This window comes from Chlorocebus sabaeus, chromosome 9 (genome assembly GCF_047675955.1).
Source record: "Chlorocebus sabaeus isolate Y175 chromosome 9, mChlSab1.0.hap1, whole genome shotgun sequence".
NCBI lineage: Eukaryota > Metazoa > Chordata > Mammalia > Primates > Cercopithecidae > Chlorocebus > Chlorocebus sabaeus.
The window spans coordinates 103,609,623-103,731,518 of NC_132912.1; the positions used below are offsets into that span (position 1 = coordinate 103,609,623).

Sequence of the window (121,896 nt, forward strand, 5' to 3'; positions counted from 1 at the left end):
CACTGCTACTGAGGCAGGGACACTGAAACCTTAGGGGCTATGGGAAGACAGTCTGATTGGGGACAAAGAGATGGGGAGAGGGAGCAGCCTCTTATTTATGCTCCCTGACACCCTTAGTCACTCATGCAGCCACTGACCGATGCTCGCTCCAGAGTCACTGACAGGCACGCCAACCGCTGGCACACACCACTGCTCACACTCTATCCAGCCAAAAGCACCAACACCTCCCCAAAGACACCTTGACTCCCTGCAGCCCCTCAAATGGGTCCTAGTATACACGCATACACATGCACGTACACAAACTCAAACCTCAACACCACAATGAATCAAGGTATCTGACACAAGCACACTTACCTAAGGAGATACAGACACATCCAACCATTGACATCACACCCTGTCCCAATGAAGCAAAAAGAGATGTGCATCTACACACATATGTACTTCTCTGTCTCTGCCTCCTTCCTTTCCATGCCTTCCTTCTTCCCATTTCCTTGTGATTCTGTTTGGAACCTTGCAGGCTGATGGTCAGTCAGGGAACTTTCCAGGACCCATTGGATGTAAATCACTAACACAAAAGTATACCAGCACACAGTCCTGGTCAACCAGACTCCCAGATGGGTGCACACACATGCCGCAAAGTTGGAGACCTGGGTTCCAGGAACAGCTCAGCAAGGACTTGCTGTGTGGCCTTGGACAAGCCATTTCCTCTCTCTCTTTGGGCCTCTGTTTCCTCATCTATAAAACAAGAGGTTGAACTGGGAGATTTCAAAGGGCCCTTTCAGGTCTGAATTTCTCTGTCTGTTGTGGCAGACACAAAGTCCTGCCGAGAGTTACACACAAACACAGGCAGCCCTGAGCACTCACACTTGGCTATGGTGGCCTGAAACCATACCCACAAGGACACAGAGGGGAACACAGGCACATGGGGCTCTTCCCAGCAAGGGTGCCTGCAATAGGGGCAGCCAGCTCCCACCCTTCCCAGAGCTGGAAGTCAAGGTGCCTCAGAACCCACTCTTCTGGGAGCAAAGATGTGGGGACAAAGGAGAGAGATGGAGCATTGTTGTGAGTTTGAGTGGGGGACAGAGAGGAACTTGCAGGCTGCTGTCTGATTTCCTTCCTTTGAGCTCAGCCCCAGGACTGGAGCCATTTCCACAGCCTCGAGCTGACATCTTGTGGCCATCTCCAAGGATTGCAGGCTTCACAAGGACACACTCAGCCCCCTGCAGAGAAGCATAGCCCTTCCCAACCCACAAAGTCCTCGGCAGAACACTGCTTCCCATCCCCGATGCCCTGTCCCATGCCCAGCTGCCAGGAAAGGCACAGGGGCTGACTTGTTCCCCCAGCGGGGACAGGTAGAAGACAGGGGACTACCTTGGGAAAAGCTTCAAGGTAACTGGGTGACAAAAGGGACTGGAAAAAATGGATGCTTAAGGGAGCTGCAGCTTGTGGTGGAAATGTAGCCCTGCACTCCCACAGCCTCAGTCTAAGGTAAGGAAACATGACCCAGGCCCAGGGGGCTACAGTCTAGGGAGGCGACACAGCCTTTCCCCAGGGATCTCCAGATGAAGGAAGAGACTCAGCCCCAGCCTCCTGGAAGCCCAGTCTGATGGGAGGCATTTGGCCCTCCTCACAGACAGCCTTAGCTTTAGGGGAAAAGGGGAAGGGGAGAGACATGGCTCTGCCCTAATGGAGCTTCTCATTTTGAGGAGGTAAAAACCTCAGCCCACAGCAGTGACCTCAGTCCTATCCGAGGAGCATGGAATTTGGGGGCTTGGAAGCCCCCAGCTATCTCAGCTTCCCGTGCCAAGCCCTAACCTGGTAGTCTGAAAGGAACGTGATTTCCATGCCTGCATCAGCAGCCTGGGGCTGGGCAGAGGGTGGGAGTAGAAGTTTTGGGGAGGTGGGCCATTCAGAGCCAGCCCCATTGATTCTGGAGAGACCTGATGGGCAGGGGTGGGGGATGCATGGCGGGCCAGGGCCACACTTTGCAGATCCTCCCAGAGGAAGCCGTGATGGAAGTCCCTGGACATCCCTGGGCCAATTCCTCCTACTAGCCAGAGCCTCCTGCCACCTCTGGAGCCAGGTCTCAGGACCCTGGAGATGACAGGTCACACACAAGGCAGAGGCCAGGGGTTCCTAATCTGGAACCAGGGAACCCTGGAGGTGCTGGGATGATGAGTTTGTTATAAATTAGAGACTCGTTAAGAGAAGGTGAGAAGGGCTCAGTAACAGCTTTCGGGGTCCATCTTTACGATTTCTTGTTCGGTTTGTTTATTGCGATTGTTCCTGTCTCATAAGTTTATTGCAAAACCAATAAAAATGATCTATTCAGAGAGGGAAGCTGCTCTTTTGACTGGAAGCTGCCTCTTGGTCCTGGACCCCACCCCTCCCCCTCCTGGTGGCTGCAGCCTAGCCTGGTTGACCAGCTGTCTCCTGCCGCGGGGTCAGCAGAGGGTGCCAGATTCCTGCTCACCAGAAACTGTGTCCACCTGCCATGTAGCCACCCTGGGCTGGCCTCGGGCCTCCAACCTGGTCCCATCACCCCGATGACCGCTGTACCCCAGCCGTCCAGCTCACCTCTGATAGACACACCAGGGCTGTTATGGGGAAACAGGAGGCCAGGGTAGGATCCAAGGACAGTCACTGGAGTCTGAAGTTTCAGGCATGATTTCGGCTCAGTTTCCCCTCTGTGCCTCAGTGAGTCTTTGCCTTTAGCATGGGCTTCCCTGCTGTGAGGTAGCCCTAAGGGCTAATGATTGAACAAAGAGGCCTCCAAGGTTCTCAAGAATCAGAAGTCCTGGTTTTGACCTTGATGGCAGAACAGAGGCCCCTGGCCCTTTGCACATCCAGAACTAGTTACAGTTGGGGGTCAGGGGCTCAGGAATCCCTATCCCGAATGAGTTGGCTCTCACCCCATCCCTGTTCAGCAAATAGCATTAGTTCTGTTTAGTAACTATAATATTCCTGAGACACTGCAGATTTCTCCGAGGCTACTGACTTGGTTTCGGAGTCTTTCAGATAATTATTGCGGGGAGTACAGGGTTGAGGGGGATCAGGAAAAAGCCAACAGACTCCTTCACTGATTCATACAGAATTTCAGAGCATCAGAGCCTGACAAGACTTCTTTTTTTTTTCTTTCTTTTTTTCTTTTTTTTTTTCCTGAGTTGGAGTTTAGCTTTTGTCACCCAGGCTGGAGTGCAATGGTGCAATCTCGGCCCACTGCAACCTCTGCCTCCCAGGTTCAAGCAATTCTCCTGCCTCAGCCTCCTAAATAGCTGGAATTACAGATGCCCACCACCACGCCCAGCTAATTTTCTTTTTCTTTTTCCCATTTTTTTTTTTTTTTTTTTTTTTTTTTTTTTTAGATAGTGCCTCGTTCTGTCACCCAGGCCATGCTCGGCTAATTTTTGTATTTTTAGTAGAGACAGGGTTTCACCATCTTGCCCAGGCTCGTCTTAAACTTTTGACCTCGTGATCCACCCTCCTTGGCCTCCCAAAGTGCTGGGATTACAGGTGTGAGCCACCACACCCGGCCCCGAAGGTACTTCTGAGATCGCTCTGTGAAACCCCTTCCTGCCTCAATACAGAATCAGGGTCAGAGACCTGAAGTGACTTGGCCAAAGTCACACAGCCAGGAGTGGCAGAGCCAGGATGGGAATCCAAGGTGACAGACCCTTGCACCACTGCCCTTTATGGCGCTCTGCCCAGCATCTTCCTGTGTCCTGCTCATGTCAGCAAGCTCTGCCTCCTTCCTCACAAGCCAGTCCCTGCAGCCAGCACAGGGAACAGACCTTCCCTTCCCTCCCTGCTGTCTAACATCAGGCCTATTTTCTCTAAAGCAAAATCGGTCTGTTTCCCCAAGGCCGACACACTGGCTCTGCCAGAGGGCCCAGATAAGGGGAAAACCTTGCACGGCGGCCTTTGGAGTGTCCGTGTCACTTCAAAGAGCTAACATCAACATACTCGTCCTTTATCTATTTATTTTGGACAAGGAGGAAAAGAGGTGAAGATGGGTAGGAAACAGCCAAAGTTGTCAGGAAGCAGACCATCTCAAGGACTTGGCACATCTTCAGAGAGAAGCACATCAGTGTTTTCCCTTGATCTCTGTATTTGTTTATGTTAACAAACACTCAATATAGTGCTTGCTGCGTGTCAGGCACTATTCTAAGCACTTTGTATATTCACTTATTAGTTTAATTTTATATTAACTTATTATATATAATGGAATTAAGTTACTAAATCTTCTTAATAACCTTGAGATAGGTACTGTTATTAGTCCCACTTCACAGATGAGGAAAGTGAATCACAGAAAGGCAAGAAGCTTGCTTGAGGCCAAGTAGCTAATTCACCATTCAAAGTCTGGCTCTTACCCACTAGGATCCTTCTCTTTATAGAAGCATCAGCAAAAAGTCTGGTAGGGCACCATGACCAAGAGAGGAAGGAAGATTCTGAACATTCAGACAAAAATCAGACATTGTTGGGGCCCTGTACAGTGTTCCCTGGAGTCCATCTCTTGTTAATTACCATCATGGCCTCTTCTATCCTTAGCTTGTTTGAAAGCCAATGTTTTGGGCCGGGCGTGGTGGCTCACGCCTGTAATCCCAGCACTTTGAGAGGCCGAGGCAGGCGGATCACGAGGTCAGGAGATCGAGACCATCCTGGCTAACACGGTGAAACCCCGTCTCTATTAAAAATACAAAAATTAGCCGGGTGCATTGGCAGGCCCCTGTATCCCAGCTACTCAGGAGGCTGAGGCAGGAGAATCACATGAACACAGGTGGCAGAGGTTGCAGTGAGCCGAGATCGCGCCACAGAGTGAGACTCTGTCTCAAAAAAAAAAAAAAAGGGAAAGCCAATGTTTTATGGTTGGGGTGACCAAGGGAAGCATAGGCAGCTTGGACCTTGGACCCCTCCCACACTAGCCCCATTTGGGGGAGCCTTCTGGGTTCTGGAAGCCAGGGCGGGGGTGTGGTGCTAGCACCCACTGCCTTGTTGCTCACGGAGCCCTGCTCCCTCCCACGCAGCTGCCCGCACTGACATCTCTGAGAGGGCCTTTGATTAAAGAGACAAGTGACTTTGCCCATTCTATTGATCAGAATAAATTACTAGGAACTAATTTATGGGCCTCCCCACAGCCGATGACATGGTGGATTGTGCGCTATTGGTCAGTAAATTGGATTGTCAGGCTAGATTATTGGTTCGTATACAGTTATCTCTCATAGCAATATCAGGCAGCCCAGGTAGAAGAGTGAAATCCTTTCTCTGCTGCCAGATGCCAGGATATGACGACGAGGCCTTCTCAGGGGCTGGTGGGGAGGGGCAGGGAGGGAAGAGGAGGAGAGGGGAGGAGAGGCGAGGCGAGGCCTCTGTGCAGGATGCTTATTAATTAGTGCAGCATCACAGCATTAAAAGAACATTAGTGTGGAATCGTCTACAGAGTGATAGGGAAATGACATTGCAGGCCTCCTCCTGATTCTCCAGCTATGGCTCTGCTGGGGAGAGCAGGGAGGGGGTTGATGAGCAGACAGGGGGATGGGAAAGATAAAGGTTGTTGGGGGGATAAGAGGCCAAGAAGAGGAGAAGAGAAAGGAGAGGCCACATTTGCTGTGAGTTGCAAGCAGAGCAGGTCTGCTAAGTGCCAGCGTCGCTGAGCCCCATGTGGGGGAAATGGAGCTGCCGTTCTGCTCCGTACATCACAGCCAACGATGAAAAGTTCTAGAGCTGGGATTTCTCAGGCAATTTGGCCAGTGATGCATGGGGCAGTAGATCCTCGCGCACTCTTCCGTGCTTCTGCCAAGCCAGCAATAACAAAAACTTATTTTTTGCCAGGGAAACGGATATGAGTCAGGCAGCCCATCAGGAGTTAGGGGGGCTTTACCACGTCGCTGCGATTTGTACCGCTCGGCTGTTTCCCCATGCTCTAAAGACCTGCCAGGAGGTGACAAAGGCGAGACAATTTCGAGTTCACAGTCCTGTGTCCTCGAAGAATAACAGCATGCTATCGAAGGGGACTTTCAGGGGCTGTGGGTTGCAAAGTCAGCGGTCTTTTCCCCCCAGCTCACTGGGGAGTGGGGAGAGGGGGTGAAGAGAAGAGCCACAGAGAGTTGAGGTGCTGCTGTGAATTTCTAGAAGAGATGTGCCCACAGCTCTGCCCTCACTGGGCATGGCCAGAAGGGGTGAGAAGGGGGGTGTTGGAGTGCCAATCTGGCCCTGGGATGACAGCATCAGCATCCCAAGTGAATGCCCTCTGGAGCCTCCTGCCATAGGCTGCCGTGGTTGTTGCCACCCGTCCAAACTCTGGGTCATACAATCCCTGGAGGGGTGGATGTGGAAACCCCACTTGGTCCTCTTTTCTCACTCTCACAGTTACAGCATGAGCCCGGAGGAGGCCCGCACTTTCTTTGAGGCGTGATCAGGAACACAGATAACCTGTTCTTTGGGCTACAGGCCCCAGGGGAAATGTTCAAATGGAGCACTGAGCCCTTCTGACTTTAGCTATCATTCATCTGACACTGCCAGTAACCCAGCAAGTAAACACCCGCTGGCAGGGACCCAGGGCCTCCAGCTTGCTTGAGTTGCCACTGAGAACAGCTGCAAGGTCTCATCAGTGTCTACAACGACACCAGGATCACCCCCCACCCACCCTACCCCCTTAGCAGGCGTGGGGCACGCCGATTTGGATCCTGGGAAAAGGCCCAGCACCACAAACTAAAAATATTCTGCACATTCCAAAAGACAAAGTTCAAGGGTTTAGAAGATGCAACCCCTTCCCCTAGCATCTGCATGCTTTTTGTGCCCACTCCCTGTCCTCTGTGCTCTCCAAAATTCAAACTTGTAGCCCTCAGCCATTTCAGCATGAATTTTTATCCTGGTCACTCTCCTTTTCTGCCCTCCATTGATAAACACAAAATCAAAGGGGACAGACCCTCACGTCTCCTTAAGGAGACAAGGCTGGGTTCAGACCCCCAAACCCCAAGGCAGTACCACGCCACCCTGTCTGGCATGACTGTGCCCCAGCTTCCATTACGGCCACTATGTGGAAATGAGCACACAGACCCCCAGAGCACCTGGGCCTCCAAGATGGAAAAGTTTGCAAAGCTTGGAAAAAGAAAAGTGGGCCTGCAAGCTGGTCTATAAATTAGAGACTCATTAAGAAGAGGCGGGAAGGGCTTTGGGGGCCTGAGCCTTTCGATTTCTTGTTGAGCTAGTTTATTGCTATTGTTTCTATTTCATACGTTTATTGCAAAACCAATAAAAATTATCTATTAAGAGCAGGAAACTCATCTTTTGACTTGTTGGTTGAGATTTCTACAGAATAACCTTTAACTGGCCCAACATGTCTGCAGGAGAGGGGAAGGCTCGTGACCTCGAGAGGCCAACCAAGCAGACAGTAGGAAGGCCCAGTCCTTGGGGTGGGGAAGCGGGTGGCCACAAAAACAAGAACACTGTATCCAGAGCCTGCCCAGGGCAAAGCCTTCCCACGGCCATCCTAACCAGTGGGAAGCCATACTGTGTTTCACCTACCCAATATTTTAAACTTTTTAATTAATTGAAAACATTGGAAATGTGAGACTTTTCATCATACATGCTGGTATCTGGCTTCTCTTTAAAAATGGCAAGATCAGCTGGGCGTGGTGGCTCACGCCTGTAATCCCAGCACTTTGGGAGGCCAAAGCAGGTGGATCACGAGGTCAAGAGATTGAGACCATCGGTTAACATGGTGAAACCCCATCTCTACTAAAAATACAAAACTTAGCTGGGCACCGTGGCATGTGCCTGTAGTCCCAGCTACTTGGGAGGCTGAGGCAGGAGAATCACTTGAACCCAGGAGGTGGAGGTTGCAGTGAGCCGAGATCGTGCCACTGTACTCCAGCCTGTCAACAGAGCAAGACTCTGTCTCAAAAAAAAAAAAAAAAAAAAAAAGGCAAGATCATTCTGGCTTTCATTCTCACCTAGAAACAACTGTTTCTAGGAGAGAGACAGTGTCTTACCTTTAGCAGGGCCCCCCAGTGCCCAGTCAGCTTGCTATATACTTATATTACCTGCCTGGCACCTCTGTGCAGCCTCTACCTTCTTTTTTATTCTTTTGAGACAAGATCTCACTTGGTCACCCAGGCTGGAGTGTAGTGATGCCATCATGGCTCACTGCAGCCTCAAGATCCCTGGCTCAGGTGATTCTCCCACCTCAGCCTCCCGAGTAGCTAGGGCTACGGGTGCGCGCCATCATGCCTTACTAATTTTTTTGTAGTTTTTGGTAGAGATGGAGTTTTGCCACATTGCCCAGGTTGATCTCAAACTCCTGGAAGCAATCCACCTGCCTCAGCCTCCCAGTGTTGGAATTACAGGCAAGAACCACTGCACCTGGTCTGCAGCCCCTACTTTAGAAGAGGACTAAGTTGGAACGGGGAGAGAGTTAAACATTCATGAACTATGATTGAAATAAAGTACTCTAAGAATGCTTCCAAATCAGACTAATAAAATTTCTCTTCCAAGATCCTCAAAGGAAGACCCAGGTCTAGTACCAGCTGGAAGGGAAGGGACCTAACATTTTGTTGCATGCTGATGTGCCAGGCTCAGCCCCGAATTTTTTGTTTTTTTTTTTTTTTTTTGGAGATGGAATCTCGCTCTGTCAGCCAGGCTGGAGTGCAGAGGCACAATCTCAGCTCACTGCAAGCTCCGCCTCCTGGGTTCACGAGTAGCTGGGACTGCAGGCGCCCGCCACCACACCTGGTTTTTTTTTTTTTTTTTTTTTTTTTTTTTTGTATTTTTAGTAGAGATGAGATTTCACTGTGTTAGCCAGGATGGTCTCGATCTCCTGACTTCATGATCTGCCCGCCTTTGCCTCCCAAAGTGCTGGGATTACAGGCATGAGCCACCACGCCCAGCCAGCACCAACTTTTTATGGGCATTATCCCCTTTTACCAATAGGGAAATTGAATCTGGGAGATGTCTGTAATGCGCTCAGGGGCAAAGGATAATGTAACCTCCAGCCTGAAAACACCAGCCCTAGAAGAGCCCAGTAACCATCTCGCCAGCTTTAAAGAAGAAACGGGAGGTACACAGTGTAATTCTCCCAGGCCTCCAGGTGCCCTGAGGGAAGATTCACAACCAATTGAGGCAAAATCCACCCAACTGTGACCCAAGTTAGAACTTGCCTCCAGAGTTACCAACACCCCTAAATCTAGTGAAAGGGAACCACAGGGTCTTTAATAATCACTCTGTCAGGTCACGGGATGGTGACTAATGGGCCTAGAGGAGGAGATGGTGAAAAACACTCTAGGAAATAAATTTGGGTGATTAAATTTCAAGGCAGTTCATGGAACAGCAACCTGAGGCCTAAACTAAGCCATCAAGTTACCAAGAGAATCAAGATTTCAATTTAACCACTGCTGCCCAGGAACCAAGCCTGCGTCTGCAAAGTGTTTGTGGGTTAGAAGTAGGTACCCCCCAGAACTTTCTGAGTGACTCTGGCACCTTCCTAACCTCAGCCATTTCTTCCAAAGGGCCAACTAGCAATAAGTCAAAGAATTCATGTGTTTCTCTCGTTATTTCATAATTCCAGGTCTTTAAGTAAAAATCATGGCTCACCAAGTAAGGGAGGTAGGGGTTCAGGGAGGGCCTCCTATCAGGCGCAGGCCAGAGCCATGCACAAATCTTTGAGAGACTCAGTTTACTAAACTAACAGGAGAAGCCCAAATTCCTCCAATTCCCTGCTATTTCAATTGAATGCTATATTCCCATCATTGAATGCTATGTTCCCTGATTGGACCTTATCCCCAAATGGTCATGGGCTAATGTCTGGGGCATAATCCCCCTCCAACTGAATCACACCCCAGGTGCTGTTAAGCTTTGCAGGTGAACACAACCCAGGGTCTAAGGTAAGAACCCTAGGTCTGATTCTCCATCAGATACTATCCATGCTCACTGTTTATAGTCTCTGGGGCATCACTACTTTAAATTGTTTATTTCTTTTTGAGTAAAGTCAGTGTGGGGAGAGCTGGAGCCAGTGACAGGCCTCTGTAATGGAAGAACCCAGGCGGGAAGAGCTTAGCAACTGCAGCTGCTCCCATCTCTCTCTCTTTCTCAATCTCTTCCTCCCTCGAGATTTCACCTCTCTCTGCCCTGGCTCCACCAGCTGTTTCCTGCAAATCCAGCTGAGACAGCTGCTGGCCCCACTATGCTAAATTTCCAGGGGCCCTGGAACCCCTTGGCTGTCTCGGCCCAAATGTGGGCAAATCTCAGGCGTCCAGACAAGGCTGAAATTGTTCAAAAAGCACTTCGCTAGGAAACTGGGGGGAACGCCAAAAAAGTAAATTACAAAAGCAGAAAAACAGACAACTTATGGAACACAGATTCCTTCCCCAGCATAATTCAAGTCTAGACCCATAATAGTGTGTTGCAAAAACAAGAGGCTAAGAAGGGTGGGAAGAAAAGGTACAGGATTTTGACCTCCTTGCTCCTCATTCTTCCTCAATTCATTAGGGCTTGGACTTTAGCCTGAGATAGAGGTTGTTCTGGAAAAGGGCCATATGTGCAAAGCAGCCCCCAAATACTGACGGGGCCAAGAAACAAAGAACGAGGCAGACAAATCCCATTTGTCCACGAAGGGTGTTTTATTGGGGGAACTTACAGAGAGAAGTGTGGTCTTGCGTGGATGCAAAATAGGTAGATTTCCGCACTGTTACTCCCCAGACCCATGGCTTATATACCATAAGGAAAGGGTGCACACACTCCAGCAGGACAATGCAAGGCACCTCTCCAGAAGAGGCAAGAAAGCTATATGCGTCATAGCCTATAATTTGTGCGATAACATCAAGGTTGCTTTGTTCTTACACTAGAGGCAAACAAAGTAGGAATCAGGAGGCACGCAGGGGACTGGGGCTACCCAGAAGTCAACATGTCGGGTTAGCAGCCGCAATGGAGTTGCTCTTGTCTCCACATAGGTTAACACCATTGCCATGTCTCATTGAGTTCTCGGCTTTCAGAACAATACCACCCAGGCTCCTGTCTGAATCTGGCTCCCAGATCTGGCCTGTGCTATGTCTGCTCTGCCCCCTAGTTGGGGCTCCTGATCAGGCCCCTGAACGAGGAATGCACTCCTCTGCCGACCTTCTTATGCCGGTTCCGGAGTGCCCCTTCCAAAGATCAATGGCTATGCTCCATCCACAAACATGCGACCTTCTCCCCAAGGCTGCTTCTACCTTTCCTTAAAGCTAAAATCGGACAGGCATGGTAATTCACACTTGTAATCCCAGCACTTTGGAAGGCTAAGGTGGGAGAATTGTTTGAGATCAGGGGTTCAAGACCAACCTGGACAACACAGTGAGAGCCTGTGTCTACAAACAAATTGTTTTAGAAAACTAGCTGGCCGTGGTGGTATCCACCTACAGTCCTAGTTGCTTGGGAGGCTGAGGCAGGAGGAGAGCTTGAGCCCAGAAGTTTGGGGTTATAGTGAGCACCACTGTACTCTAGCCTGGGTGACAGAGTGAGACCTTGTCTCTTTAAAAAAACAACAAAAGAAAACGAAGAACTTGGTCTCTGGTAGGTTTAGGTGCTGGGACTCTTGGGTTGATGTCTGTCTGGCAGGATGGTGGTGAAGCTATTATTTCAGAAGCCTTTCCCTCTGAGCTCCCAGCCCTAGCAATCCCTTTTAGGTCCCCTGTTCCACACCATTTAGATGTCACATGACTTTCCTATATTCCACTGCTACACTGGAGCTAACAAGCACAAATATCTACCAACTGTCACCGAGAATTGAGAAACTGTTCTCTCAGAGCACCTCCAGAAGAAGTGAGCTAAATGCTAGGTGATGCCTCCAATTCCTATCTCTAGATCTAGGCTCAACAGAGTTCTACTTACAAAAGTTGCATCGTTTATTGGAAATTTCCATCAGGCTCATTCATCAGCGCCTTAGCATCCATTACCCAACTTGCCCCCAATCTAATGTGTCATCCTATTATTGCCAGGTAGCTGGAATCTATTGGTCCAACCATGGGCTTGGGGTTCAAACTCTGGTCCTGTCATCTATTAGCTGGAAGACCTGAGTTAAGTCATTTAACCAGAACTGCTTTTTCTGTGACATTGGAATGAGTGTTTTGTAGTTCCCTCTCATGGTTGATATGAGGAATTAATAAAATTGCATCTGTAAACCATCTAGCATTTTGCCTGACATGTAGTAAGAATATTAAAATTAATATAGATACACAGATATACTCCCTTTCCTACGCAAACTGATGCTCTATACCAACTCTCCAATATCCTTCTGTGACACCATCATTTCCAGAAAAGTGGATTGTCTTGGATCCATGTGACAGACTTCATTCACATTATAAATTAATAAATTCACATTCTAGTTTTAGGCATTAGTCTCTCAAGACTGATCAATATGCTTTTGCCACCAGGACAAGGATCTGTTTCTGGTTGCACAGAAAATGAGTTTTCTGCACCCAAAAGGCTGAGGGTCAGAGAAAATTCTCCAAGTCCATGACTGTCCCCTGAGAAAACTCCCAGGAGACAGCATGCTCATCACCCCCACGACAACTATTCACCTCTATATCAGATACCCCTGGATTTGCCATCTCTCTTTCCATTTGGAACTGTTCTACGCTGGGCTCAGGGTTTCACATCTAGTAGGTGTTTAGGACCTATTTATTTTGTCAGTGTGTGAGTGGGTGGGTGTATGGTTGAGTGGGTCACCGGAAATTCGTACCTCTTTTTGAGGCAGGGAAGGAGCAGTGGTGGCCTAGCAACCAGGGAATCTGCCTAGCAACAAGGGTAGGAGGCAGAGGCTGCTGGAATCGTTTAGAATGGCTAACAAATAGGCAGATGTAAAAGAGACCTTTCTGGATCTTGTCAAGTTGCGGTCTCAGATCAAAAGGAGAAAGGAGACCCACAGGGATCAGGAAAGAAGTGTGGGAGGGAGGGCAGGAGTAGAGTCAGTGTATTTGAAAATGTTACAAACTCAAATTGGAAAAAGCCTCATGCCTTTTCTACATGTGCTCAAGCAGAGGGCACCCCTCCCCACTCCCACCCCGAGGAAGGTGATACCTCAGAGGAGACACATTTGAAGAGCTTATCACCTTTTCTGCACTCCAGTTTGCAAGGGTACAACATTTTAACGTGTTCTGTCAAGTCTGGAATTTTTATCAACTCAGAAAGCTACAACCCCCCGGAAAGACGTATATTCGCTTAAAATGAACCCAGAGGCAGATTAAGCGACTTTCCAATATGGTCTGTCTAGGGCAAAGGAACCATTAGGAACTCGGGACTGGTCTGTCTTGAATCGTTTCCCTCTTTCCTTCCTTTCCACCCGTCACAGGACAGGGCTTGGACATCCCCTCCTGTGAACTCTCAAGACCCTCCCCTGAAGAGAAAAAAAAATTGTCGTCAGTCTTTGACCTGATTAATAATTAAAACTGCTGAGTTTGAACTGCTCCTAACAGCGAGGTGCTCCAAAACCTCAGCAAACTTTAACAAATAACCAGCTTGCTCAGGGGAGAGAGGAAGCTTTATTCACTAGACAAACTGACAATTAACTGCTATTCAAATCCCCCTCTAGTCCTAGCATATTGGTTCTCCTTTGAAAATGGCTCGGCATGGGGCAGAATTTTTGGCCTTGAGTTTAGAACTACTGTGCATAAAATCAAAGCAAGGAAGCCAGCAGTTGAGAGAATAGAGGCTATTTGGGGATTAGTGGTTTCAGAGTTAGATTTCTAATAACTTGGTGAGTGGTAGGTTAGGAATGTCCTCCAGGAGCATCAGGCAGTCAACACCGTGGGACATGTCCTCACATTGAACTGGAAAGCAGTGAGTCACTACCCTAGAGAGCGGAAATACAAAATGGCATGAAATAACTGCAACCGCAGCACCACATGGCAATCTGCCTTTTGTGACCTCTGCAGGCTACATCACATGCTTACAACTTGGGGTTATGTGTGAAGCCCCAAGTTTGGCTCAAAGTTTTCTCCCCAAAGAGCCACAAATATGGGCACTCCCACATTAGAGAACACATTAATGGAGAACAAAGGGAGGAGAGTGGATGGGATGGGAGAGGAGAGAAGGAGGGGGCAGGCATTCAAACTGCTCATTTTCCCCTAGGAAGCATAAGGCCCAGCCACTACGGTGGGTGAGCAAAGCAAATTGGTAATGGGTGATCCAGATTGCTTTGCAGAGTCTTGCCTGCTTTCCAGGCACTTACTAAACTTTATAACTCTTTTGGGGGTAAGGCACATAAACCCATGGTTTCTCATTGACCAGTCAGGGAGAGGGAGTCTGAGCTGGCTGATCCAGGTCTGTTGCTTTTCCACAATACTGTAGTCCATCAAGATATTTTTTTAATGCATTTTTTTAAAGGAGGGCTGGAAAATGATATGAGCAGCAGCTGCTGTAGATTCCAGATTGCAATAGCCCAGCCTAGAAAGCACTAGAAAACTCAGTGTTTCAGAGATGGAGAAGGCATAAGACAGAGGTCCACAGATAGCTGCTTATCCTAGGCATCCTGATGTAGAGGGAGGAATTCTGTGTGGATAAGTTTACCTTTATCCTTTTTGGTTTTAATTGAAGTACAACTTGCAAACAGCAAAATGGATGGTTCACAGTGTCTGGCTTGATGAAGGTATACTATATATGTATTCATGTAATCACCAGCCAGATTGAATGTGGAGCACGACCCCCATTCCAGAAGGTTCCCTTGTGTCTCCTCACAGTCAATATGCATCCACCTCCCAGAAGTAGCCACATTCTACCCTCTCTCTAAATAAGTTTTACCTGTTTTTTAAGTTTCATAGAAATAGAATCACTTGGCCCGGCGCGGTGGCTCATGCCTGCAATCCCAGCACTTTGGGAGGCCAAGGCGGGCGGATCACGAGGTCAGGAAATCGAGACCATCCTGACTAACACAGTGAAACCCCGTCTCTACTACAAATACAAAAAAAAAAAAAAAAAAATTAGCCGGGCATAGTGACGGGCACCTGTAGTCCCAGTTACTCAGGAGACTGAGGCAGGAGAATGGTGTGAACCCAGGAAGCAGAGCTTGCAGTGAGCTGAGATCATGCCACTGCACTCCAGCCTGGGTGACACAGTGAGACTCTGTCTCAAAAAAAAAAAAAAAAAGAAAAAGAAATGGAATCACTTAGTATGTACTCTTTTGTGTCTACCTTCTCGTGCTCAATATATCTGTGAGATTCATCTATGGTGTTGTGGGAATCAATAGTTCATTCTTTTTCACTGCTGTGTGGTAATCCATTGTAGAAATATGCCACCATTTATCCATTCTACTGTTGGGACATTTGTGTTACTTCCAGTTTTTGTCTATTATGCATAAAACTGCTAGGAATACTCTTGTATCTGCTTAATGGTGGATGTTAGCACTCATTTTTTTTTTCTTTTAGAGATGGGAGTCTCACTGTGTTGCCCAGGCTGGAGTGCAGTGGCTGTTCTCCCACATGATCATGGTGCACTGCAGCCTCAAACTCCTGGTCTCAAGCGATCCTCCTGCCTCCACCTCTGAGTAGCTGGGACTACAGATGTGCACCATTGCACCTGGTTTTGTTGTTATTAGCATTCATTGCTGTTGGGTATATACCCAAGAGTGGAATTACTGGGCCACTTATTTATAAACAAAATAACCTGGACTCAAAGATAGTAGGGACCATGTCTGTCTTCTTCACCACTGTATCTCCAGAGCTTGTTGCAAATGTACTCAGTAAATGTATTTGGAAAGGATAAAAGAATATTGATGAAAATGTCAACTTTTCCAAAATTAATGGACACATTTGATGCAATTCTAATTAGATAACAAAAAAGTTTTGATTTGGAGGAAAAATTAAATAAAATCATCCTAAAATTATATAGAAGGATAAATGCTTTAGAATAGCAAGTAAAAATGTAAAAAAAAAAAACATAAAGGGTGAGACTTGTCTTCCTAAACATCAGAATGTACTATAAAACCACTGTAATTAAATCAATTTGGTATTGGCATGGGAATAGATAAATGGATCACTGGAATAAAATAGAGAACTCAGAAACAGACCAAGTATATACATGAAAATTTACTATATGACATACTTGGTATTTCAATTCCATGAAAGAATGGATTATTTAATAAATGGCACCAAGACAACTTCCATCTGGAAGAAAATAAAATGGGACTCCTATTTTATACCACATACAAATATAAACTCCATATAGATTAAAAACAAATGTAAAAAATAAGACAATAACAATCTTGAAAATTTAGGAGGCTACATGTTCAATATGGAGGCAGGAAGGGAGGTGCTTTGTAAACCAAGACTGGAAATCCAGAAGCTATAAAAGAAAATATAGACATATTTTATTTTACCTTGTAACAATTAAAAAACACTTGTATGGCAAAAGATAAAACAAAGTCAGTAGACAAACAATAGATTTGGGAGAAAATATTTGTAATGTATAGGACAGATGATTTTTAAAAAATAAACAAAAAGATTTTATAAATGGACAAAAGAAATACAAATAATAGAAAAACAGGCAAAGGGCATCAACAGATATCTCACAAAAGAGCATATTTAAGTGGTCAACACGCATAGGGAAAGAAGCTCAAAATTATTAGTATTCAGAGAGATGCAAATTAAACTATAATGAGATATTATTTTATACCTTTTAGACTAGCAAAAATTAAAATGAGGGTAATTTCCATTGCTGACAGGGATAGAAAGAAAACAGTTTTTACACTGTTTTCTGGTAGAAATGCAAATTTCTACAACCCTCTATAACCTGGAAACATCTTTAGAAATTGAAAATATATATTCCCTTTGACCCATCAATCACACTCTTATATCCCATTGAAGAGCAAACGCTAAGAGATCATACATACATACATACGTACACACACACACACACACACACACACACATTAGGATTGTTTGTACTGGCCATTCTTCTCCCCAACTCTGGGGAAAAAAACAGAAACAAATTAAAAGCCAGTAACAGGCACCAAATGGTATGCTAGTTAAAACCAGGAAAAAGCCCTGGTTTGCAGTGTTTACAGATTTCTATGATGTAAATATTCCCGTCATGCCTGATTTCAAGCTACCAGCCTGATGTCACCGAGTGCCAGGTTGGAAAGAAATGTTAACAATCAGTTCCAGAAAGCCAGGAGCTCCAGCTGAGCCACACCTTGAATAAGTTATATATAGCACAGCCACACCTCTGGCTATTAAAAAGAATGACGAGCCAGACATGGTGGCTCACACCTGTAATCCAAGCACCCTGGGAGGCTGACGCAGGCAGATTGCTTGAGTACAGGAGTTCAAGAGCAGACTGGGCAACATGACAAAACCCCATCTCTATAAAAAATACAAAGAATTAGCCAGGCATGGTGGCATGTGCTTGTAGTCCCAGCTACTCGGGAGGCTGAGGTAGGAGGATCACCTGAACCTGGGAGGTCAAGGCTGCAGTGAGCCAAGATCTTGTCCCTCCACTCCAGCCTGGGCAACATGAGTGAGATGCCATCTCAAAAAAAAAAAAGAATGAGATGGTATTGCAGAAGTTTACTTGGTAGATTTCCAAGAGGTATTGTTGAGGGAAAAATAGCAAGTGGCAGAAACGCGTATAATATGATATAATCATATTTTTGTGAAATATATATTGACAAAAAATCTATGTATGTATGTATGCATTCTATTTGCATATGATTGTATGACTTTGAGAAGATGGGGAGGAGGGAGCCAAGGAAAAAGAGGAAGCAAAAAGGGCACATTTATGCATTATACATATGTATATAGAATTAAGATTCTTTTTAACCAAAAAAAGAAAGAAAAATATATTGAGCCCTTGAAACATGTCCTGTTCTATACCAGCGGCTTGGGAATATAGGAACACTTGAGACATGGTTTTACTCTTACATCTAGCTGAAAATATAAAAGCAAATGATCACAGGATTATTTGCATATTTATTTATTTGAGACAGAATCTCACTCTGTCGCCCAGCCTGGAGTGGAGGGGCTCAATCTCAGCTCACTGCAACCTCCGCCTCCTGGGCTCGATCGAACAGTCCTCCCACTTCGGCCTCCAAAGTAGCTGGGACGGTGCACCACCCATGCCCTGCTAGTTTTTGTAGTCTTAATAGAGATGGGGTTTCTCCATGTTGGTCAGGCTGGTCTCAAACTCCTGGGCTCAGGTGATCCACCCGCCTCAGCTTCCCAAAGTGCTGGGATTACAGGCGTAAGCCACCACACCCAGACCACAGGGTAATTTATTATCTCCAAGTAGGTGTGAAATAAATGCCACAACGGAAGGACAAGTAAAATAACAGAAGGGCTGGGGTTTTCATTGTTGTGGTTGTTTTTTAAATAAGCCCCAAGGGTCCTCCTGCGCTCAAGCTTGCTGCCAAGTCTGGATCTCCTTCACCTTCTTGCAGCAGGTCCTGGGACCAGTCTGCTTTCATCTCCTTGGGGAGGTAACTTTGCCAGCCTCCCCAGCTCCTCCTTTCTTGCTGCTCCCCAAAGACAAATACATTTTATTTTAAAGCTTTTATTGCTTTGCTGCTACTGATTTACTGCTTATCACCATGGAAACAGATGTGGAAAATATAAACAACACGATTGAGGAAGCCACACCTAATCAAGAATCTTACAGGTGTAACAAGGTTTGGTTCCCCTGCCTGCCTCTTGACTACTTTTATTTATTTTTGGTTTGTCTTTTTTTTTCTTTTTAAATTTTTGCACTTCTCACATCTGTACCATCGACTCCTTTCTGAAATGGTTACTAGAAGCCCTCACTGGCTGCTACCCTTCCCTTCAATTCTCTCTCTTTCTCTCTCCCTCTCTCTCTCCCTGGGTGGCCAACTATCCATCAAGCAAGACCTGCTCAGAGTAGCCATTGGCTTTACATTGGGGAGGGGGCCTCTCACCTCACAGGAGTTCTGTTCTCCCAGGCCTCTCTTTTATTGGGTTTTCATCTCTGTATAACACACTAACAAATAGGCCAGACAGGTAATCTGTGTGTCTCCAAACCAAGGATTAGCTAAAGCCCAGTAAATCCCAGTTGGCCCCAGCAGCCTTTGTCTTCAGGAAGCACCAGACCCTGATGAATTCTCCACTCAGAGAAGTCCCCTCAGCCCATCAAAGTCTCCCATCACCACCTGATACTCCCTCCTCTCCAAACATTGTAGTCTCCTTGCTGCCAACTGGCCACTTTTTGTCTGGCTCTGTGTTCCAGTGAGCATCCTCTGCCCGGGAAAGGCTAGCTTTTTTTTTTTTTTTTTTTTTTTTTTAAAGACAGAATCTCTCTCTGTTGCCCAGGCTGGAGTGCAGTGGCATGATCTCAGCTCAGTACAACTTCCACCTCCCGGGTTCAAGTGATTCTCCTCCCTCCGTCTCCCGAGTAGCTGGGATTACTGGTGGCCGCCACCACATCTGACTAATTTTTGTATTTTTCAGTAGAGATAGGGTTTCACCATGTTGGCCAGGCTAGACTTGAACTCCTGTCCTTAAGTGTTCCGCCCGCCTCAGCCTTCCCAAGTGCTGGGATTACAGGTGTGAGTCACTGCACCCTGCCAAAGCTGGTTTTTATGCTGGTACCATTGCTACCTCCCATTTAAACACAGCTTATGAAAACTCACTGTGCTCAATATCTTTAAATGATTGTATCTACATTTCATTTACTTATGTATTTATTGATTTATTTTAAAAACAGAATCTGTGTCACCCAGGCTGCAGTGTAACGATGCAATCATAGCTCACTGCAGCCTCAAACTCCTGAGTTCAAGCAATCCTCCTACCTCAGCCTTCCATGTAACTAGGGCTACAGGGGCATGCCATCATGCCTAGGTAATTTTTTTTTTTTTTTTTTTTTTTGGTAGAGAGAGAGGTCTTGATATGTTGCCCAGGCTGATCTCGAACTCCTGGCCTCAAGTAATCCTCCCATTTCTGCCTCCCAAAGTGCTGGGATTACAGGCACAAGCCACCATGCCTGGCCCCACATCCACATTTTAAATTGACCCAGCTTGCCAGAATATTTACATAAAGCTCTGAATCACACAAGAAGACAGCCCAGAGGGCCTGTTTACATAGGAAAAAGAGCTGACAATTTATCAGAGGGTCTGAGGTAATGTCAATTCCAGGGGGTCAGCTGGAAAAGAGAAAAATAGGGGTTGGAATCTTAATAGTCAGATGAATGTCAAGCAAGCCCCATCTGACAAGGGGGACACAGGTCAGAGGTGGCAGCAGAAGGACAGAGGAATCAAAGGAAACTGCAGTGAATCAAGGATGAAGCTTCAGACTGGGCAGCAATATCTCAGCAGCCTACAACTGAGGTGAGACCACACACAACTACACAACTGATGAGTGATATTCCTGGACAAGGCCTAACTGCCCACTGCCTGCACTTTATGTTTTATTTTGTTTTTAACCTTCATTGTTTTCCTGATTACAAAAATAACTCATACTCATTGTGAAAATGTCAAAAGTTACAGAAACATACAAGGTAGATGTTAAAAGCCCGTCTTTCAGAGATATAACCACTTTTAAGTTGAGGTGCATTTATCCAGATTGCTTTCCCTGCATATATGAACATTTAATATATATAAATAAAAATGTAAAGTTTACAAATTTTTTTTTTTTTTTTTTTTTTTTTTTTTTTTGAGACAGAGTCTTGCTCTGTCATCTGGGCTGGAGTGCAGTGGCCGGATCTCAGCTCACTGCAAGCTCCGCCTCCCGGGTTTACGCCATTCTCCTGCCTCAGCCTTCCCAGCAGCTGGGACTACAGGCGCCCGCCACCTCGCTGGGCTAGTTTTTTTTTGTATTTTTTAGTAGAGACAGGGTTTCACCGTGTTAGCCAGGATGGTCTCGATGTCCTGACCTCGTGATCCGCCCGTCTTGGCCTCCCAAAGTGCTGGGATTACAGGCTTGAGCCACCGCGCCCGGCCTACAAAATTTATTTTTATTATAAAATTAAAAATATAAATATAATACAAATAAAATAGAATATAAACTTAAAAATTTATATAAATATAAAATATTTTTATAAAATCATAGCCAGATTTAGTAGAACTTAAGCAACCCTAAGCCTAAAAATGGTTACTGTGTCCCCTGGCCCTGCACATGTATAATTTAAAATTAAAATACTGAACAAAAAAAACTAGCAAAAAGTCAAAGTTTTAGTTTTTTCTTTAATATTTATTTCAGCATTTTTAAAATGTATTCTTTCAAAAAGTTGTGGGTTTTTTTAGGTTTTTAAAAAGTGTGTTTTATTTTTAAAAGGTGTGTTAGGTTTGTGTGTTTTGTTTTTGTTTTTGTTTTTGTCTTTTGCTTTCTTGGTGCCCCAAGCCTATACCTGATTTGTAAATTAGAGAATCTAACAATTCATACAGTACACATTACACATTGTCTTGCAACTTTTTTTTTCTTTCACATAAGATATATTTGGGGATCTGTCTATGTCAGTATCTAAGATGACTGTGCCTGGCAGGTGTGTGAGCTCCTCTCCAGAGAAAAACAGTCTTTCAAATGCTGGTGCCTGTAGCCAAGGGTTAGGATCTTGGAGGAATTTTCATGGCTTTAATAAATTAGTGTTACAACCACTGACTGGCAAGGAAGGTTTCTCCAGATTCAGAATTGAGTTCACAAGCAACTGAACTGCCTTCAAGTCTTTATGGAAGGAGGTGAGATATAAATTAACTCATTCATTTATTTACATGTAGTTCAATTCAGAAGCAATGAATGTTCTCTTCATAATTAGGAGGGTGTGATGTGAATCCATTGGTGAGAAAAAATAATAATATTTAGGAGTGAAGGTAAAAATCATCAAAGATTCATTAGTACAAGTGTTTCCTTTGTCTTAACTCTGTTAGAGAATTTAGAATTGGACTGTGTTGTAAATTGGTTATTTAACTATTACTTAAATATAGTACTTTTGTCTCTGATTTCTAATTGTATTGCATTGTAGACAGACTATTATTTGTATGCTATCCATTCATTGACATCTCATTAAATCCTTCCATGGCTTAGAACATAGTCATTCTTTCTAAATATTCTGCATGTGCATGAAAAGAGCATATATTAATACTGCAATTTTGTCCACCATCCTCAGTAAAAGAAAAAAGCAAAAGACTGAATCTCATATTCTTATTTGAAATTAGCATTGGGAGATATGCTTTCAAATACTGTAAATCCTGAAATTCACTTGGCTGAAAGCCTCAAAGCCTTTTGCAGAAAACTTTCAAATTATAAATGGTTTTTAAAACTTTCAAACAGAATAAAAGATTATAAAGTTGAAAGTAGTAATTCCTACCAGGCACAGTGGCTCACGCCTGTAATCCCAGCACTTTGGGAGGCTGAGGTGGGTGGATCACCAGAGGTCAGGAGTTCGAGACCAGCCTGGTCAACATGGTGAAACCCTGTCTCCACTAAAAATACAAAAATTAGCCAGTCATAGTGGCACATGCCTGTAATCCCGGCTACTCAGGTGGCTGAGGCAGGAGAGTCACTTGAACCTGGGAGGTGGAGGTTGCAGTGAGCCGAGATCGCGCCATTGCACTCCAGCCTGGGCAACACGAGCGAAACTCCGTCTCAAAAAAAAAAAGAAAGTAGTAATTCCTTGGTGCCTCCTTAGTATGTCTCAATCTTAGAGAGCTGAGTGGGGTGAGGCACTAACAGTTTTGTGTTATTTCTTTCCAGACATTTTCTATGTATATACAAGAATATGTAAGAAAAAATTGCATGGCTATCCTTAAAAAGAAAACCCACATACAAATGGAATTTCATAATATGCATATTATTGTGGACTTCGCTTTTTTCACTTTCATATTTCACTAAAATATCTCAGGTATCACATCAGCACCTTCAGATCCTCTCCAGTATTTTTTTTTTTTTTTTTTTTTTGATGGAGTATCGCTCCTTTGACCAGGCTGGAGTGAAGTGGCAAGATCTCAGCTCACTGCAACCTCTGCCCCCCAGGTTCAAGTGATTCTCCTGCCTTGGCCTCCAGAGTAGCGGGTTTTATAGGTGCCCGCCACCATGGCCGGCTAATTTTTGCATTTTTAGTAGAGACGGGGTTTTGCCACGTTGGCCAGGCTGGTCTTGAACTCCTGACCTCAAGTAATCTACCTACCTCGGCCTCCCAACGTGCTGGGATTACAGTCTTTTTAATGGTTGTCTGCTATTCCATGGTAAAGCCGTTTCATTATTTATTTAATAATTCCTTTTTGATGGACATCTGAGTTGTTCCCAGTTTGGCTATTGCAGACAATGCTGCTACAAAACCTTTGTTCACACATGAATTTTGCTGCTGCTTGGCCCTTTCTCAAGACCAACTGCTACCTCCCGAGGGTACCTCACCCAAAGCTCTCTTCTTCCTTCTCTGCTGCAGACCTAGGTACTGTAACTGCTTCCTCTCCTTTGGAGGTTGCCACCCATCCTCTGGGGTCCTTTCCTGTAAGCCTGGCTTAGAAATAGCATGTAGCTTCCTAAACTCCCTGCTGTGTTAATGCATCTGATGACCAGCACACCGACCTTATTAGTTGTAAGCGTTTTCTGCCATCACTCCTAGAAGCAAACAAGGAATAGCAATAACAAGTGTGGGATGGGACAAAGCTTACAAAATTTTTACTTTCGTTAGTCCTTGGCTCTGGTTTCTGTCTGCCTAACAAAATAGTAAATGAAATGCCCACTTTCTAACGTTCACCAACCACATTTCTGATCCCAACATTAGGAAAAATCATATTGATTCTTTTTTCCATGATATACCTTCTTCCCCAGCCTGAAAATGTCTTTTTTTTTTTTTTTTTTGAGACAGAGTCTTGTCGCCCAGGCTGGAGTACAGTGACTCAATCTCGGCTCACTGCAACCTCCACCTCCCAGGTTCAAGCGATTCCCTGCCTCAGCCTCCTGAGTAGCTGGGATTACAGGCACCGCCACCAAGCCCAACTAATTTTTGTATTTTTAGTAGAGATGGGGCTTCACCATGTTGACCAGGCTTGTCTTGAAGTCCTGACCTCAGGTGATCCATCTGCCTCGGTCTCCCAAAGTGCTGGGATTACAGGCATGAGCCACCACACCCAGCCCTGAAAATGTCTTCTATTTTTTTTTTCAATTTATTTATTTATTTATTTATTTTGAGACGGAGTCTTGCTCTGTCGCCCAGGCTAGAGTGCAGTGGCACAATCTCAGCTCACTTCAAGCTCCAGCTCCCAGGTTCATGCCATTCTCCTGCCTCAGCCTCCTGAGTAGCTAGGACTACAGGCAGCCACCACCATGCCCAGCTAATTTTTTTGTATTTTTAGTAGAGATGGGTTTTCACCGTGTTAGCCAGGATGGTCTCGATCTCCTGACCTCGTGATCTGCCCGCCTCGGCCTCCCAAAGTGCTGGGATTACAGGCGTGAGCCATTGCGCCCGGCCTATTTTTTTTTTTTTTTTTTTAAGACAGAGTTTCGATCCTGTTGCGCAGGCTGGAGTGCAGTGGCTTGATCTCAGCTCACTGCAACCTCCGCCTCCTGGGTTCAAGCGATTCTCCTGCCTCGGCCTCCCAAGTAGCTGAGATTACAGGTGCCCACCACCACACCTGGCTGATTTTTGTATTTTTAGTAGAGACAGGGTTTCACTACGTTGGCCAGGTTAGTCTTGAACTCCTGACCTCAGGTGATCTGCTCGCCTCAGCCTCCCAAACTGCTGGAATTACAGGAGACAGCCACCTCGCCCAGCCAAATGTCTTCTATTTTAAAAGAGCACTCTATGATTCTGAGGGTCCTCAACTGGGTTCCCAATTCAACAGGTCTCAATCTCGTCAGTCGTGGCTGCCCCTGTGCATTTACTTAAACCAACATATACATTTTAGTCATTATGCAACATCTGTAGGTAGGTTGCAACATTCTATGACTAACGAACCGTCTGAAAATGTCAGAACTTTTGAGTCCTAAAGCCAGTCCTGAGTGAATCCTAAAGCCAGTCCTGAGTGAATCACACACAACCTCCTGGTACCTATAACATAAGGTCTGCAGAATGCATAATTTCCCAAACCTTGTAGAGATTGGGTGGTGGGTACTGCAGAAAGAAGGGGCAGATTTCATGAGAAAATGTAATCTCAAAGCAAGTTTTGAATATGAGTGCCTCATGGGTCGGGTACATCTGTGGACACCTGTTGTTTTGCCATTTGTTCTGCCGAATTGGAGACACCCAGAATTCCCCAGGCTGATCCCTTGACTTTCCACACCTGTCCACATCTGAATTTTTCATTTGTGATCTAAGCCAGCAGCATTCTAAGGGCCTCTAGAAACTCAGGTGCGGCATTTCTAGGCATGCTCTACAAAACAAAAACAAAGGACATTTTCCTGCTCCTGACTACTCAGGAAAGGTTTGTTTCTGCTCTGGTCATAAGAATAACACAAAGTGAGAATTTTGTGCTAGGAAGAGTTCAGAAAGAGAACACTATGATAAAGAATATATGAGACTCCAACACGGGAAACTAGAGATTCTGGGGAAATCTTGGAACGGATGGTTTGGGTTTATCACATGTTGGGACCTCAGAATAAAGCCTGCTTCAAGAGCAAACAGAAGAGGAAAAAGACAGATTTGGTGAGTGACCTGGAGAGGACTGGGGTGGAAGTCTCACAAAGTGGCTAGCCTAGTTCCTTAAAATGCAGAGAATGTTCTCAGGTTCATCTAATGCAATGCATTTTTATAATGTCTCCAGTTGTTTCTGGCTGGGAAGTAAGTGCCTGGGATGGAGGGGATGGGGAAAGAAGGAAGAAGGAGGGCACTATCGACTAAGGCCCAAACCAGGACTAAGTGACCACAGGGGATTACTCCTAGAACTTTAGTCGGAAATGTTCAAGTGCCACATAGGCTAGCTCTGTCCCTGCACCAACTGCATCCCCTTGCCCTAGGAATCACCTTTTGAGGAATGGGCCTTGTGTCAAAAAATCAAGGGAAGTTGGGGCTAGGCAAGCAGACAGGCTGGGGGAACTAACTCAGTTGTAAGAGCTAGCCTCCATGGAGAATGTACTACCCCAATTTCAGTGGACAGATGTTTCAACATCCTCAGTCCTAATTCTAAAAAAGGCATTAAGACATCCAGGGCAAGTCAACAAGGCCTTCATGCAAGCATGCCAAGTGCCTACTATGAATAAATAAAATAGTTCTTAATAATAAGTTAATAAATAGGGATAATCAGAATTAACCTTTATTGAGCTACTAGATATCAGACATTATTATAAGCGCTTTAAGAGACAGAGTCTTGCTCTGTCATCCAGGCTGGAGTGCAGCCTTGTGATCATAGCTCACTGCAGCCTACAACTCCTGGGCTCAAGCGATTCCCCTACCTCAGCTGGGACTACAGGCAGACACCACCTTACCTGGCTACTTTTTAAATTATTTTGTAAAGATGGGAGTCTCATTTTGTTACCCACGCTGGTCTCGAATTCCTGGCTTCAAGCGATCCTCCCACTTTGGTCTCCCAATATAAGCACTTTATATATGCTAACTGATTTAATACAAGCCATTGAGAAGGGTACTATTACTATTTCCATTTTACAAATGAGGAATCTGAAGCACAGAGAGTACCTTCTGAACTGTAACAAAAGTTAAGATTCAAACCTAGGCAGTCTGGCTTCAGAGTCCCCCACTCCTAACCACTCTGCTATACTGTCTCTTTTTTTTTTTTTTTTTTTGAGACAGCGTCTCACTGTCACCCAGGCTGGAGTGCAGTGGCACACTCACTCACTACAGCCATGACCTGCTGGGCTTAACCAATCCTCCCACCTTAGCTACCCAAGTAGCTGGGACTACACCATGCACCACCAGGCCTGGCTTTTGTTATATTTGTAGAGACATAGTCTCATTATGTTGCCCAGGTTGGTCTCAAACTCTTGAGCTCAAGTGACCCTCCTGCCTCAGCCTCCCAAAGTGCTGAGATTACAGGAACGAGCCACCACACCGAGCCTATACTGCCTCTAGAGGTGAACAGACAGAGCCCTGTCTAGTTGAAGCTTTCAATCTAAAGAGAAGACATATATACAATAAATTATTTTAATTCAAGGTCATAAATATTATAGTAGAGTCATAGTGAATATGAGAGTTCAGCCAGGAGCAACTAGGCCCCTTCAGGGATGTCAAGAAGATTTTTACTAGGAGGACAAGTAACAGTACAAGCGGCTTGCACAAAAGCTCAGAAGTATGAATGAGGCTGATGTGTTCAAAGAATGGCCAGTCAGCTCAACGTAAGACGCATGGGGAGGAACAGTATGATGACACAAGCAGAGGTACAGAGGGACCAGATCATAGAGTATGTAGCATGGCAAACGTTAAAATGTGTTAGGGGGTTTTATTTGATTTTGTTGTTGTTGATGATGATGTTTTTGTTTTATTTGCTTGTTGGTAATGAGTTTGGGAGTAGCGTGCTCAGATTTGCTTATTAGAAAGACAGTTCATGCTGCAATGTGTAAGATGGATCGAAGAAGGGAAAAACTGAAGGACAGGAGACCAATTTGGAAGCTGTTTCAAAAGACTTTGCAAGGACAGACCAGGACCTGTACAGGGGTGAAGCAGACGAGATAGAAAGGAGTACTCAAAATACGTATTTTTAAAAAACTCACAAACCAATAAGAAAAATATAAACAACGCCGGGCATGGTGGCTCACGCCTGTAATCCCAGCACTTTGGGAGGCCGAGGCCACCCGATCACAAGGTCAGGAGATTGAGACCATCCTGGCTAACACGGTGAAACCCTGTCTCTACTAAAAATACAAAAAATTAGCCGGGCGTGGTGGCGGGCGCCTGTAGTCCCAGCTACTTAGGAGGCAGAGGCAAGAGAATCACTTGAATCCAGGAGGCAGAGGTTGCAGTGAGTCAAAATCATGCCACTGCACTCCAGCTTGGGCAACGGAGCAAGACTCTGTCTCAAAAAAAGAGAAAAATATAAACAATACAGTAGAAAATGGGTGAAATTTACAAATAGGCAATTAACAAAAGAAGAATCTAAATGGGCTCCCCAAAGATGTCGAAAGAGATATTCAAGTTAATAATTAAGGGAATGCAAAATAAAACAATGAGAAACCACTTTCACCCTTCAGGTTAGCAAAAAAAAAAAAAAAAAAAAAAAAAAGGATAATGATTTCAAATATTGGAGCGGACATAAGGAGAACAGTGCTCTCATACATTGCTAGTGGGATTGTACATTAATTCAGCCATTTATGGAAAGCAATTTTGCAGCATACAATAAACTTGATAATGCAAATACCCTATGACCCAGTAATTTCCCTTCTGATTATATAACCCACAGAAATTCTTGCACATGGGCACAAAGAAACATGTACAGAGATGTCCATAACAGCACTGTTTGTAACAGACAAATAAAATGTGACATTAACTGGCATACATAAATAAAATGTATATGTATGCATATTTTTCAAGCATATACAAAATAATCCTATATATTCTGTATGATTAAATATATATGTATATTAAAATGTTTCATGGACTTTAAAATCACAATAGTGGTGGAGAGCAGAATTAACCTGGGGCTGATAGTGGAAAAAGGACCCGTAATTTTTTTTTCCTTCTTTTTATTTTTTTTTTTGAGACAGAGTCTTGCTTTGTCACCAGCTGGAGTGCAGTGACGCAATCTTGGTTCACTACAACCTCCGCCTCCCAGGTTCGAGTGATTCTCCTGCCTCAGCCTCCCGAGTAGCTGGGACTACAGGCATCCACCACCACGCCCAGCTAATTTTTGTATTTTTAGTAGAGACGGGGTTTTCTCCATGTTGACCAGGATGGTCTTGATCTCTTGACTTTGATTCATTCGCCTCGGCCTCCCAAAGTGCTGGGATTACAGGTGTGAGCCACCATGCCTGGCCTAGGACCTGTAATGTTTTATTATAAAAACAAAAAGACCAGCAAAGAAGTAACTGGATAAAATGTTAACAGTTGTGAGTTCAGAGTGGTGCATATGGGTTTGTAATATTATTATTTGTGTTTGTCTATACCTTTTACATTTCTAAAAAGAATCATATAGGAGTGTGTGTGTGTGTGTGTGTGTGTGTGTGTAGGAGAGAAGAAAGGAAACCAGTGCTATTTCGTGTGAAAATCAATGAGACTTAGTGATGATAACAGTAGGGTCTGAAGCTGACAGAGGGAGAGATTAGTAGGACTCCCACATATCTGACTTGGGTGACAGGTCGGGGGAGAAGAAAAAATCATTCACTGAGATGAGAATAATGGAGGGGACAGCATCAAATTTGGGGTTTGGGGAGGGAAGACAGAGTTATGTTTTAAATACACTGAGTTTGAGAACCCAGCAACAGATGTTTCAGCTACCAAATCCCCTATCAGGCTGGCTCCCACACTGCCCACAAGGAGCAAGTAAGAGTGGGGATTTCTCAGTGGTGAGGTCCTGAGAAAGGGAGACAGAGACATGAGCAGAGGCTAGTAGAGATAGCAGAGGCCATCTGGCAAGGCCTTCTCTGAAAGCATTTAACATAGCACTTTGTATAACTTTTCATCTAAAAAGTCCTTTTTTAAATGAGATACACAGACATTAAAAAATATGGATATGTATTCACATATTTCCTTGGAAAAATTATATATGCAGTGGATAAAATATAAATTTTACAAATAAGGGAAAACCTCTCTCTCTAAAGGCAACCACTGTCATAAGCTTCTTTACCTATGAGCAAGCTGGACATTTAAAAGAGCCAATGGTCCATATCTATCAAAAATATAAAATGCACATTCCTTTGAACTGACAATTCCCGTTTTAATGTATCTTAGATACATACTTCCATGTTCACAAAGATAGATATATAAAAGTATTCACTGCAGCATTATCAGTAGCAAAAGACTGAAAGGGAACTAACTAGTCCAGTAATGGGGAACTAGTTAAATAAATGCTCATTCACAGTAGAATACTAGGCTGCAGTTAGAAAATCACTTAAGGGCCAGGCATGGTGGCTCACACCTGTAATCCTAGCACTTTGGGAGGCCATGGCAGGCAAATCACTTGAGGTCTGGAGTTCGAGACCAGCCTGGCCAACATGACAAAACCCTGTCGCTACAAAAAATACAAAAATAAGCCAGGTGTGGTGGCGCACACCCATAGTCCCAGCTATTCGGGATGCTGAGACATGAGAATTGCTCAAACCCAAGAGGTGGAGGTTGTGGTGAGCCGAGATTGTGCCACTGCACTCCAGCCTGGGCAACTGAGGGAGACCCCATCTCAAAACAACACAACAACAACAACAAAGAAAAGAAAATAAAAGAAAGAAATCACTTAGGGTCAGGCACAGTGCCTCACGCCTATAATCCCAGCACTTCAGGAGGCCAAGGTGGGCCAATGGCTTGAGCCCAGGAGTTTGAGACCAGCCTGAGCAACATGGTGAAACCTTGTCTCTACAAAAAATACCAAAAATTTGCTGGGCATAGTGGCGCATGCATGTAGTTCCAGCTACTGAGGAAGCTAAGGTAGGAGGATCACCTGAGCCTGGGAGGCTGCAGTGACCACACCACTGCACACCAGCCTGGGGAACAAAGTGTGACCCTGTCTCAAAAAAAAAAAAAAAGAAAGAAAGAAAAAGAAAAGAAAATCACTTAGGAAGCACAGCACCCTTCCAGAGATAGTCTTAGTGTATACATGCAAATAACCGCTTTTAATTATATGAACAACAACATATGTATAATAGTAACATACACTGTTCTGCAGCTTAATTTTTTTGTTTTGTTTTTTGTTTTGAGATGGAGTCTCACTCTCACCCAGGCTGGAGTGCAGTGGCATGATCTTGGCTCGCTGCAACCCCCGCCTCCTGGGTTCAAGCGATTCTCATGCCTCAGCCTCTGGAGCAGCTGGGATTACAGAGGCATGCCACTACACCTTGCTAATTTTTGTATTTTTAGTAGAGACAGGGTTTCACCATGTTGGCCAGGCTGGTCTTGAACTCCTGGCCTCAAGTGATCCACCTGCTTCAGCCTCCCAAAGTGCTGGATTATAGGTGTGAGCCACCACGCCCGGCCTGCAACTTAATTTTTTCACTTAATATATCTTAGAGATTATTCCACACTAGCTTATATTACAAGTAACAATCACTTAACCTTATATTTATTACATGCCAGGCACTGTTCTACTTGTGTATTAACTCATTAAAAAAAAATTTTTTTTCTAGGCCAGGCGCAGTGGCTCACTCCTGTAATCCCAGCACTTTGAGAGGCTGAGGTAGGTGGATCACTTGAGGTCAGGAGTTTGAGACCTGCCAGGCCAACACAGCGAAACCCCATCTCTCCTAAAAATTTAAAAATTAGCTGGGTGTGCTGGCACGTGCCTGTAATCCCAGCTACTCGGGAGGCTGAGGCGGGAGGGAGAATTGCTTGAACCTGGGAGGCGGAGGCTGCAGTGAGCTGAGATGGCACCACTACACTCCAGTATGGGCGACAGGGCAAGACTCCGTCTCAAAAAAAAAATTTAAGGTTACTCAAGTGAAGTAGTGGGAGTGGAGAAGGAACAAAGAAATCTGTAACTGGCTGTGATCAATTAGCTGTGTATTAACTCACTTAAAATTCACAAAACCTTATGAGGCAGATACTACCTGTATCATCATTTCCTATTACGTATGAGCACAGTAGCACAGAGAGGTTGGCTAACTTGCTCAAGGTCATAGATCTACTGAGTGGCAGGGCTGGGATTTGAACCCAGGCAGTAGAGCCCCAGGCCTTGCACGTTTAACCACAAAACATCCTGTGTATCTAACTCAGACTTCCTAAAAGCAGCCTAATATTCTACTGTGTAGGTGAGCATTTATTCAACTAGTCCCCTGTTGCTGGACTATTCAGTTCCCTTTCAGTCTTTTGCTATTGATATTGCTGCAATGAGTACCTTTACACATCCATCTTTGTGAACACAGAAGTACGTATCTAAAATATATTAGAAGGGGAATTGCTGGGTCAAAGGACATGTTCATTTGATATTTTTGATAGATATTGGCCACTGGTCCTTTTAAATTCCCATAGGTATTATTCATAAGTAAAGTACAGCAATTTCTTTAAGTATGAAGCCCTGAGTGACATTCTTGCCTACTCTCTGTAACACTGCACTGGGAACCAAAAGCATTCACTATTTTCTCCTCTTTGGCCCCAAGAGACATTTGCTTTAAGAGACCATGATCTCATAGTACTATAGAAATAAACAAATGTTAGGGTATATGTCAAGACACTAGGGGCTGCATGCTTTGACTGCAGGTCTGTCATGTCTCACCCACCACTCCCCAGGGGTTGACACTGAGAGGAGAGGAGGCAACTCTGGGCTTGCATTCCCACATGGAAGCTGTAGCCTGGAGAGGCTGCCTCCATTTAGTGGGGAATGTGCTCTCTGGTTCTACAGTACTGCCCCACTCCTCACTGAGGCTCAGTAGTAGGTGCCTTTTATTATCATGCCTGTGCAGACACTAGACAAAGATCACCATTTTCTAATTTGTAGGAATTTGGTGAAGATTAAATGAGTCAGTACTCATGAAGTGCTTAGAACAGTCCCTGGCCCATAAGGTTCAGTAAGCGTTGGCCATTGTCATTGCTGTTAAGAAATATTTCTTTAATCCCGAGGCTTTATAAAAGTTAGGGAAGTTGACCTGATTCACTTACTTCAGTTACCTACCTAGCCCCTGTAAGCATAAGTGCCAGACCACTCTTTGTACCACTTGAAGCCAGAAATCTAGAATTTTGTGTGAAATCTCTTGGTTTTTAAATGTTGCTCCATGTCTTTGAACAACTCTTGGCCGGGTGCAGCAGCTCATGCCTGTAATCCCAGCACTCTGGGAAGGTGAGGATGGAGGATGACTTGAGCCCAGGAATTCAAGATCAGCCTGGGCAACACAGCAAGACCCCGTCTCTACAAAATTTTTAAAATTAGCTGGACATGGCGGCATGTGCCTCTAGTCCCAGCTACTCGAGAGGCTAAGGTGGGAGAATCACTAGAGCCCAGGAGGTTGAGACTACAATGAGCCATGATTGCACCACTGCACTCCAGCCTTGCCTGTTCAGTGCCACCAATACACAGAAGTATGAAAAATGAACACAGATTATAGCAGTGACTTCTAAATATTTTGACCATGGCCCACAGCAGGGGCCACAGGAATACCTTTTACATCACTACCATATTTTATATATATATACAGTTGAAGAAGTAAAAATGTTGCAAAACAACACATGCCCATATGTTGTATGCAGTGAACAGACATTCTCTATTCCATTGTCTTTTTCTTTTTCAAAAACATGGTCTGTAACCTATTACATCAATTTCAAAATCCTCTAAGGAGTTGCTAACCGGGTGTGAAAAACACCTAAGTATGGGATAGAATCCCTAAAACCAATATTTCCCAAAGTGTTTCTTATATTTCAGATGTATGAGTAATATCTACACCTATCAATGCCTATCACCACCACTGGTAAACGAGATAACTCCAGAAGAAACTTGGATATATTTATATTTTTTAAGCTAGTTATATATTTTTACTAATATTAGTTTTTACAGTTATCTTCCATTTTAGGAAATTCATACTAATTTTCCACTTATGGGAATGATTTAAAGTTTTCTCCTAAAATATATGTACTTAAATTCAAAAAGCAATTTAAGGAAAAATATTAATAAATAGTATAGGAAATATTCAGATATGTTGAAAATCACAAATACGTGTCTCATATATCTGAAGTGTGGGAAACTATCTCGCACCATTCCATCATGATAGAACAAGAAATGGACGTTCCTTCACATTAGGTCTGCTTTTGCACAACTCTACTAATTACTCCCAGAATGTTAGGTTACATGACATGATATTATTTTACATTTGGTTTTTCCCCAGCAGCTGCTTAAACCTGGGAGGTCCTTTTTCCAAGCACTTGGGCAGTTCTGAGTTTGGCATCCTTTTGAAAAGTGATTTGTGTGGATCTTGAGATGCTGTGAGCTCGCCATCCCTTCTTGAGATCATCACGTGGTCTGTCTTTCTCTGTCAGGCTTTCAAGTTAATTATTTCCTGTTTTCCTGAGTCTGTTCCTTATCCCCCTTCCCAGGCCACCCTCTCACCTTCACCTCCCCACAGCAGTTCTACAGCAAATCAGTCTTTGTTTCTTGGCCTGCCCTAAAACACCTTCCAACAAGAGCCTTGGAGTTAATTAAATGTGTGGCAATTTCAGAGCAAAAATTTATTACTGGGTACAATCAGAAATTACTTTTAGAGTTCTTTGCTTTTTGGTAACATTCTCTGTCACTTACTGACCTTTTGTTCTCAGTCCCTGTCTGCTAAGGTACTGTGTGAACCAATCTGCCCAAGCTGTTTTCTCTCTGTGTGACTGCTTAAGATCTCTGGCATGAGTTATACTGTCACTCCTCTCAGGAACTCCCACGTTGGGCTTGACTTTCCCAGCAAATTTGATCTGTTATTCATGTAACATTGTTTCTGCTGCTGTCCCATTCCTTTCCATCAAGGCCAGAGCCCCCTCCTCCTGTTGTCTTTAACAAGGCAGGATGCTAACCTGAGCTGAGCTGTACCCCGACAGAAGCTTTGTGCATAGAAGCCACTCCATTTCTGCAATCTTTGCGTCCTCATCCCATCCCCATGCCCAGAAATCTTCCCAAATTAGCCTTGTATGGTCATCCAGCCTTAATTTTTTTCTCTCTCTCTCTTTTTTTTTTTTTTCCCCAAATCCCAGCTGAAGTTTGTCTTAAGTCTCTAATTGGGTTTGGTTACATTGTTCAACGTCCTTTCCCCCCACTAGCCCCCCACCACCCTAGTTTTCTCTCCCCTATTAGCTCCTCCTAAGCACGCATCTGCACTCTTTAAATCTTTTACCTACTGTACAGTTTCCTGGTCATCTCTTTTTAGCCCACTACAAATTAAAGTGGAAAAAACCCTTACAATAAGTATGTGTGCACACGCACGTGTGCATGGTATATACGTACAGATTTAAACTAGGAGAAAGGCTATAAACACAAAATAAACTGTCCAATACTATTTGAGGTGGGAGGTGGAGAAGAGCCCTATGCCCTAGAAGTTCCCTGGGGTTCTTATTAGTACGTTGAACATATTTCACCCTGCAACCCAAATCTGTACCACTTTCATACACAGCTTAAACAAAGAAGAGTCTTGATGCTTAGTGAGGATTTAGATAACTACTTCCTGTTAAGAAGATATTTTTTAAATTGTGTTTTCATTATGACTCCATTTCCATTTATTGATCGAGGGATTTCTTGCCTCACTTAACTCCATAATCTGTTACTCAGATTAAGAAAATGAGAAAACTATTGTTTGGTAGTTTGAGTACAGGCTTTAAAGTGATACTTTGGAGGCTGGATGATTCAAGTACTATAATCCAAGAAAAGCAACTAAATGATCATGCAGAATGTGTTTTTATGCATTACTCTTTATCGATTAGGCATGCAATGAAATGAACCGGATTAAATGTTTTGTAGATGTGCTCTGTTATAGTACAGAAATTTCCTAGTGTAAAAACATCCAACAGAAAGTACTAAATCAAGAGATAGGAAATAATACATGTAAAAGGAAATGTATAAGTCATTCAACACATTTTGAGCATCTATTATGTTTTTTATGTAAAAAACCTCTTCTCAGCTATTAGGAGCAGAAAAGTACCCTCTATTTTGGCACTTCCCTTCTTCCACCACCACTACCTAGTATACAGCTGTACATACGTGCTTTTGGGGTGAACGTGAGACCTGTATGTTCACTGTTTACCTTTGACCCTCTACTTTGCCAGCTTTTGACCACTTTATTCCTTATTAATTCTTCCTCCTGGGGACTAAAGGGGAAGGGAAAAGGAGGTGAACCTGGAGTCAGTCAGGCATGCTTAGTGACCAAAACAGTTCAATTTCATTTTTTCTAAATTTTAATTAATTTATGTATTTTTGAGACAGAGTCTTGATATGTTGCCCAGGCTAGTCTCCAACTCCTGGGCACAAGCTATCCACCTGCCTTGGCCTCCCAAACTGCTGGGATTACAGACGTGAGTGACTGTACCAGGCCAACAGTTCAATTTCTATACAATAAACTTGAAAGACCTGTCCAAATTCTTTTATATCATTTAAGATTTTTTCCATCCAACTGATTTTTTTTTTTTTTTTTTGAGACAGAGTCTCGCTCTGTCGCCCAGGCTGGAGTGCAGTGGCGCAATCTCGGCTCACTGCAAGCTCCGCCTCCCGGGTTTACGCCATTCTCCTGCCTCAGCCTCCCGAGTAGCTGGGACTACAGGCGCCCGCCACCTCGCCCGGCTAGTTTTTTGTATTTTTTAGTAGAGACGGGGTTTCACTGGGTTAGCCAGGATGGTCTCGATCTCCTGACCTCGTGATCCACCCGTCTCGGCCTCCCAAAGTGCTGGGATTACAGGCTTGAGCCACCGCACCCGGCCCCATCCAACTGATTAAATAACTCTGTCAATTAAAGCTTGGACATCTTGAAATTGATATTTTGGTTAACAGTTATTGCAACAGTATTTGACCTGTCTCTGGAAGATTTTGTAAGAAGTAAAATTCACTGTAAGAATCTATCTGGAGAAGAAAAGGGAACTATAATTTGCTTAGTACGTGTTATATGAGAATCTGAACTGTGCAGTGTACACTGCTTTATTCTATTATGGTTTACAATTACCCAGAAAAGGGAGTAAAATGCCCATTTTACAGATGTGGAGGCTGAGGTTCAGAGATAATCTGACCAGTCTCTCGGTTTATAAGGAAAACCATGGCTAATAGCCTCCAGAGCACAAGCCCTTTACAAAGGAGGGTTGGAGATTAAGGGCAGCTTTTACTCATCTATGCTGCCCACGCTTAACATGGAAAATTGAAAGCTGACCTTGTGTTCCTTTAAAAAATCTTTAAGAAAGCCAGCTGCACAGACTTCATGGTAACTCGTGAGAAACAAAATGCTTTTGTGGATTAAAAACTGTCTTTATTCCAACGGAGTTTTTTGAGGGTTTTTTTTTCTTCTTAAAGAGAAAAAATCTACCGCTGACACTCAACAAGAACCCTCATAGAATGGACAAGTCTTCGGATCGCGCTGTGCAGATCCCCCAGGAAATTGTGACAGTATTATGGCACTTTGGCCTAAAATGTTAAAGGGACAATGTAATGAACAGCTGGGGATTTCTGAGACACAATTGTGTGACACAGGAAGCCCAAATGTTGGCCATCCTCACCGAAGGCAGCTGCCAGGCTAGGGTTTGCTTCAGCAAACCCTCACCCCTCGCCTTCAACCAGGCGGGTGTCGTCAGCTGCCGCAGCGCCAGCGGCTGCCCGCGCCTTTCCGCCCCCGCGCGTCCGCCAAGGCCGAGGCGGCCCGGACCAGAGGCGCGCGCCCTCGGTGCATGTGACGGGGTGGGAGGGGGAGTTTTCTTCCTCCCCCGTCCCCAAGCCCCGCCTTCTCCAGAGAGGCTGCGGCTTCCTATTGCGCCACCACCGAAATGACCACCGTGCCAACCAATCAAGACGTGACTCATGAAGTAAGATCCGCCCCTTACTGGTCCTCAGGTTCCTTCCCGCTCACACCGGAGTCACTTCCGAAGAGAGAACCGCCATGAAGAGAGAAGGGGGTGCCGCCCACCTCTGCTCCGACAGCCTCCCCGAGTCCGAGCAGCAAGACGGCAACCACGCACCCAACTTCTCCAGCCACGGCTCATGCCGCCGTCGCCAGCGGCGCCGACATGACAAGGCGCTGCATGCCCGCTAGGCCAGGTTTCCCCTCATCCCCAGCCCCGGGGTCGTCGCCCCCGCGCTGCCATCTGAGACCCGGTAGTACCGCCCATGCTGCAGCGGGAAAGAGAACAGAAAGTCCTGGGGACAGGTACCGTGCAGAGGGCTTGAGAAGGGGCCGGGTCGCGGGGGAAAGGGTATGAGGGGAGGACTGCAGATCGCCGCTCTTCCAGTTCCCGCCATCCTCCGCGAACTCAGGCGTTGGCGTTTCGGGGCCTGGCAAACCCCCGCCCCGCCTCCGCGCAGGGGCTTCTGGGAGTTGGAGTTTGCTTCTCTGTAGCTGGGCAGCTGTTCTTGGTCTAGTGACCACCAGCCTGGACAGCTACGGAGAACCCGCCTTAGGTAGAAAGAACGTGATTTTTTTCCTTTGCAAGAGCTTGACCCAGGACCCTAACTGCTTAATGCATATTTAGGTCGTTTTCTGTACCTTGTCAGTTCTACTGATGCTAGTGGTTTAGTAATATAAACCTTTTCTATGTTGTGGGTGAAATTATGTAACCTGTGATGAGGGAATCCCTTCCACGAATTACTTTGTAGTCCAGCGTGCACGCTAAGTCATACTTAAAAGAACTTACAGATTTGGAATGTGACGTGTTTTCTCTTTCAGTAACTTCACGCCTCTCCAAGAGGCCAATTTTTTTGTAAAGATTTTGTGGGAGCTATGTAATGAGATGGGGAGTTTCATCTAATGACATCCTCTGACAATAAAACATGTTTAAATTCCCTACGAACTTGGTACTGTCTTTTATTTTAAGTTAAATTGTAATAAGTTTTAATAATATTCATGTTCTAATACTGTGGTACAGGCCCACAATCCCTTATCTTAATTCTGAAAGCCAGAAAGCTATGAAAACCAAACGTTTTCAGTAAATTTGGCACCACATCTACTTGGCAGCCAGACGTGACCAGAACTAATGTAAGGCTGTTTGTGGTCTTTATCCCATTAAGTGTGAATATTCATGTTTTGCTGGAGAAATATCAGTGGGTTTGATTACAGGTTGCAGCACCAGACCCCACTGGGGACTTTCCATAATACATCCAAGTTATCCGCTTCCTAAAATCTGATAAATTCAGAATTCTAAAACACATTTGGCCTCAGAAGGTTCAGATAAGGGTTTGTGAAACTGTTATAATTGTGGTGGGTTTTTTTTAGCCAGTTATTAAATAAGCAGTGGACATTTGTGTGCATATGAACTTAGAGAACTTACCTCTTGAAAGTTACATTCATGGTTATTTTACAGGTTTCTTGTATGTTTTACCAAAACCATTTTTTCTCTTTCTGGTGTATTAATCAAAGAGGAGTCTGAGGTCCAATATTTCAAGGAAGAGATACAGTGTTACATTTAGTAAAATGCATTTAGAATGATGTTGTTTGCAACAAATTCGCTGCTTCTGGGTCCCTTCCATCTCTCCTCAATCAATAACAAAGTGTCATCCTTCTCCTCTTTGCAGAACCTCCAGCATTTACTCTGGTGGAGTTAATTTGCCTAGTATAATTTATGTAAGCAAATGCATATATTCTTCCATAGCCTGTCACTCATATTCATCTCATAAGCACTTAGCTTTTATACCAACATCTCAAACAAGCATGATGGACTTGGTAAACCAGTAAAGATGTGCATTGCTCTTCTAATGTGACCAGTAAAGTGTACAATAAGCGTAACCTTCAAGAAGCTTGAATTGTTGGAGTTTTCACTGAGCATTCCAACCTCATAGTGGATGAATGTTTAGGAAAATCAAGAGTCTATAGCTTATTCTCTTTCAGTAAAATGATACATTTTAGCAAAATTTACCAGAAAGTTAATTTTTTGCTCAGCATATCATAACATCCCACTTTTTGCAGCTGACACCTCTAAATACAGTGAACAAATCAGAATGCGAATTCTGATAATGGATTCCTATTTCACTTTAGCATTATTGCCAATGTCAGAACTTGATTAGTTAAACCAGATAGTGAAAAATCCAGTCGTTAGGGTACAGAAATCCTTAAAAATTAATTTGGTTTTTGTTATTCTTGTTAACCTTCTTCCTTTTCTCCTTGTGTTTTTCCCAAGCAATGTGTTATTTTTGTAACTATTTTAAGGATTCTTTGATAAAAAATTAAGAATTTGAAACTAGTCGTGACAATTCATTCTAATTTCTGCTGTTACTTGGATTAGCATCTTAAAGTAATGTATAAAGAGGGTAGCATAAGTTTGGTACTTTTCTTCCTTTGTCCAGCGAAGTCCTCTTCAACTGATTCCCTAGATCAGCCAAATCACCCATATTGCCGTTCTACCATCTACTGTTCTACTCTTGTTATGAGAGTCTGTTCAGGTTTTACTCCATTTTTATAATCCCCATTATTCATTTGGCATACATCTATTGAGGGTTTTTTTTTTTTTAGCTTTTTATTCTGAATTTTAAAACACCCCTGTGCTTAGATACTAATTAGTTATTTTGTATCAATGTCTGCAGAGAACAAGTAGGTTCATGTGCTTATACCCAAGATGTTGCATTTTACCATGTAGCTGTGAGCATTTCAGTCTTAAGAAGCATTCTGTACTGATTCCTTGGGTCTACACACCAGTCTTACCTATTTAAGTACTGTAAATAACATAAACCTCAGTTGTATTTTTATAAATGAACTCCTATAGGAAGTGATACATTATATTTTCTGTTTTTTAAATCAACAGTTTAGCAAAACATTGTTACTGTTGTCAGAACTTTATTAGTTAAACCAAACAGTGAAATCCAGCCTTTATTTTATAAATCTAACTTTCTCCATTTAATCTGAATTATGGAGGTTTTAGTATTTGCTTATGTGATGCCATATTATGCTTTTATTTTCAGGAAGCAGTCAATTATAGATTTCTTCAAACCAGCTTCAGAACAAGGTATGTACACTGTTGAAGCATTTTTTGTGGGCTAATTTGGGGGTGAGGAGAGAGACAGATTCAACTTTAAAACCTACTCTAAACTGTTTTAGTAAACGTAGTGTTCAAAGTTGGAAATAAAATGCAGTATTTTTTTTAACAAGGATAAACTGAAGTTCTAAATATCATGAGGAGAGTCTTTTTGCTGTTATGTTTTCTTACGTTTAAAATTTATTCTAGTCAAAAATTTAATGTTCATAATACATATTATTTTAATTATCTAATACAGCAATTTATAGAGCCATAGGGAGGTTATATGATGTACCAAAAGAGAGCTTTATGAAACTAAGTCTTTTAACAAATAAATCACATCTTAATTTCTCCTATACCCCCCAATAAAGTGTGTATCATTATCCAAGTTGTTGGTTTGAAAATTTTTGTGGTAACATTAGTATAGTTTATATTTTAAACATTAATAATTTAGAGAAATGTTAAATATTTTACTTTTAGTAACATGCAATTTGTATGTGTTTTAATTGGCTATTTAGAGAGACACATGTTGGATTCACCACAAAAATCAAACACCAAATATGGAGGAAGTAGATTGTCTATCACTGGGACAGAGCAGTTTGAAAGGAAACTATCCTCACCAAAAAAATCTAAACCCAAAAGGGTGCCACCAGAAAAGAGCCCTATTATAGAAGCTTTCATGAAAGGTGTTAAAGAGCATCATGAAGATCATGGTATACATGAGTCACGTCGGCCTTGTGTGTCACTAGCCTCCAAATATTTAGCCAAAGGAACAAATATCTATGTTCCTTCTTCATATCGCTTGCCAAAGGAGATGAAGTCACTAAAGAAAAAACATCGATCCCCAGAAAGAAGGAAGTCACTATTCATTCATGAAAATAGTGAGAAGAATGGTAGAGATCGAGGCAAAACCAATGCGGACTCCAAAAAGCAGACCACAGTAGCAGAAGCTGACATCTTCAAGAACAGCTCCAGAAGTCTTAGCAGCAGGAGCAGCCTGTCCAGGCACCACCCAGGAGAAAGCCCACTGGGAGCTAAATTCCAGTTGTCACTAGCTTCTTACTGCAGAGAACGAGAACTAAAGAGGTTGAGAAAGGAGCAAATGGAGCAGAGAATCAACTCTGAAAATTCTTTCTCAGAAGCAAGCAATCTTTCCTTAAAATCTTCTAGTATAGAAAGAAAATATAAACCAAGGCAGGAACCAAGTAAACAGAATGATGTCATACCTGGAAAGAACAACCTGTCAAATGTGGTATGTGTAAGAATTATTGAATTAGCATTGCTACTGCTATATCACGTTTAGAATACTAAATTTAAAAGTATTTAAGAGTTGTTACATCACATTGATGTCTTTCCTGAAGGAAATATTTATGTACAGTTTGTGTAGAAGCTGGTTTCATTAGGTTTCTTCCAGTTGCCCTTCATCGAACTCAGTAAAGCAGTGTTTCTTATCCATAGTTTTTTCAGACCAGGAACAAAGATCTTTTTTAGTCAGAAAAGTAAGCATTCTTTTTTTTAAGGCAAGTATAGTCTTATTTGTTTATTTGTAAACAGTCTTGCTCTGTCACTCATGCTGGAGTGCTGTGGCATGATCATGTCTCATTGCAGTCTCAAACTCCTGGGCTCAAATGATGTTCTCACCTCAGCTTCCCAAGTAGCTGAGACTACAGGTACATGCCACCATATTTGACTAATTTTTGTATTTTTTTGTAGAGACAGGGTCTCCCTATACTGCCCAGGCTGGCCTTGAACTGCTAGCCTCAAGTGATCCTTCTGCTTCCTGCACTTTGGGAGGCCTAGGTGGAAGGATTGCTTGAGCTCAGGAGTTTGAGACCAGCCGGAGCAACGTAGCGAGACCTTGGCTCTACTAAAAATAAATAAATAAATAACCAGTCATGGTGGCATGTGCCTGTTGTCCTAGCTACTTAGGAGGCTAAGGTGGGAGGCTCGCTTGAGCACAGGAGATTAAGGTTGCAGTGAGCTTGCACTGCAGCCTGGGTGACTCCAGCCTGGGTGACAGAGCAAGACCTTATCTCAAAAATACAGTGTTCTAATATAATATTATTCTTGAATTATTGACATAAATGTAAATCAGCATTATGAAAACTGACTTCATTTTTATGATATTTTTCCATTTTTATGATACAAATGCCCTTAATTTTTATGATAAAAACCTTAAGATCTTTATTTTATTATAGACATTAGGCTTTGCCTCCAAATGTGGGTGCTTGCCTTATTCAATCTAGAAATTTGTGTTTAAATGTTAGGAAGAATGCCTTCACATTCTTTGCTGTTCCCAACACTTAATTAATTTTATCTCATTGTGCTCATAGGAAAATGAACATCTCTCAAGAAAAAGATCCTCTTCTGATTCATGGGAACCTACTTCAGGTAGAATCAAAATTAAATTTATGAATTTCTAAATAAATTTCCATTTTAATGGCACTGCTTTTTAAAACAAATTTGTTTAAATATGCAGTTCCCTTCTTGGGGATGAATTCAGTGTCTCATATTACTTAAGAGTTTGGTAAAATCATAATAAAAAAGAATAGTCCCTGAATCTAGTACTTAAGATTTGGGTTTGTTTTTGAGACAGGGTCTTATTCTTTGTCACCCAGAATGGGATGCAGTGGCATCATCACGACTCACTGCAAGCCTTGACCTCCTGGGTTCAAATGATTCTCCTGCCTCAGCTTGCTGAGTAGCTGGGACTACAGATGTGGGCCACTATGCCTGGTTAATTTCTTGTATTTTTGTAGAGACGAGGTTTCGCCATGTTGCCCAGGATAATCTCAAACTCCTGGGCTCAAGTGATTCTCCTGCCTTGGCCTCCCAAAGTGCTAGGATTACAGGTATGAGCCACCATGCCTGACCTAGTATGTATAATTTGTAATCTGTCTTGAATCTTCTCTGCCTTCTTCAGGAGTTCCTAACAGTATGTTTCTCATACTGGTATTCAGTGTTGTCTCCTGAATCCTTGGCTACATCAAGGAAACATAATCTTATAATCTTGGAATTATAGACTGAGGTCTTGGTATTATGTTGAAGATGCTTTGTATAAGGTTGAAACTGTTACCGTGATAAAAAGCAGTGTTCTCTAGTATTTCAAATACAAGGATCCCTTTTTAATATTAAACTTCAAGGCTATCTACATGACATTAGTTTGTACTTTTAGCATCTAATGATTGAAAAAAAATAAAATAATAAGCCTACTGTTAATTCAGTACATTTTATCGTTTTTTAAAACTAGAAAATAGAAGATTCAAGCACAAACACTGCAGAAGTTTGCAACAAGAAATGAAAGGTCTCCATAACTAACAACAGTTAATAGTCTAGTGTATCAGATTTTTTTCCTGATATGATTATACATTTTGAAAAACAGGGAGATTCCCACATTCAGTAAGATACATTGGACATAATAATAGCTGACTTTCATTGAGTACCTACTGCGTGCTATGCCATTTTATGTGCTTTTAATTCATTTGAACCTTATAACTTTATTATGGTGGTTTACTTTTAGAGATGGAAAAGCAGAAGTACAGAGAGACAGTTCTAACTCCTCCTTCAGGTTTCATCTACTCCTTCATTTTATTTGTATTTTAGAGGTACATTGCATTTTGACCAAGCACCCTCAACTAGTAAAATCAATCTTCAATAGAAGGAACTTCTAGGATACAGGAATAAATCTAAAGTTTTATATGTTTTTTGTTTATTTAATTTTTATAATGTTGCTGATTTTATGACCAAATTTTAATGAATTTTGACATTATTGTACAAGAACAGGAATTTCTCAGCCAGGAGATTGCTTCTTCACTCACTGTATTGCACATTTTTAATACTAAATACATGATCACTTTGCACCAAAGTTAATGGAAGAACAAAATATTATTTTATATAAGGGGCTGCTACTGGTGGTGTGGCTACCACATTATTCCTTTTCTTTTTTGTCTGACTTAAGATTTTAAAAACTTTTGATTTCCTGGATTTGCAAATTTCATTCATGGTGGCTAAAGTAGTTTCATTTATATAATCCCACCTAGCAAAGTTTTTGAGTACTGCTTGGAAAAGATGCTTTCTACATATTTTCAGAGGCTGACTTATGATGGTTGCCTTCAATTACGTTTTTAGTACTAATATTTCTGCATGTATTTCATAATCACTAATAATTATAGTATACTCTTAATAAATATACATTTATACTTCAGTTGACTAACATCAACAGAATTTCAGCATATAAAGGACAAGGGGATATTTCACTCTAGATAGCATGAAGAATGCTTATTGTGTCTGATGGCAAAGTTATTAAAAAATCCAGGCCAGGCATGGTGGTTCATGCCTGTAATCCCAGCACTTTGGGAGGCCGATGCAGGTGGATCACCTGAGGTCAGGAGTTCGAGACCAGCCTGGCCAACATGGTGAAACCTTGTCTCTACTAAAAGTACAAAAATTAGCTGGGCATGGTGCCCATGCCTGTAATCCTAGCTACTCAGGAGGCCAAGGCAGGAAAATTGCTTGAACCTGGAAGGCGGAGGTTGCAGTGAGTGGAGATGGTGCCACTGCACTCCAGCCTGGGTGACAGAGCAAATACTCAATCTCAAAAAAAATAAATAAAAATAAAAATCCAAATGGTATGTCTTGCTCATCTTGTTAATACACTTATCAATTGTCATGGTGATGTATGTAATCATGCAATCATTAATCACATACAAGTTCAGGGATTTCAGAAGTAATGTTAGCATAGGCATTTGGCCCTTTGGTCTTCTAGAGCCCTGTCTTTTGGCTGAATTCTGAGGTGAAATTTAATCCGTTGCTCGTACATTTCGTAACTGATTAATAACCAATCACCTATTAATGGCCATTGGATTTCTCCTTTTGCTTAAGATGGAGTCTCACTGTTTCCTAGGCTGGAGTGCAGTGGTGCAATTATAATTCACTCGCAGCATTGAACTCCTGGGCTCAAGCAATCCTCCTGCCTCAGCCTCCCAAAGTGCTGGGATTACGGGGGTGAGCCACCATGCCCAGCCTCCTTTCTTTTTACCAACTCAATCTCTCTCTTATATGAATATTTTATGTATTAGTATATTTGAAATATTTGAAAAGTTGCAAAACAAATATTCTCTACAGGCTGAACAAAGGATACAAAAATAATTGTGAACATTTTGCAATTAATCACCTGACCTGAAGAGCTTGCTAAAGGGGATCCTACCTGCAGTACCAATTCACTTTTCTCTAATTCTAGATGATGAAACCTCGTAATAAGCTGACTTATCCTAAACATCTTCTACAAACAGTGTTTGTCCCCTCCTGGATCAACCCTGGATAATTCCTGAGCAAAGCAGGAATTTCTCCTCATTTCTTGCTGTATTTAAATTATCTGACTTCTCTAGAAAAATGGAACAGAACTTAAACTGGCAGCTCTGTAGCTCATTTTTTGTAGTCTCATACTTAAAAGTGTGGTAATCAGTACCCCAAATCTTCTCTTTTGTTTAGTCATTTAATTTCTCATCCTGTGACCCCTGTCCTTTTTTATAAGACATTTAACCCCAGAAAACTGAATGGGTTGGAATGATTTCCTTGAGTAATGGGAGATATCTGTAAAAGAACAGAGATAAGGGCATTTGTTCATTAATTAGTTAATTTCATTTTTATAAATTGAATTTTTCAGATTATATATTGATCAAGCTATCCAAATCATAACTGCTTAACTCTCAAGTTTGGTTTTGGGGGGCTTTATTTTATTTTACTTATTTTGACACAAGATCTCACTCTGGTGCCCAGGCTGGAGTGCAGTGGCACAATTATAGCACACTGTAACCTTACGGGGCTCAAGCAGTCCTCCCACCTCAGCCTGCCAAGTAGGTGGGACTACAGGCACATGCCACCGCACCCGGCTAATTTTTGTAGTTTTTGTTGAGACAGTGTTTCACCATGTTGCCTAAGCTGGTCTCAAACTCCTGAGCTCAAGTGATCCTCCTGCCTCAGCCTCCCAAAGTGCTGGGATTACAGGCATGAGCCACTGTGCCTAGCCATTTTGGGTTTTTCAAGCAAACTCTTGGGGAGTGGAGACATCTGTCCATGTGCAGAAAATTTGATTTAGGGAAATCTGGTTTGGGGATAACCGATTGTATAAATAGTGAATTTTTGTTGTTGTTGTTGTTGTTGTTGTTATTTTGGTTTTTTTGAGGTGAAGTCTTGCTTTGGTACTTAGGCTGGTCTTGAACTCCTGGGCTCAAGTTATCTTACCACCTCAGCCTCCTGAGTAGCTGGGACTGTATAGGCACACACCACTGCACCAGGTTAAAGTGAATTTTTTTTTTTTTTTTTTTTTAAATGGAGTCTCGCTCTGGTGCCCAGGCTGGCGTGCAGTGGCGCCATCTCAGCTCAGTGCAACCTCCACTTCCCAGGTTCAAACGATTCTCCTGCATTGGCCTCCCAAATAGCTGGGAGTACAGGCACGCACCACCATGCCGGGCTAATTTTTGTATTTTCAGTAGAGACAGGGTTTCGCCGTGTTGGCTAGGCTGGTCTCAAACTCCTGACCTCAAGTGGTCTGCCTACCTCGGCCTCCCAAAATGCTGGGATTACAGGTTTGGCCCACCGCACTCAGCCCACAATATGAATTTTTAAAAACTGGTTCATTCAAATGTATGTGGTTATTAAAGTACTTCAGGATGGGGCTATAATAAACATAGCTTATATTAGTTTCCTAGGGCTGCCATAACAAAGTGCCAAAACCAGGGTGTCTTAAAACAACAAAGTATTGTTTCACAGTTCTGGAAGCTAGAAGTTTAAAATCAGGATATCAATAGGGCCATGATGTCTCTGGCAACTCTAGAGGAGAATACTTCTAACTTCTGGCTTTTGCCTGCAATCTTTGGCATTTCTTGACTTAGAGCTGCATCACTCCAGTCACACAGCATCTTTTCCTTGTGTATTTTCACTTTGTATTCCCTCTGTGCATGTCTGTCTTTGTCTCCAAATTTTCCCTTTTGTAAGTACACCAGTCATACTGCATTGGGACACACTGTGATTTTTTTTTTTAATGAGAGATAACATTTATCTGCCTTCAACTGCTTATCCTATATGTGTTTTAAAGTACTATACATTTAAATGTAGAAGTGTTACATTTCTGCAACCAGGTAGTCCTAGGTCTAAAAGAATTTCCAAAAGTGCCTATGGAATCCTTAACTTGGTACCAATATACAGTCGTTTGTTTTAGGGAGTGGCATCTTTAATTATGTTAAGGTGGTAAACTTTTCATAGCTTTGGAATTAAAAATGAGCATTTGTCATTAGCTTTAAATTTCTTGGACACCAGTATTTATCCAGTTGATAAATAACATTCTTTTTCTGCATTCCATACATGGTGACTCATCTCAGCCTTAATACTTAGAATTTTAAACATTCTAGACACTCACTGAATAAACTTTATTAAAGTTGGAAAGTATATTTTTCACTAATCTAAGAAAAATTAAATTTTAGCAGGCGCTAAGCAGAATAAATTCCCTGAAAAAAGAAAAAGGAACTCTGTGGACTCAGATCTGAAAAGCACAAGAGAATCTATGATACCAAAAGCAAAAGAGTCCTTCCTTGAAAAGCGTCCTGATGGACCACATCAGAAAGAAAAATTTATAAAACATATTGCACTGAAGACACCTGGTGATGTGTTACGCTTAGAAGATCTATCCAAGGAACCGAATGATGAAACTGATCGCTCTTCTGCAGGCTTAGCACCTTCAAATTCTAGCCACCATTCTACCAGGAATAGTGACCAAATCCGAGTGGCATGTGCCAAGGAGACTAAGATGCAGAAACCCCACTTACCTTTACCTCAGGAAAAGTCTGCAATTAAAAAAGCTAGCAACCCTCAGAAAAATAAAACCACTAGCTCCATGACAAAGGAGAAGGAGACAAAACTACCTTTACTTTCCCATGTTCCAAGTGCTGGTTCCTCTCTAGTACCATTAAATGCTAAAAATTGTACTCTTCCAGTTTCTAAAAGAGATAAAGAGCGTTCCTCATCTAAAGAATGTTCTGGGCATTCTACAGAATCCACCAAACACAAGGAACACAAAGCAAAGACTAATAAGGCTGATTCTAATGTATCTTCAGGGAAAATTTCTGGGGGACCTTTGCGCTCAGAATATGGCACTCCTACAAAGTCTCCCCCTGCTGCTTTGGAAGTTGTGCCATGTGTCCCAAGCCCTGCAGCACCTTCAGATAAAGCCCCTTCAGAAAGAGAGAGTTCAGGAAATTCCAATGCAGGTAGCAGTGCACTGAAACGAAAACTAAGGGGTGATTTTGATAGTGATGAAGAAAGTTTAGGTTACAACCTAGACAGTGATGAGGAAGAGGAAACATTAAAGTCACTGGAAGAAATCATGGCTTTGAACTTCAATCAGACTCCTGCAACTACAGGAAAGCCTCCTGCTCTTTCCAAGGGGCTTAGATCTCAGTCATCAGACTACACAGTAAGTAGTTCTGTGACATTTATCTTTACTTGAAGAGGGAAAGATGATTAGTGAAAGGGGTGGATTATTGGAACTTACTTTAAAATTTAGTGTTATAACTCATAATTGGACTGAAAATGGAATAATTCTTGTTTGGTAAATGAGTTTCCATATCTTCAGTTTTATTACTGTTAAGTCAGTGGTCTCCAAACTCTTTTGATCACACACACTTTTATTAGTAAAAACAATTTTTGAGCATGTACCCCGACATATATGTATACCTTTAGATTACATGTACCACTATGATACTGTGTACTTTCTAAAGCATATGCAAAAGCAGAATTTAAAAGGAAGAGAAAAATAAGTATTTTCCTATAGAAGTTACGTAGAAGTTACTATAGACTAAGTTCTACTGGAGTCTCTATAGAAGTTCCATATAAATAGAAGTTCTATTATTTTCTTCCTGCACCCCAATGGATCACCTTGCACACCCCCTGCTTTGGAGACCACATCTGTAAATGAAGGTAGTGTGTAGAAATGTTGTTGATTGTGGTGTGCAATTTTATTTATAAAGTGCTTCATTCTATCTTGGGAATAAGCTGAATTAAATTCTAAGATGTCTGTAAAATTTGGTGGGGAAGGTGTTAATATTCCATGGTAACACCTAAAAATTAGTAGTTTGATTCTACTAAAATAGAATTTAAAAGTAAAGACAGGGTAGCCACAGAGTCCTTGAGTGTTTGCAGTCACATCTCAAAGTTAGCAGGGTTTTATAAGTACTGCCTTTCCTAATAGGTAGTGAAATCAATTTGTCTGCAGTGCAAAATACTGAATTTAAAGCATGATGGTGAAAATTATCCTTTAAGAAAGGTTTTATCCTGGCCCAGATTATTGAAATAGAAAATAGTCTTCCATACCCTTAATTACTTAAAACATCCCAGTTCTTCTACTAAGACATGTTGTAAAGTATTTCTAAATTTTCTTGTTTTAGGAACATGTTCATCCTGGAACTTACACAAATACCTTAGAGCGTCTAGTGAAGGAAATGGAAGACACACAAAGGTTCGTTAGCATAAAGATTAATTTGCTAAATTTAGCATTCTGCTTGTTTGTGTGACTTACTTTTAATTTACCTTTTTTAAAAAATCGTGAGAAATTAGCATGCATTTTGGACTCTGTTGTCAACTGTGTTAGAATAAGATATGTTGGCTGGACACAGTGGCTCATGCCTGTAATCACAGCACTTTGGGAGACCCAGGCAAGATTACTTGAGCCCAGGAATTCAAGGCTGTGGTGAGCCGTGATGGCGCCACTTCACTCCAGCCTGGGTGGCAGAGTGAGACCCAGTCTCAAATGAAAAAAAGAGGCCTGGTATGGTGGCTCATGCCTGTAATCCAATACTTTAGGAGGCCAAAGCAAGCGGATCTCTTGAGCCCAGGGGTTTGAGACCAGCCTGGGCAACATGGTGAAACCCCATCTCTACAAAAAAAGAAAAATTAGCCAGTCATGGTGCCACATGCCTCTGGTCCCAGCTACTCAACAGGCTGAGGTGGGAGGATCACCTGAGCCCAAGGAGGTCAAGGCTGCAGTGAGCTGTGATTGAGTCACTGCACTCCAGTCTGGGTGGCAGAATAAGACCCTGTCTCAAAAAAAAGAAAAAAAAAAGGAGTAAGACGGGCTCTCTTCTTCATAGACTAGATCAAAAGATCCAGGTTTTTATAGTATACTGGACTAACTAATAATAGAAATTCCTTTCTGTTTATTACAACTAGTATCTGATAGCTGAAATTCTAGATTGAAAGTGTGGGTAGAATTTTTTGTGTTTTTTTTAATGGAAAATACATATAAAATTTACCATTTTAACCGTTTTTACATGTACAGTTCAGTGGCATTAAGTACATTTATATGTTGTGCAACCATTACCACCATCTAGCTTCAGAACTTTTTCATTGTTCCAAACTGAAACTCCATATCCATTAAACAATAACTCCCCATTCTCCCCTTCCTCCCACCCTCAGCAACTACCCTTCTACTTTGTCTCTATGAAATTGACTGTTTTAGGTACCTCATGTAAGTGGTATTATATTTGTCCTTTTATGACTGTCTTGTTTCATTTAGGGCAGTGTCTTCAGAGTTCATTCATATTGTAGCATGTGTCAGAATTTCCATTCTTTTTAAAGCTGATAATTCCATTGTATTATGTCTATAACACATTTTCTTTAGTCATCTCTCAGTGGACCTTTGGATTGCTTCCACTTTTTGGCTACTGTGAATAATGCTGCTATGAACGTGGGTATACAAATCTCTCTTCAGGTCTCTCCTTTAAATTCTGTTGGGCATAAATACACATAAGTGGACTTACTGGATTATATGGTAATTCCATTTAATTTTTTGAGGTACCGCCACACTGTTTTCCACAATGGCTGCACCATTGCACATCTGCACCAACAGTGAACAAGGGTTCCAGTTTCTCCACATCTTTGCCAACACATTATTTTTTTCTATGTTTTTTGTTTGTTTGTTTTGATAATAGCCATCCTAATAGTAAAGTGGTATCTCCTTATTGTTTGGTTTGCCTTCCCTAATGACTAATGATGTTAACATATTTTCATGTGCTTATTGGCCATTTGTTATACAAGTGGAGAAATGTCTTTTCAGATTCTTCGCCTGTTTTTAATTGGGTTGTTTGGTGGGTGGGGGGGTTCACACACGTAGAATTTTCTGAAATATTTCTATCAAGTTACTCTTTTGAGGAAAAAGTTTAGAATGATGATGAACACCGCTCTCCCCCCACCCCCCGTCCGCCACACACACACCAGAGAGAGAGAGAGAGAGAGAGAGAGAGAGAGAGAGAGATCAAAAAGTTGAGGATCATAATGATCTTAATGAAATTTACGTGACTAATTATGGACAGGTTTTGCTAGTAAGAGGGGAAAAATATATTCCTTGTTAATTCAAGGAATGTCCTTGAACATACCCTGGAGAACTTCACTAACAGCTTAGCTGACTTGATTACATGGAAGTTGGTATGTGCTACATATCTCAAACTTGATAAGCAAGTAACTAACTTTAGGAATTTTTCAGATGATTAGTAGTTCAAAAGCTTCCTCCTTTCTGAATTTAATTAGAGAACTTGTCTGTATTGTACAATTCTTTAAATATTTCATGAATTCTTGTCATCTGTGATATGGAATCTGAAGTTCCTCCTTTAAAATCGAGCACTTCACAAATGAAAGATAGGGGTACTAGTTTAATCGAATGATTGACCCTTTTCTGTAACGATAGAACAGTACATTTGCTAGTTATTTACTCTTCAGCTGTACTTATCCACTGTTTGTGGCTGGGGTAAGAACCTTGTTTAAAATAACTTAATCTGGGAGAGGCAGTATAAGCAAGGACTCTGGAGCTAGACTCTCTGGCTATGAATCCCACATTCTTGCATTACAAGCTCTTGCAAGTTACTTTGCTTTTCTAATGTCAGTTTTCTTATCTATAAAAGGTGTATAAACTACTACATGGGGTTGTTGTGAGGGTTAAAAGAATATATAAAGCCCTTAGTACAGTGCCTGTCACATATTAAGTGCTTGGTAAGTGTTAGGTGTTGTGATGATGATGACAGTGACAACTACTGCTAGAAAGCCTAGTTAACTTACCAGGGTTTTTTTCCCATTCTGTAAGTGGTTTGGACAGATCATTCTTGAAATTCTAGCTTTATGGAAATCCTCAAGTCTTTTATGCAATGGAACACTATTCTAATGCCACACTGGTAACTGGGTAAAAACCTAGCACCTAAAATATATCTGTTTTCATGAAAATTGTACATCATGATGTATTTGGGAGACATAATTTGACCTATAGTATAACAGAATTTGTCATATACCAGGGTACTTAATAAGGGTTTTCTTTGTGCTGCTTTTAGATATAAACTGAAGACTGTTTTTTAATATTCTTAGAGTAAACTGTTATAACATTCTTTCCAATTCTCAGGCTAGATGAACTGCAGAAGCAACTACAAGAAGACATAAGGCAAGGCCGAGGCATTAAATCCCCAATCAGAATTGGAGAAGAAGACAGTACAGATGATGAGGATGGCCTCTTAGAAGAGCACAGGTATAGCATTTTTCATAATGTATTTTACCCTATTAAAGTTACATTTTGTTTTGTTTTGTTTTTGTAAAATAAATGGGCCATCGATGGCTGTTAGTGAATAATTTATGATAGGTTTCTCATCTGTCTGTGATGGGTTTGAAAGGCAAATGTTAGGACCAAGTTTCATCTTTTATCTTTCCTCCTGGTTATTGTTTCTTTTCACGTAGACACATTTAGTGGCTTTTGACTAACAGCTACAAAAAGTGGAAGAAGCAAAGCATACTTTTCTCATGCTAGTCTTCTAATTTGGGATTAACATTGGTTTAAAAAATAGTTTTCTTTGCACCCAGCTTTTAAATACAAAAGTATATGTAGTGTAACAATTTGGTATGGATTGACTTGTTTTTATGTTTCAGGGAATTTCTAAAGAAATTTTCAGTTACAATTGATGCTATTCCTGATCATCATCCAGGTGAAGAAATATTTAATTTCCTCAATTCTGGAAAAATTTTCAATCAGTATACCTTGGATTTAAGAGACTCTGGTTTTATTGGACAAAGTGCTGTAGAAAAACTTATTCTTAAGTAAGTAGAAAAATAGACATTTTACTTTTATATGTATAAAAAATTACTCTAAAACACTTCTGACTCGTATAATCTTCTAAAAGGTTAATTTCTATTATGACCTATTAAGTTTCCTAATCCTCTTATTACTAGTGATCTTTATGTTTTCTTCTTTAATTATAGGAAGCAGTGTAGGATAGTTGTTTGACATATCGCATGCCTTTATTAATTAGGATTGAGATCAGTATATAATAACAGTGACTGTCAAAATAATAGTGGTTTAAACAAGAAGTGTATTTGAAAGAAGTATAAAAGTAGCAAGTCCAGGGCTGGAGTGCCAGTTTTACCATATAATCTTTCTTCTCCAGCATTCTTAGCACCTAGCTTCGGGTGCTATTAGAGCTCCATCCTTTAGTTCAAATTCCCAGAAATTCCACACAGCATTTCCACACACTCTAAGTTAGTTGAATAGAACTTAGTCAATATGGCCACACTTGGCCACAAGGGAAGCCAGAGAGTGATGTTTATTTCAGGCAGCTAGTGTTTGCAGCTACAAATCAGGGTTCAGTTACCAAGAAGAGAGGGAAAAATAGTTGCTGGGATGTGCAGCTAGTAATCTCCACCACAGTGCCCAAACTGATCTAATTTCTCTCAGTGCATGATATCTCAGCTCTAGAGAGATCACATCAGTTTTGCTGCCAATTTTTTAAAGTACTTCCCCAGTCTGAGACTTGATAGGCTGTCTCTCAACGCTACCAGCAAATATAGCTTTGTCTACCAGTTAAATATGGAGCCTAGCCAACAGATTGGATCAGCTTTAGGCCATCAATTAAATTTATTTTATGAGTAACTCATCCATATTTGTGTAGAGTCCACCTCCATGGACTGAAGACGATTTGCTTGCTCATTTCTCTGATTGTGTCAGATGTGGTGGTGGTGGTGGTGATAGTAGAAGTATTTTGCCATGAAGTTAATAGTCATGTTGATTTTACTTTATTTTTTCAGATCGGGAAAAACAGATCAGATTTTTTTGACAACACAAGGCTTCCTTACATCTGCTTATCACTATGTCCAGTGTCCTGTCCCTGTGTTAAAGTGGCTATTTCGGGTAAGAGGAATGTTTGGAGGGTTATAGTTGCCTCCTACTATATTTCCAAGTCAAAAACTTTTAAATATAATTTTATTTGTACATTACTGCAGAAAAAAATTAATGTAGCACATCTATGATGTCAGTGACTTAGAATGTGGCAAAAAGAGTCAATGTAAAGAGATTATAAAGGAAGTGATAGTGTAGATAGTTATACAGGACAGTCAGTGTTAGTTGTACCTGAACCCTTCATCATCGTGATAAATCACTATTATAGTTAGTTTTAGAAGGGATTATCTAATGCTTACATACCTAAATTTCTTTTTAACATTTTTTTTCAGGTTTATGGTGGTACCTGTATACATTTTCAGAATTTTAATTGTATACTAATATTTACCCATTCGTATATATGGTTTTTTTGGATGCAAATCCAACTGATTCTTTTCCCCGTTCATATTTAACGCTTAAATCCACTTAAATAATTATCGTAAATTTAAGATATGATAATTCCACAAAGTTAATCAATTGGTAACTTTTTAAATATCAGTGATGATATTGATGCTATGTATAGAGTCCTGGTATTACTCTAGATACTTTGGACCTTCATGCAAATTAATGTAGAAGTTTCTTACTCTTGACATTTGTATCACCCGGGCGCAGTGGCTAAGGCCTGTAATCCCAGCACTTTCGGAGGCCGAGGCGGGTGGATCACGAGGTCAGGAGTTGGAGATCAGCCTGGCCAACACGGTGAAACCCTGTCTCTACTAAAAATACAAAAATTAGCCAGGTGTGGTAGTGAGCACCTGTAATCCCAGCTACTCAGGAGGCTGAGGCAGGAGAATTGCTTGAACTCAGGAGGTGAAGTTTACAGTGAGCCAAGATCGCACCATTGCACTCCAGCCTGGGGGACAGAGTGAGACTCTGTCTCCAAAAAACATTTGTATGGGAGAGCATGGAAGGGGCTTTTTCCTGTATAATAGCTTCTGTATCAACGAGTGCTGTAGTAACTACCCAGTTAGATTGGAATTATCCTTCTTCCAAAGACAAGAATGATTATGAATGACAAGTTATTCTTGGCAGTGGCTCATGCCTGTAATTCTAGCACTTTGAGATACCAAGGCAGGAGGATTGCTAGTTCAAGACCAGCCTGGGTAACATAGCAAGACCACATCTGTTTTAAAAAAAAAAAAAAAGTTACTCTCAGGTTACTGAGTATTCCACTTTAATAACATCCTAAATGTGTGAAAAATATACTTTCAGGAAAAAGGAATCGTAGTATAAAAGAGTCCTTTACAATAAGTGAGTGTTTGCCCTGGAAATCCTATAACAAAAAGGAAAAAGTATCAATGTTATTAAAGAACTGCAGCTATATATAAAGTGAAAAGTGGGAAAACATGGAGTTCTACTCTGAGTTTTATGATAGCATCAAGAAATCTCGTATTTAGTGAGAACTGGAGAGATATTCCAGTACAGCCTTTCATTCGTTGTTTTATATAGTTGGCATTTTGAGTGCCAGCTGTGCCAGGCACTGGAGAGAACAGCAATGAAAAAATCAGTGTCTCTGATCTCATGAAGCCCACATGCTAATATAGAGGAGACAGACAATAAACAAGTGTGTGTGTACACATTTATAAGTGTATTATGTCGGATAAGTGCTATGAAGAAAATGTAGGGTAAGGTGGATACAGAGAGTACCAGGGTGAGAGAGAAAGTTTGCTTTTTTAAAGTGTAAAGTAGTTGAAGGTCTTGCTGTTAAGGCAAGATCCAAGTAAAAGAGTAGCTTGTCAATGTCACTCCTAAAGTGTTCCCTCACTGCCTCCACCGAAAATATGTGGACACATGCTCCAGATAAGGTCTGTCTTACCAGCAGTTTTCAGCGAGACTCTTGCCTATCTGAAGAAACCTACAAATTTCTACTTATTACAGTCCAAAACTAATCATGCACTGTACTCCAGCCTGGGCAACAGAGCAAGACCCCATTTCAAAAAAAAAAAAATAGAAAAACTTCATTTACTCTTATGCCGGGGCTTCATTATTCTCTAATTGTATATATCGTTTCTTAAACCTCTGAGTAAGACTTTGCATTTATCTATGTTAATTTGCCTCTTGTTGATGTGGGTCCATCGTTGTAGCCATTCAAACCCTAATTATGACATACAAGCATACCTTCATTTAAGCAGTTTTTTAATAAATTTCATATTTATTTTCTGAAAACCAGACTAATCATTCATTAAGCACTTTCTCTGTGTAAGACACTTTGTCTCATTTCTCCTTTTTTGATTCCAAGTCAATTTTCATCGTGGGAGGATTTACTAACTTGTAAGTAGTTTTTAGAAATTATGTCAATTCATTTTAATGCTATACTCCTAACTAGTATTTTGTAAGTTTAATTGTTAAAATGTAATTAAAATCCTTGCATTTTTGTGATTTTATCATGAGTCTCTAAATGTAGTAGACCAGAAAAAGGTTAGAACTTTTTTTTTTAGCGATTTTCAAAAGGAATTCAGGTTTGATTGTGAAAATTTCGAGTAAAATGGAAAGGAGATTAAAATTTATTTATTTATTTGTTATTTATTTGTTTGTTTATTTTTGAGAGACAGTCTCACTCGGTCGCCCAGGCTGGAGTGCAGTGGTGTGATCTCTGCTCACTGCAACTTCCACCTCCTGGGTTCAAGCGATTCTCCTGCCTCAGCCTCTCAAGTAGCTGGGATTACAGGCCTGTGCCACCACACCTGGCTAAGTTTGGGTTTCACCATGTTGGCCAGGCTGGCCTCGAATTCCTGGCCTTAAGTGATCCCCCCACCTCGGCCTCCCAAAGTTATGGGACTACAGGTGTGAGCCACCACACCCAGCCTGAAATATTTTTAAAAAGAAGTTTCTGTCAGAATCTGTTTTGGGTGAACAATTTAAATTTTTTTAAATTAGAATAAGAAGGCTGAACTCCTCCCAAGTCCTAATTTCTGGAGCTGTTACATTTTAGTCAGTGTTTTCTAGAGTATTCTCTGCATTCAAAAATTGCCATGTAACTTAACATAAACAGAACATGTGAATATGTCTTATAACTTGTTTATTTCAGATAGCAGTAAATTATTGAGCATTTCATCTCAGAGTATTGATATGTTGTCCTTTTCATTGGCTTCATAGTATTTCTTTGTTAGGCTATACCATGATTTATTTAACTCAGTCTCAACTGATAGACATTAGATTGCTGTATATACTCCTTTACACATTTACTTATCTGAAATCAATGTATTTCCCACCCTGGAATTTTTCACCCACCACAAAAAGACTGTTAGAAACCTTGTCCTATGTGTAACATGTTTGTGAATGGTGTTGCCGCCTAGTGGCAGAGCTTAACAGCACAAACATCTGCATAGCAGAAGCTTTTTTTCTACATAGATTGTGTTCAGAATGACAGGCCATATGACTGATTGAAAGTAGAGTTCAGGTTACTCTTTACATTTTTATTTTATTTTATTTTATTTTATTTTATTTTATTTTATTTTATTTATTTTTAAGACAGAGTCTCGCTTGATCTCCCAGGCTGAAGTGCCACAGTGGCGCAATCTCAGCTCACTGCAACCTCCACATCCCAGATTCAAGCGATTCTCCTGCCTCTGCCTCTCAAGTAGCTGGGATTACAGGTGCCCACCACCATGCCAGGCTAATTTTTTTTTTTTTTTTTTTTTTGTATTTTTAGTAGAGCTGGGGTTTCACCATGATGGCCAGGCTGCTCTCGAACTCGTGACCTCAAGTGATCTGCCTGCCTCAGCCTCCCAAAGTGCTGGGACTACAGGTGTGAGCCACTGCACCTGGCAACCTCTTACATTTTAAATCTTTTTTTTTTTTTTTTTTTTTTTTTTTGAGATGGAGTCTCGCTCTGTTGTCCAGGCTGGGCTGGAGTGCAGTGATGCAATCTCACCTCACTGCAACCTCCGCCTCCCGAGTTCATGCCATTCTCCTGCCTCAGCCTCCCAAGTAGCTGGGACTACAAGTGCCTGCCACCACACCCGGTTAATTTTTTTAAAAAATATTTTTAGTAGAGACGGGGTTTCACCATGTTAGTTAGGATGGTCTCCATCTCCTGACCTCATGATCTGCCCGCCTCAGCCTCCCAGAGTGCTGGGATTACAGACGTGAGCCCCTGCACCTGGCTACACTTTAAATTTAAATGTATTATAATCTATGGCTTCTAAGCAAATGAAAAAGATAACAATAGAAATACAATATGTGTTCGTCTACAAATCCACTATAAAATTACCTTGTTAAATGATTTAAAAAATTTTTAAACTTGAGATTTTTGTTCCCAAAAAATTGTCTTGTAAAAAGTGTCAGGCTGGGCGTGGTGACTCACGTCTGTAATCCCAGCATTTTGGAAGGCCAAGGCAGGTGGATGAAGAGGTCAGGAGTTTGAGACCACCCTGGCCAACATAGTGAAACCCAGTCTCTACTGAAAATACAAAAAATTATCCAGGCATGGTGGTGGGTGCCTGTAATCCCAGCTACTTGGAAGACTGAGGCAAGAGAATCACTTGAACCTAGGAGGTGGAGATTGCAGTGAACCAAGATTGCACCACTGCACTCCAGCCTGGGTGACAGTGTGAGACTCCGTCTCAAAAAAAAAAAAAAAAGTTATATCAGAGGCTAGGTGCAGTGGCTCAAACCTGTAATCCCAGCACTTTGAGAGGCTGAGATGGGTGGATCACTTCAGGCCAGAAGTTCAAGACCAGCCTGATTAACATGGAGAAACCCCGTCACTACTAAAAATACAAAAATTAGCTAGCCTAATGGTGGCACAGGCCTGTAGACCCAGCTACTTGGGAGGAGGAGGCACGAGAATCGTCTGAACCTGGGAGGCAGAGGTTGCAGTTAGCCGAGGTTGCACCACTGCACTCCAGCCTGGGCGACAGAGTGAGACTCCGTCTCAAAAAAAACAAAGATATATTATTTGTCTCTAAATTCCTGTATGTAAAAAGGCATTACAGGCATGCTATTTGCATCTAAATTCGTGTATGTAAAAAGACTAACTGGGTGAAAGTATAAAAGAAAATAATAACTTCACATAAATATTACCAATTAGTTGTTTTGGATTTTTGGGGCTTTTTTTTTTTTTTTTTTTTTTGAGACAGGGTCTCACTCTGCCACGCAGGCTGGAGTGCGGTGGTGTGAATCACTGCTTGCTGCAGCCTCAGCCTCCCGAGTTCAAGTGATCCTTCCGCCTCAGCCCCTCAAGTAGCTGGGACTATAGGTATGCACCACCACACCCAGCTAATTTAAAAAAATTTTTTGTAGAGGTGGGGCCTTGCCATGTTGCTCAGGCCAGTCTTGAACTCCTGGGCTCAAATGATCCTCCCACTGCAGCCTTCCAAAGTGCTGAGATTGCAGGTGTGAGACACTGCAGCTGGCCCTAGTTTAAAAGTTTTAACCAAATTGCACTCACATGAGGCATAAGACTACTTTCCTCCTTTCTAGTACTCCTATGAATGCAGGGTATTATCAGTATTCTTGATCATTGCCAATTTAGAAGTCAATCAGTGACATCTTTTTTTTTTTTTTTTTTGAGACGGAGTCTTGCTCAGTCGCCCAGGCTGGAGTGCAGTGGCGCGATCTCACTGCAAGCTCCGCCTCCCGGGTTCACTCCATTCTCCTGCTTCAGCCTCCCGAGTAGCTGGGACTACAGGCGCCTGCCACCACCTGGCTAATTTTTTTTGTATTTTTAGTAGAGACGGGGTTTCACCATGTTAGCTAGGATGGTCTCGATCTCCTGACCTCGTGACCCACCCACCTTGGCCTCCCAAAGTGCTGGGATTACAGACGTGAGCCACCGGGCCTGGACAATCAGTGATATCTTACTGTTTTTATTACATCTCTTTGATCTAGTGATATTGAGCATTTTTGAAAAACTATGTTGGTATATTATTTTGTATATTCGTATCTTATTAATTTGTGGTTTGATTTTTGCCTGCAGCCTTTTCCTTTATGGTTTTTTGGTTTCATGTCATGCTGTTTACTAAAAAGACATTTTTTGATAGTTTCAAATGTTTTAGTTGTCTAATTATAAATGAAAGTTGTAAAAAACAAAAACAGCATGTTAGAATGTAAAGAGCTCTGATTTTAGAATTAAACTCCACCTTCTCCACATATCATTTATATCAGTTGGGCAGAATATTTAATCTCTCTGAACCTATTTGCTCATATGTGTGATGAGTACCACTTCACAAGGCTATCATTAGTATTAAATGCACATAAAATGCCTTTATTTTATTTTTTATTTTTGTGACACGATCATGGCTCACTGCAACCTCCACCTCCTGGTCTCAACCAATCCTCCACTACAGGTGTGCGCCACCACACCTGGCTAATTTTTGTATTTTTTGTAGAGATGGGGTTTCGCCATCTTGCACAGGCTGGTCTCAAACTCCTAAGCTCAAGGTATCCGCCCGCCTTAGCCTCACAAAGTGCTGGGATTACAGGCATGAACTGCTGCACCTGGCCCACATAAAACAACTTTATATGTGCCTAGCAAATAATGAGTGTTTGTGTTTTCTTCCTTCTTAATACCCTGTCATTTCTCTGCTTTTGACAGATGATGTCAGTTCATACGGACTGTATTGTGTCGGTGCAGATTTTAAGTACATTGATGGAAATAACGATTAGAAATGGTAAGTATATCAACTTACTGCGATTTACAGTGTGTGTTATTGGTTGCTATTTACATGGTATCTTTCATATTGCTAAATGTTAGTATATTTGGAAATATAGAATATAAAATTATTTTTCTAACCAAAAGTCATTTTTTTGTTTTTTTGAGACAGAATCTTGCTGTCGCCCAGGCTAACGTGCAGTGACACAATCTCAGCACTGCAACTTCCACCTTTCTGGTTCAAGCAATTCTCATGCCTCAGCCTCCTGAGTAGCTGGGACTACAGGCACATACCACTACACCCGGCTAATTGTTTTGTATTTTAGTAGAGACGGGGTTTCACCATGCTGCCCAGGCTGGTCTCGAACTCCTGAGCTCAGGCAACCTACCCGCCTCGGCTTCCCAAAGTGCTAGGATTACATGCATGAGCCACCTCACCCGACCTCAAAAGTCTTTAATAATGAAATGGAACTTCAGTTAAACAATGAGTATCTGAATTTTCCTACTTGCATTGAGAAAAGAGTATAAGATCTTGCAAGTGGAAGCCCTCACCTACTATTTACCAAATCATGGCTTACTTTGCTTGATAAGTGGAAATGGTTCCAAACTTACTTAGCCAACTAAGTTTAATTGGCTTATTGGTAAGCAGCAGTATTATACTGATAATACAGTAAGGCATATTGAAAGCATCCACTGCAAAGGTGTAACATTTGCTTTCTCATCTTTGAGAGCCCTTAAAAATAAAAGAAGCATGGTGGTTTACCTGTTTCATCTGTCCTGGGGATTGGGACTATAAAGGCAATGAAGATGATAAAAAATCTTCCTCTGTTATTGATAGTTGGGATTTTACCAGTGGTATTTCCAGCCGTTTTAAAACGTGTTACTTCCTTGTGAGTTACACCCTTTTATCCATCACTCTCAGATATTTTCTGTATGTCATTTTCTTCATTTTATTTGGAAATCTATAATTCCTATGATCAACCTATAACTATATTGTTAGCATAAAATCAGCAGCTGTCATTTGTATAAAACCATTGTAATTATTCATGTTTCACATGCAGACTGTCACCTTGCAAATGTGGGTTTGTAGACCACAGATTTAGAATGAAATGTTTTCTTCTGTTAATTAGATACCTTCAGTGACTCACCAGTTTGGCCCTGGATCCCATCATTGTCTGATATAGCAGCTGTGTTTTTCAATATGGGAATTGATTTTAGATCTTTGTTTCCCCTGGAGAATCTTCAGCCAGACTTTAATGAAGACTATCTAGTGTAAGTTTTTTCATCATAATTAACTCCAAAAATACCATTTCGTACAACTTACCTATAATTATAGCTAAAGTTTAATATTTATTTCTGATTTTTAAAAAGATCTCTCAAAGTTGAGATCAATCTTGAATTAGATACATTCTTAACATCTGTCTTAATCTAAAAGCCGTCATCATGTTTAGCAGGCAAACAATAGAAATATTCTCATAAAAGTTTTGTTTTCTTTTTACAAGACTTTCCATTGTTATTTAACATTGTTTTGGTGGAAGTATTGGCCAGAGTAATTAGACGAGAGACAAAAAACAAGAGATACAAAAATTGGAAAGGAGTTGCTGAAAGATTATTTGTAGATGTGAGTTAATCTAGACATAGAAGCCTAAGACTTGGGTGAAAAACTATGACAAATAACTAAGAAAATTTGGTGTGGGTGTCTGGGTATAAAAATAATAAACAGAAATCAATAACCTTCAGATATGTGAAGTGTAACTAGTTAAAAGATACACTGGGCTGGGTGTGGTGGCTTATACCTGTAATGCCAACATTGGGGGAGGCCAAGGCGGGAGAATCACTTGAGGCTGGGAATTGGAAGTTGCAGCGAGCTGTGATCACACCACAGTACTACAGCCTGGGTGGCAGACAGAGACCTTGTCTTTAAAAAAAAAAAAAAAAAAAAAGTGGGGGCCAGGCACAGTGGCTCATGCCTGTAATCCCAACACTTTGGGAGGCCAAGGCAGGCGGATCACTTGAGGTCAGGAGTTCGAGAACAGCCTTACCAACATGATGAAACCGGGTCTCTACTGAAAATACAAAAAAGTTAGCTGGGTGTAGTGGCACGCACCTTTACTCCCAGCTACTTGGGAGGCTGAGGCAGGAGAATCGCTTGAACCTGGGTGGCGGAGGTTGCAGTGAGCCGAGATCACACCACTGCACTCCACCCTGGGCGACAGAGTGAGACTCCATCTTAAAAAAAAAAAAAAGGGGGAGGCTGAGGCAGGAGAATGGCGTAAAACCCGGGAGGCGGAGCTTGCAGTGAGCTGAGATCCGGCCACTGCACTCCAGCTTGGGAGACAGCGAGACTCCGTCTCAAAAAAAAAAAAAAAAAAAAAAAGGAAACTGGTTACAGACAAAGTATTAATTTCAAGTCAATAAGAAAAAGATCAATACCTATTAGAAAAATGGGCAGAGGAAATGAATAGACTGATCACAGAAAAGGGAATAAAAATGGAAAGGTAAAGGAAGTAAAAGAGGAAAAAGTTGAATATATTCACTTAAACATTATGAAAATTCTGTTTCCACTCCGTATAGGATCCCTGGTTACTCAGATGTAATCTGTATCTGAAAATATATTGGATAGCAACATTTCAGCTAGAGACTATGTTTCATCACTTTAAATAGGAAAAATAATGTTTATCCAGCCCATCCAAAAATCCCAACTGTTTCCCCTAAATATTACAAGAATGTTCTTAAACACTTATATTTTAAAAGTTACCACATATTTCTGCATAATATAAACATTTAACATACTGCTACTTTATTATTTAACATTTAATGAACTCAGTAGTGTGTGGTAATTTTGTATGTGGTGTACAACAATTTGAATTTTTCTTACTGTAGTGAGCATGTACAGTAGTGGAAATAAACAGTGGTGGTGGCTATAGTCACTGTTATTGTATAGTGGTGAGTAAAGATGGGCACAAACTTAATACAAGTGATCTGGTGAAGGAATGAGTGCTGTGTAACAAAATGCCTGTTTAAACAACATGAGCATGAGTCTGGAAATTGTGTGTGTGTGTGTGTATGTGTGTTTGAGACAGGGTCTTGCTTTGTTGTGCAGGCTGGAGTGCAGTGACACAATATCAGCTCACAGCAACCTCTGCCTCCCAGGCTCAAGTGATCTTCCCACCTCAGCCTCCTGAGTAGTTGAGACCACAGGTACTCACCACCACGCCCAGCTAATATTTTTTTATTTTTTGTGGAGATGGGGTTTTGCCATGTTGCCCAGGCTGGTCTGGAACTCCTGAGCTAAGACGATCCCCTGGCCTCAGCTTCCCAAACTGCTGGGATTACAGGCATGAGCCACTGCCTGGCTTGAACTTGTTAAGATCCTACCCCACTCACTGTTCTCTTTCTTTTCTTTCTTTTCTTTACTTCCCTTCCTTCCCCTCCGTCCCTCCCTTCCCTCCCTTCCCTCCCTTCCCTCCCTTCCTTCCCTCCCTTTCCTCCCTTCTCTTCTTTCCCCTTCCCTCCCTTCCCCTTCCCTCACTTCCCTTGCTTCCCCCCCTTCTCCTTCCCCTTCCCCTTCCCTCCTTCCTCCCTTCCACAAGATGAGGTCTTGGTCTGTCACTGAGGCTGGAGTGCAGTGACAGTTATGGGTCATTGCACCCTCGAACTCCTGAGCTCAAGTGGCCCTCCTACCTCAGCTTCCTGAGTACCCTGGCACTACAGACACACACCACCATGCCTGGCCAATGTTTTTAAATTTTTTTTATAGAGAATGGATCTGGCTATGTTGCCCAGGCTGGTCTCAAAATCCTGGGCTCAAGCAATCCTAACACCTTGACCTCCCAAAGTGCTGGGATTATAGGCACGAGCCACTGCACCTGGCCATCACTGTTCTTTTTTTAACCAGGACTCACAGCTTACCCATTTTTGCTGGTGTGTATATGCATATTTATCATGGCAAGTTATCTATACAAATAGTAGATGTAGAGTGAAAATGTTTGCAGATCGTCAGAGTAAATATTTAGGTAGAGAAAATTCAGATATTAAAGGATACTAGTACAGTTCTTTTGTTGACCATTATTCTGCTAGGTACATAGACTTAAAATTTAAGTCTAAATACATTCTAACCTTCAATTCTGTATCCCTTCAATTATCACATCCCTACATTCCTTTTCCTCCTCCTATGTCATATCTATTCGTTCCTTTTCATTTCCTGTGTCAGTCTAATTCAGATTCTCTTTTCCTGCCTAGCCTGGCAAAAAATCTTTCCTCCAGGGCCTTTCCACCTGCAAGATATTCTTTTCACTGTTGCAGGAACTCACTCTCTACTATTCTCAAACCTTTATACCCTATATTTAAGACTTTACGATTTTACCCTGACCTGTTTTCTGTTTTGTTGTCAGCTTTCTAATCAAATTGGTCTGCCTACTGTCCCTCCACATCATAATAGCTAGCCCTTATATAGTGTTTGCTATGTGCCAGACTCTGTTCTAAGGGCTTCATTTACATAGTACCTCACTTAGTAGTTACTACAAATACTAGTAAGGTTTTCATTTCCATTTTACAAGTAAGGTAGGCACGGAGAGGTTAAGTAACTTGCCCAAGGTTATACAACTAGAAAGGGGCGCAAAGAAGTACTAAGCAACTATTTTAAAAAATAAGTTCTTCACATGTAGCTGTGGAAGTATCTCCAAGATACATTGCTGAGTGAGAAAAGGAAGGTACAAAGGTATATAATATACTACCATTTGTATTAAAGGTGAAGGGGGAGTGATAAAGGGTAAAAAAATGTTTCCTCTACATTCACAACACTTCTGACATCAAATGTATAGGTTTTCTACACATTGTCATTTCTCCAGTTCCCTGTAGACACCAACTAGATGTCCTACAGTTTAATGCAATTCTAGTTCTAATTACCCAGAGTTAGCACAGAGCCCACAGGTTAAGGACTGAATCCCACAAGACTGCCACCACTTCATATGGAATCACAAGTCTGGACTTCCTGTTCTTCTAAACAACTAGCTATAAATCGGGAGTTCCTACAGTCCTCCTCCCCTTTATGTTCAGTAATATGCTAGAATGGCTCACAGAACTCAGGAAAGCAGTTTACTTACTATTATTGGTTTGCTGTAAAAGGTACAACTCAAGCACAGCCAAATGGAAGAGATACATTGCGCAAGGTATGGGAATGGGAGTCCATGGAACTTCCCTGGCCTGTCCAGGTACTCCACCTTCCCATCATTTTTTTTTTCTTTCTTTCTTTCTTAATAGAGAAGACAGAGTTTCGCCTTTTTTTTTTTTTTTTTTTTTTTTAAGACAAAGTCTTGCTCTGTCGCCCAGGCTGGAGTGCAGTGGCATGATCTCAGCTCACTGCAACCTCCACCTCCCAGGTTCAAGCGATTCTCCTGCCTCAGCCTCCCGAGTAGCAGGGATTACAGGCGCCCCCCACCATGCCCGCCTAATTTTTCTATTTTTAGCAGAGATGGGGTTTCACCATGTTGGCCCAGGCTGGTCTCGAACTCCTGACCTCAGGTGATCTGCCTGCCTCAGCCTCCCAAAGTGCTGGGATTACATGTGAGCCACCACCCCCGGTCGAATTTTGCTGTATTGCCCAGGTGAGTCTTGAACTCCTGGGCTCAGTCTATCTGCCTGCCTCAGCCTCTCAAAGTGCTGGGACTCAGGTGTGAGCCACCCCACCCTACCCACCCTCTCATCCTCTTGATGCATTAGCCAATCCGGAAGCTCTCTGAACTTTAGGGTATTTTTGGAGAGCCAATTACACAGGGATGGTTGATTAAAGCATTAGCCATTGGTGATTAACTTAATCTTTAACCCCTCTGGGTGAGACTGAAAGTTTCAGCCTTCTAGTCACATGGTTGATAACTCTGGCAACCAGCCCCCATCCTCCGGGAGTCACTTTATTAGCATAAATTTAGGTATGGTTAAAAAGGGATTATTATAAATAACAAAAGAGGCTCCTCCTACCTCATCAGACATCCCAGAGGTTTTAGGAGCTCTGTGCCAGGGATTGGGGACAAAGATCAAATGTATTTCTTCTTATACCACAGTGTGACATATATTCGTATTTGTTTGTTTATACATAAAATGCCAATGGAAGGAAGGACTAAAATTCGTAGTAATTATCTTAGGGAAGAAACGAGTAGTTACAAAGAACGGAGTTAGGAGGGCAGTTTATCCCAGCATACTGTACCTTAATATATTTTGATTTTTTTAAAGCATGTAAAAGTATTGTTTTTTCAAAAAATTTAAAATGTTGTCTGTCTTTTGAAAGCGAAGTTCATGCATCTCTTCTTTCATGAATCTTCACTGATAACCTCTGACAATTAGAAGTAGAGTGCGTTGAATTGTTTCTGTATATTGCTATAGCAGTTTCTTTAGGCCATTTATGAGTCTTTTACCTATTATGAATTCTTTTTAGTCAGAACCATCTTCTACATAGCTCTCTAACACCAAGAGCAATGAGGATAGTACCATATAAAAAGTAGTTTGTTCAAGAGAAAACGGATGCATAATGATAGAAATGATATTAGTGTTTGCCTTGAGTCAGGGATAGCAGATTGACTTGGATTTGGCATAAAGAGACTTTTGAGGGGAATGGAAATGTTCTACTTCTTGATTTGGATGGTGGTTACATTAGTATATATGATTATCAAAACTTAAAATGGGTACATTCCTTTTATTGTATGTAAATTATACCTCGATAAAACGTAGTTTTTAAAAAGTAGCCCAGTATTTCTTAAAGTGAGTGATATATTTTGTGCCTAACTTCACATTGCTTTACTCACTTCTCAATAGTTCTGAAACACAGACAACATCAAGGGGAAAAGAAAATGAAGGTTCATCTTATAAGCCAATTTTTTCAACACTTCCTGAAACCAACATTTTAAATGTGGTTAAGGTAGGAAAAAACTTTTGTGTGTCTTTGGCTCAGAGCTAGAACCATTTAGTCTGTGGTTAATGGTTTTTTGAAAAAAAAATCTCAGCTGGGCACGGTGGCTCACGCCTGTAATCCCAACACTTTGGGAGGCCAAGGCGGGCAGATCACGAAGTCAGGAAATCGAGACTATCCTGGCTAACACAGTGAAAACCCGTCTCTACTAAAAATACAGGCCGGGCGCAGTGGCTCACACCTGTAATCCCAGCACTTTGGGAGGCCAAGGCGGGCAGATCACAAGGTCAAGAGATTGAGACCATCCTGGCTAACATGGTGAAACTCCGTCTCTACTAAAAATACAAAAAAAAAAAAAATTAGCTGGGTGTGGTGGCAGGCACCTGTGGTCCCAGCTGCTCGAGAGGCTGAGGCAGGAGAATGGTGTGAATCTGGGAGGCGGAGCTTGCAGTGAGCTGAGATCACGCCACTGCACTCCAGCCTGGGCAACAGAGTGAGACTGTGTCTCAAAAAAAAAAAAAAAAAAAAAAAGCCAGGCATGGTGATGGGGTCCTGAAGTCCCAGCTGCTTGGGAGGCTGAGGTAGGAGAATGGCGTGGACCCAGGAGGCGGAGCTTGCAGTGAGCCAGGATCGTGCCACTGCACTCCAGCCTGAGCAACAGAACAAGACTCTGTCTCAAAAAAAAAAACTAGTTTCTTACCAGGTGATTTCCAGTCTCTGAAATTTCTTAGCAATAATCTTTGTATTAAAGATTGTTTTTGCTGTTTTTGTGTCGTTTTAATATTAGTGATGAACAGGAACTTTAGGTCAGTTACATCATTAAATAGTTTTGAAACCAATAGTTTTTTATAAGTAGGATGTATGAAGAAAGAAGTCTTACAATATAATTTAGTGATCAAGCATTAATGGCAGAGGCCGGGCACGGTGGCTCATGCCTGTAATCCCAGCACTTTGGGAGGCCAAGGCGGGTGGATCAGCCGAGGTCAGGAGTTCGAGACCAGCTTGGCCAACATGGTGAAACCCCGTCTCTACTAAAAATGGCAAAAAAAAAATTAGCCGGGCATGGTGGCAGGTCCTGTTATCCCAGCTACTGGGGAGGCTGAGGCGGGAGAATCACTTGAACCTGGGAGGTGGAAGTTGCATTGAGGCGAGATCACACCACTGCACTGCAGCCTGGGGGATAGAGTGAGACTCCGTCTCAAAAAAAAGAAGGTCAGAAAAAGTTAATGACAGTGTGAAACATTTTTAGTTGCTGAATTGAATCAGTGATACTGAACCATTAAGAAAATCTCAAAAATGGAAAATGGAGAAGAAAATGCCATTTAATTTAACTATTAACGTGGAGTAGTTCTTGCCTTCTTTTGTCTAGACATCTGATGTTTGTTTTCTTTATAGTTCTTTTTTGCGTCTTTTGTCAAAAAGAGTTTATAATTAAAACCCTAAAAATAAAATGTACCTCCTAAAATATTTTTGTCTGTGCATTTATATTAAACAGTTTCTAGGCTTGTGTACATCTATACATCCAGAAGGTTACCAGGATCGTGAAATAATGTTGCTGATTTTAATGTTATTTAAAATGAGTTTGGAAAAACAGCTGAAACAGATTCCTCTAGTAGACTTTCAAAGCCTCCTGATAAACCTGATGAAAAACATCAGAGATTGGAACACAAAGGTAATGTTACTTAAAACTTCATTATTCATTTTTTATATAGCATTATAATTTAACTCATAGTGCATATGGAATTAATACTGTTTCTAAACTCAAGATCTTTGGCAGATTAAAAATGAACTGAGGAAGGGACTGTTTGCTGGAGCTGTATTATTTAAATTCATGATAATTGAATTTTTTCTAAAACTTCAGCTCTTTATTCAACAAAAATGTGTTTATTGGGGATTTCCTGTGGACTCAGCATTAATGTAGGTGCTAGAGATTGAGCTGTGAAAGAGACAAAGCCTTTGCCTTCATGGGGCTTTTGTCCTAGTCAAAGGGTTAAACAAGTAAATGTTGATTATATTATCATGTCAGGTAGTAGTTAAGTACTACAAATTAAAATAAAGCAGGACATGAGTACAGCAAGACTGGATGCTGTGCTATTTCATATAAGGCAGTCAGGGAGAGGCCTTTCCAAAATAACCTTGGAGCAGAGACCTAAATGAAATGACGGAGTGAGTCATACCTACAACCAGAATTTGAGTTGAACTTCTGCAACCATATGGAGGATGAACATGTATAATTTTTGTTAGGACTTTTTAAAAATTATATTTTTCAGTCTTTTTTGGTGGAAAAATTAAAATAGGCAGAAGTAAGGCAAAGAGTATAATAAATTCCTAAGTATTACTTTGCTTCAATAATTGAGACATAATCTTGTCTAATGTAAAACCGACCCTATATTTCCTTTCCCTGCTCATCAGATTATTTTGAAGCAACTGTTAGGCTTTTTAAAAAATTGATACACAATGGTAATACATATTTGGGGGGTGTTAGGCTTTTTTTTTTTTTTTAGACAGCATCTCCTGTCACCCAGGCAGGAGTACAGTGATGCAATCTTGTCTCAGTGCAACCTCTGCCTCCTAGTTTCAGGTGATTCTTGTGCCTCAGCCTCCCAAGTAGCTGAGACCATAGACACACGCCACCCCGCCCAGCTAATTTCTGTGTATTTAGTAGAGACAGGGTTTTATCATGTTGGCCAGGCTGGTCTCAAACTCCTGGCCTCAAGGGATTCACCTTCCTTGGCCTCCCAAAGTGCTGGGATTACAGGCATGAGCCACCACACCCAGCCAGGTGTTAGGCTTTTAAAAATACTGAAATAGGATCCCTAAAGTGCAAGAAATCCCAAATCAGGAATATATATAGTCTTGTACAACTCTGATACACATTTATGTTTAGATCAGTTTATCCTTCCAAGAAGGACTGTTTAAAGATATGATGTAGTACAAAACATGAAAGCCAAGTGAAATTCTGCTAGATGTATCTGTTCAGTCCATTTAAGATAGTATAAGTAAAACAATCTGTGTATTGTGTACATTTTAGCAGATTCTAGACTCCATACTATTTCTAAAAATGTGTGCCCTTATTTTGTACTAGTGCTTCCATTATGGCAAGGAGGGATGTAGATGATCTGTTGGGTGTTTGATTTTACTGTTCTGTTTGAAAAGAAATCTTACATGTTCTTTTTTTTCAGGTGCCTGAACTCTGTCTGGGCATAAATGAACTCTCCAGTCATCCCCACAACCTTCTGTGGTTAGTACAGCTGGTCCCTAATTGGACATCACGTGGAAGGTATTGAAAAGTGAGAATTAAACATTAAGAAATTTTATAATTTTAGATTAATGAAATGCCTTGGTTCTTTATTTCCATTCATCATTCTTTGAATGTTAGATCAGAGATGTTTATTTCATATTCAGTTGTGAGAAGGCATTGATAGCCTGATTCTTTCTTACTCTAATTCTTAACTCAGGTCGTTATGTAATTTTTTTTTTTTTTTTTTTTTTTGAGACAGAGTCTCACTCTGTCACCCAAGTTGAATATTTTTTTATTTTTAATTTTAGTTTATCTGTTACCTTAATACAGATGACATATTCCACAAAAATAAATGAATCAGCTTTTTTTTGCTTTAGTAAAAATAAATTTCATCAGTAAAAAAATAGGTTTTCTGTCAGTAAATCATCAGGGTCAAAGATAAGGCTGTTAAATGATTTACTGAGCTTCAGATAATTCAAGTTTTATGTACAAATATTTTACATGAAAATTTTACTGTTCTATAACAGCTTATATGTTCCTGTACAGACTTCTCTTGAAACATTGCCTATATTTCCAATTACTAGAGCTCGTCTTGACTCATTCATTTGCTTTTCAAGCAGTATTAATTAAAATACATTCTAAATACTTTTAACTTCTAATTCTAGGCAACTGAGACAGTGCCTCAGTCTAGTGATTATTTCAAAGCTTTTGGATGAGAAACATGAAGATGTTCCTAATGCCAGTAATCTGCAGGTATAAATAAATACATTTTTATTTTTAATAAATGGGAGAGGTAATGAGAGGTATAAGGAAAATTGATGAACCCTAAGTCAAAGGTCCTGGGGTCAGAGCTCAGCTCTCAAGCATGATACTGTCCATGTAATCTCTAGCACACTTAACTAACAAGATCCAGTTTTTTCATCTGTGAAATGGAGATAGTATTGCAACCTCCACCACATAGAATGGTTGTGGACAATCAGATGTGAATTAATGTATAAAGAAACTACTGGGAAAATCATGATGTGGAATTATATGAATATGATTTCATTTATTGAATTAATTCAGCTTGTCTAAGTTAGCAGTTTTATCGCAAGCTTAGAAATTGCAAAACCATTGTACATTGATTGCATCTTTAACCTGTTTTAAAATGAGTCTTTTTAGATCATAGAGCTTAAATGTAGTTGCCCTCTAGTACTTGTTCAGTAAGAATATATCATGTATATATGAGAGTGTGGACAAACATGTCCAACTGTTGCTGGGTAGTGGTGGCACACACCTATAGTCCCAGCTACTTGGGAGGCTGAGGCCAGAGGATCCTTCGAATCCAGGAGTTCGAGTCCAACCTAAGCAACATGGGGAGACCCTGTCTTTAATATATATATGTGAATTTTTTTAATTAAAAAAAAAGTCCTACGGAAGTCCCTCTCTGAGAAGTTCTGAAGGCTTTTTACAAACATTGATAGCACTAATGGGGCTGCCCTTGGTTGGATTTGAAAACTCACCATAGGCCAGGCACAGTGGCTCACACCTGTAATCCCAGCACTTTGGGAGGCCTAGGTGGGCGGATCATGAGGTCAGGAGATCGAGACCATCCTGGCCAACATCGTGAAACCCCATCTCTACTAAATACAAAAAAATTAGTCAGGCATGGTGGCAGGCACCTGTAGTCCCAGCTACTCGGGAGGCTGAGGCAGGAGAATGGCGTGAACCCGGGAGGCGGAGCTTGCAGTAAGCCGAGATCACGCTACTGCACTCCAGCCTGGGCGACAGAGCGAGACTGTGTCTCAAAAAAAAAAAACAAACAAACTCACCGTAGAACCTGATCTGGATGTCCCTTTGTTCTTGTTTGAATTGCAATTTGGTACAAGGTATGCCACCAGGTCTTAGGAACTAAAACAAAACAAAGATTTAGATTTGAGGCTGCCCTTGAAAACATAATCTAATGGTTGAAACAAAATTAACCAACTCTTGTGGGTTAGTGTGGTAAGAACAGTAACCGAAGCATGCAGAAGATGCTGGGGAATGGAGAGATTGATGGGCACAACTGGTTTCTGCTTTAGTAGAATTGAGGTAGATTTGATTCCAGATGTATGGGGATCGTGCTGGAGCTACCAGGGTAATTAGCAGATAGTTCTCATTCCTTTCAATGATATTTACTGCCTTCAAAAAAGATCCGGGGATAGGATTTCTACCATGTCTCCTAACTTTTGTTGTTCTGTTACTTTTTCCTTTTTTGCCCATGTAAAATAGAATAATTAACCAAATAATTATATGAATAATTAACCCTCAAACTCACTAACTGATATTCAAGTTACAATCTAGTTGCGATTTTTACCACAACTTCTTGTAGTTCTTCTCAGAATTCAATGACTTCTAACCACAGAGTCAACTTTGTTGACTTTTGAATAATTTAACAGAGAAAGCATTCCCTGTGGCCTCTGTTACAATATCATTTGGTCTCCTAAGCATTTATCCCAAGTTACAAGTACTAAATCTCTAATTTAAAATCCCTTACTTTTTTTTTTTTTTTTGAGAGACGGAGTGTCGCTCTGTCACCCAGGCTAGAGTGAGGTGGCACGATCTTGGCTCACTGCAACCTCTGCCCTGTGTATTCAAGTGATTCTCATGCCTCAGCCTCCCGAGTAGCTAGGACTACAGGCATCTGCCACCACGCCCAGATAATTTTTGTATTTTTAGTAGAGACAGGGTTTCTCCACGTTGGCCAGGCTGGTCTCGAACTCCTGACCTCAGGTGATTCACCTCCCTTGGCCTCTTAAAATACTGAGATTACAGGTGTGAGCCACCGTGCCTGGCCACTTAAAATCCTTTTTTAAGCAATTCAGGGGTTTTACATAAAGGGAAAATGAATATTGTTCAAGTGTAAAGAAAGCTATAATAAAAGGACAAAATGAAAGAGGACACACTGGAAAAAATAGCCTAAGAAAGAGCAACTGTATTATTTAGCTTTGTTCAATGTCTCCTTTCTTTTGATAGGTATCAGTCCTACATCGCTATCTTGTGCAGATGAAGCCTTCTGATCTGTTAAAGAAAATGGTCTTAAAGAAAAAGGCTGAACAACCAGATGGCACTATTGATGACAGTCTACATTTAGAACTTGAAAAGCAGGTATCCAATGCTAGGAGGTCTCAAAGAGTACATAGAAGCATAACTGATATCAGCTTCCTAACCACAGACTGATAATATAGGCATTTCTGGATTGGGACCCTAGATACATTCTAGCAAACATAATTTTAAAGCGAATGGTATTTTTAATTTATCACTGTCATGAAATTCTTCCATAAATTTGAGGGTTGAAAATGTGAGTAAAAGGATGATTGTTGGTAATTTGCTCCCAAGAGTATTTTTTGTAGCCCTTTATTAGGGCAGTCATGAGGTCATGAATCATGGTAAAAAGAATGCACTTAAGTTAGAAATTAGAAAGCCTAGTTTAGATGCTTGGCTTTTACTTACTGACCAGCTGGGTTAACTTTAACGTATCCTTTATCCTTCCTGGGCAACTTTCCTAATGTGCAAATTGGAATGACATCTATGCTAGCTAATTCATAGGTGTTAATTTTATTCATTTCTCTAACAGGCATATTACCTGACCTACATTCTTCTTCATTTAGTCGGTGAAGTTAGTTGTTCTCATTCTTTTTCTTCTGGACAACGGGTAGGTAGTGTTTAGTGTTGTTGCTGCTGTTTTTAAATAGGTGTTACTGATGATGGAATGAGTGAGCATGCGTTTTATAGGAGAAAACTTAATAAAAGCTAATTGATTTTACTATAAGAATTCCCATGTATACCAGAAAGAGGGGCGTGATAGTGGTCTTGTAACCGTATCATATTGAAAAGAATTGTTGGCCGGGCGCTGTGGCTTACACCTGTAATCCGAGCACTTTGGGAGGCCAAGGCGGGTGGATCACTTGAGGTCAGGAGTTCAAGACCAGCCTGGCCAACATGGTGAAACCCCATCTCTACTAAAACTACAAAAAAATTAACCAGGCGTTTTGGTAGGTGCCTGTAATCCCAGCTATTCGGGAGGCCAAGGCAGGAGAATTGCTTGAACTCAGGAGGCAGAGGTTGCAGTGAACTGAGATTGCGCTACTGCACTCCAGCCCAGGCAATAAGGGTGAAACTCCATCTCAAAAACAAAGAAAAGAAAAGAATTGTCAGTAAATGTTAGTTCTGTTTGTTGGAGTGGAATTTAACCATTATACCTTGGCAGTAGTATAATATATTCATAAGATACCAACATCACCAAATATCAAATGGGCCAGTGTTGTGCTGGACCCATATTGACTCCAGTAGAAATGGTAGTTCAGGTGGCAACAGGCTACACAGGAGAACTGCTACCATCTGTAGAGACCATGCAGTTTACGTAGCATTTTCACTTAGCACCCTTTACCTAGCAACCTCCATTTAACCCAGAACAAAGGGCCTCCATCTTGTATGGCCTTCCAAGGGATGAGCCGAGGGTTCAGATGTCCTTCATAGATAAGGAGTGAAACTCCACGTTGGACTCTCCCAGATTCTTTGGCTTGGGACTCCAGTTACACGTTCTTCTTAGACCATAGGTTCATTTTCAGAGTATGCTTAAGTTATTGCTATCAGTTGCATCTGCCATGCGCCAGCTTTTAGCTCATTTCTTCCCATCTTTTTGCCATTCCCCTTTTGTTCCTTTAGAAATAACATTTGCCTTCAAAATTAAACTGATGGTGAGGCAGGCTACTTTAGAAATGCATTTCTAATATTCAGATTTTCATTTTGAATTATTCTATTCTTCCCATACTCCTGGGGCAATTCTTGCTTAATTCCTTATATTTCATATCTTAACTACTCCAATTCCTGTTTTAAAACTTAGGCTGGATGTGCCGGGCACGGTCGCTCACCCCTGTAATCCCAGCACTTTGGGAGGGTGCGGCAGGTGGATCACTTGAGGTCAGAAGTTCAAGACCAGCCTAGCCAACAGGGTGAAACCCCATCTCTACAAAAATACAAAAAGTTAACCAGGCATGGTGGTGCATGCATGTAATCCCAGCTACTCGGGAGGCTGAGACAGGAGAATCGCTTGAACCCAGGAGGCGGAGGTTGCAGTGAGACAAGATCATGCCATTGCATTCCAGCCTGGGTGACAGAGCAAGACTTCATCTCAAAACAAAACAAAAAAAACTTACGCTGGACATGGTGGCTCATGCCTATAATCCCAGCACTTTGGGAGGCCAAGGCTGGGCAGATCGCTTGAGTTCAGAAGTTCGAGACCTGCCTGGCCAACATGGTGAAACCCTGTCTCTACTAAAAATACAAAAAAAAAATTAGCTGGGCATGGTGGCAGACACTTGTAATCCCAGGTACTCTGGAAGCTGAGGCAGGAGAACTGCCTGAACCCAGGAGGCAGAGGTTGCAGTGAGCTGAGATCACGCCACTATACTCCAGCCTGGGCAACAGAGGGAGACCCCACCTCAAAAATAAAATAAAATAAAATACATAGTATTTCCTAGACATGATAGAAAAAAGACTAGTTCTTATGTTTTTATAAATGCTATTGTGTATAAAACTGTGTTTGTGGTTGGGCGCAGTGACTCACGCATGTAATCCCAGCACTTTGTGAGGCCAAGGTGGGTGGATCACCTGAGGTCAGGAGTTTGAGACAGCCTGACCAACATGGTAAAACCCTGTCTCTACTAAAAATACAAAAAATTAGCTGGACGTGGTGGTGGGCACCTGTAATTCCAGCTACTCAGGAGCCCGAGGCAGGAGAATTGATTGAACCCAGGAGGTGAAGGTTGCAGTGAGCTGAGATCACGCCATTGCACTCCAGCCTGGGTAACAGGAGTAAAACTGTCTCAAAAAAAGTGTTTTCTCTCCTGATTAGAAGCTAATATAGTCATCTGTCTGTAATGTTCTTACATGGTTCCTGTATTTTATAAAATTTTTTTTTTTTTTTTCCGAGACAGTCTTGCTCTGTCACCCAGGCTAGAGTGTACTAGCACAATCTCGGCTCACTGCAACCTCTGCCTCCCAGGTTCAAGCGATTCTCCTGCCTCAACCTCCCAAGTAGCTGGGATCACAGGTGCCTGCCACCATACCTGGCTAATTTTTGTATTTTTAGTAGAGACGGGGTTCCACCATGTTGATCATGTTGCTCTCAAACTCCTGACCTCATGATCCGCCCACCTCGGCCTCCCAAAGTACTGGGATTACAGGCGTGATCCACCACGCCGGCTATAAATTTTTATGATTAAAAAAGTCAGTGACTGGGCATGGTGGCTCATGCCTGTAATCCCAACACTTTGGTAGGCTGAGTCAGGAGAATCGCTTGAGCCCCGGAGTTCAAGAGCAGCCTGGACAATGCCATCTCTATTAAAAAAAAAAAAATTAGTGATTATTATAAAACTTATATAAAGTAAAAACTGAAAGACTCCTACAATCCAGTGCCCTGTTGTAAATTTCTTCACAATTTACTAATATATTACATAAAATACACTAAATTATTTTAACAAAAATGGAATCATAGTATTAGTACCATTTGCAACTTCCTTTTTTTCCTCTTTAAAAAAAAATTTTTTTTTTTTGAGACAGAGTCTTGCTCTGTTACCCAGGCCAAAGTGCAGTGGCACGATCTCAGGTCACTGCAACCTCCGTCTCCTCTATCCAAGCGATTCTCCTGCCTCAGCCTCCTGAGTAGCTCTGACTACAGGTGTGCGCCACAACACTGGCCAATTTTTGTATTTTTAGTAGAGATGGGGTTTCATCATGTTGGCCAGGCTGTTCTCAAACTCCTACCTCAAGTTATCCACCTGCCTCAGCCTCCCAAAGTGCTGGTATTACAGGTGTGAACCACTGCGCCCAGCCTCCTCTTTAACATATTAGCGCTTGGCTGGGCACAGTGGCTCACAACTGTAATACTAGCACTTTGGGAGGCCGAGGCACGCAGATCGCTTGAGCCCAGGAGTTCAAGACCAGCCTAGGCAACATAGCAGAATGCCATCTTTACAAAAAAAAAAATTAACCGGGCATGGTGACGCATAACTGTAGTCCCAGCTACTTGGGAGGCTGAGGCAGGAGGAACGCCTGAGCCCGAGGAGGTCAAGGCTGCCATGCACTGTGGTCATGCCACTGCCTTCCAGCCTGGGTGACAGAGAGAGACCCTGTCTCAAAAAATATGTAAAAAATCAAATATTAGCACTTCTGTCTAATAACTGTAGTATTTTGAAACCTTTATTGATAAACAGTATGTTTTTTGTGATTACACATAGTGTTAATATGAACATGCTTATTCATATATCTTTGCCCGCTTCTTCAAGCCTTGCTATAAGCCTAGCTATAAATTCCTAGAAGTAGACTTGTTAGATCAAAGTTTATAAATATTTCAAATTTTAACTATTTTAAATAGCTATTATCACATTTTCATCCCAGAAAGTGTTCATTTACGTTCTCAACCAAGTATATATGAGAGAAGTGCTTACGTCTATACATTTCTAAAATTTAAGATGCATAATTTTTCAAAGAATTAAGTATGAATCTCTTAATGAAAGGTTCTCTCGTTCCTATAGAAAAAAAATAGGGCCAGGTGTGGTGGCTCATGCCTGTAATCCCAACACTTGGGGAGGCAGAGACAGGAGGATTGCTTGAGCCTAGGTGTTTAAAACCAGCCTAGGCAACATAGCAAGATGCTGTCTCTACAAAAAAATCAAAAACAAAAACTAGGTATGGTGGCAAGTACCTGTAGTCCCAGCTACCCAGAAGAGTGAGATGGGAAGATTACTTGAGCCCAAAAGTTCAAAGCTGCAGTGAGCTATGATCCCACCATTGCACTCCAGCCTGGACAACAGGGCAAGACCCTCTCTTTTTTTTTTTTTTTTTTTTTGAGATGGAGTCTTGCTCTGTCACCCAGGCTGGATGACCTCTCAGCAAGCTCTGCCTCCTGGGTTCACGCTATTCTCCTGCCCCAGTCTCCCAAGTAGCTGGGACTACAGGCGCCCACCACCACGCCCGACTAACTTTTTTGTATTTTTAGTAGAGACGGGGTTTCACCATGTTAGTGAAGATGATCTGGATCTCCTGACCTCATGATCTGCCCGCCTCGGCCTCCCAAAGTGTTGGGATTACAGGCGTGAGCCACTGCACCTGGCCAACCCTCTCTCTTAAAAAAAAAAAAAAGTCGCAAACTGATTTTGCTATAAGAATTCCCATATATACCAGAAAGAGGGGTGTGATATGGTCCATGTCATATTGAAAAGATTGTCAGCAAATGTTAGCTCTGTTTGTTGGAGTGGAACTTAACCATTATACCTTGGCAACACTATAATATATTCATAAGATACCAACATTACCAAATATCAAATGGGCCAGTGTTGTGCTGGCAAGGTGCAGTGGCTTATGCTTGTAATCTCAACACATTGGGAGGCTGAAGTGGGAGGATCATTTGAAGCCAGGCATTTGACACTAGCCTTGGCAACAAAGTGAGACCCTGTCTCCACAAAAAAATTTAAAAATTAAAAAAAAAAATGGCTGGGTGCAGTGGCTAATGCCTGTAATCCTAGCACTTTGGGAGGTTGAGGCAGGTGGATCACCTGAGGTCAGGAGTTTGAGACTATCCTGGCCAATGTGGCAAAACCTGTCCCTACTAAAAATACAAAAATTAGCTGGGTGTGGTGGTACACGCTTGTAATCCCAGCTACTCGGGAGACTGAGTCTGAGAATCGCCTGAACCTGGGAGGCAGAGGTTGCAGTAAGCTGAGATCGCACCACTGCACTTCAGCCTGGGTGACAGAGCGAGACTCTGTCTTAAAAAAAAAAAAACTGGGCATGGTGTTGCATGCCTGTGATCCTAGCTAATCAGGAGGCTGAGACTGGAGGAGCACTTGAGCTGGGGAGTTCAAGGGTACAGTGAGCTATAATTGTGCCACTGCACTCCAGCCTGGCACCAGAGCCAGACCCCATTTCTTTAAAAAAATTTTTTTAAATTTTTTTTTAAAGGCTAGCTGTTATTTGAGTATTTTATTAGAGAGTATGTTAAAGGAAGGACTCTTTAAATTTCTGAGTACTATATTACCCAGTTAGAGCTCTGGGGTTAATTTTCATTAATGTGAGTTAATGCATAGCAAAACAACTTTTGTTAGAGTGTATATTTTTTAAGCTAATAATCTTACTGTCATGGAAGCAACTTTCACTGATACAACTACTGTTATGTGGGATAGTTAACATCAGGCATTGCTAACAGGAATAATAGATTTTTAAATGATTTAGTTGTTCTAGCTGCATAATTTCTTCTTTGTTAATTTGTAATGCTTCAGAGTTGTTTTCATCCCTTGCATTTGTTTTGCACAGAAACACTTTGTGCTACTCTGTGGGGCTCTGGAAAAGCATGTTAAATGTGATATTAGGGAAGATGCAAGACTTTTTTACAGAACTAAGGTAAGTGTGTTTTTTCTTTTTTTTTCTTAATCTTGGTTATGTTAATATTTAAGGATAGAAGCATACAGGCCTATAGTCAGAAAAAGAACATATAAAGCTAGGTGTGGTGGCTCATGCCTGTAACCCCATTACTTTGGGAGGCTGAGGCAGGCGGATTGCTTGAAGCCAGGACTTCAAGACCAGCCTGGGCAACATAGCAAGACTCCATCTCTACAAAAATTTTGAAAAATAGCCAGGCATGGTGGCATGCACCTGTACTTCCAGCTATTTGGGAGGCTGAGGCAGGAGGATCACTGGAGCCTAGGAGTTTGAGGTTGCAGTGAGCTATGAACACACATGGCACTCCAGCCTGGGAGACAGAATAGGATTCTGTCTCAAAAAAAGAAGAAACATGTAAGATTAGAAATAGGACTTTCTCTTTTAATAAAAGAAATCAGCTCCTGCTAAATTAGTGTAGCTAAATTAAAAGTGAAAGGAAAAAAAAATCTCAAAGCAAATACACTTTTCACTTTGCTTTCTGTTCTGAAACTCCTGACACCCAAGGAGAAAAATACTTCTAGTACTAATGATACTTATTTTTCCCCATTACACATGTTAAAACCTTCATGCTTAAGTTACCATCAAGGATTGAAGCATTCTTTAAATAAATATATAAGTTATGAAACAGTGGCTTTGAAATTTTATGATGGTTGAAAACTTGTTTTATTCATAGAGTAGAAATAGTTTAGCTGTTATTCTTTGAATGTTCCATTGAAGAATATATTAAAGGAAGGAGTCTTCAAATTTTTTTTTTTTTTTTTTTTGGAGACGGAGTTTCACTCTTGTTGCCCAGGCTAGAGTGCAGTGGAATGAATTCGACTCACTGCAACGTCCGCCTCCCAGATTCGAGCGATTCTCCTGCCTCAGGCTCCCAAGTAACTGGGATTACAGGCACCCGCCACCATGCCCAGCAAATTTTTTTTTGTATTTTTAGTAGAGATGGGGTTTCACCGTGTTGTCCAGGCTGGTCTTGAACTCCTGACCTCGTGATCTGCCTGCCTGGGTGTCCCAAAGAGCTGGGATTAGAGATGTGAGCCACCGCATCCAGCCAGGAGTCTTCAAATCTTTGAGTCATACATCACCTAGTCTGAGCTCTAGGGTGGAAATGATTCAGCACTAAGCTTGCTAAGCTTTTTTTCTTAAAGGTTTTATATACTCAAAAACAGTAGAAAAGCCAAATCTATGAGTATGGAGTAGGAAAGTAATGTTAGTATTAATAGAATGATCTGACAGTTTTTCCTGAAACATAAAATCAGACACTTTTAAAATACTTTTTTTTCTAAATACAAAAATGAGCCAGGTGTGGTGGCGCATGCCTATAGTCCCAGCTACTCAGGAGGCTGAAGGAGAATCCCTTGAACCCAGGAGGCAGAGTTTGCAGTGAGCTGAGATCGCGACACTGCACTCCAGCCTGGGTGACTGAGAAAGACTGTGTAAAAAAATAATAATAATAAATAAAACAAAATAAAATAAAAATACTTTTTTCTAAGGATTTTTTAATTCCAAGATTATCTTTTAGCTTTGGTATGTAATACAATGCTGATTCTTTTTGCCTCTTATCTTTGGATAGTCATTGAATATGAAGCCTCAGCTTTGTATCTTAATATCTTACATTAATTAGCTGCAAAGGTTAGTCATTTGAACAATGCCCATTCGGATTTAGTATATGTATTTATTTTAGTAAATTTAAGTTAAATACAAAAATAAGCAACTAATGAAGTTGTTTTCAGATTTCTGATTTTCAAATACTTGTAGGGGATAGCTCTTTGCCCAAGAGTAGAACTCTAGTTTCAGAAGCACATTCTTTTGAGCATTCATTGACCAGAATTGCTGGCCTGTAGAACTTGGTAGTGGCTACTACTGACAGACATGCTAAAAGGGGACCACCCAAGTTTTATATTTCTTAAAGACAAGGACTTGGCACAGATTGTTGCCAGTGCTTCTCTTACTTAAAGTGGAAAGCGACATAGTGGTCTGTGGAAATTGCTTCAAGGGATGGTCCTGCTGACATAGGTGAGTTGTCTGCCTCTCCAAATGCCTCTATTGTAGAAAAGTTGGTGATTGTTTTGGAGAAACTTTATTTGCTGAACTGTAGATGAAGAAAAAAGCAGAGATTGTAATTTACTTTATAAATTTAAAGCTGCTATAAAATTCGTAAGTTGTTTAAAACATTTTTCTCAAGCAGTTATGTTCAATAGCTAATTGAGAATCTCTAGAGTGACAGAGTTTGGTTTTTGTGGTAAAGTTTCAGTTTTGCATAGAGACTTGCTAAACCTCCAAATGTAGGAAAATACTAGGTATTTAAAGGAGATTCATAGTACTTGGGCACAAACATGGAGAGGAGTAACAGTGAATTTTGGATCTTCTAATAATGTGGAGAGGAACAAATAAACGTTTTTTTATTTGGCCTTGATCCTTTCAAAGGGAAGCTGGGCAGGGAAGGCACGGAACAGCCAAAGCCTTGGGTCTGTTGACACAGACCACCCTTCAGCTTCTCTGTCTGGTTGTTCAAAAGCCAGCAAGTTAAAGTTAAGTTCCTTTGAAGGCAGAGAACGTGTTTTTTGGGATGATCTTTAATAACAGGAAAATTAAATCATAAACATTCAATAGTTTAGATTATGGTGATAAAGGAAAGTCTTATTAATTACTTATGATTTGAGATCTCCTCCAAAAGATGAATAGTTTATTTTCTCTTTGTTGACAGAAATCAAATTGAGTTGTCGAGTGTGGGCCTGTTGCAACTGTCAGATCTTTTGTGTAGTGTTAAGCTGATTGTAGGTGAGGATGTTTTAATCCAATCCCTTTTCCCGTTTTTGATATTTTTAAGGTGAAAGACTTGGTTGCCAGGATACATGGAAAATGGCAGGAAATAATCCAGAACTGTCGGCCTACTCAGGTGTCATTTTGTTATACAATTTCATTTATTCTTAATAGTTTTGCTGAATGGCACTCTTCATACTGTTTGAAATAAAATAGAGTATAACAGTGCATTTGCTTCTAGTTATCTTAAGATAAACTGAAAACACCAGTATAATACATGGTTTGTAATTATTTTAAGTTTTTGTTTGCTTTATATTCATTAATTTATTTCCAGAAGTGGTTGAGCCAATTTAAAAATATTACATTGCATCAAATGGAGGTTATTCAGTGAAGAGCATTTTTAAGACAGATCTATTGAGATAGAATTCACATACCATAGATTTTACCCACTTAACATGTACAGTGGTTTTTAATACATTGACAGAGTGAATACCATCGCCACAATCTAATTTTAGAACATTTTCATCACCCCAAAAAGAAATCCTATACCTATTAGCAGTCATTCCCCTTTCCCCTACTACCTTGATTCCCCTCCTGAATCCTCCCAAATCCTAGGCAAACACTAATCCACTTTCTGTCCCTATAGATTTCCCTATTCTGGACATCTGTAAATGAGATATACTGTGTAGTCTTTTGTAATTGTCTGCTTTCAGTTAACATAATGATAAGTGTTATAGCATGTATATCCCTTCTATTGCCAAATAATTTTCCACTGAATGGATATGTCACATTTATTTATCCACTTATTAGACATTTGTATTGTTTTCACATTCTGGCTGTTACAAATAATATTTCCATGAACATTTGTATGCAAGTTTTTATGTGAATATATGTTTTTTTTTTTTTTTTTTTTTTTTTTTTAATTTTTATTTTTTTTATTTTATTTTTTTTTTAAATTTATTTATTATTATTAAACTTCAAGTTGTAGGGTACATGTGCACAATGTGCAGGTTTGCTACATATGTATACTTGTGCCATGTTGGTGTGCTGCACCCATCAACTCGTCATTTACATAAGGTATAACTCCCAATGCAATCCCTCCCCCCTCCCCCCATGAATATATGTTCTCAAATGAAGCATTTGAAAAGGAAGTCGAATTGCTGGGCCATATGGTAATTCTATGTTAAGTGTTTTAAGAAACTACCGAACTGTTTTCCAAAGTGACTGCATCATTTTATATTCCCATCAGAATGTCTGAGGTTTCTAATTTCTCCATATTCTCACCAATACTTGTTTTTACTAAAGCCATAGTAGAGAGTAGGGAAGTAGAATCTCATTGTGGTTTTAGTTTGCATTTCCCTAATAATTAATGGTGTTAAACGTCTTCTTATATGCCTATTGGTCATTTGTATAGCTTTTTTGCAGAAATGTCTATTAGGATCCTTTGTCCATTTTTTTCATCTCATACTTCATTTCAAAAAGCCTATTTTTGAATATAGTTATTGGTCTTTTTGTTATTGAGTTGTATGAATTCCCCATATGTTCTGGATACAAATCTCTTATTAGAGATATAATTTGTAAATATTTTCTTCCATTCTGTGTGTTGCTTTTCTTTTATTTATTATGTATATATTTTTGTCACTTTTTTTTGATGTTATGTCTAAGAAGTCTTTGCCTAAGAGGGACATTTTTTTTAACACTTGCTAGTAAGTGTGCTTGCCTGCTTGTTTACAGAGTTAACTGGCATAGGATTGTCTAAAATGACGCTTCTCAAATTTTAATGTACATAGGAATCAACTAGGAACTTGCTGAAATATGGATCCTGACTTATAGGTCTGGAGTGAGAACTGAGATATTCTATACTTCTAACAAGTTATCAGATTGATGCAAATGCTGCTGCTCCAGGAACTAAACTTTGAGTAGCCAGGGCCTAGAAGTTACTTATATTTTATATCAAAATAATAGGAACACTGACTATTACGTAGATAAAGCAATCTCTCTAAGTCTTTGAGAAATCTTAAATTTATGTTTTGTTGTTTTTGTATTTGTTTCTAACCTTAATGGATTTTCTTTTAATGCTGGTCATGTACTGATGTGGTATTAAAACAGAAAATAATTTAATAGCAAAACTATACTAATCAGCTTAACATTATTTATTTTGCTTAACTAAGTCCCTCCATGTGTGCAGTGGTGAGAAAAACATCCTGCACTTATTTTATACTATTTTTTATTGTTTGACCACTGTATGTGAAATTTGAATCTGATTACCATAAATTTTCAGATAAGTCAATATAAAGATTTTATTACTTGTCTTATCAAAGCCTATTGTCTGATGATTAGTAGTTTTATAAGGAGTAATTCATAATCTGATTAAATTTTGCTTTACCCTCTTTTTTTCCCCTTTTTTAGGGGCAGCTTCATGATTTCTGGGTACCAGATTCTTAATAGGAGTTGCAGCAGCAAAAATATGAAGCAAGAGAAATTCAATAAGAGCCTTTCCTAGAGGAGTAGAAAGGATTATTACAGAATCCAATGGAATGCCAAGAAAATGTACAGCAAATGTGCCACTTGAATATCTAGTATGAAGCTGGTAATGAAATTGCCATTTCTGAGGCAGATATGAAATATGATCTGCTTAATTGTTACGGCAACTGACCTTTCAAAAGCGCAGTCTTATTAAAAGAGGGGAGGGATAGAAGCAGCTAATAGTCACATGTCTAACCTGCCCCAGTTAACTCCTTTTGTTAAATTATAAGCCAATTATCTTTTTTAGATAGTATTTTTGTCACTTGGATAATCACAGGAAATATATAAGAAAAGAGTTTGGACTAACTTAAGAAGTTGGACATGGAAAGCAAGACCAAGTTCCAGTTGGTTTTAATTTTCCCTCTTGGTTATTTTCGGACACAAAGGGAATGCTTAAAACTGAGTTTAGTAATAAAAAGCATAAATCTCTTCTGTAACTTTTATAAACCACAGGGAGGTTTCAATCCATGCATTTTCCTTCATTACTCAAGATTATAAATCTGTTTTTAAAATACATTTAAACGAACAGTTGAGAAACAAAAGTTTGGTATGCGTCAGATTCCCTTAAGAGGAAGAGGTTAAGCTGTAAAGTAGTGGCCCTGTTTTGATGCCAGAACATTCATATGCAGTTTGTTCTGGATTTCTTTTAAATGCATATATTTTAAATACTGGTTAAATCTTAGAATCTTGGCTATATCTTAGAATTCTGGCTCTTGGTAACCATATTACAGAAGTCTATATTGTAAAAGCCTAAAGATCTGGACAAGTTTCCAACAACCTTGTTTCCATGAGTATATAACTTTGGCAGAGACCTGAATTCTTTGGGACACTATGTCTGTGTGTGTGTGTATGTGTGTGTGTGTGTATGTTTGCTTGTATCTTGAAGTTGTTGTACTTCAAAACCACAGCTGCTTTAAATTCTTAAACACTGGAAAGCCATCCTTTGGTTTAAATGGTAGAGGGTTAGTGGAAGTGCACATGCTGGTTTTAGCCCAGGGGTAGTAACAAACTCTTACTAGCCAACTAGAAAATTATTTTGTTGACTAGATGTCCCTTTTAGGAGAGTTTGTTTCCTGAAAGAATGGCAACTTTTTTTGTTGTTCTTTCAGTATTGGCTTGAGTGACCTGTTCTCCTGAGTGCTCTAGTGTCTCCAGTTGTAGGGGGAAAGATGATGGAGGGGAACGGAAACTGGACTTGATGTTTGTGGTTTGAGAGGCAAGAAAATAAAATAACTTTCTACCTCTAAATTGAGGCTTAGGAGTAAAAAGCATTTTGTCTTAAAGTTATCATTTAAAATAGCATCAGTAACTTTTCAACTTATGTCAATCAAGCATTGGCAGTCAGAGATTTTATAGGGAAAACTAAGTAAATCCAGTTTCCAAGAACCTAAACTGATTGAGGCTCCAAGAGTCAGACCAACAAAAGTTTTATTCTGTGTTGTTTACTGGTAAGAATATTATTATCTTGATACTACCTCTCAAGGGTATTGTTACAAAATGCCACTTATGGTTAAAGAGATAGATACAAAGAGTTCTATTTGACAGAAACTTGAAACTGGCATCTATCTGCCCAATGATGGGGGCTTTCATTCTGTAATTTAATCCTTTGTAGATACATTATTTGTGTGTAATTTTATACGTGTTCATATTTTTCTCATTTTGCATTGTGTAAAGTGTACAAAATCTCAAAGTATAAAATACTGCTTATATTGCTTGTAATTTACAGTGTGTAAATATTTTCTAATTGTGTACATTGATGGGGGGGGACAAGTGGGTTATTCAGGTTTTTTTTTTAAGTGACCCTTTTGTATTGCAGTTTCAACAGATAACTGCCCATCAAATTTAAAACTACTTTGATACATTTTTATTTAACAGTTCCAATAAGAAAAAAATCTCTATTTTTAATTATATTTCTCCTTTAGAAAAAACTGTTTCATCATCCCTTTAAAATAAATGGCCAGACCTCAGTTTAGGCCCTTGTATTTATGACTCTGGTAGAGGTCTTCAGACTCCAGGTCATAGTCCGGTCAGTATTTGCATTTGGGTTCTCAAGAAAATTTTGTGACTCTCTTTTAGCACAAGTAGCCCATGGTTTTTCTTCCAAATCAAGTATTTTCCTTCTCCCTCGAGTCCCCATACTTTGTCTCCCTCCTGCTGCTATTGCCCAGTGAATGGGATGGTAGAGAGGGAGAAGTGTTCATTGCACAGAGAATGTCAGGCCACTTTGGGGACTTGGCAACAAAGCTTGCACTGAGTGGTGGTGTGTTTGGCAATATTACTGTGCCAAAAATCACCTTGTCTAATTTTATGGATATTTATGGCAAACTTATTACCCTTCTTGCAAGCTGCACATTAAGGTACTTGTGTTTATGCTTTTGTGTGTAACTGTTCGCCTTTTCTAACTGCCTTTCTTGTTACTGAAAATATAATTCTACTAGTTTTATCACATTAAGAGGCTCTCTGTGCAGAAAATGCATCGATGTAGCCGTAAAGTAACAGCATTTGTACATTTTCTATCTCCTGATAGCAGTGGTGCCTTTGTCACCTTTTGGAAGGTTTGCATTTTGTTTCTGCTTTGAAGCGCAAATAGTAGCTTGCTTTCAACTTCACAAAAATCTCAAATGTAAAAGATAAAAAATGGCGTGTTATCATCAAGGCTTAGTTGGAGTATTTGCATTTTTATTGTTATCAAAACAAATATAATTGGTGAGGACTGACGAGTAATAATGTGTGGCGTCTTTAAGCCAAGGGTAATTTTTAAATTAAAAATGAAAATTGTAAGAGGTAGCCCATTAAACAAGCTACTGAGTTGGAGAATTAGGGGATGACTGTGGTGGTTTGTCGCTAAGGAGGCAACAGCAGGGTCCAGGCGGCTGGGCACGTAGAGCAATTAGCATGATCCGTGGTTATTCCTTACTCATGAACAGTGTCAGCTCACCTCATTATCTGTGCATTTGTTTTCCCTGGACAGTCTTGTCAGCCAGTTAATCCACCAGCTCTTAGGCAGTAAATACAGATTTTTTTTCTTTCCTTTTATTTTTTTAAAGATTTTATACTACATCTTGTTAAAGTCCTATGAATATGTGTGTGTGCTATTAAAACTGCTTTTTCTCAGTTTGAACATGTGTTTGGTAATATTTGTTTGGGAGTTGAGCAGGCTAAGTTATCTGGAATGCCCTGTTCCCTCACCCCACCCCAGTCCCCTGGTTTTTAAACATTTCTTCTTGCTTTGGATTGTCCAGTTTTTTAGCTTGATGTCTCCGGTTTCTGGAAAACATAAAGCCAACATTGTACACAGTTCACTTTTATATAACCCAGTTAATTGCCGTATACTTTGCAATCAGGAATTCAGTAATCTCATTCTTACCTCATTCACTGTGTTCATCCCACCATTCATTCTTGTCGCCCAGGCTGGAGTGCAGTGGCACGATCTCGGCTCACTGCAAGCTCCGCCTCCCGGGTTCACATCATTCTCCTGTTCCAGCCTGCCGAGTAGCTGGGACTACAGGCTCCTGCCACTACGCCCGGCTAATTTTTTGTATTTTTAGTAGAGATGGGGTTTCACCATGTTAGCCAGGATGGTCTCTATCACCTGACCTCGTGATCCGCCCGCCTCGGCCTCCCAAAGTGCTGGGATTACAGGCGTGAGCCACCACGCCCGGCTATCATTCCACCATTCATTCTAACAATTGAGTCTCAACTACATGCTAGGCACTCTTTAGGATTCAATAAGGATTTGGTGGTGAACAACACAGAGCCCTCATGAATCTTACCTCCTGGCATCCAGGTTAAAATACTTTCTGTTCTTGGGCAAAGAGAATTAGAAACAAATACCCTTAACCTGACTCCCTTGTTCTTGAGCCCAGGACCAAGAAAGAAGAAGCTGTACAATCCAGAAGCAGGGCTTGAGATCACCTCCAACCTGCCAAGCAGATAAGTTCTGGGTATGCCAATTTGGGAGGCAGAGGTTGAAACCTCATAGGAGAAACTTTGGAGCTCATAGAAGGCCTAGGCATTATCAGAGGCCTTGAGTTCCAAAACCATGCCAGTATTTCTCCCTTCTGACAGGCTGGTTAGAAAGAGACTAAATGGGAGCATTTTTCTCTGACAGTGGGGCAGAGGGACGAGGGATGACAGCCCAGGCAGAAGCAGAGACATTGCCGTAAGTACTTACTAGAGAGCAGGCAGCACAACCTTATACAAGTTGAGGGCCTTGACCTTGCCCAAGGCCTGACCTCAGATCCCAGATTCATCACACTAGCCTTTTGATCTTTGCCAGATTACTTAAACTCACTGTTTCTTCATCTGTTAAAAGGAATAATAACAGTGTCTGTTTCAGGGTTTGTGAGGACTAAGTGAGCTAATGCATGAAAAGTGCCTAGTACCGTGACTGGCATATAGCAAGAACTCAGCAAATGCTTGCTGCTCAAACAAGGCTTTTATCTGATGACAGAATTGATCTTAAGCAGACACCTCAGGGTGTACTGACATCTGAGCAAACCATATCTCCAAAAATTATAGTTGTAAGTGTACCCTATTCCTTTGGATACCGGGAGCTCCAGAGGCTTCTCTGTCCAGCTATCCCTGCTGATTTTTTTTAATTAAAATTTTCACTTTTTAAAAGCCAGCATGCTAAAGGTGAGAAATTGGTGATAGGTGGTGGTTTTCCAGCATTTGTGGAAATGTCCTCACACTCCCTTTCCCTTGCTAACCATTCCCTAGGCTGGAGTCAAGAGAGGGCAAACCAGAAGGCCCAGCTTTGGGTCTGACTCCAAGACAACTGGCTGGGAGGAAAACTTAACAGGCAAAACAGGCTTCTGAGGCACAGTGGAATAATGAGACTTCTGCATTGCTGCACTGGTGACATCCCCTACAGAAGAAGCTCCTCAGCTATATATATGGCCAAAATAAAGATCACACCACCTAAAGGGAAAGTGCTGGGCAAACCAAAGATGGAGATGGCAAAGCAGGAACAGAAATGCTGCCACATTGAACAGGAAGCAGGACAGCTTGACTAGGCCAGAGTTCTCTTGCTTCAGGGAACCTGCTCAAGTTTCAGGAATTCATACCCACCCCCTTCACCTAGGATCCCTGCTACAGTGAGTAACTATTCTGTGCAAAGTGCTGAAGACGGCCAGCACTACTCTCAGCCACTTTCTTACAGCAAAGTTGGGGAAAATAGAATAGCAAAAACAAAACTCATACTTTTCTGTGTGTCTGAAGTTCTCCAGAAGGTTTCCAAATGGAATCCTCTCACAGCCACCCTGTGAAGCAGCCAGGGTAGTGACCTTATGGATGAGTGACAGCCTGTTCAAAGAATGACCTGCCTGTGTCCCAGGATGCAGATTTATGGCTGGGTTAGGATTAATTTCTTTATTTGATTTCTAGTTTTCTTTTCCACTGTTTGTCAGTATTCCCCCGTTCTTATTTTATCAGCTGGATTTGCAGAGAGATGTACTATCAATCAAAAGGGCTTCCTATAGACAGCTCCATGAATTGCCGTTAGAGATTTCACTGGGAGGATAGCAGAAGGAAATGGATTGTGGTCTGGTATCAAAAGTACTGAAGTAACTGTCCAGTGATAGTTGAAATCACACACATTTTACTCATTTAACAATATCTGAGTTTGCCATCAGCACCTCAGAGGAGCAAAGCTTGACTCATAAAGTTGAGTGAGTTACTGAGCCTGCCGCATTGGCCTACTTGCCACCCCCAGAGGTATCTGAAGTCAGCACTGCAGGTTCTGTGAACATTTAGGAAGCTGTGCCTCTTAGCCTTCTGGGCCCCTACAGTTGAATTGCTCTCCTATCTGGTACTGAGGGACCAGCAGTCTTCCTACCCTGCCTCCACTGTTACCACCAATCCACTTTCTAATAAGGACTGCAGATTTATCTTTCTTAGCCCTGCCTTAACTGGTCTTCCCAGCTCAGACTTCCTTACTCAGTCCATCATCTCAGGATTTTCTTCTGTGGTCTTTTTCAAACTACTAGCTGACTTTTCCCTTTTATTTCCCACTAGGAACCCCCCTACCCACTGCAATTTCATCAAATCAAACTGCCCTCTTTCATGCGTCTTCCCTAGTGCCTCGAACACAAGCCTGTGCATAAGCTTGAACATTTCTACCTTTGCCAATGGTATTTCCCCTTCGGGCTTACCCTGCTTCCTCCTTCTCAGACTTTTCCAGTCTTGATTGTCCTCTCTGTAAACACAAGAATGAATTTCAAGACAAGTTACTTAATGTCTTAGAGCCTGTTTCCCTATCCATAAAATGGGGCTATAAATTCCTCAGGATGGGATGAGGGTACAAATAAAAAATGAAGCAGGATATTCTTTGTAAAAGCATGTGTACATTTTTTATTGTGTTTCTCCCCAGCTACCTTCCCTCTCCCCGCCACACATATCCTATTTGCAGAGTGTTGGGGGAGGTGGAACTGTGATGTGGGCCCTGCTGTCTAGCAGTCTGCAGTCACACACAGCCATCCAAACTACGAGATTGTATATGATTCAGTGCCAAACTGTGAGCTTTGGGGAATCCAGAAAGAAGGATGAAGTGTCTTTCCCAAGGTTCCTTTGGTTAAATGTGCCACTTGAATCCTGTTCTGACTCCTAGGCATGTGCAAGAGTCAATCACATATGTTCCTGTGGACTTTATCATTTTGGTCCATCTCTTGAGCCCACATGAATACTGTCATGGATGGAGGAGGAAGGACCAGGCTGGGTCAGAGCCTGAATGCAGGTTTTGTTTGGACTATAGGGGCTAAGTTCACTTTAATAGGCTGTGACCTATTAAAGGAGGCAGGACCCAAGTTTGCACAGAAGGACCATCCTAATTGAGTTAAAGGAGTTGGGGAGTTGATTGTGAGGGGTTTCCTAGATTGCTACTGGGTAAGGTGATTGAATCTGGGAAGGACAGGGTATTTGATTGCCTAGAAGGATGCACTCTAAGTTCTGGATAAGAATGGTGCCCAAGATGAGCTGGAGGGGAAGGCAAGTGTTTGAATGACCCAGTCCCTGAGGTGAGCCTAGGTTAGGGTTAAGATTTGGTGAGTGAACAGGTGCGAATGCTTGTGGCTTATTTATCCAGAAAAAGCATTTTCTGTGTGCCTTTCAGGTCAAGCTGTTACTTCATCCCCTTCAGGCCTGACCCCATCTCTCCCACGTATAGCTCAAGCTGAACAGCCCCTGAAGCTGGGAATCAAGCCCCTTCCTTGTGTTCAGAGCTTCCCCAACCTCCAGTCTCCACCTAGGGTAGCCTTCCCTCCACGTCCTAGAGCAGAAGCGAGTGGCAGGAGCGCAGGGAGTGAAGTCCAGGTTAGAGGACAGGCCAGAAGGCCCTCCGAGAGGGTCCCCCAACCCCTCAACGCCAGGGCAGGTTTGCACGTCCCCAGCAGTAGGCAAGTCGGGGGGATCCTAGGGTTACAGGGGAGGAGAGGGCGGGCTATAAGCATGTGGAGGGTGCACGGGGTGGCGAGGCCACCACCAGGGGGCGATTATCAGGGCCGTAGCGCCTAGAGGCGCGGGGTCGCCGGATGGCCGAAGGCTGTGTGTGAGCCTCGCTCTCAAACCGCCTCTATTGTGCTAGAGCAGGGGGCGCAAAGAAGAGAACGGCGACCTTCCCCTCACCCCACCCAGTCGGCCCCGCCTTCCAGGACCCCGCCCCACCCCCGGCTCCGCCTCCAGCCCCCGCCCCGCCTCCAGCCGCGGCCCCTTCCTCTCGCAGCTGGTGCTGTGGGGCCGCGGAGCCGCGCGTCGCTGTCTCTATGGCCCTGGATCCAAGCGCAAAGGTGAGCAAGGTGGGGAGTGCGGGCGGCGGCCTGGCCTGAGTCAGGGGCTTCGGGCTGGGGGTCGGGCAAGGCCTCCCCCACGTCCATTCTACCCTCCAAGCTGGGCCAGGCCTTTCTCACCGCCAAGTCCCCCGATTCTGCATGAAGGCTCTAGAGGGGCGCGGGCCAGGCCTCGGGCTGCGCAGGGTGCAGACCGGCCATCACGGAGTCGGGGACCAGCATGGGGAGGGGTCCGCGTGGTGAACAGTGTTCCCCAGGATCTGGGTCACGTCTCCCGGCGTCCGGCGGGATCGAAGGAGAGCTTGTCCTCGAGCTGCAGCAGTAGAGACTGAGGTTAGACCTGACGAAGGGAGAGAACCGCGGATTGTCCAGGATGTTGTAGGGAGGGGGTACCGGGGGAGGGGCTCTCTCAAGCCAGAAGAGACCACCATCCTACTAGGCAGAGGGAGATACCGCCTACACGAGGCAGGTGGACATCTGGGATGAAGGTCGAAAGCCTGCTGATCCTCCATTGATCCTGTTTTAAGGGTCTCTCCTCCCCAATTCCCTCCACCCCAGGATCTAATAGAGGGAAGGTGATCAGAGTTCAAGGGGCTGGCCCTGGGGAAGAACTCGAACTGTGGAACTTGGGGTGGAGTGTGGGGCGTGGACAGGAGACCTTAAACCCGCTTCGCCACTGAAGGGAGGGGTGGTATGCTCCGCCCCGCCCACTTAGCCCCGCCCCCTCCCAACAGGTTAAGTGGAGGTTGAGAGCGCCAGCCCGTCTCCTACCTCTAGAACTGCAATATACATCGGGGTGGAGGAGGACTAAGTTATGCATTCCATTCCATCTTTCCTTTGCTAAAGCTAGGGGCCTCCTCCTGCCTGGGTTAGTTTCCCATTCCCTCCCTTGTAGAGCGGCCTTGACTCATGCACCCATCCCATCTGACCATCCAAGGTCAGAAGCCTCCCCCATCACCCCCCTCTCTCTCTCTCACACACACACACACACACACACACACACACACACTTGAAATTGGGCCTTAGAATTGGGACTTTCAGGAACGCAGGCAGGGTTCTGCTCTGCATCTCACCCCAGTGGACACTAGCAGCCCCCAAGCCTGTGGTGAAAACTGGACCCCTGTATGCATGTGTGCTTCTCTCTGCATGGATGTAGTTGTGTGTTCAAGGACTCTGTGTGAACACACATGTACTTGACCCTTCTGTGAACATGATTGCCTGGCCCACTACATCAGTGGGTTTGTGTGCATGTCCCCACACATACATGTATATGGATAGGACCCTCCTGTTGAATAGGTGCACCATCCTTGACAGAAACCCATATGTGTGGGTTTATCTCTCCTCAACCTCTGAGGCTGTGTGACCTGCTGAATGGATGGGCATGTAAATTCAACTTCACATGTGAATATGTATGATTACCTGTGGCTGTGGCCCTCTGTGTGAGCATATGTGTGCACAAACCTCCCTGTGAGTGTGTGAGTGACCCCTGTGAATCCATGTGTTCACAGTCCTCCTTGTGAATGTGTATGTGTGTGTGTGTGCGCATCCATGTGCGTGTACATCATCTTCCTAAGAGTCACCCATGTGACTCTCAAACTGTAAGTGTGACATGCACCACACTGAGTGGCTCCTCTAACCTGGGGCATGTTCCTCCTAGCCATAATGCTCCCCACACACATGCCTTTTGCACTGAGCAAATAGGAGGTCCCAAAGGTAAACAGGTGTGCCTCCACAGGGAGGGGTGGGGCATGGCCAGCTTGCCTGAAGCTTCCTGCTGTCCCAGCTCCCAAACAGGGAGCCTATATCCTTTCAGGATCAGGGAATCCTCTTCTCTCCCTTTCATAGTCGACTCTCCCCCTCAGGGCTCTGTCCCTGCAGTGCTGACCTTTACCTCTTGAATAAATGCTCCTGTTATCCCTCTGGCCAGTTCCTGATTCCTCCCCTCTTTCCAAGGCCAGATAGTTAATATTTGACCTGGGAGAGGAGGCACCAGTGGCACCCTCTGGCCCTGCCTGTGGGTGACAGATGAGATGGAATGGGTTAGGTCTCTCCACACCTCACCCAGCCGAGGAACTCTTCAAGGAAACCCTTGGTGATTAGGAGGCCTGTTACAGGGGTTGGGAGAGGCCCACCACCCACCCCCATTCCCTCCCCAACTGGTTGGCTTGAGGGAGGGTCCAAGGGCTCAGGGATCCCATCATTTACCTTCTTCACATTGCTTATGTCTCAACTGGCCATGCACACTACAGCCTCCTGCACAGACATTACACCTGTGCAACCAGGGGGACCCTAGGTACCCACCCCAATGCCTGTGAATGCCTACCTGCAGGTAGGGACATGTGTGGATGCCTAGCCAGAGGGTGCAGTACAGACTGGCATGGGCAGAGATGTGTACCCCCTTAGAGAGGAATACCAAGGAGAAGTTATAATTAAAGAGAAATTCCAGAGGGAGCTCTCAGGCCAGGGAAAAGAAAAAACAAAGGGAAAGCAAGACAAAATAAACAAAGGCCCATTAAACCTCTCTGGTCAGGCCTTCCTGCATAAGGCACCCCCGCAGGCAGCAGGGGCAGCTGCTGACCGAGTTGCATCTCATTGTTGAGAGAAGCAGGCATTCTCTCAGAGAACCCCAGCTCCTTTGACTTGAGGGCCTAGCGGAGCTTCTGACTTGGCCAGAAGAGGGTCATGACCTTGGGTTTGGGTTGTGGGTGTCTAGGGTCTTGTAAGGAAGGTAAGTTCCACCCCAGCCTCCAGCATCAGAGCAAAGGGATAGACAGAATGATTGTGAGTTGCTCCTGTCGTGGGCGTTCTGTGGATGCTGGGCCTCCTTCCTTCAGTGCCCCCTGAAGTCTGGGTAATGCCATCCATCTTCCACCCACATACAGATCAAAGAGCTTTTTTTTCTCCCTGTTTTTTCTTCAGAAAACGGACCTCAGAAAACCAGGACTAGCTCTACTGTCGGGGGCAGGGTGACCCCATCAGTAACCTACAACCCCTCTAGAAGTTCACAACTCCCTCTCACCATGGAGTTTGCATTTGATGCAGAAAGGCATGTGATCCCTCCCTCCTTCTGACCTCTTAGCTGGGATTCCATGGCCACACAACCCTGTGACTCCATGTCCCCCCGATTCCAGGACCCCCCATGGCCCCATGATTCCTTGACTCCCATGAGCTTATGACCCCTGACCTTCCAAGTGACTTCCTTGGACTTTGACCTCTGTGACTGTGCTTCCCAATCCCTGCCCCTACAACCTGTGACTCTGGCTCCCTTTGGGGGTCTTGTTAGTCTGGGCCTCCCCAGGAAGATGTGGGGGAGGCTGTGGCCCCTCCTCCTGAGCATCCTTACAGCAACCGCAGTCCCAGGACCCTCACTGCGGAGACCATCTAGAGAACTAGATGCCACCCCTCGGATGACCATACCCTATGAAGGTTAGACCCTCAACCTCAAAAGGCAGCAGGAACCAGGGCTGGGGGTGGGAAGGCACCCCAGAACTAGACTCACTGTACCTGCTCTCCCCAGAGCTCTCTGGGACCCGGCACTTCGAGGGCCAAGCCCAGAACTACTCAACACTGCTCCTGGAGGAGGCCTCAGCAAGGCTGCTGGTGGGAGCCCGAGGTGCCCTGTTCTCTCTCAGTGCCAACGACATAGGAGATGGGGCTCACAAAGAGGTCAGGCCCTGGAACCTGGACCACCCAGAGGGTCTCCATCCTCATCCAGCTCCCTGGGACCTCAACTTCCTGAAAACCCTGCCAAGCCTTCCATAGTCCCCTGGTCAGACAGCATTGCCCTTCCCAGCCCAGGTGTCCCTTGCATTCAATGTTCCTTCTGAAATTGATCCTCACCCCAATTTCCCCAGCTCCGTGGGGTCCTATTGCCTGGTCCTATGAGTAATAGGTATTGGGGTCAATGCATCAGCCTATTCCCTTTGCCCCCACTAGATCCACTGGGAAGCCTCTCCAGAGATGCAAAGCAAATGTCATCAAAAAGGGAAAAACAACCAGGTATGTGGTCTGCCCTGTCCCCAGCTCCTTTCCTCCTCTTCTTCCTCAATCAGGGATGCCAGGATTGTTGACAGATGGGTAGGTACAGACCTGCCAGTAAATCTCAGCAACCACAGTAAACATTGTAAGTATTGCCAGAGTGGCAAGCCATGGGCACAGCATTTCTTTTTTTTCTGTTTTTGAGGTTGGGTCTCACTCTGTCATCCAGGTTGGAGCACAGTGACATAATCATAGTTCACTGTGACCTTAAACTCCTGGGCTCAGGGGATCCTTCCACTTCAGCCTCCTGAGTAGCTAGGACCACGGGCATATGCCACGCCGAGCTAAGTATTTTATTTTTTGTAGAGACAGGGTCTTGCTATGTTGCCCAGGCTGGTCTTGAACTCCTGGCCTCAAGCAGTCCTCCTACCCTGGCCTCCCAAAGTGCTGGGATTACAGATGTAAGCCATTGCACCTGGCATCTGGGCACAGTACTTCTAATTCAAACATCTGGTGGCCTACTAGCTTGTCCTGCAATGGCATCTTCATCTCCTCTGGGATCCCAAATAATCATGATAACAATAAGTAGGCTGGATGTGGTGGCTCACATCTGTAATCCCAACAACTCAGGGAGGCTGAGGGTGGGAGAACAGCTTGAGTCCAGGAGTTCGAGACCAGCCCTGGCAACACAGCGAGACCTGTTGTGTCAAAAAATATACCAAAAAAAAAAAAAAAAAAATTAGCCAAGTATGCTGGCATGCACCCGTAGTCCCAGCTACTTGGGAGGCTGAGTGGGAGTATCACTTGGGCCTGGGAGGTTGAGGCTACGTGAGTTATAATTAAGCCACTACATTCCAGCCTGGACAACAAAGCAAAACCCTGTCTCAAAAAAACAGACCAACAAAAAACAGTAAGTAACCTCTACAGATGCTTACTTAGGATGGGGTTACTTCCCATTAAAGCCATCATAATAAATTGAACCATTGTTAAGTCAGGGACCATCTATAGTAAGTGCTGATTTAGCTATTATCTCAGTTAATTCTAAAATAACCCTATGAAATGGTATTATCCTACATTTTGCAGATGAGAAAAATGAGGCTTTGGTCAAGGAATAGTTCAAATACCCAGTATTCCATGGAGAGGCATTAATGAAGCGTCAGCCCTTTCCAGCTAAAGAATAGGGTGTCTCCAAGGGTCCCATGTCTGGCTATGTAATGGCTGTATCTGGAGAGCTTTTACAAAATAAACAACCCTGGGCTGGGCATGGTGGGTCACACTTGTAATCTCAACACTTTGGGAGGCCAAGGCAGGAGGATCACTTGACCCCAGGAGTTCGAGGCCAGCCTGGGCAATATAATGAGACTCCATCTCTAATTAAAAAAAAAACAAAAAAACATTCCCAAGGTCCACTGGGCCAAGGTGGGCCAGGGGTGGTGTTGGGACAGCTGCATTTAAAAAGGCATCTCCAAGAGCTTCCATCGAAGACTGCCTCTTGGTGCAGCACGAGTAGAAAACAGGGCTGGGGAGGCAGGTGGAACCAGGTCATGGAATGCCACAGATGCCCAGCTGGGAGTTTGGGTTTTATTCTGTGACAGTGAACACCCTCACAATTTGATATTTTAGAGGCTCCAACTTTAATGTATCACCCAAATATATTATAAATGCAGGTGCCAAACTCAGTAGGTCTGGGGAAGGGCCCAAGTCTGCAATTCTAATAAGCTCCCAAGTGAAGTTGATGCTGCTGGTCCCCAGACCACACTTTGGATAGCAAGGCTTTATAGAACAGTTCCCAAAGCATGTTCTGAGGAACACTAATTTTCAAAGGAGGGGTATAAATGTCAAATGAGTTTGGGAAACACTGCATGTCCAGTCCCACAATGCACAGCAACATCCTTCAGGCTCTAGGAAGTACCCCAGTAAAGATAGGTTTCACCTGTGGTTTCTAAAGTTATTTGAGCAGAGAATACCTCCCTACCCCGCTTTAAAAAATGTAAACATCCGCTGGGCGTGGTGGCTCAGGCCTATAATCCCAGCACTTTGGGAGGCCGAGGCGGGTGGATCACGAGGTCAAGAGATCGAGACCAGCCTGGCCAACATGTGAAACCCTGTCTCTACTAAAAATACAAAAATCAGCCGGGCGTGGTGACACACACCTGTAGTCCCAGCTACTCCGGAGACTGAAACAGAAGAATCTCTTAAACCCAGGAGGCGGAGGTTGCAGTGGGCTGAGATCACGCACTACACTCCAGCCTAGTGGCAGAGCGAGACTCCATCTCAAAAAAAAAAAAAAATTAAATTAAAAAAATAAATAAATAAACATCTTGGGGAAACATCACTATAGGAATATTTTTCTGGCCCCAGGCACTGGATGGATGAAAATAGGGTGAGTCTGGAGGCAGGAAAAGCAGTGAGGAGGCTGGGGCATCATTTGGGTCAGAGGAAGGGACCTGAGCAGGCTTATGGAGAGGAGGGACAGATGCCACTGGCTTATACCAGGTGAGGGAGCAGGAAGAGACAAAAGAGGCCTGTATGGATTTAAACCCTGGGTAACAGGCAAGAGGAGGAATCATTAACATGGCAAAGGAGTCAAGAGACTGGCAGCTGAGGGCATTTGACAGGCAGAGAAGACCAGTGTGACTGGAGTGGGGTGAGTGAGGCCAGAGGAAGGGGCAGAGTCCCATCACACAGGGCTAGGAGCATGTGGGACTCTATGTTCAGGTCACCGATGAGCCGATACAGTGGTGTGATCCACTTGACTTTTTTTTTTCAGACATGGTCTCACTCTGTTGTCCAGGTTAGAGTGCAGTGGTTCACTGCAGCCTCGACCTCCTGGGCTCAAACAATTTTCTTGCCTAAGCCTCCCAAGTAGCTAGGACTACAGGTGCATGCCACCACATAGAGATGAGGTCTTGCTCTGTCGTCCAGACTGGTCTTGGACTCCTGGGCTCCAGTGATCCTCCCACCTCCGTCTCCCAAAGTGCTGGGATTACAGGTGTGAGCTACCACACCTGACTAGGTTTACATTTTTAGAATATCCCTTGGAAAGTGGTTGGAGAGTAGCAAAAGTGTGTTGTTTGGTAAAATATCTCTGGAAGGAAACTTCAGACAATAGTAACAGCAGTCTTCTTTGCAGGCAACCTAGGAGACAGGGATAAATGGGAGACTCCTTATTTATAACATACCCCTTTGTACTTTCTGAGTTTTATACTATGTACATATATTCATCATTGACTGAATAAATAGCTGTTATAAAAGTCATTTTTATAAAAGAGAAGGTTGGGAGGAGCTATTAGGTAACAACTGCAGTTGTCTAAGGAAGAAGTCATGGTGGTCATTTGGACTGGGTGCTGTTGGTGGAGTCAAAGTGGACCAAGTCAAGAGACATTTAGGACAATGAATTAATTGTGGAGAGGGACTGAATGTGGGGGTGAGAAAGTAGGAAGCAGCAAGGATGATTCCTGGCTTCTAAGTTGAGTCGTAGGATGGATGAAGTGAGGTGGGAAAGACTGGATAAACAGGTTTAGGAAAGATGTAGGTTATAGAGGAGGGGATGAACTTGGCTTCTGACAAGGTGAGTTTAAAGCATCCCTGGGATATCAGGTGGAGAGCGAGCTGGCATCTAGGGAGAGATTTGGTTGTATCACCCCAGCGGGGAGGGCAGGAGTTCCAAGAATAGAAAGAGTTGCTGAGAAGGAGCTGAATGGGAGAGGAGAAGCACCTCAGGATGGTGGAATCCCTGGCAGCTCTTGAACGAGGGGTGGAGGGAACTGCAAGAGACACAGGAGATATTGGCAAAGTGGTGTCAGATAATCTGAGGGAGAGGAGAGAAACAGTGTCATGTTAGTGGGAGGCCAAGGAGAGTGAGTTCCAGGAAATATTCTGGAGCAGTGAGAAGGATCACAGGTATCTTGGAAAGAACAATTTGTCCTGTGGGTAGGGACAAAAGCCAAACTACAAGCTAGACTAATGGAGGAGGCCTCTAGTCAGGCAGGGGGCTCACAGCCCTCTCCACCTCATCCCACAGACAGAGTGCTTTAACCATGTGCGGTTCCTGCAGCGGCTCAATTCCACCCACCTCTATGCATGTGGGACTCACGCCTTCCAGCCCCTCTGTGCAGCAATTGTGAGTATACCTGTGTTGTGCTAGATCTCTGTTGACTTCATTAGGGATGGGATAATGTTCAAGATGCCAAAGAGGAGTCTCAGAGCCAGTGAAGGAGACGGATGGTTTATTAAGGGGACTTCCATACAGGGCAGTCCTGTGGTGGCGGGCTGCACTGAAGAACCACTCCCCTTTGTAAAAAGCATGCAGTTTATATAGCATTTTCACTTAGCAGCCTCCCCCAATCACCTCCACCTGGCAAACTTCATTTAACCCAAAACAAAGGGACTTGATCCCCTGGATGGCATGTGTTCCACAGGATGGGCTAGAGGCTCATATGTTCTTCATAGATAAGGAGTGAATCTCTGGGTTGCCCACTCGCAGATTTGGAACTCCAAACATACATTGTTTTTAGGCCATAAGGTCATTCTCAGGGGATGCTTAAGTTATTGCTGTCAGGTGCATCTGCCATACAACCTGCCCCTAGCCCTGATTGCTGATCCCTGACCCCAGACTGATCTGACTTGGAGCCACTGTCCCTACCTGTCCTCTGAACCAGTTACTGCTGGTCCCTTGTTCCCTAGGATGCTGAGGCCTTCACCTTGCCAACCAGCTTTGAGGAGGGGAAGGAGAAGTGTCCTTACGACCCAGCCCGTGGCTTCACAGGCCTCATCATTGGTGAGCAGGCCCTCTTCCCTATCACAAGCATGATGTTTTTAAGATGTGGATCTCATCTCTAGGACCTGCCACCATGTATATGTCATGTGCCCTGTTGTATATGACATGTCTCATGCCTGGAATGTCCCCACGCCAGATGGAGGCCTCTACACAGCCACTCGGTATGAATTCCGGAGCATTCCCGACATCCGTCGGAGCCGCCACCCACACTCCCTGAGAACTGAGGAGACACCAATGCATTGGCTCAATGGTTAGGAGGATGAGGCACAGGATGATGGGGGGTAGGGGACTATTTCTTCATTTTTACTCCCTTGGCCAGCTGACCACCCCACCCCCAAATCCCCAGGTGAGCCTGTCCATTCCATTCCTGTGTGTTGTCAAGTGAGGGGTAGGCCTCAGAGTGGGGGAAAAGGGTCCCCAGCCTGTCTCAAAAGCCTCTCAAACTGCCTGACCCACAGATGCTGAGTTTGTGTTCTCCGTCCTCGTGCGGGAGAGCAAGGCCAGTGCAGTGGGTGACGACGACAAGGTATACTACTTCTTCACGGAGCGTGCCACTGAGGAGGGCTCTGGCAGCTTCACTCAGAGCCGCAGCAGTCACCGTGTGGCCCGTGTGGCTCGTGTCTGCAAGGTGGATAGGGCTGATGTTGGGGCACAGGTATAGAGGTTGGACCTCTGACCCTGGCCCCTTAACCCATACCCCCACCTCCCCAGGGAGACCTGGGAGGGAAGAAGATCCTGCAGAAGAAGTGGACATCCTTCCTGAAAGCCCGTCTCATCTGCCACATTCCACTGTATGAGACACTGCGTGGGGTCTGCAGCCTGGATGCTGAAACCTCAAGCCGTACACACTTCTATGCAGCCTTCACGCTGAGCACACAGTGGTCAGTGCAGGGACAATGGGGAGGCAAGGAACTGGGGACAGCATAGGGGCTGGAGCAGAGGTCAGTGAAGATGAGATAGGATCCACTGTGGGGAGGTCTGGCTGCAAAGTGAGATTTTTTTTTTTTTTTTTTTTTTTTTTTAAAGAGGGAATCTTGCTCTGTTGCCAGGCTAGAGTGCAGTGGCACGATCTCGGCTCACTGTAATCTCCACCTCCTGGGTTCAAGTGATTCTCTTGCCTCAGCCTCCTGAGTAGCTGGGACTACAGGCACATGCCACCATGCCTGGCTAATTTTTGCATTTTTAGTAGAGACGGGGTTTCATCACGTTGCCCAGGATGGTCTCGATCTCTTGACCTCGTGATCCACTGGCCTCGGCCTCTCAAAGTGCTGGCAAAGTGAGAATTTTAAGCACATCAAGGTAGAGAATCAAGAATTTTAAGCACATCAAGCACATAGAGCCAGAGAATGAATGCAGTGGTCCACTGACTCACAGGAGAGGCCCTGTGGGACTACAGCTGGGGTTGGCCAGGGTAACAGTGAGCTTCAGGCTGAGCATGGGTTGGGGGGCAGGCTTGACTCTGTGTAACTCGCCCCCCTTGCCCTATGTCCCATTCCTAGGAAGACCCTGGAGGCCTCAGCCATCTGCCGCTATGACCTGGCAGAGATCCAGGCTGTCTTTGCAGGACCCTATATGGAATACCAGGATGGTTCCCGGCGCTGGGGTCGCTATGAGGGTGGGGTGCCTGAGCCCCGGCCTGGCTCGGTGAGTGCCCAGGCCTGGGACCAGTGCTGAGCAGACAGAGCCCAGGGAAGGGTCAGTGAGTCTGGCCTTGTGGAGAGGGCAGGCAGGTGGTGGAGTCCCAAGGTTCACCACCTTTGTCCCCTACCCCAGTGTATCACAGATTCATTGCGCAGCCAAGGCTACAATTCATCCCAAGACTTGCCATCCCTGGTCCTGGACTTTGTAAAGTTGCACCCACTGATGGCTCGGCCCGTTGTGCCCACACGTGGACGGCCCCTGCTGCTCAAGCGCAATGTACGCTACACACACCTTACAGGGACACCTGTCACCACGCCTGCTGGACCCACCTATGACCTGCTCTTTCTGGGCACAGGTGCTTCTGATCCCAATCCCTGATCCCTGTTGGCCCTGATCACTAATGCTTCTGAATCCATTAATTCCTGCCATGACTAATCTGGAGTTCCCAATGTCCTGAGGGTCCACTGCTCCTGGCTGAGTCCTTGTTCTGGACCTCTGGACCTCATGACTCCTAAGCTGTTCCTATTAGGCCTCTTGCAGGGTGCTGAGAGCAGATCCCATAGTTGGGGTCTGACTCTCTGCTCTTTCCATGCCAGCTGATGGCTGGATCCACAAGGCCGTAGTCCTGGGCTCTGGGATGCACATTATTGAAGAGACACAAGTGTTCAGGGAGCCCCAGTCTGTGGAAAATCTAGTCATCTCTCTAATGCAGGTAACCCTTCTCTGTGACCCTTAATATAGGCTTGCTGAAATAGGAGGAGGGAGTGGGGAGGTTGGGCAGAGGCTGTGTATCTGTAAGTTTGAGTGGGGGCATTGCTGACCAACTGTCCTATGCGGCTCCCAGCACAGCCTCTATGTGGGGGCTCCTAGCGGAGTCATCCAGCTACCACTCTCCAGCTGCTCCCGCTACCGATCCTGCTATGACTGCATCTTGGCCCGAGACCCCTACTGTGGCTGGGACCCCGGCACCCATGCCTGCATGGCAGCCACCACCATAGCCAACAGGTCCCAGGGAAGCAGGTGGGAAGTGGTGGGGGGTGAGAGTCACATGTGGCCTGAGTGGAGGAGGAAGGCCTGGGGGAGTGCAGGGGCTAGTTATTGGTAACAGACCTATCTACCCTGTCACTGGGAAACTGAAACCCAGTTCCCCTTGTTCATAAAACCTGATCTTCTGTCCCAGGACAGCACTGATACAGGACATAGAGAGAGGAAATCGAGGCTGTGAGAGCAGCAGGGATACAGGTAAGTGACTCATATGAGTGTGGGTCTAGCTGCACAGCCTCTCCTCTTTGCCATTTACTGCTATGTCGTACACGTTTGATCTGAGTGGCTTTGGCTGTGTGCATTTGGTAAGGATGACTCAAACGCAGAGCCTGGCACAGAGTAAGTGCTCAACAAACATTTACTGCCCAAATGAATTATAAACTAGGAAACACATTCAAGATGTGAAGTGTGTTGTCACTTCTAGAGCTTATAGCCAAGTAGCAGATGACAAGGGTTCAGGAACGTAATGGGTATTTCCCCAAGGGAGATCAGATGACTGAGCTGATATCTGAAGAAAGAACAAAAGTTAATCATCATAGCTAAGATGTATTAAGTATTTACTGTGTGCCAGGCACTGATCTAAATAATTCTATGCATGATGTCATTTATTCTCACAGCATTCTTATGAGAAAGGTGCCATTATTATCGTCCCCATGAGGGACCTCTCTGAGGCCCAGGGAGTATAAGTAAATTGCTCAAACTTATTCAGCTATTAAGAAACTGGACCAGAATTCAAACCTGGCTGAGTACAGTGGCTCACGCCTGTAATCTCAGCACTCTGGGAGGCCAAGGTAAGTGGATTGCTTGAGCTCAGGAATTGGAGACCAGCCTGGGCAATATGGCAAAACCCCATCTCTACCAAAAATACAAAAATTAGCCAGGTGTGGTGGCACACGTCTGTAGTCCCAGCTACTTGGAAAGCTGAGGTGGGAAGATCACTTGAGCCTGGGAGGTGGAGGTTGCAGTGAGCCAAGATCACACCATTGCACTCCAGCCTGGGTAACAGAGTGAGACCTCATGAAAGAAAGAAAGAGAGAGAGAGAGAGAGAGAGAGAGAGAGAGAGAGAGAGAGACAGAATGCAAGGAAGGAAAGGAAGGAATGGAAGGAATGGAAGGAAGAAAGAATTCAAACCTGACCCTAAGCAGTCTGACGTGACTTTGTGCTTCTGGTCACTATACTATATTATGCTATCTCCCACAAGTTAGCCAGGCAAGCAGACGACATGGGGTAATGGGGTGACATGCAAGCAGAGGGAACAGCAGGCAGAGGGAGGCTGGCACATTTGAGAGACAGGAGAATGGGCTGGACAAGTGGGCAAAGACCATGTTGAAGATTTTGGTCTTTATCCGAAAAGCAACAGGAAATCTCTGAAGAGTTTTAGGCCGGAGAGTGGCAAGATCAGATTTGTGTTTTTAAAATACCTCTCTTGGAGAATGGATTACATGGGGCCAGAGTGGGCCAGAAGTCATGGAAGGAGAGAGATCAATAGGTCTAAGATAGATGCCAGAAACCGAATCTTCGTGAGAGTTAGATACAAACGTGAAGAAGGGCCGGGCACAGTGGCTCATGCCTATAATCCCAGCACTTTGGGAGGCCAAGGCGGTTGGATCACTTGAGGTCGGGAGTTTAAGACCAGCCTGGCCCACATGGTGAAACCGTGTCTCTACTAAAAATACAAAAACTAGCCAGGCATGGCAGCACATGCCTGTAATCCCAGCTACTCAGGAGCCTGAGGCAAGAGAATTGCATGAACTGGGGAGGCGGAGGTTGCAGTGAGCTGAGATCACGTCACTGTACTCCAGCCTGGGTGACAGAATGAGACTCCATCTCAAAAAAACAAAACAAACAAAAAAAGGCGAACAAGAAGAGGAGGGAGACTCCCAGGTTTCTGACTTAAGCAACTGTATGGCTGGTGGTGCCATTCATACTGGTGGCAATTCAAGGAAAGGACCTGGCGTAGTTTGGGAGAAAAGCTTTGGCCTTTGAAGTGTCCAAGAGACCTCATATGGAGATGCCCAGCACATGGTAGATATCCAAGTCTGGCACTCAGGAGAGAAGTCTGAGGGAGAGACTAGGAGTTACTGGCAGATGGCAGAAATTGAAACTACAGGAGAGGATGAGAGAATGGAGAGAGAATGGAAAAGGGCACTGCCTGCTTCCTGGGAAGGGCCAACGTGAACCTTATGTGGAAGCATGAGCACAAAGCCTGGGTCAGCTGTCACGGTGATTCCGGGTTCTGTGCTTGGTGCCAGGGACTTGGCAGTCAACAGTCTGGCTTGCCACCTCCAATCCCTTCCTGAGATGGGCTGGTACTGACCTCTCCCCCAACCTCCACAGGGCCACCACCACCACTGAAGACCCGCTCTGTGCTCCGGGGTGATGATGTCCTCCTGCCCTGTGACCAGCCATCCAACCTGGCCCGGGCCTTGTGGCTACTCAATGGAAGCATGGGCCTGAGCGATGGACAGGGTGGCTACCGTGTGGGTGTGGATGGGCTGCTGGTGACAGATGCACAGCCTGAGCACAGTGGCAACTATGGCTGCTATGCTGAGGAAAATGGCCTCCGCACCCTGCTGGCCTCCTATAGCCTCGTGGTCCGGCCAGCCACTCCTGCCCCAGCTCCGAAAGCCCCTGACACACCTGGGGCACAGCTGGCACCTGATGTGAGACTGCTCTATGTGCTAGCCATTGCCGCGCTTGGTGGCCTCTGTCTCATCCTGGCCTCCTCCCTCCTCTATGTGGCCTGTCTGCGGGAAGGCAGACGAGGGCGCCGACGGAAATACTCACTGGGTCGGGCCAGCCGGGCAGGAGGATCTGCTGTGCAACTGCAGACAGTCTCAGGCCAGTGTCCTGGAGAGGAAGATGAGGGCGATGAGGAGGAGGGGGCTGGAGGCCTGGAGGGCAGCTGTCTCCAGATCATCCCTGGGGAGGGAGCCCCAGCCCCACCACCCCCACCGCCCCCACTGCCACCGGCTGAGCTGACCAATGGCCTGGTGGCACTGCCCAGCCGGCTGCGAAGGATGAATGGCAATAGCTATGTGCTTCTGAGGCAGAGCAACAATGGAGTACCAGCAGGGCCCTGCTCCTTCGCTGAGGAACTCAGCCGCATCCTGGAGAAAAGGAAGCACACGCAGCTTGTGGAGCAGCTAGATGAGAGCTCTGTCTGAGCCCAGCCTCCCAGAACAAATGCTCTTCCAAGCCAGCCTGTCTGTCCCAGGCTGGGCCACTGCCTCCCTAACACAGCCACCCTACCTTCATTCCCCCCACTCTATGCCCTTTTCCCAACTTTTTGATGTCCCTGTAGGGCTGGCCAGTCAGGCCCAGCCAAAGCCCCCTCCTCAGTCTCCACAGACCCACATGTGAGCAGCCCAGGCCCATCGGTGCTCCTCAGAGGTAGGTGCTCCCTCAGGATCAGGTGCCCTGCAGACCCAGAGCCAGTTCCTATCCCCTAACCTAAACACTTAAGAGGCGAGGACTCCATCCTCCTGTTCCATTCATCTGCCCAAACCCTTTCTCTTTCTCCCAGGCAGGGCTCTGCAGGTCCATATGGGCTCAATGTCACCACCCTCTGCATGGCCCTGTGTGCTGGATGGTCCTGAAACCAGAAAAGACCTCTGCCAGCCACCTAAGCCCTGGGTACATTCACATGCACACGTGGAAGAATGTTTATCGGCTGGGCTGCAGTGCCCCTACCCTCACCTTCTGGTGCATTCTTGTTTCATCCCTGCTTCTGGACTTGGGGTACCCTCCCAATTGCCACATCCTATCTGGTCCTCTTCCCCAGCCCCATGTGGTGACCTCTTTGTCAAGAGCTTGGGAATGGGCCAGCCTGGGGAGGTAAGACTGCATCACTCCCCTCCTCTCCCTTCCTGTGTGGCCCTTGTGAATCAGCCTCCCCACTCTCCTTGGTCATTCTCAAGAGTATCAGAGACAGAGCTCCAGGCATGTCCTATCCCCATGCACATGTGGCAACATACCTGTGTCACACATGTGCTTACATTTCCACTCACATGCACCTCTGAGCCTCCCCTTGCTGCCTTGGACCTGTGTCTGTTGGGTTTGGTCCGTGGACATTTCAGAGGGAGATCCCCCTCCCGTTTAGCTGTCCTCACAGGCCCTACCTTAGGATGGATGACCAACACTGCACTCAATGAGCCAGCCTCTCTTTTGGGGGAACCAAGCATTCGCTTCCCCTAGACTACAGCAGGGAAAGGGAGGAGAAATCTGATGTCTCAATGGCATATGAAGCCCGTTCTTGGAACTATGCAAAGGGCAGCGGCTGGGAGTTTGGATGCTTAGCTCCTACCCCTGTCCTACCTCACCGGGGCACTTTCAGGGTCCAGGGACCTCTGAAGTCTCTAGGCCTATATGGGACAATCAATTCTGACTGAGCTCCCCCATTCCCCTCGGGTGAGGATGACTGTTATTTTTGTAGCTGAGAACGTGGAATCCCACGCGTTTTTACTGCCCTTCACCCAAACTCTCCCACCTCCACCCCACAATGAATGTATTTATTGTGAGAATGGCTATACTTCTTTAGGAATGCCCCCACTTACCACCAGGTGGGTGGAACAGGCATGTGACAGAGTGGGGAGCCTGGGCTCAGCTCCTCCCCCTGCCGTTGGTTAATAAACACCCTCTTTCCCCACAGCTATGCGTAGTCTGCTTCATCTAGATGGGCCCAGCCCTGATCACCAGGGGACAGGCTCCTGAGCCTATACAGCTGCCGCAGTGATGTCTGCTTCCAGGGTTGGCTCTGCTCCCTAATACAACTATTTGCAGAGGAAAGTGGGATCCTCTGCTTCCATCCAGACTCCTTGGCAGGCACGCAGGTCTCTTTATTAAGGTTCACACTATTCATTGATCATGGTGTTAGGGCATGACAAGAAAATGACAACGGTTCAAGAATTCTTATGAGGATTTCTAAATTTTTATTTTCTGGCTCTCATTTCTCCACCATCCCCCCTTTTTAAACTAAGACTAGAAAATATTAATCAGCCTTCCTGCCCTTCCCCAAGGTTCTCAGCACCCCCCACCAGCTGGCTCAAGGGACATGGATTTTATTTCTGCACAAAGAGGGACGTGGGAGGAAGGAGATGTATAGCTAAGACCACAGAAAGCCTGTTAGCCAGGAAATAACTCCCCTCTCCCTTTCAAGGGTCAGGCCTAGATTAATCACTTGGCCTTTAATACTAACCACCTGATGGTTGTTATATGTTCTGCGTCTAGTTTTAAAATAATGAAAACTGAAGCTTGTGCTGAACATATGCACACATTTTGAAGACAGACCTGAAATGTGACTTTGGATAAGTTTATTAACCTCAGTTTTATAAATCTATACACACACACATTCACACAGATATAAAGTGCCTAGCCCATCACAGCAGAGCTCTCCATAGCTCAGTGGTTGTACCAGTAAGACATCAGGGATTCTTCAGAAGCCAGCCTTCAGACCTCTCATTGTGTTTTGAGATCATTATTATCAATTTGGATTTAAAAAACAAGGGCCCTGTAAAACCCTTTAAGTCTTCCTCATCTCAGGTTTTAGGGATGCTAACTGATAAAAATTAGGGGTTCACAAGGTCACTGCCCCTAGAAGCAGGCACTGGAAAGAAACAGGCAGCTCTTCTTTATCCCAAGCAGAACCTCTGTCAACTTGCCCATTGATGGGTTCCATTTACCTGGGCTTGGAATCCCAAAGGGGAAGAACCACCTTTACTGGAGAAACAGTCCAAAGCCTGGGGTTGGAGTCGGTGCAGCAACTCTTCACTGTGCTTGCACCTGGGCTGGGGCAGGATCCTGAACCTCTCGGGGGCATAGCCCGCGGAAAGTGGTCGGCTTGTTGGTGAAGGGGTGCCACTGGCCCTGGATGCTAGGGTTGTCGGTGTGGAAGGGCTTGCGGATGCGGATCACGTCCAAACCCGACTGGTTGGCCAGCTTCTGCACCAGCGTTGAGATCTCCTCGACCGACTTGCAGTGGATGCTCTCCTCGCACACAGCCCCGTTAACTAGCAGAAGAGGGGTGAGAGTGGGTGTGAGTGGGCGGAAGCTGGCCGGTGCGACCAGGAGAGAGGGAGGCTAGCGGGCCGAGCCCCCGATCCCGCCCTCCAGCCGGAGCCCGGCCCCACTCACGGTATTCGGCCACTACTCTGGGCACGCAGCACGGACGCGAGTTCACATATATTACGACCCCTGGGTTCCGTCGGGCGAAGTCGATCACCTCCCGCTCCACGAACTCCCTAAAAGACCCGGGAGAGTGAGCAATATGACCCCTGACTGGGGGCGACCTACCCGGGGAGTCGTTGCCACCCCCACCCCCACCCCGACCCGCGCCCGCGCACTTCCCTTGGCTCACCTGGCGCCGCGAGACGAGGCGCCGTCGCGGCTGACGCTGAAGCTCAGACGCTGTAGCTGCTGCACGTAGCGACCCAGTCCATTGTGCAGAACACTGGCCAAGAAGCGGCTCGGAGTCCCGCGCGCAGTCATAGCTACTGCTTGGAGGCCGCGGAGACTAAGCGGCGGGGGAGGGGGGCGGGACTAAACCTCGAGACTTCCGCTTCCGGGACGACCGCTCCCGGAGTTTTGCTTCCGAGGTCAAGTCGAGCAGCGTGTGCTGGAGGCTCACGTTGCGGGCTAAGCGGGAGAATAAGAGTGGTAACCCGGGGCCGGGGACCGGCGCGGCGGAGCTCGGAGTAGTAGAGCGGAGTGAAGACACGGGGGAGGATAGAGACAGGCATTCCTTTGGGCCCGAGGATTGGCGGGAGTCGTGCTGGGTGCTCTCGCTGTGTTGAGGTCCCAGTGAGGGGAAGGAGCAGGGGAAGAGGGTCTCTAGTCGGGGTCCAGGGCAAAGGGACTACAAAAAGGATGCAGGTGGCTATAGAAATGAGGACGACGAGGAGATGCCGTGGAGGGGCAGTAGAGGTGAGAAGATGATGCAGAGAAACTATATCAGTGAGGAACTGTGTAGAGGGTCATAGAGGTGAGGTGGTGGAGAGAAACTGTAACGGACCATAGAAGTGAGGGAGCCGTTGTAGAAGGACGTGGACGTGAAAGGGTCGTGTAGATGGGCATATGTGTTAAGCAGCAGGGTAGAGGGGTTGAAGAGGAGAAATTCATGGAGAGAAAGAAGGCACCTAGAGTGAGCTCTGCAGAGTGCTGCGTGGGGTATCCATAGAGTCTGGTCTAGTGAAGGCACGCTAACCAGGCACCTAAGGCATTTCAAGTAGTGACTTCCTACATTTGGCTAGGAATGTGGGCCCGCCTCAGAGGTGGGTACCCCCTCCGTATCTTGCTACCCCTGCGTGGGGAGTGGATGGGTCGGAGGGGCCTGCCCCGAAACTTGGCCCCAGGCCCTCCTCGCAGAAGGTACGGGAAGGAGACTCTCCAAGCCTTGGAGATGCCAGTGTTGCCTGTAACTGCAACCGAAATCCGCCAGTATTTGCGGGGGCATGGGATCCCCTTCCAGGATGGCCACAGTTGCCTGCGGGCACTGAGCCCCTTTGCAGAGTCTTCGCGGCTCAAAGACCAGACCGGTGTTACCACTTCCTTCAGCCTCTTCATTGACAAGACTACAGGCCGCTTTCTCTGCATGACCAGCCTAGCAGAGGGGAGCTGGGAAGACTTCCAGGCCAGCGTGGAGGGGGGAGGGGATGGGGCCAAGGAGGGGCTTCTGCTTAGTAAGGCTCCAGAATTTGAGGACAGCGAGGAGGTCCGGAGGATCTGGAACCGAGCAGTACCTCTCTGGGAGCTGCCTGATGAGGAAGAGGTTCAGCTGGCTGATACAATGTTTGGCCTTACCAAGGTTACAGATGACACACTCAAGCGTTTCAGTGTGCGATATCTGCGACCTGCTCGCAGTCTTGTCTTCCCTTGGTTCTCCCCTGGGGGCTCAGGATTACGAGGTCTGAAGCTACTAGAAGCTAAATGCCAGGGGGATGGAGTGAGCTATGAGGAAACCACTATTCCCCGACCCAGTGCCTACCACAATCTGTTTGGATTACCACTGATTAGTCGTAGAGATGCTGAGGTGGTACTGACCAGTCGTGAGCTTGACAGCCTGGCCTTGAACCAGTCCACGGGGCTGCCTACCCTTACTCTACCCCGAGGAACGACCTGTTTACCCCCTTCCTTACTCCCTTACCTGGAACAGTTCCGGCGGATTGTATTCTGGTTGGGGGATGACCTTCGGTCCTGGGAAGCGGCCAAGTTGTTTGCACGAAAACTGAACCCCAAACGATGCTTCTTGGTGCGGCCAGGAGACCAGCAGCCCCGTCCCCTGGAGGCCCTGAACAGAGGCTTCAATCTTTCTCGTATTCTTCGTACCGCCCTGCCTGCCTGGCACAAGTCCATCGTGTCTTTCCGGCAGCTTCGGGAGGAGGTGCTAGGAGAACTGTCAAATGTGGAGCAAGTAGCTGGCCTCCGCTGGAGCCGCTTCCCAGACCTCAATCGTATCTTGAAGGGACATCGAAAGGGTGAACTGACGGTCTTCACAGGTAACCCTTTGAGAAATCACTACTTAGAGTAAAGGGGCAGAAGATCAGGTGGCAAAAGCAAGTGGGTTTGGGCCATGACAATGTTGAAAAGAAGGTTTGCCCCCTCCCCACAATTTTAAAGCCCTGACCTATGTCTTGGTTTCAAGGGTAGGACTTCCTCCCTCACCCAGGTCTGTTCCACCCCGCTGCAGGGCCAACAGGCAGTGGAAAGACGACATTCATCAGTGAGTATGCCCTGGATTTGTGTTCCCAGGGGGTGAACACACTGTGGGGTAGCTTCGAGATCAGTAATGTGAGACTAGCCCGGGTCATGCTTACACAGTTTGCCGAGGGGCGGCTGGAAGATCAATTGGACAAATACGATCACTGGGCTGACCGCTTTGAGGACCTGCCCCTCTATTTCATGACTTTCCATGGACAGCAGAGCATCAGGTGAGGCTCCCAGACTCCAGCCACCTTGCTTTCCCAGACATATCCCAGCACTCAGGAACCTTTGGTTCCTTTTCCAGCGCCAGTAGGAGCTCCCTCATCTCCTTAGGTTTGGAGTTTTTCAAAGAATGAGGGCAGGGCTGGGCACAGTGGCTCATGCCTGTAATCCCAGCACTTTGGGAGGATCACTTGAGCCCAGGAATTTGAGACCAACCTGGGCCATATAGGGAGACCCCCTTCTCTATAAAAAAATTTTAAAAAATTAGGCTGGGCATGGTGGTGGCATATGCCTGTAGTCCCAGCTACTCAGGAGGCTAAAAAGAGGCTCACTTGAGCCTAGTAGGTTGGGGCTGCAGTGAGCTGTGATCACACCACTGCACTCCAGCCTGGGCTACAGAGCAAGACCCTGTCTCAAATAATAATAATAGAAGGGCAGAGGAGGCAGCCAAGAGAGTTTTCAGGATGCTAGTTCCTCTGCCTGGGGTGGTCTAGAGACAACTTGTCGAATTCCTTGCCTTTCCTCTTCCTAGGACTGTAATAGATACTATGCAACATGCAGTCTACGTCTATGACATTTGTCATGTGGTCATCGACAACCTGCAGTTCATGATGGGTCACGAGCAGCTGTCCACAGACAGGTGACATCCTCTCTTGTCTAGCTTGAGCCCGCTTGGACATACAACACATACTTCTCAGGCAGCTGGCCTCTAGGCACACACACTGTGCTCTCTTATTTTCTGAGATGTGTGCAGGCACGTACCACCCCCATGTGTATCATATGGAGGTGTGGGGTATGGCAGCAGGATGTATAGACAGGGATCTGAGTGTGAGTCCTTGGGTAGAGGGAGGTAGAGTGGATTGTTGTAGTTTGTGGGGAGATGTGAATGAATCAAGACTATGTGTATGTTCTTGTCCTTCTGTGTCTAATAAGCTCTTTGTGTTGTTGGGATGGGGGTAGGATCGCAGCTCAAGACTACATCATCGGGGTCTTTCGGAAGTTTGCAACAGACAATAACTGCCATGTGACACTGGTCATTCACCCCCGGAAAGAGGATGATGACAAGGAACTACAGACAGCATCCATTTTTGGCTCAGCCAAAGTGAGTAGCCTTTAGAGGAGCTCAAGCTTTGGAAAGTAGAGTGGGTAGGTGTGACCAGGGACAGCCCTTATTCAGCCTTAATCATCTTGACTGTCCATCTGGAACAGGCAGGAGGCAATGTCTCTGGGGCCATGACATGAGGAATATGTGTGCTGGAAATACAGACGCTCATAGTTGGTTCTTTGCTTTCCTTGCCCTCCAGGAGCTCACATCCTCTCCTGTGGGAAACAGTAACAGTGATTGCAATTCAATATGATAAGAGCTATGATAGGCAGCACAAGTATTTGGAGAACAAAGAGAAAAGATGTCTGAGTCAGCCTGGGACATCTGGGAGACTTCCCAGAGAAGGTGACAACAAAGGTTGGGTTGAGGTTTGGTAGACAATGGGTATTAGATGATCAGGTAAATGGGAGGGCCTTCTGGGCATCAGGACCAGCCCAATCCTGAAGCTTCTAGTGAATGCCTATTACATACGAGGCCTGGGCTGGGCACAGGGAATTCAGAGCAAGGAGCACAAATCATGTGCCATGATGGAACAAACATGGAGCTGGGAAAGAGAGTAATGTAGAAGTGGAAAAATGGCAGGGTACAATGGCTCACATCTGTAATCCCAACACTTTGGAAGGCTGAGGCAGGAGGATTGCTGGGGCCCAGGAGTTTGGCAATCTGAGCAATGTAGTGAGACCCTGTTTGTACAAAAATATTTGAAAATTGGCCAGGCGCAGTGGCCAACGCTTGTAATCCCAGCACTTTGGGAGGCCAAGGTGGGTGGATCACCAGGTCAGGAGATTGAGACCATCCTGGCTAACACGGTGAAACCCCTTCTCTACTAAAAATACAACAAAAAAAATTAGCCGGGTGTGGTGGCGGGCACCTGGAGTCCCAGCTACTTGGGAGGCTGAGGCAGGAGAATGGCATGAACCCAGGAGGTGGAGCTTGCAGTGAGAGGAGATCGTGCCACTGCACTCCATCCTGGGTGACAGAGTGAGACTCCATCTCAAAATACACACACACACACACATATATGTGTGTGTGTGTGTGTATATATATATTTGAAAATTAGCTGGGCATGGTAGCATGCACCTGTGGTCCCAGCTACTCAGGAGGCTGAGGTGGGTGGATTGCTTGAGCCTGGGAGGTTGAGGCTGCGGTGAGCTGTGCTCACGCCACTGCACTCCACTCCAACCTGGGCAGCAGAGTGAGACCTTGTCTTTTTTTTTCTTTTTTTTTGAGATGGAGTCTCACTCTGTTGCCTAGGCTGGAGTTGCCTAGGCACGGTGTATTTCACCGTGTTAGCCAGGATGGTCTTGATCTCCTGACCTTGTGATCCGCCCACCTCTGCCTCCCAAAGTGCTGGGATTACAGGCATGAGCCACTGCGCCTGGCTGAGACTCTGTCTTTAAAAAAAAAAAAAAAAAAAAAACTAAAAAAGAATGGTCTCCTTCATGAGATGTGACATTTAGACCAAGACCTAAATGAGAAGAAGCTGAGGCTGAGTTGGGTGGCCTGCTGTGGAGAAGGAGAGGGAACAGCACGGGCAGCATCTGAAACAGCAGCAAGCTTGTCAGGGAAGTGAAAGATTTGAGTGGCCCCAGCATCGTGGTCAGTAGTTCAAAGAGCTTTGGTCATGGGGGGGAGTACTTTTCCCTTTCCCTCTCCCATTCTTTTTTTTTTTTTTTTTTTTTTGAGACGGAGTCTCGCTCTGTTGCCCAGGCTAGAGTGCAGTGTCACAATCTTGGCTCACTGCAACCTCCGCCTCCTGGATTCAAGTGATTCTCCTGCCTCAGCCTCCTGAGTAGCTGGGACTACAGGCGTGTGCCACCACACCTGGCTAATTTTTTGTATTTTTAGTAGAGATGGGGTTTCACCATGTTAGCCAGGATGGTCTCGATCTCCTGAAATCGTGATCTGCCCACCTCAGCCTCCCAAACTGTTGGGATTACAGGTGTGAGCCACTGTGACCAGCCCCTCTCCCCATTGTTAATCACTTCTCCCTGCCCTGTCAGCCTTCCTTTCTGCTTTTTGCTCATGTTTTCTTACTCCTGCTTTCCTCCTTCTGCCCCTCTGTTCCCCAGGCAAGCCAGGAAGCAGACAATGTTCTGATCCTACAGGACAGGAAGCTGGTAACTGGGCCAGGGAAACGGTATCTGCAGGTGTCCAAGAACCGCTTTGATGGAGATGTAGGTGTCTTCCCACTTGAGTTCAACAAGAACTCCCTCACCTTCTCCATTCCACCAAAGAACAAGGCCCGGCTCAAGAAGATCAAGGATGACACTGGATCAGTGGCCAAAAAGCCCTCTTCTGGCAAAAAGGGGGCTACACCACAGAACTCTGAGATTTGCTCAGGCCAGGTCCCCACTCCCAACCAGCCAGACACCTCCAAGCGTTCAAAGTGAAGGCCGTGCAGAGCTGCTCACTGAAATGAGCCTGATAGGACAGGCCGGAGCATAAAACTCTGAGGGCTCCTCTATCCTGTGGTCCTGAGCTGTGTGCCCTTCTGAGTCTGAGGGGCCTAACCTAGAGCTGGTTTCTGTAGTGAGAAAATTCAATGTTGCAGACTACTGAGAAACTACTGTGTTTCTCAGGCTTTCTTTGAGGTCCTGTATATACAGCACTGAAAAGAGAGAAAGGTCTCTGCCCCCATGCATTCTGGTGGAAGAGACAAGCAAGCAATGAACAAATAAGCAGAAAACCTAGTTTTAGTTAGTGAAGAATGCTGTAAAGAAAATATAAATGCGATAGACTGCTGGCAGGCTAGTGTAGATAAGTGGTCTGAAAAGGTGACTGAGCCGAGGGCGTGTGAGCTGGGGCCTAAACAACTAGAAAGAGAGCGCCCTGTGAACATCCGGAGAAGGGGACCCAGGCAGAGAAAAGGAAATCCAAGCCCTGAGGTAGGAATGAGCAGGTCAGATTCAAGGCAGTAAGGTCAGGCCCCCTGAATCTTCAGGAGAGTCGGGGACTTCATGCAAAACTCCAGCCTAGGCTTTCAGAGTCAAAGGGCGATACAGTGGGTACCAAGCCCCTCTGCTCTCTACTTTGTAGAGCCTGGCATGAGGTGGCATGTACTAGAATTGGATCCTAGGTGCTTAGGCCTGCAACATCAGGGCCTCACAGGTGGGAGCTGCCTCGGGCTGGGTTGCTTGGCCATAGAGCCATGGGAGGAACCTGTCAGCCTGGAGTGCCTGCCACCTAGACACTGATGCTATTGTGTGCTGCCTCAAGACAGCTGGAGTTAGGACATTTTGTAGAGCCTTTTCCAGTTTTACTAAAAAATTTTTCCATTGCCTTTGTTTCTGTGCTTTTTCTTATTCATCCACCAGGTGTCTCCCCAGTCCGTAGCTGTATTTCCCTCTGGGGATTGGGAATGGACGGGTCCCTCCCACCATTTGCAGCCTTTGAGCAGTGGGCTCCCAAGGAAGCAGGGACATTAAAGGGCCTTCACACCCTACCTCCCCTTTACATCTCTTCTTGACCTAAGGAAGACAAGATGGTCTGTCCTCATAGCTAACTTCCCTGAGGATCTTGAGTGATTACTGGCCTAGGCCCTGCCTGACTGGCCATTCCTCTGTGATGTGAGCCACTCATCTCTCAAGTGGACTCAACATATTCTGTCCACCCCCCATCCTTCTCCCTCCTGTACCCTTTCCATGTTTCTCATATGTTAATATGTGCCAGAACTCCTGGGGACTTGTGAAAAATGCAGAACCTAGGGCCCATTCTTCCCCCATCCTCCACCACATATGTTTCTCATTCTGGAGATCTGAGGAGGGGTACAGTAATCCTCATTTTTAACAAACCCTGGAGGAGACTAAAATAGGTGATCCAGAGGGACTGTCAGAAGTATTCCTAAATGATGACACCTCATCTCTTGTCCTCTGATATCCAAAAGTCCTAGTTTCCCTTTGGATTTCCCTAAAAGAGTCGTGAGAATGCAAGATGTTCTGAGGGGGCTGGGGAGAATCCTTTTGTAAGGGTTGGGGGAAGGTTTCCTGCTCCCTTTGGATGCAGAGCTGCTTTGTCAGGCTGTTCCTTTCAACTTATGAAGGGGCTTCTGGGACCGGTGGAGGGGTCTGTGGTCTCTGGAGTGTGAGAACTCTGGCCACAAATGTCTCCTGAAACATCCAGAGCAAGGCTGCTGGAAAGCTGCTCTCTGTGAGGAAGAACCTGGGGGGTGGGGAGAGCTCCTCCAGGGCCTCCCTTCTTGGGGGTCTCTCCCAGACTGGCTGGAGCCAGGCTTCCCTAATCCCGCAGTAATCATTCCCAGCCGTTGACTGGTCTAGGCTTCATCCAGAATCTGTAACACTGAACGGCAGCCATGCCTTCCAGAGGCACAATACCAGATCAGTCCTACCTGTAAGGATGTGGGTTCCACGTTCCTGTCTCCCTAGAATGCCTGGTGGGTTCTCAGGAGATCCTTTAGGGGTTTCCAGTAGGGGACCTTTGTGAGGTCTCTGTGAACTGGGGATAGAGGGATACAGACTTGTCTGGTTGTCTTGCCCCACCCTTCTAGTAGATACCCCACACAGCACAAACCAGAAGGATGAGGGGGAGGGGAAGCTAATACTCTCCCCAGCCCCACCCCCTGCACAAACACATTCTACTCCATACCTGCCTTAAACACCCACATCATGATCGGGCCCAGTCTGTTCAGATCCCTGGATTCTAGAAAGCAGTGGGGGGTCCCTAGGGCCTGTGCAGATTCCCTGGGATAGGACTGGTCTGCCTACACCCAACTGGATGTTAAGAATCTCCCTGACTCACAGGTTCAGTGGATTGGGAAGAAAAAAAAAATTCAAAAAAATTTCCCTGAGAACTCAGGAAAGGCCTGGCTAAGCCGGGTCCAGTTGGATCTACAGACTTGTCCTCTAATTGATAGTGTATGTCACACTTAGCTATGAGATGGCTGCTTTGGTCCTCCAGCAGCTTCCTCTCTGCTGTGGATGGGTTTAATAATAAACAGCTCGGCCGGGTGTGGTGGCTTACACCTGTAATCCCAGCACTTTTGGAGGCCGAGGTGGGTGGATCACGAGGTCAGGAGTTCGAGACCAGCCTGGCCAATATGGTGAAACCCCATCTCTACTAAAAATACAAAAATTAGCCGGGCGTGGTGGCGCACGCCTCTAGTCCCAGCTGCTCTGGAGGCTGAGGCAGGAGAATTACTTGAACCTTGGAAGCTGAAGTTGCAATGAGCCAAGATCGCGCCCGCTGCATTCCAGCCAGGGCGACACAGCGGGACTCCGTCTCAAAAAACAACAACTCACCGAGGTCTCCAGCAGCCCATATGGCCCAGATACCTAAAGACCTTCTCACATGCTGCCTTGAGTGCCATGGCAGGAGGGAGCCCTTGGGGCCTCCCTGCAATACAGGCCAACTTCCTGTTTGTGCCTGTGGGTAGGACTTTATGAGTCTAAGAGAAGCCCAGTCATGCCCCGTGGGGGGTCAGAACCGGCAGGCCTGCTCACCTGGGCAGACACCTACTCTAGGGAAGGGGCTGTGCTGGTTCTGCTTGGGCAGCCCCACGCTGAGGTGTGTGCATGGTGGGGGCAGGTGGGAGCTGCTCTGGTGAAACTCGAGCCTTCTTTGTCTGCTTCCCAGGGGTTTTCCCTATATTTAGTGATTGGGCCAAGAGTGGACCGGGTTGGGCTCCCAACGGAGCAGGGAGGGTGGCAGAGTCAAGTTCTATAGGACAGCTTAGTTTAAGGCAGCCAGGTAGTCGAATTATCGGTCACGAGATGCTCGCCCCCTTCCCTACGTCAAAAACCAAATCCAGTAAATTGTGAAGTCGAAGGCCAGAGGGGCAGCCTCGGCCACCGTCGAGTCCCTGTGGGGCTGGGAACTGGGTAGGCTGTTGGTGGAGTGCGGGACAGACCACTCCCCTCCCTGGGTGGGGGGCGCGGCCTGAGCCGCCCCGCCCCGCCCCACCAGGTCAGGCCAGGCGGGCGCCCGGAGCCGGGAGCCGGGAGCTGGGAACCCGGAGCCCAGAGTTCGGAGCTAGCTAGGGAGGCGGCGTTGTCACGGCGAGGAGGTGGGCGCGCTGGAGCAGGAGCGGGGCCAGAGCTGGAGCCGAGGCGCAGGTGGCGCTGGGTGAGTGGTGGGGCCGCGGAGGTGCGGGAACTCCTGCTTCCCGCACATCCCCGCTCCTGAACGAACTTTCCGCTTCTGGGGAAGCTAGGGGTGGAGTGAGGAGGGGGGTCCGCACTTGGTGGGTAGCCCGCGAAGAGTCCGAACAGGGAAGCGACACGAAAACGCACGCCGACGGGCCCCACACACGCGTGCACAGACCCACGCCCGCACTTGGGACACGCGAACACACATGCAGTCGGAAAGGACGCGCCCAGT

General features: G+C 44.1%; 4 protein-coding genes and 1 long non-coding RNA gene across 14 annotated transcripts; 3 read left to right on the forward strand and 2 right to left on the reverse strand.

The window, feature by feature from the left end:
• Positions 1 to 25,271: 25,271 nt before the first annotated feature.
• On the forward strand, positions 25,272 to 89,429 carry SLF2 (SMC5-SMC6 complex localization factor 2). 4 transcript variants are annotated; one of them, XM_073019277.1, is made up of 20 exons: positions 25,272 to 25,548; positions 40,538 to 40,581; positions 41,109 to 41,842; positions 42,924 to 42,981; positions 48,072 to 49,060; positions 50,031 to 50,101; positions 53,027 to 53,149; positions 53,545 to 53,712; positions 54,697 to 54,799; positions 61,365 to 61,440; positions 62,552 to 62,693; positions 68,229 to 68,331; positions 69,818 to 69,994; positions 71,505 to 71,602; positions 72,229 to 72,316; positions 74,558 to 74,689; positions 75,159 to 75,236; positions 80,897 to 80,983; positions 83,850 to 83,918; positions 86,192 to 89,429. In XM_073019277.1, the coding sequence occupies exons 1-20, from the start codon at positions 25,418 to 25,420 to the stop codon at positions 86,225 to 86,227; spliced, it is 3,507 nt and encodes a 1,168-aa protein (XP_072875378.1). In that variant the 5' UTR covers positions 25,272 to 25,417; the 3' UTR covers positions 86,228 to 89,429. The 4 variants fall into 4 exon arrangements, with proteins under 4 accessions (XP_072875378.1, XP_007962059.1, XP_007962058.1 ...); XM_007963868.3 differs by lacking the exon at positions 25,272 to 25,548 and adding an exon at positions 37,509 to 37,796; XM_007963869.3 differs by lacking the exon at positions 25,272 to 25,548 and adding an exon at positions 37,517 to 37,796 and having other exon boundaries at positions 48,075 to 49,060.
• Positions 89,430 to 89,506: 77 nt separating this feature from the next.
• On the reverse strand, positions 89,507 to 108,390 carry LOC103216396 (uncharacterized). Of its 2 annotated transcripts, none has more exons than XR_005244203.2 (4): positions 108,324 to 108,390; positions 94,213 to 94,405; positions 92,464 to 92,507; positions 89,507 to 89,575 (listed from the first exon to the last, which is right to left on the reverse strand). It is a non-coding gene; the product is annotated as an uncharacterized lncRNA (long non-coding RNA). The 2 variants fall into 2 exon arrangements; XR_005244204.2 differs by having other exon boundaries at positions 94,213 to 94,432.
• On the forward strand, positions 93,978 to 110,186 carry SEMA4G (semaphorin 4G). 5 transcript variants are annotated; one of them, XR_005244202.2, is made up of 16 exons: positions 93,978 to 94,092; positions 97,012 to 97,518; positions 97,610 to 97,758; positions 98,029 to 98,091; positions 102,095 to 102,193; positions 102,757 to 102,850; positions 102,987 to 103,100; positions 103,309 to 103,478; positions 103,562 to 103,731; positions 104,350 to 104,494; positions 104,624 to 104,846; positions 105,088 to 105,203; positions 105,336 to 105,511; positions 105,672 to 105,733; positions 107,874 to 108,929; positions 109,063 to 110,186. XR_005244202.2 is itself a non-coding variant. In XM_007963864.3 (15 exons), the coding sequence occupies exons 2-15, from the start codon at positions 97,395 to 97,397 to the stop codon at positions 108,701 to 108,703; spliced, it is 2,535 nt and encodes an 844-aa protein (XP_007962055.3). In that variant the 5' UTR covers positions 93,978 to 94,092; positions 97,012 to 97,394; the 3' UTR covers positions 108,704 to 110,186. The 5 variants fall into 5 exon arrangements, 3 of the variants coding, with proteins under 3 accessions (XP_007962055.3, XP_007962056.3, XP_007962057.3); XR_012094033.1 differs by having other exon boundaries at positions 105,336 to 105,496; XM_007963864.3 differs by having other exon boundaries at positions 107,874 to 110,186.
• A 640-nt stretch (positions 110,187 to 110,826) lies between these two features.
• Positions 110,827 to 112,088, reverse strand: MRPL43 (mitochondrial ribosomal protein L43). The gene is made up of 3 exons (XM_007963863.3): positions 111,892 to 112,088; positions 111,669 to 111,775; positions 110,827 to 111,544 (listed from the first exon to the last, which is right to left on the reverse strand). The coding sequence occupies exons 1-3, from the start codon at positions 112,020 to 112,022 to the stop codon at positions 111,303 to 111,305; spliced, it is 480 nt and encodes a 159-aa protein (XP_007962054.1). The 5' UTR covers positions 112,023 to 112,088; the 3' UTR covers positions 110,827 to 111,302.
• A 31-nt stretch (positions 112,089 to 112,119) lies between these two features.
• TWNK (twinkle mtDNA helicase) lies at positions 112,120 to 118,841 on the forward strand. Of its 2 annotated transcripts, XM_007963860.3 has the most exons (5): positions 112,120 to 114,028; positions 114,220 to 114,460; positions 114,988 to 115,095; positions 115,416 to 115,557; positions 117,633 to 118,841. In XM_007963860.3, exons 1-5 carry the CDS (start codon positions 112,786 to 112,788, stop codon positions 117,951 to 117,953), a joined length of 2,055 nt encoding a protein of 684 aa, XP_007962051.3. In that variant the 5' UTR covers positions 112,120 to 112,785; the 3' UTR covers positions 117,954 to 118,841. The 2 variants fall into 2 exon arrangements, with proteins under 2 accessions (XP_007962051.3, XP_007962052.3); XM_007963861.3 differs by lacking the exon at positions 114,988 to 115,095 and having other exon boundaries at positions 112,138 to 114,028.
• The last annotated feature ends 3,055 nt before the right edge of the window (positions 118,842 to 121,896 follow it).

Bases quoted from the DNA above. Each gene is read 5' to 3' on its own strand.
- SLF2 (XM_007963867.3), top strand. From the start codon at position 37,657: ATGACAAGGCGCTGCATGCCCGCTAGGCCAGGTTTCCCCTCATCCCCA. The intron at 41,843-42,923 runs GTATGTGTAAGA...TTGTGCTCATAG, and splicing joins AGAACAACCTGTCAAATGTG to GAAAATGAACATCTCTCAAG. The intron at 74,690-75,158 runs GTATCCAATGCT...TTTCTCTAACAG, and splicing joins ATTTAGAACTTGAAAAGCAG to GCATATTACCTGACCTACAT.
- SEMA4G (XM_007963864.3), top strand. From the start codon at position 97,395: ATGTGGGGGAGGCTGTGGCCCCTCCTCCTGAGCATCCTTACAGCAACC. The intron at 103,101-103,308 runs GTTAGGAGGATG...CCTGACCCACAG, and splicing joins ACCAATGCATTGGCTCAATG to ATGCTGAGTTTGTGTTCTCC. The intron at 104,847-105,087 runs GTGCTTCTGATC...TTTCCATGCCAG, and splicing joins CCTGCTCTTTCTGGGCACAG to CTGATGGCTGGATCCACAAG.
- MRPL43 (XM_007963863.3), bottom strand. From the start codon at position 112,022: ATGACTGCGCGCGGGACTCCGAGCCGCTTCTTGGCCAGTGTTCTGCAC. The intron at 111,776-111,891 runs GTGAGCCAAGGG...CGGGTCTTTTAG, and splicing joins GCCTCGTCTCGCGGCGCCAG to GGAGTTCGTGGAGCGGGAGG. The intron at 111,545-111,668 runs GTGAGTGGGGCC...CTCTTCTGCTAG, and splicing joins CAGAGTAGTGGCCGAATACC to TTAACGGGGCTGTGTGCGAG.
- TWNK (XM_007963860.3), top strand. From the start codon at position 112,786: ATGTGGGCCCGCCTCAGAGGTGGGTACCCCCTCCGTATCTTGCTACCC. The intron at 114,029-114,219 runs GTAACCCTTTGA...ACCCCGCTGCAG, and splicing joins TGAACTGACGGTCTTCACAG to GGCCAACAGGCAGTGGAAAG. The intron at 114,461-114,987 runs GTGAGGCTCCCA...TCCTCTTCCTAG, and splicing joins CATGGACAGCAGAGCATCAG to GACTGTAATAGATACTATGC.